This window comes from Cibotium barometz, chromosome 19 (genome assembly GCF_041138505.1).
Source record: "Cibotium barometz isolate CiBa-2024 chromosome 19, ASM4113850v1, whole genome shotgun sequence".
In the NCBI taxonomy this organism is placed as follows: domain Eukaryota; kingdom Viridiplantae; phylum Streptophyta; class Polypodiopsida; order Cyatheales; family Cibotiaceae; genus Cibotium; species Cibotium barometz.
This window is the reverse complement of record NC_141064.1, coordinates 35,527,525-35,671,703: the sequence shown is the minus strand read 5'-3', so window position 1 is coordinate 35,671,703 and position 144,179 is coordinate 35,527,525.

The following is a 144,179-nucleotide window of genomic DNA, read 5'->3' as shown; positions in this document are numbered from 1 at the left end:
CCATACCATCGTACCCAAACATGCTCCGATGGGGACCAAACTTTGCAAGCATGTGGGCGTGGGTCCTCCCCACATGCTTGCAAAGTTTGGTCATAATCAGAGCATGTTTGGATTGGTAATTGGCGCCCAGTGCGGGTTTTTCAAGTCTCTTGGTGCTTAAGAGGCCATGGAAAATCCGGGCCTTCCCCATACCATCGTACCCAAACATGCTCCGATGGGGACCAAACTTTGCAAGCATGTGGGGGTGGGTCCCCCCCACATGCTTGCAAAGTTTGGTCACAATCAGAGCATGTTTGGATTGGTAATTGGCGCCCAGTGCGGGCTTTTCAAGTCTCTTGGTGCTTAAGAGGCCATGGAAAATCCGGGCCTTCCCCATACCATCGTACCCAAACACGCTCCGATGGGGACCAAACTTTGCAAGCATGTGGGCGTGGGTCCCCCCCACATGCTTGCAAAGTTTGGTCACAATCAGAGCATGTTTGGAATGGTGATTGGCGCCCAGTGCGGGATTTTCAAGTCTCTTGGTGCTTAAGAGGCCATGGAAAATCCGAGACTTTCCCATACCATCGTACCCAAACATGCTCCGATAGGGACCAAACTTTACAAGCATGTGAGGGTGGGTCCCCCCCACATGCTTGCAAAGTTTGGTCACAATCAGAGCATGTTTGGATTGGCAATTCGCGCCCAGTGCGGGTTTTTCAAGTCTCTTGGTGCTTAAGAGGCCATGGAAAATCCGGGCCTTCCCCATACCATCGTACCCAAACATGCTCCGATGGGGACCAAACTTTGCAAACATGTGGGGGTGGGTCCCCCCCACATGCTTGCAAGGTTTGGTCACAATCAGAGCATGTTTGGATTGGTAATTGGCGCCCAGTGCGGGTTTTTCAAGTCTCTTGGTGCTTAAGAGGACATGGAAAATCCGGGCCTTCCCCATACCATCGTACCCAAACATGCTCCGATGGGGACCAAGCTTTGCAAGCATGTGGGGGTGGGTACCCTCCACATGCTTGCAAAGTTTGGTCACAATCAGAGCATGTTTGGATTGGTAATTGGCACCCAGTGCGGGTTTTTCAAGTCTCTTGGTGCTTAAGAGGCCATGGAAAATCCGGGCCTTCCCCATACCATCGTACCCAAACATGCTCCGATGGGGACCAAACTTCGCAAGCATGTGGGGGTGGGTCCCCCCCACATGCTTGCAAAGTTTGGTCACAATCAGAGCATGTTTGGATTGGTAATTGGCGCCCAGTTCAGGTTTTTCAAGTCTCTTGGTACTTAAGAGGCCATGGAAAATCCGAGCCTTCCCCATACCATCGTACCCAAAGATGCTCCGATGGGGACCAAACTTTGCAAGCATGTGGGGGTGGGTCCCCCCCACATGCTTGCAAAGTTTGGTCACAATCAGAGCATGTTTGGATTGGTAATTGGCGCCCAGTGCGGGTTTTTCAAGTCTCTTGGTGCTTAAGAGGCCATGGAAAATCCGGGCCTTCCCCATACCATCGTACCCAAACATGCTCCGATGGGGACCAAACTTTGCAAGCATGTGGGCGTGGGTCCCCCCCACATGCTTGCAAAGTTTGGTCACAATCAGAGCATGTTTGGATTGGTAATTGGCGCCCAGTTTAGGTTCTTCAAGTCTCTTGGTGCTTAAGAGGCCATGGAAAGTCCGGGCCTTCCCCATACCATCGTACCCAAACATGCTCCGATGGGGACCAAACTTTGCAAGCAAGTGGGGGTGGGTCCCCCCCACATGCTTGCAAAGTTTGGTCACAATCAGAGCATGTTTGGATTGGTAATTGGCGCCCAGTGCGGGTTTTTCAAGTCTCTTGGTGCTTAAGAGGCCATGGAAAATCCGGGCCTTCCCCATACCATCGTACCCAAACATGCTTCGATGGGGACCAAACTTTGCAAGCATGTGGGCGTGGGTCCCCCCCACATGCTTGCAAAGTTTGGTCATATTTTGAGCATGTTTGGATTGGTAATTGGCGCCCAGTGCGGGTTTTTCAAGTCTCTTGGTGCTTAAGAGGCCATGGAAAATCCGGGCCTTCCCCATACCATCGTACCCAAACATGCTCCGATGGGGACCAAACTTTGCAAGGATGTGCGGGTGGGTCCCCCCCACATGCTTGCAAAGTTTGGTCACAATCAGAGCATGTTTGGATTGATAATTGGCGCCCAGTGCGGGATTTTCAAGTCTCTTGGTGCTTAAGAGGCCATGGAAAATCTGGGCCTTCCCCACACCATCGTACCCAAACATGCTCGGATAGGGACCAAACCTTCCAAGCATGTGGGGGTGGGTCCCCCCCACATGATTGCATAGTTTGGTCACAATCAGAGCATGTTTGGATTGGTAATTGGCGCCCAGTGCGGGTTTTTCAAGTCTCTTGGTGCTTAAGAGGCCATGGAAAATCCGGGCCTTCCCCATACCATCGTACCCAAACATGCTCGGATGGGGACCAAACTTTGCAAGCATGTGGGCGTGGGTCCCCCCCACATGCTTGCAAAGTTTGGTCACAATCAGAGCATGTTTGGAATGGTAATTGGCGCCCAGTGCGGGATTTTCAAGTCTCTTGGTGCTTAAGAGGCCATGGAAAATCCGGGCCTTCCCCATACCATCGTACCCAAACATGCTCCGATGGGGACCAAACTTTGCAAGCATGTGGGCCTGGGTCCCCCCCACATGCTTGCAAAGTTTGGTCACAATCAGAGCATGTTTGGATTGGTAATTGGCGCCCAGTGCGGGTTTTTCAAGTCTCTTGGTGCTTAAGAGGCCATGGAAAATCCGGGCCTTCCCCATACCATCGTACCCAAACATGCTCCGATGGGGACCAAACTTTGCAAGCATGTGGGCGTGGGTCCCCCCCACATGCTTGCAAAGTTTGGTCACAATCAGAGCATGTTTGGATTGGTAATTGGCGCCCAGTTTAGGTTTTTCAAGTCTCTTGGTGCTTAAGAGGCCATGGAAAGTCCGGGCCTTCCCCATACCATCGTACCCAAACATGCTCCGATGGGGACCAAACTTTGCAAGCAAGTGGGGGTGGGTCCCCCCCACATGCTTGCAAAGTTTGGTCACAATCAGAGCATGTTTGGATTGGTAATTGGCGCCCAGTGCGGGTTTTTCAAGTCTCTTGGTGCTTAAGAGGCCATGGAAAATCCGGGCCTTCCCCATACCATCGTACCCAAACATGCTCCGATGGGGACCAAACTTTGCAAGCATGTGGGAGTGGGTCCCCCCCACATGCTTGCAAAGTTTGGTCACAATCAGAGCATGTTTGGATTGGTAATTGGCGCCCAGTGCGGGTTTTTCAAGTCTCTTGGTGCTTAAGAGGCCATGGAAAATCCGGGCCTTCCCCATACCATCGTACCCAAACATGCTCCGATGGGGACCAAACTTTGCAAGCATGTGGGCGTGGGTCCCCCCCACATGCTTGCAAAGTTTGGTCATATTTTGAGCATGTTTGGATTGGTAATTGGCGCCCAGTGCGGGTTTTTCAAGTCTCTTGGTGCTTAAGAGGCCATGGAAAATCCGGGCCTTCCCCATACCATCGTACCCAAACATGCTCCGATGGGGACCAAACTTTGCAAGGATGTGCGGGTGGGTCCCCCCCACATGCTTGCAAAGTTTGGTCACAATCAGAGCATGTTTGGATTGATAATTGGCGCCCAGTGCGGGATTTTCAAGTCTCTTGGTGCTTAAGAGGCCATGGAAAATCTGGGCCTTCCCCATACCATCGTACCCAAACATGCTCGGATAGGGACCAAACCTTCCAAGCATGTGGGGGTGGGTCCCCCCCACATGATTGCATAGTTTGGTCACAATCAGAGCATGTTTGGATTGGTAATTGGCGCCCAGTGCGGGTTTTTCAAGTCTCTTGGTGCTTAAGAGGCCATGGAAAATCCGGGCCTTCCCCATACCATCGTACCCAAACATGCTCCGATGGGGACCAAACTTTGCAAGCATGTGGGCCTGGGTCCCCCCCACATGCTTGCAAAGTTTGGTCACAATCAGAGCATGTTTGGATTGGTAATTGGCGCCCAGTTTAGGTTTTTCAAGTCTCTTGGTGCTTAAGAGGCCATGGAAAGTCCGGGCCTTCCCCATACCATCGTACCCAAACATGCTCCGATGGGGACCAAACTTTGCAAGCAAGTGGGGGTGGGTCCCCCCCACATGCTTGCAAAGTTTGGTCACAATCAGAGCATGTTTGGATTGGTAATTGGCGCCCAGTGCGGGTTTTTCAAGTCTCTTGGTGCTTAAGAGGCCATGGAAAATCCGGGCCTTCCCCATACCATCGTACCCAAACATGCTCCGATGGGGACCAAACTTTGCAAGCATGTGGGAGTGGGTCCCCCCCACATGCTTGCAAAGTTTGGTCACAATCAGAGCATGTTTGGATTGGTAATTGGCGCCCAGTGCGGGTTTTTCAAGTCTCTTGGTGCTTAAGAGGCCATGGAAAATCCGGGCCTTCCCCATACCATCGTACCCAAACATGCTCCGATGGGGACCAAACTTTTCAAGCATGTGGGCGTGGGTCCCCCCCACATGCTTGCAAAGTTTGGTCATATTTTGAGCATGTTTGGATTGGTAATTGGCGCCCAGTGCGGGTTTTTCAAGTCTCTTGGTGCTTAAGAGGCCATGGAAAATCCGGGCCTTCCCCATACCATCGTACCCAAACATGCTCCGATGGGGACCAAACTTTGCAAGGATGTGCGGGTGGGTCCCCCCCACATGCTTGCAAAGTTTGGTCACAATCAGAGCATGTTTGGATTGATAATTGGCGCCCAGTGCGGGATTTTCAAGTCTCTTGGTGCTTAAGAGGCCATGGAAAATCTGGGCCTTCCCCATACCATCGTACCCAAACATGCTCGGATAGGGACCAAACCTTCCAAGCATGTGGGGGTGGGTCCCCCCCACATGATTGCATAGTTTGGTCACAATCAGAGCATGTTTGGATTGGTAATTGGCGCCCAGTGCGGGTTTTTCAAGTCTCTTGGTGCTTAAGAGGCCATGGAAAATCCGGGCCTTCCCCATACCATCGTACCCAAACATGCTCGGATGGGGACCAAACTTTGCAAGCATGTGGGCGTGGGTCCCCCCCACATGCTTGCAAAGTTTGGTCACAATCAGAGCATGTTTGGAATGGTAATTGGCGCCCAGTGCGGGATTTTCAAGTCTCTTGGTGCTTAAGAGGCCATGGAAAATCCGGGCCTTCCCCATACCATCGTACCCAAACATGCTCCGATGGGGACCAAACTTTGCAAGCATGTGGGCCTGGGTCCCCCCCACATGCTTGCAAAGTTTAGTCACAATCAGAGCATGTTTGGATTGGTAATTGGCGCCCAGTGCGGGTTTTTCAAGTCTCTTGGTGCTTAAGAGGCCATGGAAAATCCGGGCCTTCCCCATACCATCGTACCCAAACATGCTCCGATGGGGACCAAACTTTGCAACCATGTGGGGGTGGGTCCCCCCCACATGCTTGCAAAGTTTGGTCACAATCAGAGCATGTTTGGATTGGTAATTGGCGCCCAGTGCGGGTTTTTCAAGTCTCTTGGTGCTTAAGAGGCCATGGCAAATCCGGGCCTTCCCCATACCATCGTACCCAAACATGCTCCGATGGGGACCAAACTTTGCAAGCATGTGGGGGTGGGTCCCCCCACATGCTTGCAAAGTTTGGTCACAATCAGAGCATGTTTGGATCGGTAATTGGCGCCCAGTGTGCGGGTTTTTCAAGTCTCTTGGTGCTTAAGAGGCCATGGAAAATCCGGGCCTTCCCCATACCATCGTACCCAAACATGCTCCGATAAGGACCAAACTTTGCAAGCATGTGGGGGTGGGTCCCCCCCACATGCTTGCAAGGTTTGGTCACAATCAGAGCATTTGGGAATGGTAATTGGCACCCAGTGCGGGTTTTTCAAGTCTCTTGGTGCTTAAGAGGCCATGGAGAATCCGAGACTTCCCCATACCATCGTACCCAAACATGCTCCGATAGGGACCAAACTTTGCAAGCATGTGAGGGTGGGTCCCCCCCACATGCTTGCAAAGTTTGGTCACAATCAGAGCATGTTTGGATTGGTAGTTGGTGCCCAGTGCGGGTTTTTCAAGTCTCTTGGTACTTAAGAGGCCATGGAAAATCCGGGCCTTTCCCATACCATCGTACCCAAACATGCTCCGATGGGGACCAAACTTTGCAAGCATGTGGGCGTGGGTCCCCCCCACATGCTTGCAAAGTTTGGTCACAATCAGAGCATGTTTGGATTGGTAATCGGTGCCCAGTTCAGGTTTTTCAAGTCTCTTGGTGCTTAAGAGGCCATGGAGAATCCGGGCCTTCCCCATACCATCGTACCCAAACATGCTCCGATGGGGACCAAACTTTGCAAGCATGTGGGGGTGGGTCCCCCCCACATGCTTGCAAAGTTTGGTCACAATCAGCGCATGTTTGGATTGGTAATTGGCGCCCAGTTCAGGTTTTTCAAGTCTCTTGGTGCTTAAGAGGCCATGGAAAATCCGGGCCTTCCCCATACCATCGTACCCAAACATGCTCCGATGGGGACCAAACTTTGCAAGCATGTGGGCGTGGGTCCTCCCCACATGCTTGCAAAGTTTGGTCATAATCAGAGCATGTTTGGATTGGTAATTGGCGCCCAGTGCGGGTTTTTCAAGTCTCTTGGTGCTTAAGAGGCCATGGAAAATCCGGGCCTTCCCCATACCATCGTACCCAAACATGCTCCGATGGGGACCAAACTTTGCAAGCATGTGGGGGTGGGTCCCCCCCACATGCTTGCAAAGTTTGGTCACAATCAGAGCATGTTTGGATTGGTAATTGGCGCCCAGTGCGGGCTTTTCAAGTCTCTTGGTGCTTAAGAGGCCATGGAAAATCCGGGCCTTCCCCATACCATCGTACCCAAACACGCTCCGATGGGGACCAAACTTTGCAAGCATGTGGGCGTGGGTCCCCCCCACATGCTTGCAAAGTTTGGTCACAATCAGAGCATGTTTGGAATGGTGATTGGTGCCCAGTGCGGGATTTTCAAGTCTCTTGGTGCTTAAGAGGCCATGGAAAATCCGAGACTTTCCCATACCATCGTACCCAAACATGCTCCGATAGGGACCAAACTTTACAAGCATGTGAGGGTGGGTCTCCCCCACATGCTTGCAAAGTTTGGTCACAATCAGAGCATGTTTGGATTGGCAATTCGCGCCCAGTGCGGGTTTTTCAAGTCTCTTGGTGCTTAAGAGGCCATGGAAAATCCGGGCCTTCCCCATACCATCGTAACCAAACATGCTCCGATGGGGACCAAACTTTGCAAACATGTGGGGGTGGGTCCCCCCCACATGCTTGTAAGGTTTGGTCACAATCAGAGCATGTTTGGATTGGTAATTGGCGCCCAGTGCGGGTTTTTCAAGTCTCTTGGTGCTTAAGAGGACATGGAAAATCTGGGCCTTCCCCATACCATCGTACCCAAACATGCTCCGATGGGGACCAAGCTTTGCAAGCATGTGGGGGTGGGTCCCCTCCACATTCTTGCAAAGTTTGGTCACAATCAGAGCATGTTTGGATTGGTAATTGGCGCCCAGTGCGGGTTTTTCAAGTCTCTTGGTGCTTAAGAGGCCATGGAAAATCCGGGCATTCCCCATACCATCGTACCCAAACATGCTCCGATGGGGACCAAACTTCGCAAGCATGTGGGGGTGGGTCCCCCCCACATGCTTGCAAAGTTTGGTCACAATCAGAGCACGTTTGGATTGGTAATTGGCACCCAGTTCAGGTTTTTCAAGTCTCTTGGTGCTTAAGAGGCCATGGAAAATCCGAGCCTTCCCCATACCATCGTACCCAAAGATGCTCCGATGGGGACCAAACTTTGCAAGCATGTGGGGGTGGGTCCCCCCCACATGCTTGCAAAGTTTGGTCACAATCAGAGCATGTTTGGATTGGTAATCGGTGCCCAGTTCAGGTTCTTCAAGTCTCTTGGTGCTTAAGAGGCCATGGAGAATCCGGGCCTTCCCCATACCATTGTACCCAAACATGCTCCGATGGGGACCAAACTTTGCAAGCATGTGGGGGTGGGTCCCCCCCACATGCTTGCAAAGTTTGGTCACAATCAGCGCATGTTTGGATTGGTAATTGGCGCCCAGTTCAGGTTTTTCAAGTCTCTTGGTGCTTAAGAGGCCATGGAAAATCCGGGCCTTCCCCATACCATCGTACCCAAACATGCTCCGATGGGGACCAAACTTTGCAAGCATGTGGGCGTGGGTCCTCCCCACATGCTTGCAAAGTTTGGTCATAATCAGAGCATGTTTGGATTGGTAATTGGCGCCCAGTGCGGGTTTTTCAAGTCTCTTGGTGCTTAAGAGGCCATGGAAAATCCGGGCCTTCCCCATACCATCGTACCCAAACATGCTCCGATGGGGACCAAACTTTGCAAGCATGTGGGGGTGGGTCCCCCCCACATGCTTGCAAAGTTTGGTCACAATCAGAGCATGTTTGGATTGGTAATTGGCGCCCAGTGCGGGCTTTTCAAGTCTCTTGGTGCTTAAGAGGCCATGGAAAATCCGGGCCTTCCCCATACCATCGTACCCAAACACGCTCCGATGGGGACCAAACTTTGCAAGCATGTGGGCGTGGGTCCCCCCCACATGCTTGCAAAGTTTGGTCACAATCAGAGCATGTTTGGAATGGTGATTGGCGCCCAGTGCGGGATTTTCAAGTCTCTTGGTGCTTAAGAGGCCATGGAAAATCCGAGACTTTCCCATACCATCGTACCCAAACATGCTCCGATAGGGACCAAACTTTACAAGCATGTGAGGGTGGGTCCCCCCCACATGCTTGCAAAGTTTGGTCACAATCAGAGCATGTTTGGATTGGCAATTCGCGCCCAGTGCGGGTTTTTCAAGTCTCTTGGTGCTTAAGAGGCCATGGAAAATCCGGGCCTTCCCCATACCATCGTACCCAAACATGCTCCGATGGGGACCAAACTTTGCAAGCATGTGGGAGTGGGTCCCCCCCACATGCTTGCAAAGTTTGGTCACAATCAGAGCATGTTTGGATTGGTAATTGGCGCCCAGTGCGGGTTTTTCAAGTCTCTTGGTGCTTAAGAGGCCATGGAAAATCCGGGCCTTCCCCATACCATCGTACCCAAACATGCTCCGATGGGGACCAAACTTTTCAAGCATGTGGGCGTGGGTCCCCCCCACATGCTTGCAAAGTTTGGTCATATTTTGAGCATGTTTGGATTGGTAATTGGCGCCCAGTGCGGGTTTTTCAAGTCTCTTGGTGCTTAAGAGGCCATGGAAAATCCGGGCCTTCCCCATACCATCGTACCCAAACATGCTCCGATGGGGACCAAACTTTGCAAGGATGTGCGGGTGGGTCCCCCCCACATGCTTGCAAAGTTTGGTCACAATCAGAGCATGTTTGGATTGATAATTGGCGCCCAGTGCGGGATTTTCAAGTCTCTTGGTGCTTAAGAGGCCATGGAGAATCTGGGCCTTCCCCATACCATCGTACCCAAACATGCTCGGATAGGGACCAAACCTTCCAAGCATGTGGGGGTGGGTCCCCCCCACATGATTGCATAGTTTGGTCACAATCAGAGCATGTTTGGATTGGTAATTGGCGCCCAGTGCGGGTTTTTCAAGTCTCTTGGTGCTTAAGAGGCCATGGAAAATCCGGGCCTTCCCCATACCATCGTACCCAAACATGCTCGGATGGGGACCAAACTTTGCAAGCATGTGGGCGTGGGTCCCCCCCACATGCTTGCAAAGTTTGGTCACAATCAGAGCATGTTTGGAATGGTAATTGGCGCCCAGTGCGGGATTTTCAAGTCTCTTGGTGCTTAAGAGGCCATGGAAAATCCGGGCCTTCCCCATACCATCGTACCCAAACATGCTCCGATGGGGACCAAACTTTGCAAGCATGTGGGCCTGGGTCCCCCCCACATGCTTGCAAAGTTTAGTCACAATCAGAGCATGTTTGGATTGGTAATTGGCGCCCAGTGCGGGTTTTTCAAGTCTCTTGGTGCTTAAGAGGCCATGGAAAATCCGGGCCTTCCCCATACCATCGTACCCAAACATGCTCCGATGGGGACCAAACTTTGCAACCATGTGGGGGTGGGTCCCCCCCACATGCTTGCAAAGTTTGGTCACAATCAGAGCATGTTTGGATTGGTAATTGGCGCCCAGTGCGGGTTTTTCAAGTCTCTTGGTGCTTAAGAGGCCATGGCAAATCCGGGCCTTCCCCATACCATCGTACCCAAACATGCTCCGATGGGGACCAAACTTTGCAAGCATGTGGGGGTGGGTCCCCCCACATGCTTGCAAAGTTTGGTCACAATCAGAGCATGTTTGGATCGGTAATTGGCGCCCAGTGTGCGGGTTTTTCAAGTCTCTTGGTGCTTAAGAGGCCATGGAAAATCCGGGCCTTCCCCATACCATCGTACCCAAACATGCTCCGATAAGGACCAAACTTTGCAAGCATGTGGGGGTGGGTCCCCCCCACATGCTTGCAAGGTTTGGTCACAATCAGAGCATTTTGGAATGGTAATTGGCACCCAGTGCGGGTTTTTCAAGTCTCTTGGTGCTTAAGAGGCCATGGAGAATCCGAGACTTCCCCATACCATCGTACCCAAACATGCTCCGATAGGGACCAAACTTTGCAAGCATGTGAGGGTGGGTCCCCCCCACATGCTTGCAAAGTTTGGTCACAATCAGAGCATGTTTGGATTGGTAGTTGGTGCCCAGTGCGGGTTTTTCAAGTCTCTTGGTACTTAAGAGGCCATGGAAAATCCGGGCCTTTCCCATACCATCGTACCCAAACATGCTCCGATGGGGACCAAACTTTGCAAGCATGTGGGCGTGGGTCCCCCCCACATGCTTGCAAAGTTTGGTCACAATCAGAGCATGTTTGGATTGGTAATCGGTGCCCAGTTCAGGTTTTTCAAGTCTCTTGGTGCTTAAGAGGCCATGGAGAATCCGGGCCTTCCCCATACCATCGTACCCAAACATGCTCCGATGGGGACCAAACTTTGCAAGCATGTGGGGGTGGGTCCCCCCCACATGCTTGCAAAGTTTGGTCACAATCAGCGCATGTTTGGATTGGTAATTGGCGCCCAGTTCAGGTTTTTCAAGTCTCTTGGTGCTTAAGAGGCCATGGAAAATCCGGGCCTTCCCCATACCATCGTACCCAAACATGCTCCGATGGGGACCAAACTTTGCAAGCATGTGGGCGTGGGTCCTCCCCACATGCTTGCAAAGTTTGGTCATAATCAGAGCATGTTTGGATTGGTAATTGGCGCCCAGTGCGGGTTTTTCAAGTCTCTTGGTGCTTAAGAGGCCATGGAAAATCCGGGCCTTCCCCATACCATCGTACCCAAACATGCTCCGATGGGGACCAAACTTTGCAAGCATGTGGGGGTGGGTCCCCCCCACATGCTTGCAAAGTTTGGTCACAATCAGAGCATGTTTGGATTGGTAATTGGCGCCCAGTGCGGGCTTTTCAAGTCTCTTGGTGCTTAAGAGGCCATGGAAAATCCGGGCCTTCCCCATACCATCGTACCCAAACACGCTCCGATGGGGACCAAACTTTGCAAGCATGTGGGCGTGGGTCCCCCCCACATGCTTGCAAAGTTTGGTCACAATCAGAGCATGTTTGGAATGGTGATTGGTGCCCAGTGCGGGATTTTCAAGTCTCTTGGTGCTTAAGAGGCCATGGAAAATCCGAGACTTTCCCATACCATCGTACCCAAACATGCTCCGATAGGGACCAAACTTTACAAGCATGTGAGGGTGGGTCTCCCCCACATGCTTGCAAAGTTTGGTCACAATCAGAGCATGTTTGGATTGGCAATTCGCGCCCAGTGCGGGTTTTTCAAGTCTCTTGGTGCTTAAGAGGCCATGGAAAATCCGGGCCTTCCCCATACCATCGTACCCAAACATGCTCCGATGGGGACCAAACTTTGCAAACATGTGGGGGTGGGTCCCCCCCACATGCTTGTAAGGTTTGGTCACAATCAGAGCATGTTTGGATTGGTAATTGGCGCCCAGTGCGGGTTTTTCAAGTCTCTTGGTGCTTAAGAGGACATGGAAAATCCGGGCCTTCCCCATACCATCGTACCCAAACATGCTCCGATGGGGACCAAGCTTTGCAAGCATGTGGGGGTGGGTCCCCTCCACATGCTTGCAAAGTTTGGTCACAATCAGAGCATGTTTGGATTGGTAATTGGCGCCCAGTGCGGGTTTTTCAAGTCTCTTGGTGCTTAAGAGGCCATGGAAAATCCGGGCATTCCCCATACCATCGTACCCAAACATGCTCCGATGGGGACCAAACTTCGCAAGCATGTGGGGGTGGGTCCCCCCCACATGCTTGCAAAGTTTGGTCACAATCAGAGCACGTTTGGATTGGTAATTGGCACCCAGTTCAGGTTTTTCAAGTCTCTTGGTGCTTAAGAGGCCATGGAAAATCCGAGCCTTCCCCATACCATCGTACCCAAAGATGCTCCGATGGGGACCAAACTTTGCAAGCATGTGGGGGTGGGTCCCCCCCACATGCTTGCAAAGTTTGGTCACAATCAGAGCATGTTTGGATTGGTAATCGGTGCCCAGTTCAGGTTCTTCAAGTCTCTTGGTGCTTAAGAGGCCATGGAGAATCCGGGCCTTCCCCATACCATTGTACCCAAACATGCTCCGATGGGGACCAAACTTTGCAAGCATGTGGGGGTGGGTCCCCCCCACATGCTTGCAAAGTTTGGTCACAATCAGCGCATGTTTGGATTGGTAATTGGCGCCCAGTTCAGGTTTTTCAAGTCTCTTGGTGCTTAAGAGGCCATGGAAAATCCGGGCCTTCCCCATACCATCGTACCCAAACATGCTCCGATGGGGACCAAACTTTGCAAGCATGTGGGCGTGGGTCCTCCCCACATGCTTGCAAAGTTTGGTCATAATCAGAGCATGTTTGGATTGGTAATTGGCGCCCAGTGCGGGTTTTTCAAGTCTCTTGGTGCTTAAGAGGCCATGGAAAATCCGGGCCTTCCCCATACCATCGTACCCAAACATGCTCCGATGGGGACCAAACTTTGCAAGCATGTGGGGGTGGGTCCCCCCCACATGCTTGCAAAGTTTGGTCACAATCAGAGCATGTTTGGATTGGTAATTGGCGCCCAGTGCGGGCTTTTCAAGTCTCTTGGTGCTTAAGAGGCCATGGAAAATCCGGGCCTTCCCCATACCATCGTACCCAAACACGCTCCGATGGGGACCAAACTTTGCAAGCATGTGGGCGTGGGTCCCCCCCACATGCTTGCAAAGTTTGGTCACAATCAGAGCATGTTTGGAATGGTGATTGGCGCCCAGTGCGGGATTTTCAAGTCTCTTGGTGCTTAAGAGGCCATGGAAAATCCGAGACTTTCCCATACCATCGTACCCAAACATGCTCCGATAGGGACCAAACTTTACAAGCATGTGAGGGTGGGTCCCCCCCACATGCTTGCAAAGTTTGGTCACAATCAGAGCATGTTTGGATTGGCAATTCGCGCCCAGTGCGGGTTTTTCAAGTCTCTTGGTGCTTAAGAGGCCATGGAAAATCCGGGCCTTCCCCATACCATCGTACCCAAACATGCTCCGATGGGGACCAAACTTTGCAAACATGTGGGGGTGGGTCCCCCCCACATGCTTGCAAGGTTTGGTCACAATCAGAGCATGTTTGGATTGGTAATTGGCGCCCAGTGCGGGTTTTTCAAGTCTCTTGGTGCTTAAGAGGACATGGAAAATCCGGGCCTTCCCCATACCATCGTACCCAAACATGCTCCGATGGGGACCAAGCTTTGCAAGCATGTGGGGGTGGGTACCCTCCACATGCTTGCAAAGTTTGGTCACAATCAGAGCATGTTTGGATTGGTAATTGGCACCCAGTGCGGGTTTTTCAAGTCTCTTGGTGCTTAAGAGGCCATGGAAAATCCGGGCCTTCCCCATACCATCGTACCCAAACATGCTCCGATGGGGACCAAACTTCGCAAGCATGTGGGGGTGGGTCCCCCCCACATGCTTGCAAAGTTTGGTCACAATCAGAGCATGTTTGGATTGGTAATTGGCGCCCAGTTCAGGTTTTTCAAGTCTCTTGGTACTTAAGAGGCCATGGAAAATCCGAGCCTTCCCCATACCATCGTACCCAAAGATGCTCCGATGGGGACCAAACTTTGCAAGCATGTGGGGGTGGGTCCCCCCCACATGCTTGCAAAGTTTGGTCACAATCAGAGCATGTTTGGATTGGTAATTGGCGCCCAGTGCGGGTTTTTCAAGTCTCTTGGTGCTTAAGAGGCCATGGAAAATCCGGGCCTTCCCCATACCATCGTACCCAAACATGCTCCGATGGGGACCAAACTTTGCAAGCATGTGGGCGTGGGTCCCCCCCACATGCTTGCAAAGTTTGGTCACAATCAGAGCATGTTTGGATTGGTAATTGGCGCCCAGTTTAGGTTCTTCAAGTCTCTTGGTGCTTAAGAGGCCATGGAAAGTCCGGGCCTTCCCCATACCATCGTACCCAAACATGCTCCGATGGGGACCAAACTTTGCAAGCAAGTGGGGGTGGGTCCCCCCCACATGCTTGCAAAGTTTGGTCACAATCAGAGCATGTTTGGATTGGTAATTGGCGCCCAGTGCGGGTTTTTCAAGTCTCTTGGTGCTTAAGAGGCCATGGAAAATCCGGGCCTTCCCCATACCATCGTACCCAAACATGCTTCGATGGGGACCAAACTTTGCAAGCATGTGGGCGTGGGTCCCCCCCACATGCTTGCAAAGTTTGGTCATATTTTGAGCATGTTTGGATTGGTAATTGGCGCCCAGTGCGGGTTTTTCAAGTCTCTTGGTGCTTAAGAGGCCATGGAAAATCCGGGCCTTCCCCATACCATCGTACCCAAACATGCTCCGATGGGGACCAAACTTTGCAAGGATGTGCGGGTGGGTCCCCCCCACATGCTTGCAAAGTTTGGTCACAATCAGAGCATGTTTGGATTGATAATTGGCGCCCAGTGCGGGATTTTCAAGTCTCTTGGTGCTTAAGAGGCCATGGAAAATCTGGGCCTTCCCCACACCATCGTACCCAAACATGCTCGGATAGGGACCAAACCTTCCAAGCATGTGGGGGTGGGTCCCCCCCACATGATTGCATAGTTTGGTCACAATCAGAGCATGTTTGGATTGGTAATTGGCGCCCAGTGCGGGTTTTTCAAGTCTCTTGGTGCTTAAGAGGCCATGGAAAATCCGGGCCTTCCCCATACCATCGTACCCAAACATGCTCGGATGGGGACCAAACTTTGCAAGCATGTGGGCGTGGGTCCCCCCCACATGCTTGCAAAGTTTGGTCACAATCAGAGCATGTTTGGAATGGTAATTGGCGCCCAGTGCGGGATTTTCAAGTCTCTTGGTGCTTAAGAGGCCATGGAAAATCCGGGCCTTCCCCATACCATCGTACCCAAACATGCTCCGATGGGGACCAAACTTTGCAAGCATGTGGGCCTGGGTCCCCCCCACATGCTTGCAAAGTTTGGTCACAATCAGAGCATGTTTGGATTGGTAATTGGCGCCCAGTGCGGGTTTTTCAAGTCTCTTGGTGCTTAAGAGGCCATGGAAAATCCGGGCCTTCCCCATACCATCGTACCCAAACATGCTCCGATGGGGACCAAACTTTGCAAGCATGTGGGCGTGGGTCCCCCCCACATGCTTGCAAAGTTTGGTCACAATCAGAGCATGTTTGGATTGGTAATTGGCGCCCAGTTTAGGTTTTTCAAGTCTCTTGGTGCTTAAGAGGCCATGGAAAGTCCGGGCCTTCCCCATACCATCGTACCCAAACATGCTCCGATGGGGACCAAACTTTGCAAGCAAGTGGGGGTGGGTCCCCCCCACATGCTTGCAAAGTTTGGTCACAATCAGAGCATGTTTGGATTGGTAATTGGCGCCCAGTGCGGGTTTTTCAAGTCTCTTGGTGCTTAAGAGGCCATGGAAAATCCGGGCCTTCCCCATACCATCGTACCCAAACATGCTCCGATGGGGACCAAACTTTGCAAGCATGTGGGAGTGGGTCCCCCCCACATGCTTGCAAAGTTTGGTCACAATCAGAGCATGTTTGGATTGGTAATTGGCGCCCAGTGCGGGTTTTTCAAGTCTCTTGGTGCTTAAGAGGCCATGGAAAATCCGGGCCTTCCCCATACCATCGTACCCAAACATGCTCCGATGGGGACCAAACTTTGCAAGCATGTGGGCGTGGGTCCCCCCCACATGCTTGCAAAGTTTGGTCATATTTTGAGCATGTTTGGATTGGTAATTGGCGCCCAGTGCGGGTTTTTCAAGTCTCTTGGTGCTTAAGAGGCCATGGAAAATCCGGGCCTTCCCCATACCATCGTACCCAAACATGCTCCGATGGGGACCAAACTTTGCAAGGATGTGCGGGTGGGTCCCCCCCACATGCTTGCAAAGTTTGGTCACAATCAGAGCATGTTTGGATTGATAATTGGCGCCCAGTGCGGGATTTTCAAGTCTCTTGGTGCTTAAGAGGCCATGGAAAATCTGGGCCTTCCCCATACCATCGTACCCAAACATGCTCGGATAGGGACCAAACCTTCCAAGCATGTGGGGGTGGGTCCCCCCCACATGATTGCATAGTTTGGTCACAATCAGAGCATGTTTGGATTGGTAATTGGCGCCCAGTGCGGGTTTTTCAAGTCTCTTGGTGCTTAAGAGGCCATGGAAAATCCGGGCCTTCCCCATACCATCGTACCCAAACATGCTCCGATGGGGACCAAACTTTGCAAGCATGTGGGCCTGGGTCCCCCCCACATGCTTGCAAAGTTTGGTCACAATCAGAGCATGTTTGGATTGGTAATTGGCGCCCAGTGCGGGTTTTTCAAGTCTCTTGGTGCTTAAGAGGCCATGGAAAATCCGGGCCTTCCCCATACCATCGTACCCAAACATGCTCCGATGGGGACCAAACTTTGCAAGCATGTGGGCGTGGGTCCCCCCCACATGCTTGCAAAGTTTGGTCACAATCAGAGCATGTTTGGATTGGTAATTGGCGCCCAGTTTAGGTTTTTCAAGTCTCTTGGTGCTTAAGAGGCCATGGAAAGTCCGGGCCTTCCCCATACCATCGTACCCAAACATGCTCCGATGGGGACCAAACTTTGCAAGCAAGTGGGGGTGGGTCCCCCCCACATGCTTGCAAAGTTTGGTCACAATCAGAGCATGTTTGGATTGGTAATTGGCGCCCAGTGCGGGTTTTTCAAGTCTCTTGGTGCTTAAGAGGCCATGGAAAATCCGGGCCTTCCCCATACCATCGTACCCAAACATGCTCCGATGGGGACCAAACTTTGCAAGCATGTGGGAGTGGGTCCCCCCCACATGCTTGCAAAGTTTGGTCACAATCAGAGCATGTTTGGATTGGTAATTGGCGCCCAGTGCGGGTTTTTCAAGTCTCTTGGTGCTTAAGAGGCCATGGAAAATCCGGGCCTTCCCCATACCATCGTACCCAAACATGCTCCGATGGGGACCAAACTTTGCAAGCATGTGGGCGTGGGTCCCCCCCACATGCTTGCAAAGTTTGGTCATATTTTGAGCATGTTTGGATTGGTAATTGGCGCCCAGTGCGGGTTTTTCAAGTCTCTTGGTGCTTAAGAGGCCATGGAAAATCCGGGCCTTCCCCATACCATCGTACCCAAACATGCTCCGATGGGGACCAAACTTTGCAAGGATGTGCGGGTGGGTCCCCCCCACATGCTTGCAAAGTTTGGTCACAATCAGAGCATGTTTGGATTGATAATTGGCGCCCAGTGCGGGATTTTCAAGTCTCTTGGTGCTTAAGAGGCCATGGAAAATCTGGGCCTTCCCCATACCATCGTACCCAAACATGCTCGGATAGGGACCAAACCTTCCAAGCATGTGGGGGTGGGTCCCCCCCACATGATTGCATAGTTTGGTCACAATCAGAGCATGTTTGGATTGGTAATTGGCGCCCAGTGCGGGTTTTTCAAGTCTCTTGGTGCTTAAGAGGCCATGGAAAATCCGGGCCTTCCCCATACCATCGTACCCAAACATGCTCGGATGGGGACCAAACTTTGCAAGCATGTGGGCGTGGGTCCCCCCCACATGCTTGCAAAGTTTGGTCACAATCAGAGCATGTTTGGAATGGTAATTGGCGCCCAGTGCGGGATTTTCAAGTCTCTTGGTGCTTAAGAGGCCATGGAAAATCCGGGCCTTCCCCATACCATCGTACCCAAACATGCTCCGATGGGGACCAAACTTTGCAAGCATGTGGGCCTGGGTCCCCCCCACATGCTTGCAAAGTTTAGTCACAATCAGAGCATGTTTGGATTGGTAATTGGCGCCCAGTGCGGGTTTTTCAAGTCTCTTGGTGCTTAAGAGGCCATGGAAAATCCGGGCCTTCCCCATACCATCGTACCCAAACATGCTCCGATGGGGACCAAACTTTGCAACCATGTGGGGGTGGGTCCCCCCCACATGCTTGCAAAGTTTGGTCACAATCAGAGCATGTTTGGATTGGTAATTGGCGCCCAGTGCGGGTTTTTCAAGTCTCTTGGTGCTTAAGAGGCCATGGCAAATCCGGGCCTTCCCCATACCATCGTACCCAAACATGCTCCGATGGGGACCAAACTTTGCAAGCATGTGGGGGTGGGTCCCCCCACATGCTTGCAAAGTTTGGTCACAATCAGAGCATGTTTGGATCGGTAATTGGCGCCCAGTGTGCGGGTTTTTCAAGTCTCTTGGTGCTTAAGAGGCCATGGAAAATCCGGGCCTTCCCCATACCATCGTACCCAAACATGCTCCGATAAGGACCAAACTTTGCAAGCATGTGGGGGTGGGTCCCCCCCACATGCTTGCAAGGTTTGGTCACAATCAGAGCATTTTGGAATGGTAATTGGCACCCAGTGCGGGTTTTTCAAGTCTCTTGGTGCTTAAGAGGCCATGGAGAATCCGAGACTTCCCCATACCATCGTACCCAAACATGCTCCGATAGGGACCAAACTTTGCAAGCATGTGAGGGTGGGTCCCCCCCACATGCTTGCAAAGTTTGGTCACAATCAGAGCATGTTTGGATTGGTAGTTGGTGCCCAGTGCGGGTTTTTCAAGTCTCTTGGTACTTAAGAGGCCATGGAAAATCCGGGCCTTTCCCATACCATCGTACCCAAACATGCTCCGATGGGGACCAAACTTTGCAATGTGGGCGTGGGTCCCCCCCACATGCTTGCAAAGTTTGGTCACAATCAGAGCATGTTTGGATTGGTAATCGGTGCCCAGTTCAGGTTTTTCAAGTCTCTTGGTGCTTAAGAGGCCATGGAGAATCCGGGCCTTCCCCATACCATCGTACCCAAACATGCTCCGATGGGGACCAAACTTTGCAAGCATGTGGGGGTGGGTCCCCCCCACATGCTTGCAAAGTTTGGTCACAATCAGCGCATGTCTGGATTGGTAATTGGCGCCCAGTTCAGGTTTTTCAAGTCTCTTGGTGCTTAAGAGGCCATGGAAAATCCGGGCCTTCCCCATACCATCGTACCCAAACATGCTCCGATGGGGACCAAACTTTGCAAGCATGTGGGCGTGGGTCCTCCCCACATGCTTGCAAAGTTTGGTCATAATCAGAGCATGTTTGGATTGGTAATTGGCACCCAGTGCGGGTTTTTCAAGTCTCTTGGTGCTTAAGAGGCCATGGAAAATCCGGGCCTTCCCCATACCATCGTACCCAAACATGCTCCGATGGGGACCAAACTTTGCAAGCATGTGGGGGTGGGTCCCCCCCACATGCTTGCAAAGTTTGGTCACAATCAGAGCATGTTTGGATTGGTAATTGGCGCCCAGTGCGGGCTTTTCAAGTCTCTTGGTGCTTAAGAGGCCATGGAAAATCCGGGCCTTCCCCATACCATCGTACCCAAACACGCTCCGATGGGGACCAAACTTTGCAAGCATGTGGGCGTGGGTCCCCCCCACATGCTTGCAAAGTTTGGTCACAATCAGAGCATGTTTGGAATGGTGATTGGTGCCCAGTGCGGGATTTTCAAGTCTCTTGGTGCTTAAGAGGCCATGGAAAATCCGAGACTTTCCCATACCATCGTACCCAAACATGCTCCGATAGGGACCAAACTTTACAAGCATGTGAGGGTGGGTCTCCCCCACATGCTTGCAAAGTTTGGTCACAATCAGAGCATGTTTGGATTGGCAATTCGCGCCCAGTGCGGGTTTTTCAAGTCTCTTGGTGCTTAAGAGGCCATGGAAAATCCGGGCCTTCCCCATACCATCGTACCCAAACATGCTCCGATGGGGACCAAACTTTGCAAACATGTGGGGGTGGGTCCCCCCCACATGCTTGTAAGGTTTGGTCACAATCAGAGCATGTTTGGATTGGTAATTGGCGCCCAGTGCGGGTTTTTCAAGTCTCTTGGTGCTTAAGAGGACATGGAAAATCCGGGCCTTCCCCATACCATCGTACCCAAACATGCTCCGATGGGGACCAAGCTTTGCAAGCATGTGGGGGTGGGTCCCCTCCACATGCTTGCAAAGTTTGGTCACAATCAGAGCATGTTTGGATTGGTAATTGGCGCCCAGTGCGGGTTTTTCAAGTCTCTTGGTGCTTAAGAGGCCATGGAAAATCCGGGCATTCCCCATACCATCGTACCCAAACATGCTCCGATGGGGACCAAACTTCGCAAGCATGTGGGGGTGGGTCCCCCCCACATGCTTGCAAAGTTTGGTCACAATCAGAGCACGTTTGGATTGGTAATTGGCACCCAGTTCAGGTTTTTCAAGTCTCTTGGTGCTTAAGAGGCCATGGAAAATCCGAGCCTTCCCCATACCATCGTACCCAAAGATGCTCCGATGGGGACCAAACTTTGCAAGCATGTGGGGGTGGGTCCCCCCCACATGCTTGCAAAGTTTGGTCACAATCAGAGCATGTTTGGATTGGTAATCGGTGCCCAGTTCAGGTTCTTCAAGTCTCTTGGTGCTTAAGAGGCCATGGAGAATCCGGGCCTTCCCCATACCATTGTACCCAAACATGCTCCGATGGGGACCAAACTTTGCAAGCATGTGGGGGTGGGTCCCCCCCACATGCTTGCAAAGTTTGGTCACAATCAGCGCATGTTTGGATTGGTAATTGGCTACAGTTCAGGTTTTTCAAGTCTCTTGGTGCTTAAGAGGCCATGGAAAATCCGGGCCTTCCCCATACCATCGTACCCAAACATGCTCCGATGGGGACCAAACTTTGCAAGCATGTGGGCGTGGGTCCTCCCCACATGCTTGCAAAGTTTGGTCATAATCAGAGCATGTTTGGATTGGTAATTGGCGCCCAGTGCGGGTTTTTCAAGTCTCTTGGTGCTTAAGAGGCCATGGAAAATCCGGGCCTTCCCCATACCATCGTACCCAAACATGCTCCGATGGGGACCAAACTTTGCAAGCATGTGGGGGTGGGTCCCCCCCACATGCTTGCAAAGTTTGGTCACAATCAGAGCATGTTTGGATTGGTAATTGGCGCCCAGTGCGGGCTTTTCAAGTCTCTTGGTGCTTAAGAGGCCATGGAAAATCCGGGCCTTCCCCATACCATCGTACCCAAACACGCTCCGATGGGGACCAAACTTTGCAAGCATGTGGGGGTGGGTCCCCCCCACATGCTTGCAAAGTTTGGTCACAATCAGAGCATGTTTGGAATGGTGATTGGCGCCCAGTGCGGGATTTTCAAGTCTCTTGGTGCTTAAGAGGCCATGGAAAATCCGAGACTTTCCCATACCATCGTACCCAAACATGCTCCGATAGGGACCAAACTTTACAAGCATGTGAGGGTGGGTCCCCCCCACATGCTTGCAAAGTTTGGTCACAATCAGAGCATGTTTGGATTGGCAATTCGCGCCCAGTGCGGGTTTTTCAAGTCTCTTGGTGCTTAAGAGGCCATGGAAAATCCGGGCCTTCCCCATACCATCGTACCCAAACATGCTCCGATGGGGACCAAACTTTGCAAACATGTGGGGGTGGGTCCCCCCCACATGCTTGCAAGGTTTGGTCACAATCAGAGCATGTTTGGATTGGTAATTGGCGCCCAGTGCGGGTTTTTCAAGTCTCTTGGTGCTTAAGAGGACATGGAAAATCCGGGCCTTCCCCATACCATCGTACCCAAACATGCTCCGATGGGGACCAAGCTTTGCAAGCATGTGGGGGTGGGTACCCTCCACATGCTTGCAAAGTTTGGTCACAATCAGAGCATGTTTGGATTGGTAATTGGCGCCCAGTGCGGGTTTTTCAAGTCTCTTGGTGCTTAAGAGGCCATGGAAAATCCGGGCATTCCCCATACCATCGTACCCAAACATGCTCCGATGGGGACCAAACTTCGCAAGCATGTGGGGGTGGGTCCCCCCCACATGCTTGCAAAGTTTGGTCACAATCAGAGCATGTTTGGATTGGTAATTGGCGCCCAGTTCAGGTTTTTCAAGTCTCTTGGTACTTAAGAGGCCATGGAAAATCCGAGCCTTCCCCATACCATCGTACCCAAAGATGCTCCGATGGGGACCAAACTTTGCAAGCATGTGGGGGTGGGTCCCCCCCACATGCTTGCAAAGTTTGGTCACAATCAGAGCATGTTTGGATTGGTAATTGGCGCCCAGTGCGGGTTTTTCAAGTCTCTTGGTTCTTAAGAGGCCATGGAAAATCCGGGCCTTCCCCATACCATCGTACCCAAACATGCTCCGATGGGGACCAAACTTTGCAAGCATGTGGGCGTGGGTCCCCCCCACATGCTTGCAAAGTTTGGTCACAATCAGAGCATGTTTGGATTGGTAATTGGCGCCCAGTTTAGGTTTTTCAAGTCTCTTGGTGCTTAAGAGGCCATGGAAAGTCCGGGCCTTCCCCATACCATCGTACCCAAACATGCTCCGATGGGGACCAAACTTTGCAAGCAAGTGGGGGTGGGTCCCCCCCACATGCTTGCAAAGTTTGGTCACAATCAGAGCATGTTTGGATTGGTAATTGGCGCCCAGTGCGGGTTTTTCAAGTCTCTTGGTGCTTAAGAGGCCATGGAAAATCCGGGCCTTCCCCATACCATCGTACCCAAACATGCTCCGATGGGGACCAAACTTTGCAAGCATGTGGGCGTGGGTCCCCCCCACATGCTTGCAAAGTTTGGTCATATTTTGAGCATGTTTGGATTGGTAATTGGCGCCCAGTGCGGGTTTTTCAAGTCTCTTGGTGCTTAAGAGGCCATGGAAAATCCGGGCCTTCCCCATACCATCGTACCCAAACATGCTCCGATGGGGACCAAACTTTGCAAGGATGTGCGGGTGGGTCCCCCCCACATGCTTGCAAAGTTTGGTCACAATCAGAGCATGTTTGGATTGATAATTGGCGCCCAGTGCGGGATTTTCAAGTCTCTTGGTGCTTAAGAGGCCATGGAAAATCTGGGCCTTCCCCATACCATCGTACCCAAACATGCTCGGATAGGGACCAAACCTTCCAAGCATGTGGGGGTGGGTCCCCCCCACATGATTGCATAGTTTGGTCACAATCAGAGCATGTTTGGATTGGTAATTGGCGCCCAGTGCGGGTTTTTCAAGTCTCTTGGTGCTTAAGAGGCCATGGAAAATCCGGGCCTTCCCCATACCATCGTACCCAAACATGCTCGGATGGGGACCAAACTTTGCAAGCATGTGGGCGTGGGTCCCCCCCACATGCTTGCAAAGTTTGGTCACAATCAGAGCATGTTTGGAATGGTAATTGGCGCCCAGTGCGGGATTTTCAAGTCTCTTGGTGCTTAAGAGGCCATGGAAAATCCGGGCCTTCCCCATACCATCGTACCCAAACATGCTCCGATGGGGACCAAACTTTGCAAGCATGTGGGCGTGGGTCCCCCCCACATGCTTGCAAAGTTTGGTCACAATCAGAGCATGTTTGGATTGGTAATTGGCGCCCAGTGCGGGTTTTTCAAGTCTCTTGGTGCTTAAGAGGCCATGGAAAATCCGGGCCTTCCCCATACCATCGTACCCAAACATGCTCCGATGGGGACCAAACTTTGCAAGCATGTGGGCGTGGGTCCCCCCCACATGCTTGCAAAGTTTGGTCACAATCAGAGCATGTTTGGATTGGTAATTGGCGCCCAGTTTAGGTTTTTCAAGTCTCTTGGTGCTTAAGAGGCCATGGAAAGTCCGGGCCTTCCCCATACCATCGTACCCAAACATGCTCCGATGGGGACCAAACTTTGCAAGCAAGTGGGGGTGGGTCCCCCCCACATGCTTGCAAAGTTTGGTCACAATCAGAGCATGTTTGGATTGGTAATTGGCGCCCAGTGCGGGTTTTTCAAGTCTCTTGGTGCTTAAGAGGCCATGGAAAATCCGGGCCTTCCCCATACCATCGTACCCAAACATACTCCGATGGGGACCAAACTTTGCAAGCATGTGGGAGTGGGTCCCCCCCACATGCTTGCAAAGTTTGGTCACAATCAGAGCATGTTTGGATTGGTAATTGGCGCCCAGTGCGGGTTTTTCAAGTCTCTTGGTGCTTAAGAGGCCATGGCAAATCCGGGCCTTCCCCATACCATCGTACCCAAACATGCTCCGATGGGGACCAAACTTTGCAAGCATGTGGGGGTGGGTCCCCCCACATGCTTGCAAAGTTTGGTCACAATCAGAGCATGTTTGGATCGGTAATTGGCGCCCAGTGTGCGGGTTTTTCAAGTCTCTTGGTGCTTAAGAGGCCATGGAAAATCCGGGCCTTCCCCATACCATCGTACCCAAACATGCTCCGATAAGGACCAAACTTTGCAAGCATGTGGGGGTGGGTCCCCCCCACATGCTTGCAAGGTTTGGTCACAATCAGAGCATTTTGGAATGGTAATTGGCACCCAGTGCGGGTTTTTCAAGTCTCTTGGTGCTTAAGAGGCCATGGAGAATCCGAGACTTCCCCATACCATCGTACCCAAACATGCTCCGATAGGGACCAAACTTTGCAAGCATGTGAGGGTGGGTCCCCCCCACATGCTTGCAAAGTTTGGTCACAATCAGAGCATGTTTGGATTGGTAGTTGGTGCCCAGTGCGGGTTTTTCAAGTCTCTTGGTACTTAAGAGGCCATGGAAAATCCGGGCCTTTCCCATACCATCGTACCCAAACATGCTCCGATGGGGACCAAACTTTGCAATGTGGGCGTGGGTCCCCCCCACATGCTTGCAAAGTTTGGTCACAATCAGAGCATGTTTGGATTGGTAATCGGTGCCCAGTTCAGGTTTTTCAAGTCTCTTGGTGCTTAAGAGGCCATGGAGAATCCGGGCCTTCCCCATACCATCGTACCCAAACATGCTCCGATGGGGACCAAACTTTGCAAGCATGTGGGGGTGGGTCCCCCCCACATGCTTGCAAAGTTTGGTCACAATCAGCGCATGTTTGGATTGGTAATTGGCGCCCAGTTCAGGTTTTTCAAGTCTCTTGGTGCTTAAGAGGCCATGGAAAATCCGGGCCTTCCCCATACCATCGTACCCAAACATGCTCCGATGGGGACCAAACTTTGCAAGCATGTGGGCGTGGGTCCTCCCCACATGCTTGCAAAGTTTGGTCATAATCAGAGCATGTTTGGATTGGTAATTGGCGCCCAGTGCGGGTTTTTCAAGTCTCTTGGTGCTTAAGAGGCCATGGAAAATCCGGGCCTTCCCCATACCATCGTACCCAAACATGCTCCGATGGGGACCAAACTTTGCAAGCATGTGGGGGTGGGTCCCCCCCACATGCTTGCAAAGTTTGGTCACAATCAGAGCATGTTTGGATTGGTAATTGGCACCCAGTGCGGGCTTTTCAAGTCTCTTGGTGCTTAAGAGGCCATGGAAAATCCGGGCCTTCCCCATACCATCGTACCCAAACACGCTCCGATGGGGACCAAACTTTGCAAGCATGTGGGCGTGGGTCCCCCCCACATGCTTGCAAAGTTTGGTCACAATCAGAGCATGTTTGGAATGGTGATTGGTGCCCAGTGCGGGATTTTCAAGTCTCTTGGTGCTTAAGAGGCCATGGAAAATCCGAGACTTTCCCATACCATCGTACCCAAACATGCTCCGATAGGGACCAAACTTTACAAGCATGTGAGGGTGGGTCTCCCCCACATGCTTGCAAAGTTTGGTCACAATCAGAGCATGTTTGGATTGGCAATTCGCGCCCAGTGCGGGTTTTTCAAGTCTCTTGGTGCTTAAGAGGCCATGGAAAATCCGGGCCTTCCCCATACCATCGTACCCAAACATGCTCCGATGGGGACCAAACTTTGCAAACATGTGGGGGTGGGTCCCCCCCACATGCTTGTAAGGTTTGGTCACAATCAGAGCATGTTTGGATTGGTAATTGGCGCCCAGTGCGGGTTTTTCAAGTCTCTTGGTGCTTAAGAGGACATGGAAAATCCGGGCCTTCCCCATACCATCGTACCCAAACATGCTCCGATGGGGACCAAGCTTTGCAAGCATGTGGGGGTGGGTCCCCTCCACATGCTTGCAAAGTTTGGTCACAATCAGAGCATGTTTGGATTGGTAATTGGCGCCCAGTGCGGGTTTTTCAAGTCTCTTGGTGCTTAAGAGGCCATGGAAAATCCGGGCATTCCCCATACCATCGTACCCAAACATGCTCCGATGGGGACCAAACTTCGCAAGCATGTGGGGGTGGGTCCCCCCCACATGCTTGCAAAGTTTGGTCACAATCAGAGCACGTTTGGATTGGTAATTGGCACCCAGTTCAGGTTTTTCAAGTCTCTTGGTGCTTAAGAGGCCATGGAAAATCCGAGCCTTCCCCATACCATCGTACCCAAAGATGCTCCGATGGGGACCAAACTTTGCAAGCATGTGGGGGTGGGTCCCCCCCACATGCTTGCAAAGTTTGGTCACAATCAGAGCATGTTTGGATTGGTAATCGGTGCCCAGTTCAGGTTCTTCAAGTCTCTTGGTGCTTAAGAGGCCATGGAGAATCCGGGCCTTCCCCATACCATTGTACCCAAACATGCTCCGATGGGGACCAAACTTTGCAAGCATGTGGGGGTGGGTCCCCCCCACATGCTTGCAAAGTTTGGTCACAATCAGCGCATGTTTGGATTGGTAATTGGCGCCCAGTTCAGGTTTTTCAAGTCTCTTGGTGCTTAAGAGGCCATGGAAAATCCGGGCCTTCCCCATACCATCGTACCCAAACATGCTCCGATGGGGACCAAACTTTGCAAGCATGTGGGCGTGGGTCCTCCCCACATGCTTGCAAAGTTTGGTCATAATCAGAGCATGTTTGGATTGGTAATTGGCGCCCAGTGCGGGTTTTTCAAGTCTCTTGGTGCTTAAGAGGCCATGGAAAATCCGGGCCTTCCCCATACCATCGTACCCAAACATGCTCCGATGGGGACCAAACTTTGCAAGCATGTGGGGGTGGGTCCCCCCCACATGCTTGCAAAGTTTGGTCACAATCAGAGCATGTTTGGATTGGTAATTGGCGCCCAGTGCGGGCTTTTCAAGTCTCTTGGTGCTTAAGAGGCCATGGAAAATCCGGGCCTTCCCCATACCATCGTACCCAAACACGCTCCGATGGGGACCAAACTTTGCAAGCATGTGGGCGTGGGTCCCCCCCACATGCTTGCAAAGTTTGGTCACAATCAGAGCATGTTTGGAATGGTGATTGGCGCCCAGTGCGGGATTTTCAAGTCTCTTGGTGCTTAAGAGGCCATGGAAAATCCGAGACTTTCCCATACCATCGTACCCAAACATGCTCCGATAGGGACCAAACTTTACAAGCATGTGAGGGTGGGTCCCCCCCACATGCTTGCAAAGTTTGGTCACAATCAGAGCATGTTTGGATTGGCAATTCGCGCCCAGTGCGGGTTTTTCAAGTCTCTTGGTGCTTAAGAGGCCATGGAAAATCCGGGCCTTCCCCATACCATCGTACCCAAACATGCTCCGATGGGGACCAAACTTTGCAAACATGTGGGGGTGGGTCCCCCCCACATGCTTGCAAGGTTTGGTCACAATCAGAGCATGTTTGGATTGGTAATTGGCGCCCAGTGCGGGTTTTTCAAGTCTCTTGGTGCTTAAGAGGACATGGAAAATCCGGGCCTTCCCCATACCATCGTACCCAAACATGCTCCGATGGGGACCAAGCTTTGCAAGCATGTGGGGGTGGGTACCCTCCACATGCTTGCAAAGTTTGGTCACAATCAGAGCATGTTTGGATTGGTAATTGGCGCCCAGTGCGGGTTTTTCAAGTCTCTTGGTGCTTAAGAGGCCATGGAAAATCCGGGCATTCCCCATACCATCGTACCCAAACATGCTCCGATGGGGACCAAACTTCGCAAGCATGTGGGGGTGGGTCCCCCCCACATGCTTGCAAAGTTTGGTCACAATCAGAGCATGTTTGGATTGGTAATTGGCGCCCAGTTCAGGTTTTTCAAGTCTCTTGGTACTTAAGAGGCCATGGAAAATCCGAGCCTTCCCCATACCATCGTACCCAAAGATGCTCCGATGGGGACCAAACTTTGCAAGCATGTGGGGGTGGGTCCCCCCCACATGCTTGCAAAGTTTGGTCACAATCAGAGCATGTTTGGATTGGTAATTGGCGCCCAGTGCGGGTTTTTCAAGTCTCTTGGTGCTTAAGAGGCCATGGAAAATCCGGGCCTTCCCCATACCATCGTACCCAAACATGCTCCGATGGGGACCAAACTTTGCAAGCATGTGGGCGTGGGTCCCCCCCACATGCTTGCAAAGTTTGGTCACAATCAGAGCATGTTTGGATTGGTAATTGGTGCCCAGTTTAGGTTTTTCAAGTCTCTTGGTGCTTAAGAGGCCATGGAAAGTCCGGGCCTTCCCCATACCATCGTACCCAAACATGCTCCGATGGGGACCAAACTTTGCAAGCAAGTGGGGGTGGGTCCCCCCCACATGCTTGCAAAGTTTGGTCACAATCAGAGCATGTTTGGATTGGTAATTGGCGCCCAGTGCGGGTTTTTCAAGTCTCTTGGTGCTTAAGAGGCCATGGAAAATCCGGGCCTTCCCCATACCATCGTACCCAAACATGCTCCGATGGGGACCAAACTTTGCAAGCATGTGGGCGTGGGTCCCCCCCACATGCTTGCAAAGTTTGGTCATATTTTGAGCATGTTTGGATTGGTAATTGGCGCCCAGTGCGGGTTTTTCAAGTCTCTTGGTGCTTAAGAGGCCATGGAAAATCCGGGCCTTCCCCATACCATCGTACCCAAACATGCTCCGATGGGGACCAAACTTTGCAAGGATGTGCGGGTGGGTCCCCCCCACATGCTTGCAAAGTTTGGTCACAATCAGAGCATGTTTGGATTGATAATTGGCGCCCAGTGCGGGATTTTCAAGTCTCTTGGTGCTTAAGAGGCCATGGAAAATCTGGGCCTTCCCCATACCATCGTACCCAAACATGCTCGGATAGGGACCAAACCTTCCAAGCATGTGGGGGTGGGTCCCCCCCACATGATTGCATAGTTTGGTCACAATCAGAGCATGTTTGGATTGGTAATTGGCGCCCAGTGCGGGTTTTTCAAGTCTCTTGGTGCTTAAGAGGCCATGGAAAATCCGGGCCTTCCCCATACCATCGTACCCAAACATGCTCGGATGGGGACCAAACTTTGCAAGCATGTGGGCGTGGGTCCCCCCCACATGCTTGCAAAGTTTGGTCACAATCAGAGCATGTTTGGAATGGTAATTGGCGCCCAGTGCGGGATTTTCAAGTCTCTTGGTGCTTAAGAGGCCATGGAAAATCCGGGCCTTCCCCATACCATCGTACCCAAACATGCTCCGATGGGGACCAAACTTTGCAAGCATGTGGGCGTGGGTCCCCCCCACATGCTTGCAAAGTTTGGTCACAATCAGAGCATGTTTGGATTGGTAATTGGCGCCCAGTGCGGGTTTTTCAAGTCTCTTGGTGCTTAAGAGGCCATGGAAAATCCGGGCCTTCCCCATACCATCGTACCCAAACATGCTCCGATGGGGACCAAACTTTGCAAGCATGTGGGCGTGGGTCCCCCCCACATGCTTGCAAAGTTTGGTCACAATCAGAGCATGTTTGGATTGGTAATTGGCGCCCAGTTTAGGTTTTTCAAGTCTCTTGGTGCTTAAGAGGCCATGGAAAGTCCGGGCCTTCCCCATACCATCGTACCCAAACATGCTCCGATGGGGACCAAACTTTGCAAGCAAGTGGGGGTGGGTCCCCCCCACATGCTTGCAAAGTTTGGTCACAATCAGAGCATGTTTGGATTGGTAATTGGCGCCCAGTGCGGGTTTTTCAAGTCTCTTGGTGCTTAAGAGGCCATGGAAAATCCGGGCCTTCCCCATACCATCGTACCCAAACATGCTCCGATGGGGACCAAACTTTGCAAGCATGTGGGAGTGGGTCCCCCCCACATGCTTGCAAAGTTTGGTCACAATCAGAGCATGTTTGGATTGGTAATTGGCGCCCAGTGCGGGTTTTTCAAGTCTTTTGGTGCTTAAGAGGCCATGGAAAATCCGGGCCTTCCCCATACCATCGTACCCAAACATGCTCCGATGGGGACCAAACTTTGCAAGCATGTGGGCGTGGGTCCCCCCCACATGCTTGCAAAGTTTGGTCATATTTTGAGCATGTTTGGATTGGTAATTGGCGCCCAGTGCGGGTTTTTCAAGTCTCTTGGTGCTTAAGAGGCCATGGAAAATCCGGGCCTTCCCCATACCATCGTACCCAAACATGCTCCGATGGGGACCAAACTTTGCAAGGATGTGCGGGTGGGTCCCCCCCACATGCTTGCAAAGTTTGGTCACAATCAGAGCATGTTTGGATTGATAATTGGCGCCCAGTGCGGGATTTTCAAGTCTCTTGGTGCTTAAGAGGCCATGGAAAATCTGGGCCTTCCCCATACCATCGTACCCAAACATGCTCGGATAGGGACCAAACCTTCCAAGCATGTGGGGGTGGGTCCCCCCCACATGATTGCATAGTTTGGTCACAATCAGAGCATGTTTGGATTGGTAATTGGCGCCCAGTGCGGGTTTTTCAAGTCTCTTGGTGCTTAAGAGGCCATGGAAAATCCGGGCCTTCCCCATACCATCGTACCCAAACATGCTCGGATGGGGACCAAACTTTGCAAGCATGTGGGCGTGGGTCCCCCCCACATGCTTGCAAAGTTTGGTCACAATCAGAGCATGTTTGGAATGGTAATTGGCGCCCAGTGCGGGATTTTCAAGTCTCTTGGTGCTTAAGAGGCCATGGAAAATCCGGGCCTTCCCCATACCATCGTACCCAAACATGCTCCGATGGGGACCAAACTTTGCAAGCATGTGGGCCTGGGTCCCCCCCACATGCTTGCAAAGTTTAGTCACAATCAGAGCATGTTTGGATTGGTAATTGGCGCCCAGTGCGGGTTTTTCAAGTCTCTTGGTGCTTAAGAGGCCATGGAAAATCCGGGCCTTCCCCATACCATCGTACCCAAACATGCTCCGATGGGGACCAAACTTTGCAACCATGTGGGGGTGGGTCCCCCCCACATGCTTGCAAAGTTTGGTCACAATCAGAGCATGTTTGGATTGGTAATTGGCGCCCAGTGCGGGTTTTTCAAGTCTCTTGGTGCTTAAGAGGCCATGGCAAATCCGGGCCTTCCCCATACCATCGTACCCAAACATGCTCCGATGGGGACCAAACTTTGCAAGCATGTGGGGGTGGGTCCCCCCACATGCTTGCAAAGTTTGGTCACAATCAGAGCATGTTTGGATCGGTAATTGGCGCCCAGTGTGCGGGTTTTTCAAGTCTCTTGGTGCTTAAGAGGCCATGGAAAATCCGGGCCTTCCCCATACCATCGTACCCAAACATGCTCCGATAAGGACCAAACTTTGCAAGCATGTGGGGGTGGGTCCCCCCCACATGCTTGCAAGGTTTGGTCACAATCAGAGCATTTTGGAATGGTGATTGGCACCCAGTGCGGGTTTTTCAAGTCTCTTGGTGCTTAAGAGGCCATGGAGAATCCGAGACTTCCCCATACCATCGTACCCAAACATGCTCCGATAGGGACCAAACTTTGCAAGCATGTGAGGGTGGGTCCCCCCCACATGCTTGCAAAGTTTGGTCACAATCAGAGCATGTTTGGATTGGTAGTTGGTGCCCAGTGCGGGTTTTTCAAGTCTCTTGGTACTTAAGAGGCCATGGAAAATCCGGGCCTTTCCCATACCATCGTACCCAAACATGCTCCGATGGGGACCAAACTTTGCAATGTGGGCGTGGGTCCCCCCCACATGCTTGCAAAGTTTGGTCACAATCAGAGCATGTTTGGATTGGTAATCGGTGCCCAGTTCAGGTTTTTCAAGTCTCTTGGTGCTTAAGAGGCCATGGAGAATCCGGGCCTTCCCCATACCATCGTACCCAAACACGCTCCGATGGGGACCAAACTTTGCAAGCATGTGGGCGTGGGTCCTCCCCACATGCTTGCAAAGTTTGGTCATAATCAGAGCATGTTTGGATTGGTAATTGGCGCCCAGTGCGGGTTTTTCAAGTCTCTTGGTGCTTAAGAGGCCATGGAAAATCCGGGCCTTCCCCATACCATCGTACCCAAACATGCTCCGATGGGGACCAAACTTTGCAAGCATGTGGGGGTGGGTCCCCCCCACATGCTTGCAAAGTTTGGTCACAATCAGAGCATGTTTGGATTGGTAATTGGCGCCCAGTGCGGGCTTTTCAAGTCTCTTGGTGCTTAAGAGGCCATGGAAAATCCGGGCCTTCCCCATACCATCGTACCCAAACACGCTCCGATGGGGACCAAACTTTGCAAGCATGTGGGCGTGGGTCCCCCCCACATGCTTGCAAAGTTTGGTCACAATCAGAGCATGTTTGGAATGGTGATTGGTGCCCAGTGCGGGTTTTTCAAGTCTCTTGGTGCTTAAGAGGCCATGGAAAGTCCGGGCCTTCCCCATACCATCGTACCCAAACATGCTCCGATGGGGACCAAACTTTGCAAGCAAGTGGGGGTGGGTCCCCCCCACATGCTTGCAAAGTTTGGTCACAATCAGAGCATGTTTGGATTGGTAATTGGCGCCCAGTGCGGGTTTTTCAAGTCTCTTGGTGCTTAAGAGGCCATGGAAAATCCGGGCCTTCCCCATACCATCGTACCCAAACATGCTCCGATGGGGACCAAACTTTGCAAGCATGTGGGGGTGGGTCCCCCCCACATGCTTGCAAAGTTTGGTCACAATCAGAGCATGTTTGGATTGGTAATTGGCGCCCAGTGCGGGTTTTTCAAGTCTCTTGGTGCTTAAGAGGCCATGGAAAATCCGGGCCTTCCCCATACCATCGTACCCAAACATGCTCCGATGGGGACCAAACTTTGCAAGCATGTGGGCGTGGGTCCCCCCCACATGCTTGCAAAGTTTGGTCACAATCAGAGCATGTTTGGATTGGTAATTGGCGCCCAGTTTAGGTTCTTCAAGTCTCTTGGTGCTTAAGAGGCCATGGAAAGTCCGGGCCTTCCCCATACCATCGTACCCAAACATGCTCCGATGGGGACCAAACTTTGCAAGCAAGTGGGGGTGGGTCCCCCCCACATGCTTGCAAAGTTTGGTCACAATCAGAGCATGTTTGGATTGGTAATTGGCGCCCAGTGCGGGTTTTTCAAGTCTCTTGGTGCTTAAGAGGCCATGGAAAATCCGGGCCTTCCCCATACCATCGTACCCAAACATGCTTCGATGGGGACCAAACTTTGCAAGCATGTGGGCGTGGGTCCCCCCCACATGCTTGCAAAGTTTGGTCATATTTTGAGCATGTTTGGATTGGTAATTGGCGCCCAGTGCGGGTTTTTCAAGTCTCTTGGTGCTTAAGAGGCCATGGAAAATCCGGGCCTTCCCCATACCATCGTACCCAAACATGCTCCGATGGGGACCAAACTTTGCAAGGATGTGCGGGTGGGTCCCCCCCACATGCTTGCAAAGTTTGGTCACAATCAGAGCATGTTTGGATTGATAATTGGCGCCCAGTGCGGGATTTTCAAGTCTCTTGGTGCTTAAGAGGCCATGGAAAATCTGGGCCTTCCCCACACCATCGTACCCAAACATGCTCGGATAGGGACCAAACCTTCCAAGCATGTGGGGGTGGGTCCCCCCCACATGATTGCATAGTTTGGTCACAATCAGAGCATGTTTGGATTGGTAATTGGCGCCCAGTGCGGGTTTTTCAAGTCTCTTGGTGCTTAAGAGGCCATGGAAAATCCGGGCCTTCCCCATACCATCGTACCCAAACATGCTCGGATGGGGACCAAACTTTGCAAGCATGTGGGCGTGGGTCCCCCCCACATGCTTGCAAAGTTTGGTCACAATCAGAGCATGTTTGGAATGGTAATTGGCGCCCAGTGCGGGATTTTCAAGTCTCTTGGTGCTTAAGAGGCCATGGAAAATCCGGGCCTTCCCCATACCATCGTACCCAAACATGCTCCGATGGGGACCAAACTTTGCAAGCATGTGGGCGTGGGTCCCCCCCACATGCTTGCAAAGTTTGGTCACAATCAGAGCATGTTTGGATTGGTAATTGGCGCCCAGTGCGGGTTTTTCAAGTCTCTTGGTGCTTAAGAGGCCATGGAAAATCCGGGCCTTCCCCATACCATCGTACCCAAACATGCTCCGATGGGGACCAAACTTTGCAAGCATGTGGGCGTGGGTCCCCCCCACATGCTTGCAAAGTTTGGTCACAATCAGAGCATGTTTGGATTGGTAATTGGCGCCCAGTTTAGGTTTTTCAAGTCTCTTGGTGCTTAAGAGGCCATGGAAAGTCCGGGCCTTCCCCATACCATCGTACCCAAACATGCTCCGATGGGGACCAAACTTTGCAAGCAAGTGGGGGTGGGTCCCCCCCACATGCTTGCAAAGTTTGGTCACAATCAGAGCATGTTTGGATTGGTAATTGGCGCCCAGTGCGGGTTTTTCAAGTCTCTTGGTGCTTAAGAGGCCATGGAAAATCCGGGCCTTCCCCATACCATCGTACCCAAACATGCTCCGATGGGGACCAAACTTTGCAAGCATGTGGGAGTGGGTCCCCCCCACATGCTTGCAAAGTTTGGTCACAATCAGAGCATGTTTGGATTGGTAATTGGCGCCCAGTGCGGGTTTTTCAAGTCTCTTGGTGCTTAAGAGGCCATGGAAAATCCGGGCCTTCCCCATACCATCGTACCCAAACATGCTCCGATGGGGACCAAACTTTGCAAGCATGTGGGCGTGGGTCCCCCCCACATGCTTGCAAAGTTTGGTCATATTTTGAGCATGTTTGGATTGGTAATTGGCGCCCAGTGCGGGTTTTTCAAGTCTCTTGGTGCTTAAGAGGCCATGGAAAATCCGGGCCTTCCCCATACCATCGTACCCAAACATGCTCCGATGGGGACCAAACTTTGCAAGGATGTGCGGGTGGGTCCCCCCCACATGCTTGCAAAGTTTGGTCACAATCAGAGCATGTTTGGATTGATAATTGGCGCCCAGTGCGGGATTTTCAAGTCTCTTGGTGCTTAAGAGGCCATGGAAAATCTGGGCCTTCCCCATACCATCGTACCCAAACATGCTCGGATAGGGACCAAACCTTCCAAGCATGTGGGGGTGGGTCCCCCCCACATGATTGCATAGTTTGGTCACAATCAGAGCATGTTTGGATTGGTAATTGGCGCCCAGTGCGGGTTTTTCAAGTCTCTTGGTGCTTAAGAGGCCATGGAAAATCCGGGCCTTCCCCATACCATCGTACCCAAACATGCTCGGATGGGGACCAAACTTTGCAAGCATGTGGGCGTGGGTCCCCCCCACATGCTTGCAAAGTTTGGTCACAATCAGAGCATGTTTGGATTGGTAATTGGCGCCCAGTGCGGGTTTTTCAAGTCTCTTGGTGCTTAAGAGGCCATGGAAAATCCGGGCCTTCCCCATACCATCGTACCCAAACATGCTCCGATGGGGACCAAACTTTGCAAGCATGTGGGCGTGGGTCCCCCCCACATGCTTGCAAAGTTTGGTCACAATCAGAGCATGTTTGGATTGGTAATTGGCGCCCAGTTTAGGTTTTTCAAGTCTCTTGGTGCTTAAGAGGCCATGGAAAGTCCGGGCCTTCCCCATACCATCGTACCCAAACATGCTCCGATGGGGACCAAACTTTGCAAGCAAGTGGGGGTGGGTCCCCCCCACATGCTTGCAAAGTTTGGTCACAATCAGAGCATGTTTGGATTGGTAATTGGCGCCCAGTGCGGGTTTTTCAAGTCTCTTGGTGCTTAAGAGGCCATGGAAAATCCGGGCCTTCCCCATACCATCGTACCCAAACATGCTCCGATGGGGACCAAACTTTGCAAGCATGTGGGAGTGGGTCCCCCCCACATGCTTGCAAAGTTTGGTCACAATCAGAGCATGTTTGGATTGGTAATTGGCGCCCAGTGCGGGTTTTTCAAGTCTCTTGGTGCTTAAGAGGCCATGGAAAATCCGGGCCTTCCCCATACCATCGTACCCAAACATGCTCCGATGGGGACCAAACTTTGCAAGCATGTGGGCGTGGGTCCCCCCCACATGCTTGCAAAGTTTGGTCATATTTTGAGCATGTTTGGATTGGTCATTGGCGCCCAGTGCGGGTTTTTCAAGTCTCTTGGTGCTTAAGAGGCCATGGAAAATCCGGGCCTTCCCCATACCATCGTACCCAAACATGCTCCGATGGGGACCAAACTTTGCAAGGATGTGCGGGTGGGTCCCCCCCACATGCTTGCAAAGTTTGGTCACAATCAGAGCATGTTTGGATTGATAATTGGCGCCCAGTGCGGGATTTTCAAGTCTCTTGGTGCTTAAGAGGCCATGGAAAATCTGGGCCTTCCCCATACCATCGTACCCAAACATGCTCGGATAGGGACCAAACCTTCCAAGCATGTGGGGGTGGGTCCCCCCCACATGATTGCATAGTTTGGTCACAATCAGAGCATGTTTGGATTGGTAATTGGCGCCCAGTGCGGGTTTTTCAAGTCTCTTGGTGCTTAAGAGGCCATGGAAAATCCGGGCCTTCCCCATACCATCGTACCCAAACATGCTCGGATGGGGACCAAACTTTGCAAGCATGTGGGCGTGGGTCCCCCCCACATGCTTGCAAAGTTTGGTCACAATCAGAGCATGTTTGGAATGGTAATTGGCGCCCAGTGCGGGATTTTCAAGTCTCTTGGTGCTTAAGAGGCCATGGAAAATCCGGGCCTTCCCCATACCATCGTACCCAAACATGCTCCGATGGGGACCAAACTTTGCAAGCATGTGGGCCTGGGTCCCCCCCACATGCTTGCAAAGTTTAGTCACAATCAGAGCATGTTTGGATTGGTAATTGGCGCCCAGTGCGGGTTTTTCAAGTCTCTTGGTGCTTAAGAGGCCATGGAAAATCCGGGCCTTCCCCATACCATCGTACCCAAACATGCTCCGATGGGGACCAAACTTTGCAACCATGTGGGGGTGGGTCCCCCCCACATGCTTGCAAAGTTTGGTCACAATCAGAGCATGTTTGGATTGGTAATTGGCGCCCAGTGCGGGTTTTTCAAGTCTCTTGGTGCTTAAGAGGCCATGGCAAATCCGGGCCTTCCCCATACCATCGTACCCAAACATGCTCCGATGGGGACCAAACTTTGCAAGCATGTGGGGGTGGGTCCCCCCACATGCTTGCAAAGTTTGGTCACAATCAGAGCATGTTTGGATCGGTAATTGGCGCCCAGTGTGCGGGTTTTTCAAGTCTCTTGGTGCTTAAGAGGCCATGGAAAATCCGGGCCTTCCCCATACCATCGTACCCAAACATGCTCCGATAAGGACCAAACTTTGCAAGCATGTGGGGGTGGGTCCCCCCCACATGCTTGCAAGGTTTGGTCACAATCAGAGCATTTTGGAATGGTAATTGGCACCCAGTGCGGGTTTTTCAAGTCTCTTGGTGCTTAAGAGGCCATGGAGAATCCGAGACTTCCCCATACCATCGTACCCAAACATGCTCCGATAGGGACCAAACTTTGCAAGCATGTGAGGGTGGGTCCCCCCCACATGCTTGCAAAGTTTGGTCACAATCAGAGCATGTTTGGATTGGTAGTTGGTGCCCAGTGCGGGTTTTTCAAGTCTCTTGGTACTTAAGAGGCCATGGAAAATCCGGGCCTTTCCCATACCATCGTACCCAAACATGCTCCGATGGGGACCAAACTTTGCAATGTGGGCGTGGGTCCCCCCCACATGCTTGCAAAGTTTGGTCACAATCAGAGCATGTTTGGATTGGTAATCGGTGCCCAGTTCAGGTTTTTCAAGTCTCTTGGTGCTTAAGAGGCCATGGAGAATCCGGGCCTTCCCCATACCATCGTACCCAAACATGCTCCGATGGGGACCAAACTTTGCAAGCATGTGGGGGTGGGTCCCCCCCACATGCTTGCAAAGTTTGGTCACAATCAGCGCATGTCTGGATTGGTAATTGGCGCCCAGTTCAGGTTTTTCAAGTCTCTTGGTGCTTAAGAGGCCATGGAAAATCCGGGCCTTCCCCATACCATCGTACCCAAACATGCTCCGATGGGGACCAAACTTTGCAAGCATGTGGGCGTGGGTCCTCCCCACATGCTTGCAAAGTTTGGTCATAATCAGAGCATGTTTGGATTGGTAATTGGCGCCCAGTGCGGGTTTTTCAAGTCTCTTGGTGCTTAAGAGGCCATGGAAAATCCGGGCCTTCCCCATACCATCGTACCCAAACATGCTCCGATGGGGACCAAACTTTGCAAGCATGTGGGGGTGGGTCCCCCCCACATGCTTGCAAAGTTTGGTCACAATCAGAGCATGTTTGGATTGGTAATTGGCGCCCAGTGCGGGCTTTTCAAGTCTCTTGGTGCTTAAGAGGCCATGGAAAATCCGGGCCTTCCCCATACCATCGTACCCAAACACGCTCCGATGGGGACCAAACTTTGCAAGCATGTGGGCGTGGGTCCCCCCCACATGCTTGCAAAGTTTGGTCACAATCAGAGCATGTTTGGAATGGTGATTGGTGCCCAGTGCGGGATTTTCAAGTCTCTTGGTGCTTAAGAGGCCATGGAAAATCCGAGACTTTCCCATACCATCGTACCCAAACATGCTCCGATAGGGACCAAACTTTACAAGCATGTGAGGGTGGGTCTCCCCCACATGCTTGCAAAGTTTGGTCACAATCAGAGCATGTTTGGATTGGCAATTCGCGCCCAGTGCGGGTTTTTCAAGTCTCTTGGTGCTTAAGAGGCCATGGAAAATCCGGGCCTTCCCCATACCATCGTACCCAAACATGCTCCGATGGGGACCAAACTTTGCAAACATGTGGGGGTGGGTCCCCCCCACATGCTTGTAAGGTTTGGTCACAATCAGAGCATGTTTGGATTGGTAATTGGCGCCCAGTGCGGGTTTTTCAAGTCTCTTGGTGCTTAAGAGGACATGGAAAATCCGGGCCTTCCCCATACCATCGTACCCAAACATGCTCCGATGGGGACCAAGCTTTGCAAGCATGTGGGGGTGGGTCCCCTCCACATGCTTGCAAAGTTTGGTCACAATCAGAGCATGTTTGGATTGGTAATTGGCGCCCAGTGCGGGTTTTTCAAGTCTCTTGGTGCTTAAGAGGCCATGGAAAATCCGGGCATTCCCCATACCATCGTACCCAAACATGCTCCGATGGGGACCAAACTTCGCAAGCATGTGGGGGTGGGTCCCCCCCACATGCTTGCAAAGTTTGGTCACAATCAGAGCACGTTTGGATTGGTAATTGGCACCCAGTTCAGGTTTTTCAAGTCTCTTGGTGCTTAAGAGGCCATGGAAAATCCGAGCCTTCCCCATACCATCGTACCCAAAGATGCTCCGATGGGGACCAAACTTTGCAAGCATGTGGGGGTGGGTCCCCCCCACATGCTTGCAAAGTTTGGTCACAATCAGAGCATGTTTGGATTGGTAATCGGTGCCCAGTTCAGGTTCTTCAAGTCTCTTGGTGCTTAAGAGGCCATGGAGAATCCGGGCCTTCCCCATACCATTGTACCCAAACATGCTCCGATGGGGACCAAACTTTGCAAGCATGTGGGGGTGGGTCCCCCCCACATGCTTGCAAAGTTTGGTCACAATCAGCGCATGTTTGGATTGGTAATTGGCGCCCAGTTCAGGTTTTTCAAGTCTCTTGGTGCTTAAGAGGCCATGGAAAATCCGGGCCTTCCCCATACCATCGTACCCAAACATGCTCCGATGGGGACCAAACTTTGCAAGCATGTGGGCGTGGGTCCTCCCCACATGCTTGCAAAGTTTGGTCATAATCAGAGCATGTTTGGATTGGTAATTGGCGCCCAGTGCGGGTTTTTCAAGTCTCTTGGTGCTTAAGAGGCCATGGAAAATCCGGGCCTTCCCCATACCATCGTACCCAAACATGCTCCGATGGGGACCAAACTTTGCAAGCATGTGGGGGTGGGTCCCCCCCACATGCTTGCAAAGTTTGGTCACAATCAGAGCATGTTTGGATTGGTAATTGGCGCCCAGTGCGGGCTTTTCAAGTCTCTTGGTGCTTAAGAGGCCATGGAAAATCCGGGCCTTCCCCATACCATCGTACCCAAACACGCTCCGATGGGGACCAAACTTTGCAAGCATGTGGGCGTGGGTCCCCCCCACATGCTTGCAAAGTTTGGTCACAATCAGAGCATGTTTGGAATGGTGATTGGCGCCCAGTGCGGGATTTTCAAGTCTCTTGGTGCTTAAGAGGCCATGGAAAATCCGAGACTTTCCCATACCATCGTACCCAAACATGCTCCGATAGGGACCAAACTTTACAAGCATGTGAGGGTGGGTCCCCCCCACATGCTTGCAAAGTTTGGTCACAATCAGAGCATGTTTGGATTGGCAATTCGCGCCCAGTGCGGGTTTTTCAAGTCTCTTGGTGCTTAAGAGGCCATGGAAAATCCGGGCCTTCCCCATACCATCGTACCCAAACATGCTCCGATGGGGACCAAACTTTGCAAACATGTGGGGGTGGGTCCCCCCCACATGCTTGCAAGGTTTGGTCACAATCAGAGCATGTTTGGATTGGTAATTGGCGCCCAGTGCGGGTTTTTCAAGTCTCTTGGTGCTTAAGAGGACATGGAAAATCCGGGCCTTCCCCATACCATCGTACCCAAACATGCTCCGATGGGGACCAAGCTTTGCAAGCATGTGGGGGTGGGTACCCTCCACATGCTTGCAAAGTTTGGTCACAATCAGAGCATGTTTGGATTGGTCATTGGCGCCCAGTGCGGGTTTTTCAAGTCTCTTGGTGCTTAAGAGGCCATGGAAAATCCGGGCCTTCCCCATACCATCGTACCCAAACATGCTCCGATGGGGACCAAACTTTGCAAGGATGTGCGGGTGGGTCCCCCCCACATGCTTGCAAAGTTTGGTCACAATCAGAGCATGTTTGGATTGATAATTGGCGCCCAGTGCGGGATTTTCAAGTCTCTTGGTGCTTAAGAGGCCATGGAAAATCTGGGCCTTCCCCATACCATCGTACCCAAACATGCTCGGATAGGGACCAAACCTTCCAAGCATGTGGGGGTGGGTCCCCCCCACATGATTGCATAGTTTGGTCACAATCAGAGCATGTTTGGATTGGTAATTGGCGCCCAGTGCGGGTTTTTCAAGTCTCTTGGTGCTTAAGAGGCCATGGAAAATCCGGGCCTTCCCCATACCATCGTACCCAAACATGCTCGGATGGGGACCAAACTTTGCAAGCATGTGGGCGTGGGTCCCCCCCACATGCTTGCAAAGTTTGGTCACAATCAGAGCATGTTTGGAATGGTAATTGGCGCCCAGTGCGGGATTTTCAAGTCTCTTGGTGCTTAAGAGGCCATGGAAAATCCGGGCCTTCCCCATACCATCGTACCCAAACATGCTCCGATGGGGACCAAACTTTGCAAGCATGTGGGCGTGGGTCCCCCCCACATGCTTGCAAAGTTTGGTCACAATCAGAGCATGTTTGGATTGGTAATTGGCGCCCAGTGCGGGTTTTTCAAGTCTCTTGGTGCTTAAGAGGCCATGGAAAATCCGGGCCTTCCCCATACCATCGTACCCAAACATGCTCCGATGGGGACCAAACTTTGCAAGCATGTGGGCGTGGGTCCCCCCCACATGCTTGCAAAGTTTGGTCACAATCAGAGCATGTTTGGATTGGTAATTGGCGCCCAGTTTAGGTTTTTCAAGTCTCTTGGTGCTTAAGAGGCCATGGAAAGTCCGGGCCTTCCCCATACCATCGTACCCAAACATGCTCCGATGGGGACCAAACTTTGCAAGCAAGTGGGGGTGGGTCCCCCCCACATGCTTGCAAAGTTTGGTCACAATCAGAGCATGTTTGGATTGGTAATTGGCGCCCAGTGCGGGTTTTTCAAGTCTCTTGGTGCTTAAGAGGCCATGGAAAATCCGGGCCTTCCCCATACCATCGTACCCAAACATACTCCGATGGGGACCAAACTTTGCAAGCATGTGGGAGTGGGTCCCCCCCACATGCTTGCAAAGTTTGGTCACAATCAGAGCATGTTTGGATTGGTAATTGGCGCCCAGTGCGGGTTTTTCAAGTCTCTTGGTGCTTAAGAGGCCATGGCAAATCCGGGCCTTCCCCATACCATCGTACCCAAACATGCTCCGATGGGGACCAAACTTTGCAAGCATGTGGGGGTGGGTCCCCCCACATGCTTGCAAAGTTTGGTCACAATCAGAGCATGTTTGGATCGGTAATTGGCGCCCAGTGTGCGGGTTTTTCAAGTCTCTTGGTGCTTAAGAGGCCATGGAAAATCCGGGCCTTCCCCATACCATCGTACCCAAACATGCTCCGATAAGGACCAAACTTTGCAAGCATGTGGGGGTGGGTCCCCCCCACATGCTTGCAAGGTTTGGTCACAATCAGAGCATTTTGGAATGGTAATTGGCACCCAGTGCGGGTTTTTCAAGTCTCTTGGTGCTTAAGAGGCCATGGAGAATCCGAGACTTCCCCATACCATCGTACCCAAACATGCTCCGATAGGGACCAAACTTTGCAAGCATGTGAGGGTGGGTCCCCCCCACATGCTTGCAAAGTTTGGTCACAATCAGAGCATGTTTGGATTGGTAATCGGTGCCCAGTTCAGGTTTTTCAAGTCTCTTGGTGCTTAAGAGGCCATGGAGAATCCGGGCCTTCCCCATACCATCGTACCCAAACATGCTCCGATGGGGACCAAACTTTGCAAGCATGTGGGGGTGGGTCCCCCCCACATGCTTGCAAAGTTTGGTCACAATCAGCGCATGTCTGGATTGGTAATTGGCGCCCAGTTCAGGTTTTTCAAGTCTCTTGGTGCTTAAGAGGCCATGGAAAATCCGGGCCTTCCCCATACCATCGTACCCAAACATGCTCCGATGGGGACCAAACTTTGCAAGCATGTGGGCGTGGGTCCTCCCCACATGCTTGCAAAGTTTGGTCATAATCAGAGCATGTTTGGATTGGTAATTGGCGCCCAGTGCGGGTTTTTCAAGTCTCTTGGTGCTTAAGAGGCCATGGAAAATCCGGGCCTTCCCCATACCATCGTACCCAAACATGCTCCGATGGGGACCAAACTTTGCAAGCATGTGGGGGTGGGTCCCCCCCACATGCTTGCAAAGTTTGGTCACAATCAGAGCATGTTTGGATTGGTAATTGGCGCCCAGTGCGGGCTTTTCAAGTCTCTTGGTGCTTAAGAGGCCATGGAAAATCCGGGCCTTCCCCATACCATCGTACCCAAACACGCTCCGATGGGGACCAAACTTTGCAAGCATGTGGGCGTGGGTCCCCCCCACATGCTTGCAAAGTTTGGTCACAATCAGAGCATGTTTGGAATGGTGATTGGTGCCCAGTGCGGGATTTTCAAGTCTCTTGGTGCTTAAGAGGCCATGGAAAATCCGAGACTTTCCCATACCATCGTACCCAAACATGCTCCGATAGGGACCAAACTTTACAAGCATGTGAGGGTGGGTCTCCCCCACATGCTTGCAAAGTTTGGTCACAATCAGAGCATGTTTGGATTGGCAATTCGCGCCCAGTGCGGGTTTTTCAAGTCTCTTGGTGCTTAAGAGGCCATGGAAAATCCGGGCCTTCCCCATACCATCGTACCCAAACATGCTCCGATGGGGACCAAACTTTGCAAACATGTGGGGGTGGGTCCCCCCCACATGCTTGTAAGGTTTGGTCACAATCAGAGCATGTTTGGATTGGTAATTGGCGCCCAGTGCGGGTTTTTCAAGTCTCTTGGTGCTTAAGAGGACATGGAAAATCCGGGCCTTCCCCATACCATCGTACCCAAACATGCTCCGATGGGGACCAAGCTTTGCAAGCATGTGGGGGTGGGTCCCCTCCACATGCTTGCAAAGTTTGGTCACAATCAGAGCATGTTTGGATTGGTAATTGGCGCCCAGTGCGGGTTTTTCAAGTCTCTTGGTGCTTAAGAGGCCATGGAAAATCCGGGCATTCCCCATACCATCGTACCCAAACATGCTCCGATGGGGACCAAACTTCGCAAGCATGTGGGGGTGGGTCCCCCCCACATGCTTGCAAAGTTTGGTCACAATCAGAGCACGTTTGGATTGGTAATTGGCACCCAGTTCAGGTTTTTCAAGTCTCTTGGTGCTTAAGAGGCCATGGAAAATCCGAGCCTTCCCCATACCATCGTACCCAAAGATGCTCCGATGGGGACCAAACTTTGCAAGCATGTGGGGGTGGGTCCCCCCCACATGCTTGCAAAGTTTGGTCACAATCAGAGCATGTTTGGATTGGTAATCGGTGCCCAGTTCAGGTTCTTCAAGTCTCTTGGTGCTTAAGAGGCCATGGAGAATCCGGGCCTTCCCCATACCATTGTACCCAAACATGCTCCGATGGGGACCAAACTTTGCAAGCATGTGGGGGTGGGTCCCCCCCACATGCTTGCAAAGTTTGGTCACAATCAGCGCATGTTTGGATTGGTAATTGGCGCCCAGTTCAGGTTTTTCAAGTCTCTTGGTGCTTAAGAGGCCATGGAAAATCCGGGCCTTCCCCATACCATCGTACCCAAACATGCTCCGATGGGGACCAAACTTTGCAAGCATGTGGGCGTGGGTCCTCCCCACATGCTTGCAAAGTTTGGTCATAATCAGAGCATGTTTGGATTGGTAATTGGCGCCCAGTGCGGGTTTTTCAAGTCTCTTGGTGCTTAAGAGGCCATGGAAAATCCGGGCCTTCCCCATACCATCGTACCCAAACATGCTCCGATGGGGACCAAACTTTGCAAGCATGTGGGGGTGGGTCCCCCCCACATGCTTGCAAAGTTTGGTCACAATCAGAGCATGTTTGGATTGGTAATTGGCGCCCAGTGCGGGCTTTTCAAGTCTCTTGGTGCTTAAGAGGCCATGGAAAATCCGGGCCTTCCCCATACCATCGTACCCAAACACGCTCCGATGGGGACCAAACTTTGCAAGCATGTGGGCGTGGGTCCCCCCCACATGCTTGCAAAGTTTGGTCACAATCAGAGCATGTTTGGAATGGTGATTGGCGCCCAGTGCGGGATTTTCAAGTCTCTTGGTGCTTAAGAGGCCATGGAAAATCCGAGACTTTCCCATACCATCGTACCCAAACATGCTCCGATAGGGACCAAACTTTACAAGCATGTGAGGGTGGGTCCCCCCCACATGCTTGCAAAGTTTGGTCACAATCAGAGCATGTTTGGATTGGCAATTCGCGCCCAGTGCGGGTTTTTCAAGTCTCTTGGTGCTTAAGAGGCCATGGAAAATCCGGGCCTTCCCCATACCATCGTACCCAAACATGCTCCGATGGGGACCAAACTTTGCAAACATGTGGGGGTGGGTCCCCCCCACATGCTTGCAAGGTTTGGTCACAATCAGAGCATGTTTGGATTGGTAATTGGCGCCCAGTGCGGGTTTTTCAAGTCTCTTGGTGCTTAAGAGGACATGGAAAATCCGGGCCTTCCCCATACCATCGTACCCAAACATGCTCCGATGGGGACCAAGCTTTGCAAGCATGTGGGGGTGGGTACCCTCCACATGCTTGCAAAGTTTGGTCACAATCAGAGCATGTTTGGATTGGTAATTGGCGCCCAGTGCGGGTTTTTCAAGTCTCTTGGTGCTTAAGAGGCCATGGAAAATCCGGGCATTCCCCATACCATCGTACCCAAACATGCTCCGATGGGGACCAAACTTCGCAAGCATGTGGGGGTGGGTCCCCCCCACATGCTTGCAAAGTTTGGTCACAATCAGAGCATGTTTGGATTGGTAATTGGCGCCCAGTTCAGGTTTTTCAAGTCTCTTGGTACTTAAGAGGCCATGGAAAATCCGAGCCTTCCCCATACCATCGTACCCAAAGATGCTCCGATGGGGACCAAACTTTGCAAGCATGTGGGGGTGGGTCCCCCCCACATGCTTGCAAAGTTTGGTCACAATCAGAGCATGTTTGGATTGGTAATTGGCGCCCAGTGCGGGTTTTTCAAGTCTCTTGGTGCTTAAGAGGCCATGGAAAATCCGGGCCTTCCCCATACCATCGTACCCAAACATGCTCCGATGGGGACCAAACTTTGCAAGCATGTGGGCGTGGGTCCCCCCCACATGCTTGCAAAGTTTGGTCACAATCAGAGCATGTTTGGATTGGTAATTGGCGCCCAGTTTAGGTTTTTCAAGTCTCTTGGTGCTTAAGAGGCCATGGAAAGTCCGGGCCTTCCCCATACCATCGTACCCAAACATGCTCCGATGGGGACCAAACTTTGCAAGCAAGTGGGGGTGGGTCCCCCCCACATGCTTGCAAAGTTTGGTCACAATCAGAGCATGTTTGGATTGGTAATTGGCGCCCAGTGCGGGTTTTTCAAGTCTCTTGGTGCTTAAGAGGCCATGGAAAATCCGGGCCTTCCCCATACCATCGTACCCAAACATGCTCCGATGGGGACCAAACTTTGCAAGCATGTGGGCGTGGGTCCCCCCCACATGCTTGCAAAGTTTGGTCATATTTTGAGCATGTTTGGATTGGTAATTGGCGCCCAGTGCGGGTTTTTCAAGTCTCTTGGTGCTTAAGAGGCCCCTTCCCCATACCATCGTACCCAAACATGCTCCGATGGGGACCAAACTTTGCAAGGATGTGTGGGTGGGTCCCCCCCACATGCTTGCAAAGTTTGGTCACAATCAGAGCATGTTTGGATTGATAATTGGCGCCCAGTGCGGGATTTTCAAGTCTCTTGGTGCTTAAGAGGCCATGGAAAATCTGGGCCTTCCCCATACCATCGTACCCAAACATGCTCGGATAGGGACCAAACCTTCCAAGCATGTGGGGGTGGGTCCCCCCCACATGATTGCATAGTTTGGTCACAATCAGAGCATGTTTGGATTGGTAATTGGCGCCCAGTGCGGGTTTTTCAAGTCTCTTGGTGCTTAAGAGGCCATGGAAAATCCGGGCCTTCCCCATACCATCGTACCCAAACATGCTCGGATGGGGACCAAACTTTGCAAGCATGTGGGCGTGGGTCCCCCCCACATGCTTGCAAAGTTTGGTCACAATCAGAGCATGTTTGGAATGGTAATTGGCGCCCAGTGCGGGATTTTCAAGTCTCTTGGTGCTTAAGAGGCCATGGAAAATCCGGGCCTTCCCCATACCATCGTACCCAAACATGCTCCGATGGGGACCAAACTTTGCAAGCATGTGGGCGTGGGTCCCCCCCACATGCTTGCAAAGTTTGGTCACAATCAGAGCATGTTTGGATTGGTAATTGGCGCCCAGTGCGGGTTTTTCAAGTCTCTTGGTGCTTAAGAGGCCATGGAAAATCCGGGCCTTCCCCATACCATCGTACCCAAACATGCTCCGATGGGGACCAAACTTTGCAAGCATGTGGGCGTGGGTCCCCCCCACATGCTTGCAAAGTTTGGTCACAATCAGAGCATGTTTGGATTGGTAATTGGCGCCCAGTTTAGGTTTTTCAAGTCTCTTGGTGCTTAAGAGGCCATGGAAAGTCCGGGCCTTCCCCATACCATCGTACCCAAACATGCTCCGATGGGGACCAAACTTTGCAAGCAAGTGGGGGTGGGTCCCCCCCACATGCTTGCAAAGTTTGGTCACAATCAGAGCATGTTTGGATTGGTAATTGGCGCCCAGTGCGGGTTTTTCAAGTCTCTTGGTGCTTAAGAGGCCATGGAAAATCCGGGCCTTCCCCATACCATCGTACCCAAACATACTCCGATGGGGACCAAACTTTGCAAGCATGTGGGAGTGGGTCCCCCCCACATGCTTGCAAAGTTTGGTCACAATCAGAGCATGTTTGGATTGGTAATTGGCGCCCAGTGCGGGTTTTTCAAGTCTCTTGGTGCTTAAGAGGCCATGGCAAATCCGGGCCTTCCCCATACCATCGTACCCAAACATGCTCCGATGGGGACCAAACTTTGCAAGCATGTGGGGGTGGGTCCCCCCACATGCTTGCAAAGTTTGGTCACAATCAGAGCATGTTTGGATCGGTAATTGGCGCCCAGTGTGCGGGTTTTTCAAGTCTCTTGGTGCTTAAGAGGCCATGGAAAATCCGGGCCTTCCCCATACCATCGTACCCAAACATGCTCCGATAAGGACCAAACTTTGCAAGCATGTGGGGGTGGGTCCCCCCCACATGCTTGCAAGGTTTGGTCACAATCAGAGCATTTTGGAATGGTAATTGGCACCCAGTGCGGGTTTTTCAAGTCTCTTGGTGCTTAAGAGGCCATGGAGAATCCGAGACTTCCCCATACCATCGTACCCAAACATGCTCCGATAGGGACCAAACTTTGCAAGCATGTGAGGGTGGGTCCCCCCCACATGCTTGCAAAGTTTGGTCACAATCAGAGCATGTTTGGATTGGTAATCGGTGCCCAGTTCAGGTTTTTCAAGTCTCTTGGTGCTTAAGAGGCCATGGAGAATCCGGGCCTTCCCCATACCATCGTACCCAAACATGCTCCGATGGGGACCAAACTTTGCAAGCATGTGGGGGTGGGTCCCCCCCACATGCTTGCAAAGTTTGGTCACAATCAGCGCATGTTTGGATTGGTAATTGGCGCCCAGTTCAGGTTTTTCAAGTCTCTTGGTGCTTAAGAGGCCATGGAAAATCCGGGCCTTCCCCATACCATCGTACCCAAACATGCTCCGATGGGGACCAAACTTTGCAAGCATGTGGGCGTGGGTCCTCCCCACATGCTTGCAAAGTTTGGTCATAATCAGAGCATGTTTGGATTGGTAATTGGCGCCCAGTGCGGGTTTTTCAAGTCTCTTGGTGCTTAAGAGGCCATGGAAAATCCGGGCCTTCCCCATACCATCGTACCCAAACATGCTCCGATGGGGACCAAACTTTGCAAGCATGTGGGGGTGGGTCCCCCCCACATGCTTGCAAAGTTTGGTCACAATCAGAGCATGTTTGGATTGGTAATTGGCACCCAGTGCGGGCTTTTCAAGTCTCTTGGTGCTTAAGAGGCCATGGAAAATCCGGGCCTTCCCCATACCATCGTACCCAAACACGCTCCGATGGGGACCAAACTTTGCAAGCATGTGGGCGTGGGTCCCCCCCACATGCTTGCAAAGTTTGGTCACAATCAGAGCATGTTTGGAATGGTGATTGGTGCCCAGTGCGGGATTTTCAAGTCTCTTGGTGCTTAAGAGGCCATGGAAAATCCGAGACTTTCCCATACCATCGTACCCAAACATGCTCCGATAGGGACCAAACTTTACAAGCATGTGAGGGTGGGTCTCCCCCACATGCTTGCAAAGTTTGGTCACAATCAGAGCATGTTTGGATTGGCAATTCGCGCCCAGTGCGGGTTTTTCAAGTCTCTTGGTGCTTAAGAGGCCATGGAAAATCCGGGCCTTCCCCATACCATCGTACCCAAACATGCTCCGATGGGGACCAAACTTTGCAAACATGTGGGGGTGGGTCCCCCCCACATGCTTGTAAGGTTTGGTCACAATCAGAGCATGTTTGGATTGGTAATTGGCGCCCAGTGCGGGTTTTTCAAGTCTCTTGGTGCTTAAGAGGACATGGAAAATCCGGGCCTTCCCCATACCATCGTACCCAAACATGCTCCGATGGGGACCAAGCTTTGCAAGCATGTGGGGGTGGGTCCCCTCCACATGCTTGCAAAGTTTGGTCACAATCAGAGCATGTTTGGATTGGTAATTGGCGCCCAGTGCGGGTTTTTCAAGTCTCTTGGTGCTTAAGAGGCCATGGAAAATCCGGGCATTCCCCATACCATCGTACCCAAACATGCTCCGATGGGGACCAAACTTCGCAAGCATGTGGGGGTGGGTCCCCCCCACATGCTTGCAAAGTTTGGTCACAATCAGAGCACGTTTGGATTGGTAATTGGCACCCAGTTCAGGTTTTTCAAGTCTCTTGGTGCTTAAGAGGCCATGGAAAATCCGAGCCTTCCCCATACCATCGTACCCAAAGATGCTCCGATGGGGACCAAACTTTGCAAGCATGTGGGGGTGGGTCCCCCCCACATGCTTGCAAAGTTTGGTCACAATCAGAGCATGTTTGGATTGGTAATCGGTGCCCAGTTCAGGTTCTTCAAGTCTCTTGGTGCTTAAGAGGCCATGGAGAATCCGGGCCTTCCCCATACCATTGTACCCAAACATGCTCCGATGGGGACCAAACTTTGCAAGCATGTGGGGGTGGGTCCCCCCCACATGCTTGCAAAGTTTGGTCACAATCAGCGCATGTTTGGATTGGTAATTGGCTACAGTTCAGGTTTTTCAAGTCTCTTGGTGCTTAAGAGGCCATGGAAAATCCGGGCCTTCCCCATACCATCGTACCCAAACATGCTCCGATGGGGACCAAACTTTGCAAGCATGTGGGCGTGGGTCCTCCCCACATGCTTGCAAAGTTTGGTCATAATCAGAGCATGTTTGGATTGGTAATTGGCGCCCAGTGCGGGTTTTTCAAGTCTCTTGGTGCTTAAGAGGCCATGGAAAATCCGGGCCTTCCCCATACCATCGTACCCAAACATGCTCCGATGGGGACCAAACTTTGCAAGCATGTGGGGGTGGGTCCCCCCCACATGCTTGCAAAGTTTGGTCACAATCAGAGCATGTTTGGATTGGTAATTGGCGCCCAGTGCGGGCTTTTCAAGTCTCTTGGTGCTTAAGAGGCCATGGAAAATCCGGGCCTTCCCCATACCATCGTACCCAAACACGCTCCGATGGGGACCAAACTTTGCAAGCATGTGGGCGTGGGTCCCCCCCACATGCTTGCAAAGTTTGGTCACAATCAGAGCATGTTTGGAATGGTGATTGGCGCCCAGTGCGGGATTTTCAAGTCTCTTGGTGCTTAAGAGGCCATGGAAAATCCGAGACTTTCCCATACCATCGTACCCAAACATGCTCCGATAGGGACCAAACTTTACAAGCATGTGAGGGTGGGTCCCCCCCACATGCTTGCAAAGTTTGGTCACAATCAGAGCATGTTTGGATTGGCAATTCGCGCCCAGTGCGGGTTTTTCAAGTCTCTTGGTGCTTAAGAGGCCATGGAAAATCCGGGCCTTCCCCATACCATCGTACCCAAACATGCTCCGATGGGGACCAAACTTTGCAAACATGTGGGGGTGGGTCCCCCCCACATGCTTGCAAGGTTTGGTCACAATCAGAGCATGTTTGGATTGGTAATTGGCGCCCAGTGCGGGTTTTTCAAGTCTCTTGGTGCTTAAGAGGACATGGAAAATCCGGGCCTTCCCCATACCATCGTACCCAAACATGCTCCGATGGGGACCAAGCTTTGCAAGCATGTGGGGGTGGGTACCCTCCACATGCTTGCAAAGTTTGGTCACAATCAGAGCATGTTTGGATTGGTAATTGGCGCCCAGTGCGGGTTTTTCAAGTCTCTTGGTGCTTAAGAGGCCATGGAAAATCCGGGCATTCCCCATACCATCGTACCCAAACATGCTCCGATGGGGACCAAACTTCGCAAGCATGTGGGGGTGGGTCCCCCCCACATGCTTGCAAAGTTTGGTCACAATCAGAGCATGTTTGGATTGGTAATTGGCGCCCAGTTCAGGTTTTTCAAGTCTCTTGGTACTTAAGAGGCCATGGAAAATCCGAGCCTTCCCCATACCATCGTACCCAAAGATGCTCCGATGGGGACCAAACTTTGCAAGCATGTGGGGGTGGGTCCCCCCCACATGCTTGCAAAGTTTGGTCACAATCAGAGCATGTTTGGATTGGTAATTGGCGCCCAGTGCGGGTTTTTCAAGTCTCTTGGTGCTTAAGAGGCCATGGAAAATCCGGGCCTTCCCCATACCATCGTACCCAAACATGCTCCGATGGGGACCAAACTTTGCAAGCATGTGGGCGTGGGTCCCCCCCACATGCTTGCAAAGTTTGGTCACAATCAGAGCATGTTTGGATTGGTAATTGGTGCCCAGTTTAGGTTTTTCAAGTCTCTTGGTGCTTAAGAGGCCATGGAAAGTCCGGGCCTTCCCCATACCATCGTACCCAAACATGCTCCGATGGGGACCAAACTTTGCAAGCAAGTGGGGGTGGGTCCCCCCCACATGCTTGCAAAGTTTGGTCACAATCAGAGCATGTTTGGATTGGTAATTGGCGCCCAGTGCGGGTTTTTCAAGTCTCTTGGTGCTTAAGAGGCCATGGAAAATCCGGGCCTTCCCCATACCATCGTACCCAAACATGCTCCGATGGGGACCAAACTTTGCAAGCATGTGGGCGTGGGTCCCCCCCACATGCTTGCAAAGTTTGGTCATATTTTGAGCATGTTTGGATTGGTAATTGGCGCCCAGTGCGGGTTTTTCAAGTCTCTTGGTGCTTAAGAGGCCATGGAAAATCCGGGCCTTCCCCATACCATCGTACCCAAACATGCTCCGATGGGGACCAAACTTTGCAAGGATGTGCGGGTGGGTCCCCCCCACATGCTTGCAAAGTTTGGTCACAATCAGAGCATGTTTGGATTGATAATTGGCGCCCAGTGCGGGATTTTCAAGTCTCTTGGTGCTTAAGAGGCCATGGAAAATCTGGGCCTTCCCCATACCATCGTACCCAAACATGCTCGGATAGGGACCAAACCTTCCAAGCATGTGGGGGTGGGTCCCCCCCACATGATTGCATAGTTTGGTCACAATCAGAGCATGTTTGGATTGGTAATTGGCGCCCAGTGCGGGTTTTTCAAGTCTCTTGGTGCTTAAGAGGCCATGGAAAATCCGGGCCTTCCCCATACCATCGTACCCAAACATGCTCGGATGGGGACCAAACTTTGCAAGCATGTGGGCGTGGGTCCCCCCCACATGCTTGCAAAGTTTGGTCACAATCAGAGCATGTTTGGAATGGTAATTGGCGCCCAGTGCGGGATTTTCAAGTCTCTTGGTGCTTAAGAGGCCATGGAAAATCCGGGCCTTCCCCATACCATCGTACCCAAACATGCTCCGATGGGGACCAAACTTTGCAAGCATGTGGGCGTGGGTCCCCCCCACATGCTTGCAAAGTTTGGTCACAATCAGAGCATGTTTGGATTGGTAATTGGCGCCCAGTGCGGGTTTTTCAAGTCTCTTGGTGCTTAAGAGGCCATGGAAAATCCGGGCCTTCCCCATACCATCGTACCCAAACATGCTCCGATGGGGACCAAACTTTGCAAGCATGTGGGCGTGGGTCCCCCCCACATGCTTGCAAAGTTTGGTCACAATCAGAGCATGTTTGGATTGGTAATTGGCGCCCAGTTTAGGTTTTTCAAGTCTCTTGGTGCTTAAGAGGCCATGGAAAGTCCGGGCCTTCCCCATACCATCGTACCCAAACATGCTCCGATGGGGACCAAACTTTGCAAGCAAGTGGGGGTGGGTCCCCCCCACATGCTTGCAAAGTTTGGTCACAATCAGAGCATGTTTGGATTGGTAATTGGCGCCCAGTGCGGGTTTTTCAAGTCTCTTGGTGCTTAAGAGGCCATGGAAAATCCGGGCCTTCCCCATACCATCGTACCCAAACATGCTCCGATGGGGACCAAACTTTGCAAGCATGTGGGAGTGGGTCCCCCCCACATGCTTGCAAAGTTTGGTCACAATCAGAGCATGTTTGGATTGGTAATTGGCGCCCAGTGCGGGTTTTTCAAGTCTTTTGGTGCTTAAGAGGCCATGGAAAATCCGGGCCTTCCCCATACCATCGTACCCAAACATGCTCCGATGGGGACCAAACTTTGCAAGCATGTGGGCGTGGGTCCCCCCCACATGCTTGCAAAGTTTGGTCATATTTTGAGCATGTTTGGATTGGTAATTGGCGCCCAGTGCGGGTTTTTCAAGTCTCTTGGTGCTTAAGAGGCCATGGAAAATCCGGGCCTTCCCCATACCATCGTACCCAAACATGCTCCGATGGGGACCAAACTTTGCAAGGATGTGCGGGTGGGTCCCCCCCACATGCTTGCAAAGTTTGGTCACAATCAGAGCATGTTTGGATTGATAATTGGCGCCCAGTGCGGGATTTTCAAGTCTCTTGGTGCTTAAGAGGCCATGGAAAATCTGGGCCTTCCCCATACCATCGTACCCAAACATGCTCGGATAGGGACCAAACCTTCCAAGCATGTGGGGGTGGGTCCCCCCCACATGATTGCATAGTTTGGTCACAATCAGAGCATGTTTGGATTGGTAATTGGCGCCCAGTGCGGGTTTTTCAAGTCTCTTGGTGCTTAAGAGGCCATGGAAAATCCGGGCCTTCCCCATACCATCGTACCCAAACATGCTCGGATGGGGACCAAACTTTGCAAGCATGTGGGCGTGGGTCCCCCCCACATGCTTGCAAAGTTTGGTCACAATCAGAGCATGTTTGGAATGGTAATTGGCGCCCAGTGCGGGATTTTCAAGTCTCTTGGTGCTTAAGAGGCCATGGAAAATCCGGGCCTTCCCCATACCATCGTACCCAAACATGCTCCGATGGGGACCAAACTTTGCAAGCATGTGGGCCTGGGTCCCCCCCACATGCTTGCAAAGTTTAGTCACAATCAGAGCATGTTTGGATTGGTAATTGGCGCCCAGTGCGGGTTTTTCAAGTCTCTTGGTGCTTAAGAGGCCATGGAAAATCCGGGCCTTCCCCATACCATCGTACCCAAACATGCTCCGATGGGGACCAAACTTTGCAACCATGTGGGGGTGGGTCCCCCCCACATGCTTGCAAAGTTTGGTCACAATCAGAGCATGTTTGGATTGGTAATTGGCGCCCAGTGCGGGTTTTTCAAGTCTCTTGGTGCTTAAGAGGCCATGGCAAATCCGGGCCTTCCCCATACCATCGTACCCAAACATGCTCCGATGGGGACCAAACTTTGCAAGCATGTGGGGGTGGGTCCCCCCACATGCTTGCAAAGTTTGGTCACAATCAGAGCATGTTTGGATCGGTAATTGGCGCCCAGTGTGCGGGTTTTTCAAGTCTCTTGGTGCTTAAGAGGCCATGGAAAATCCGGGCCTTCCCCATACCATCGTACCCAAACATGCTCCGATAAGGACCAAACTTTGCAAGCATGTGGGGGTGGGTCCCCCCCACATGCTTGCAAGGTTTGGTCACAATCAGAGCATTTTGGAATGGTAATTGGCACCCAGTGCGGGTTTTTCAAGTCTCTTGGTGCTTAAGAGGCCATGGAGAATCCGAGACTTCCCCATACCATCGTACCCAAACATGCTCCGATAGGGACCAAACTTTGCAAGCATGTGAGGGTGGGTCCCCCCCACATGCTTGCAAAGTTTGGTCACAATCAGAGCATGTTTGGATTGGTAGTTGGTGCCCAGTGCGGGTTTTTCAAGTCTCTTGGTACTTAAGAGGCCATGGAAAATCCGGGCCTTTCCCATACCATCGTACCCAAACATGCTCCGATGGGGACCAAACTTTGCAATGTGGGCGTGGGTCCCCCCCACATGCTTGCAAAGTTTGGTCACAATCAGAGCATGTTTGGATTGGTAATCGGTGCCCAGTTCAGGTTTTTCAAGTCTCTTGGTGCTTAAGAGGCCATGGAGAATCCGGGCCTTCCCCATACCATCGTACCCAAACACGCTCCGATGGGGACCAAACTTTGCAAGCATGTGGGCGTGGGTCCTCCCCACATGCTTGCAAAGTTTGGTCATAATCAGAGCATGTTTGGATTGGTAATTGGCGCCCAGTGCGGGTTTTTCAAGTCTCTTGGTGCTTAAGAGGCCATGGAAAATCCGGGCCTTCCCCATACCATCGTACCCAAACATGCTCCGATGGGGACCAAACTTTGCAAGCATGTGGGGGTGGGTCCCCCCCACATGCTTGCAAAGTTTGGTCACAATCAGAGCATGTTTGGATTGGTAATTGGTGCCCAGTGCGGGCTTTTCAAGTCTCTTGGTGCTTAAGAGGCCATGGAAAATCCGGGCCTTCCCTATACCATCGTACCCAAACACGCTCCGATGGGGACCAAACTTTGCAAGCATGTGGGCGTGGGTCCCCCCCACATGCTTGCAAAGTTTGGTCACAATCAGAGCATGTTTGGAATGGTGATTGGTGCCCAGTGCGGGTTTTTCAAGTCTCTTGGTGCTTAAGAGGCCATGGAAAGTCCGGGCCTTCCCCATACCATCGTACCCAAACATGCTCCGATGGGGACCAAACTTTGCAAGCAAGTGGGGGTGGGTCCCCCCCACATGCTTGCAAAGTTTGGTCACAATCAGAGCATGTTTGGATTGGTAATTGGCGCCCAGTGCGGGTTTTTCAAGTCTCTTGGTGCTTAAGAGGCCATGGAAAATCCGGGCCTTCCCCATACCATCGTACCCAAACATGCTCCGATGGGGACCAAACTTTGCAAGCATGTGGGAGTGGGTCCCCCCCACATGCTTGCAAAGTTTGGTCACAATCAGAGCATGTTTGGATTGGTAATTGGCGCCCAGTGCGGGTTTTTCAAGTCTTTTGGTGCTTAAGAGGCCATGGAAAATCCGGGCCTTCCCCATACCATCGTACCCAAACATGCTCCGATGGGGACCAAAATTTGCAAGCATGTGGGCGTGGGTCCCCCCCACATGCTTGCAAAGTTTGGTCATATTTTGAGCATGTTTGGATTGGTAATTGGCGCCCAGTGCGGGTTTTTCAAGTCTCTTGGTGCTTAAGAGGCCATGGAAAATCCGGGCCTTCCCCATACCATCGTACCCAAACATGCTCCGATGGGGACCAAACTTTGCAAGGATGTGCGGGTGGGTCCCCCCCACATGCTTGCAAAGTTTGGTCACAATCAGAGCATGTTTGGATTGATAATTGGCGCCCAGTGCGGGATTTTCAAGTCTCTTGGTGCTTAAGAGGCCATGGAAAATCTGGGCCTTCCCCATACCATCGTACCCAAACATGCTCGGATAGGGACCAAACCTTCCAAGCATGTGGGGGTGGGTCCCCCCCACATGATTGCATAGTTTGGTCACAATCAGAGCATGTTTGGATTGGTAATTGGCGCCCAGTGCGGGTTTTTCAAGTCTCTTGGTGCTTAAGAGGCCATGGAAAATCCGGGCCTTCCCCATACCATCGTACCCAAACATGCTCGGATGGGGACCAAACTTTGCAAGCATGTGGGCGTGGGTCCCCCCCACATGCTTGCAAAGTTTGGTCACAATCAGAGCATGTTTGGAATGGTAATTGGCGCCCAGTGCGGGATTTTCAAGTCTCTTGGTGCTTAAGAGGCCATGGAAAATCCGGGCCTTCCCCATACCATCGTACCCAAACATGCTCCGATGGGGACCAAACTTTGCAAGCATGTGGGCCTGGGTCCCCCCCACATGCTTGCAAAGTTTAGTCACAATCAGAGCATGTTTGGATTGGTAATTGGCGCCCAGTGCGGGTTTTTCAAGTCTCTTGGTGCTTAAGAGGCCATGGAAAATCCGGGCCTTCCCCATACCATCGTACCCAAACATGCTCCGATGGTGGGGACCAAACTTTGCAACCATGTGGGGGTGGGTCCCCCCCACATGCTTGCAAAGTTTGGTCACAATCAGAGCATGTTTGGATTGGTAATTGGCGCCCAGTGCGGGTTTTTCAAGTCTCTTGGTGCTTAAGAGGCCATGGCAAATCCGGGCCTTCCCCATACCATCGTACCCAAACATGCTCCGATGGGGACCAAACTTTGCAAGCATGTGGGGGTGGGTCCCCCCACATGCTTGCAAAGTTTGGTCACAATCAGAGCATGTTTGGATCGGTAATTGGCGCCCAGTGTGCGGGTTTTTCAAGTCTCTTGGTGCTTAAGAGGCCATGGAAAATCCGGGCCTTCCCCATACCATCGTACCCAAACATGCTCCGATAAGGACCAAACTTTGCAAGCATGTGGGGGTGGGTCCCCCCCACATGCTTGCAAGGTTTGGTCACAATCAGAGCATTTTGGAATGGTAATTGGCACCCAGTGCGGGTTTTTCAAGTCTCTTGGTGCTTAAGAGGCCATGGAGAATCCGAGACTTCCCCATACCATCGTACCCAAACATGCTCCGATAGGGACCAAACTTTGCAAGCATGTGAGGGTGGGTCCCCCCCACATGCTTGCAAAGTTTGGTCACAATCAGAGCATGTTTGGATTGGTAGTTGGTGCCCAGTGCGGGTTTTTCAAGTCTCTTGGTACTTAAGAGGCCATGGAAAATCCGGGCCTTTCCCATACCATCGTACCCAAACATGCTCCGATGGGGACCAAACTTTGCAATGTGGGCGTGGGTCCCCCCCACATGCTTGCAAAGTTTGGTCACAATCAGAGCATGTTTGGATTGGTAATCGGTGCCCAGTTCAGGTTTTTCAAGTCTCTTGGTGCTTAAGAGGCCATGGAGAATCCGGGCCTTCCCCATACCATCGTACCCAAACATGCTCCGATGGGGACCAAACTTTGCAAGCATGTGGGGGTGGGTCCCCCCCACATGCTTGCAAAGTTTGGTCACAATCAGCGCATGTCTGGATTGGTAATTGGCGCCCAGTTCAGGTTTTTCAAGTCTCTTGGTGCTTAAGAGGCCATGGAAAATCCGGGCCTTCCCCATACCATCGTACCCAAACATGCTCCGATGGGGACCAAACTTTGCAAGCATGTGGGCGTGGGTCCTCCCCACATGCTTGCAAAGTTTGGTCATAATCAGAGCATGTTTGGATTGGTAATTGGCGCCCAGTGCGGGTTTTTCAAGTCTCTTGGTGCTTAAGAGGCCATGGAAAATCCGGGCCTTCCCCATACCATCGTACCCAAACATGCTCCGATGGGGACCAAACTTTGCAAGCATGTGGGGGTGGGTCCCCCCCACATGCTTGCAAAGTTTGGTCACAATCAGAGCATGTTTGGATTGGTAATTGGCGCCCAGTGCGGGCTTTTCAAGTCTCTTGGTGCTTAAGAGGCCATGGAAAATCCGGGCCTTCCCCATACCATCGTACCCAAACACGCTCCGATGGGGACCAAACTTTGCAAGCATGTGGGCGTGGGTCCCCCCCACATGCTTGCAAAGTTTGGTCACAATCAGAGCATGTTTGGAATGGTGATTGGTGCCCAGTGCGGGATTTTCAAGTCTCTTGGTGCTTAAGAGGCCATGGAAAATCCGAGACTTTCCCATACCATCGTACCCAAACATGCTCCGATAGGGACCAAACTTTACAAGCATGTGAGGGTGGGTCTCCCCCACATGCTTGCAAAGTTTGGTCACAATCAGAGCATGTTTGGATTGGCAATTCGCGCCCAGTGCGGGTTTTTCAAGTCTCTTGGTGCTTAAGAGGCCATGGAAAATCCGGGCCTTCCCCATACCATCGTACCCAAACATGCTCCGATGGGGACCAAACTTTGCAAACATGTGGGGGTGGGTCCCCCCCACATGCTTGTAAGGTTTGGTCACAATCAGAGCATGTTTGGATTGGTAATTGGCGCCCAGTGCGGGTTTTTCAAGTCTCTTGGTGCTTAAGAGGACATGGAAAATCCGGGCCTTCCCCATACCATCGTACCCAAACATGCTCCGATGGGGACCAAGCTTTGCAAGCATGTGGGGGTGGGTCCCCTCCACATGCTTGCAAAGTTTGGTCACAATCAGAGCATGTTTGGATTGGTAATTGGCGCCCAGTGCGGGTTTTTCAAGTCTCTTGGTGCTTAAGAGGCCATGGAAAATCCGGGCATTCCCCATACCATCGTACCCAAACATGCTCCGATGGGGACCAAACTTCGCAAGCATGTGGGGGTGGGTCCCCCCCACATGCTTGCAAAGTTTGGTCACAATCAGAGCACGTTTGGATTGGTAATTGGCACCCAGTTCAGGTTTTTCAAGTCTCTTGGTGCTTAAGAGGCCATGGAAAATCCGAGCCTTCCCCATACCATCGTACCCAAAGATGCTCCGATGGGGACCAAACTTTGCAAGCATGTGGGGGTGGGTCCCCCCCACATGCTTGCAAAGTTTGGTCACAATCAGAGCATGTTTGGATTGGTAATCGGTGCCCAGTTCAGGTTCTTCAAGTCTCTTGGTGCTTAAGAGGCCATGGAGAATCCGGGCCTTCCCCATACCATTGTACCCAAACATGCTCCGATGGGGACCAAACTTTGCAAGCATGTGGGGGTGGGTCCCCCCCACATGCTTGCAAAGTTTGGTCACAATCAGCGCATGTTTGGATTGGTAATTGGCGCCCAGTTCAGGTTTTTCAAGTCTCTTGGTGCTTAAGAGGCCATGGAAAATCCGGGCCTTCCCCATACCATCGTACCCAAACATGCTCCGATGGGGACCAAACTTTGCAAGCATGTGGGCGTGGGTCCTCCCCACATGCTTGCAAAGTTTGGTCATAATCAGAGCATGTTTGGATTGGTAATTGGCGCCCAGTGCGGGTTTTTCAAGTCTCTTGGTGCTTAAGAGGCCATGGAAAATCCGGGCCTTCCCCATACCATCGTACCCAAACATGCTCCGATGGGGACCAAACTTTGCAAGCATGTGGGGGTGGGTCCCCCCCACATGCTTGCAAAGTTTGGTCACAATCAGAGCATGTTTGGATTGGTAATTGGCGCCCAGTGCGGGCTTTTCAAGTCTCTTGGTGCTTAAGAGGCCATGGAAAATCCGGGCCTTCCCCATACCATCGTACCCAAACACGCTCCGATGGGGACCAAACTTTGCAAGCATGTGGGCGTGGGTCCCCCCCACATGCTTGCAAAGTTTGGTCACAATCAGAGCATGTTTGGAATGGTGATTGGCGCCCAGTGCGGGATTTTCAAGTCTCTTGGTGCTTAAGAGGCCATGGAAAATCCGAGACTTTCCCATACCATCGTACCCAAACATGCTCCGATAGGGACCAAACTTTACAAGCATGTGAGGGTGGGTCCCCCCCACATGCTTGCAAAGTTTGGTCACAATCAGAGCATGTTTGGATTGGCAATTCGCGCCCAGTGCGGGTTTTTCAAGTCTCTTGGTGCTTAAGAGGCCATGGAAAATCCGGGCCTTCCCCATACCATCGTACCCAAACATGCTCCGATGGGGACCAAACTTTGCAAACATGTGGGGGTGGGTCCCCCCCACATGCTTGCAAGGTTTGGTCACAATCAGAGCATGTTTGGATTGGTAATTGGCGCCCAGTGCGGGTTTTTCAAGTCTCTTGGTGCTTAAGAGGACATGGAAAATCCGGGCCTTCCCCATACCATCGTACCCAAACATGCTCCGATGGGGACCAAGCTTTGCAAGCATGTGGGGGTGGGTACCCTCCACATGCTTGCAAAGTTTGGTCACAATCAGAGCATGTTTGGATTGGTAATTGGCGCCCAGTGCGGGTTTTTCAAGTCTCTTGGTGCTTAAGAGGCCATGGAAAATCCGGGCATTCCCCATACCATCGTACCCAAACATGCTCCGATGGGGACCAAACTTCGCAAGCATGTGGGGGTGGGTCCCCCCCACATGCTTGCAAAGTTTGGTCACAATCAGAGCATGTTTGGATTGGTAATTGGCGCCCAGTTCAGGTTTTTCAAGTCTCTTGGTACTTAAGAGGCCATGGAAAATCCGAGCCTTCCCCATACCATCGTACCCAAAGATGCTCCGATGGGGACCAAACTTTGCAAGCATGTGGGGGTGGGTCCCCCCCACATGCTTGCAAAGTTTGGTCACAATCAGAGCATGTTTGGATTGGTAATTGGCGCCCAGTGCGGGTTTTTTCAAGTCTCTTGGTGCTTAAGAGGCCATGGAAAATCCGGGCCTTCCCCATACCATCGTACCCAAACATGCTCCGATGGGGACCAAACTTTGCAAGCATGTGGGCGTGGGTCCCCCCCACATGCTTGCAAAGTTTGGTCACAATCAGAGCATGTTTGGATTGGTAATTGGCGCCCAGTTTAGGTTTTTCAAGTCTCTTGGTGCTTAAGAGGCCATGGAAAGTCCGGGCCTTCCCCATACCATCGTACCCAAACATGCTCCGATGGGGACCAAACTTTGCAAGCAAGTGGGGGTGGGTCCCCCCCACATGCTTGCAAAGTTTGGTCACAATCAGAGCATGTTTGGATTGGTAATTGGCGCCCAGTGCGGGTTTTTCAAGTCTCTTGGTGCTTAAGAGGCCATGGAAAATCCGGGCCTTCCCCATACCATCGTACCCAAACATGCTCCGATGGGGACCAAACTTTGCAAGCATGTGGGCGTGGGTCCCCCCCACATGCTTGCAAAGTTTGGTCATATTTTGAGCATGTTTGGATTGGTAATTGGCGCCCAGTGCGGGTTTTTCAAGTCTCTTGGTGCTTAAGAGGCCATGGAAAATCCGGGCCTTCCCCATACCATCGTACCCAAACATGCTCCGATGGGGACCAAACTTTGCAAGGATGTGCGGGTGGGTCCCCCCCACATGCTTGCAAAGTTTGGTCACAATCAGAGCATGTTTGGATTGATAATTGGCGCCCAGTGCGGGATTTTCAAGTCTCTTGGTGCTTAAGAGGCCATGGAAAATCTGGGCCTTCCCCATACCATCGTACCCAAACATGCTCGGATAGGGACCAAACCTTCCAAGCATGTGGGGGTGGGTCCCCCCCACATGATTGCATAGTTTGGTCACAATCAGAGCATGTTTGGATTGGTAATTGGCGCCCAGTGCGGGTTTTTCAAGTCTCTTGGTGCTTAAGAGGCCATGGAAAATCCGGGCCTTCCCCATACCATCGTACCCAAACATGCTCGGATGGGGACCAAACTTTGCAAGCATGTGGGCGTGGGTCTCCCCCACATGCTTGCAAAGTTTGGTCACAATCAGAGCATGTTTGGAATGGTAATTGGCGCCCAGTGCGGGATTTTCAAGTCTCTTGGTGCTTAAGAGGCCATGGAAAATCCGGGCCTTCCCCATACCATCGTACCCAAACATGCTCCGATGGGGACCAAACTTTGCAAGCATGTGGGCGTGGGTGCCCCCCACATGCTTGCAAAGTTTGGTCACAATCAGAGCATGTTTGGATTGGTAATTGGCGCCCAGTGCGGGTTTTTCAAGTCTCTTGGTGCTTAAGAGGCCATGGAAAATCCGGGCCTTCCCCATACCATCGTACCCAAACATGCTCCGATGGGGACCAAACTTTGCAAGCATGTGGGCGTGGGTCCCCCCCACATGCTTGCAAAGTTTGGTCACAATCAGAGCATGTTTGGATTGGTAATTGGCGCCCAGTTTAGGTTTTTCAAGTCTCTTGGTGCTTAAGAGGCCATGGAAAGTCCGGGCCTTCCCCATACCATCGTACCCAAACATGCTCCGATGGGGACCAAACTTTGCAAGCAAGTGGGGGTGGGTCCCCCCCACATGCTTGCAAAGTTTGGTCACAATCAGAGCATGTTTGGATTGGTAATTGGCGCCCAGTGCGGGTTTTTCAAGTCTCTTGGTGCTTAAGAGGCCATGGAAAATCCGGGCCTTCCCCATACCATCGTACCCAAACATACTCCGATGGGGACCAAACTTTGCAAGCATGTGGGAGTGGGTCCCCCCCACATGCTTGCAAAGTTTGGTCACAATCAGAGCATGTTTGGATTGGTAATTGGCGCCCAGTGCGGGTTTTTCAAGTCTCTTGGTGCTTAAGAGGCCATGGCAAATCCGGGCCTTCCCCATACCATCGTACCCAAACATGCTCCGATGGGGACCAAACTTTGCAAGCATGTGGGGGTGGGTCCCCCCACATGCTTGCAAAGTTTGGTCACAATCAGAGCATGTTTGGATCGGTAATTGGCGCCCAGTGTGCGGGTTTTTCAAGTCTCTTGGTGCTTAAGAGGCCATGGAAAATCCGGGCCTTCCCCATACCATCGTACCCAAACATGCTCCGATAAGGACCAAACTTTGCAAGCATGTGGGGGTGGGTCCCCCCCACATGCTTGCAAGGTTTGGTCACAATCAGAGCATTTTGGAATGGTAATTGGCACCCAGTGCGGGTTTTTCAAGTCTCTTGGTGCTTAAGAGGCCATGGAGAATCCGAGACTTCCCCATACCATCGTACCCAAACATGCTCCGATAGGGACCAAACTTTGCAAGCATGTGAGGGTGGGTCCCCCCCACATGCTTGCAAAGTTTGGTCACAATCAGAGCATGTTTGGATTGGTAGTTGGTGCCCAGTGCGGGTTTTTCAAGTCTCTTGGTACTTAAGAGGCCATGGAAAATCCGGGCCTTTCCCATACCATCGTACCCAAACATGCTCCGATGGGGACCAAACTTTGCAATGTGGGCGTGGGTCCCCCCCACATGCTTGCAAAGTTTGGTCACAATCAGAGCATGTTTGGATTGGTAATCGGTGCCCAGTTCAGGTTTTTCAAGTCTCTTGGTGCTTAAGAGGCCATGGAGAATCCGGGCCTTCCCCATACCATCGTACCCAAACATGCTCCGATGGGGACCAAACTTTGCAAGCATGTGGGGGTGGGTCCCCCCCACATGCTTGCAAAGTTTGGTCACAATCAGCGCATGTTTGGATTGGTAATTGGCGCCCAGTTCAGGTTTTTCAAGTCTCTTGGTGCTTAAGAGGCCATGGAAAATCCGGGCCTTCCCCATACCATCGTACCCAAACATGCTCCGATGGGGACCAAACTTTGCAAGCATGTGGGCGTGGGTCCTCCCCACATGCTTGCAAAGTTTGGTCATAATCAGAGCATGTTTGGATTGGTAATTGGCGCCCAGTGCGGGTTTTTCAAGTCTCTTGGTGCTTAAGAGGCCATGGAAAATCCGGGCCTTCCCCATACCATCGTACCCAAACATGCTCCGATGGGGACCAAACTTTGCAAGCATGTGGGGGTGGGTCCCCCCCACATGCTTGCAAAGTTTGGTCACAATCAGAGCATGTTTGGATTGGTAATTGGCGCCCAGTGCGGGCTTTTCAAGTCTCTTGGTGCTTAAGAGGCCATGGAAAATCCGGGCCTTCCCCATACCATCGTACCCAAACACGCTCCGATGGGGACCAAACTTTGCAAGCATGTGGGCGTGGGTCCCCCCCACATGCTTGCAAAGTTTGGTCACAATCAGAGCATGTTTGGAATGGTGATTGGTGCCCAGTGCGGGATTTTCAAGTCTCTTGGTGCTTAAGAGGCCATGGAAAATCCGAGACTTTCCCATACCATCGTACCCAAACATGCTCCGATAGGGACCAAACTTTACAAGCATGTGAGGGTGGGTCTCCCCCACATGCTTGCAAAGTTTGGTCACAATCAGAGCATGTTTGGATTGGTAATTGGCGCCCAGTGCGGGTTTTTCAAGTCTCTTGGTGCTTAAGAGGCCATGGAAAATCCGGGCCTTCCCCATACCATCGTACCCAAACATGCTCGGATGGGGACCAAACTTTGCAAGCATGTGGGCGTGGGTCCCCCCCACATGCTTGCAAAGTTTGGTCACAATCAGAGCATGTTTGGAATGGTAATTGGCGCCCAGTGCGGGATTTTCAAGTCTCTTGGTGCTTAAGAGGCCATGGAAAATCCGGGCCTTCCCCATACCATCGTACCCAAACATGCTCCGATGGGGACCAAACTTTGCAAGCATGTGGGCGTGGGTCCCCCCCACATGCTTGCAAAGTTTGGTCACAATCAGAGCATGTTTGGATTGGTAATTGGCGCCCAGTGCGGGTTTTTCAAGTCTCTTGGTGCTTAAGAGGCCATGGAAAATCCGGGCCTTCCCCATACCATCGTACCCAAACATGCTCCGATGGGGACCAAACTTTGCAAGCATGTGGGCGTGGGTCCCCCCCACATGCTTGCAAAGTTTGGTCACAATCAGAGCATGTTTGGATTGGTAATTGGCGCCCAGTTTAGGTTTTTCAAGTCTCTTGGTGCTTAAGAGGCCATGGAAAGTCCGGGCCTTCCCCATACCATCGTACCCAAACATGCTCCGATGGGGACCAAACTTTGCAAGCAAGTGGGGGTGGGTCCCCCCCACATGCTTGCAAAGTTTGGTCACAATCAGAGCATGTTTGGATTGGTAATTGGCGCCCAGTGCGGGTTTTTCAAGTCTCTTGGTGCTTAAGAGGCCATGGAAAATCCGGGCCTTCCCCATACCATCGTACCCAAACATGCTCCGATGGGGACCAAACTTTGCAAGCATGTGGGAGTGGGTCCCCCCCACATGCTTGCAAAGTTTGGTCACAATCAGAGCATGTTTGGATTGGTAATTGGCGCCCAGTGCGGGTTTTTCAAGTCTCTTGGTGCTTAAGAGGCCATGGAAAATCCGGGCCTTCCCCATACCATCGTACCCAAACATGCTCCGATGGGGACCAAACTTTGCAAGCATGTGGGCGTGGGTCCCCCCCACATGCTTGCAAAGTTTGGTCATATTTTGAGCATGTTTGGATTGGTAATTGGCGCCCAGTGCGGGTTTTTCAAGTCTCTTGGTGCTTAAGAGGCCATGGAAAATCCGGGCCTTCCCCATACCATCGTACCCAAACATGCTCCGATGGGGACCAAACTTTGCAAGGATGTGCGGGTGGGTCCCCCCCACATGCTTGCAAAGTTTGGTCACAATCAGAGCATGTTTGGATTGATAATTGGCGCCCAGTGCGGGATTTTCAAGTCTCTTGGTGCTTAAGAGGCCATGGAAAATCTGGGCCTTCCCCATACCATCGTACCCAAACATGCTCGGATAGGGACCAAACCTTCCAAGCATGTGGGGGTGGGTCCCCCACACATGATTGCATAGTTTGGTCACAATCAGAGCATGTTTGGATTGGTAATTGGCGCCCAGTGCGGGTTTTTCAAGTCTCTTGGTGCTTAAGAGGCCATGGAAAATCCGGGCCTTCCCCATACCATCGTACCCAAACATGCTCGGATGGGGACCAAACTTTGCAAGCATGTGGGCGTGGGTCCCCCCCACATGCTTGCAAAGTTTGGTCACAATCAGAGCATGTTTGGAATGGTAATTGGCGCCCAGTGCGGGATTTTCAAGTCTCTTGGTGCTTAAGAGGCCATGGAAAATCCGGGCCTTCCCCATACCATCGTACCCAAACATGCTCCGATGGGGACCAAACTTTGCAAGCATGTGGGCCTGGGTCCCCCCCACATGCTTGCAAAGTTTAGTCACAATCAGAGCATGTTTGGATTGGTAATTGGCGCCCAGTGCGGGTTTTTCAAGTCTCTTGGTGCTTAAGAGGCCATGGAAAATCCGGGCCTTCCCCATACCATCGTACCCAAACATGCTCCGATGGGGACCAAACTTTGCAACCATGTGGGGGTGGGTCCCCCCCACATGCTTGCAAAGTTTGGTCACAATCAGAGCATGTTTGGATTGGTAATTGGCGCCCAGTGCGGGTTTTTCAAGTCTCTTGGTGCTTAAGAGGCCATGGCAAATCCGGGCCTTCCCCATACCATCGTACCCAAACATGCTCCGATGGGGACCAAACTTTGCAAGCATGTGGGGGTGGGTCCCCCCACATGCTTGCAAAGTTTGGTCACAATCAGAGCATGTTTGGATCGGTAATTGGCGCCCAGTGTGCGGGTTTTTCAAGTCTCTTGGTGCTTAAGAGGCCATGGAAAATCCGGGCCTTCCCCATACCATCGTACCCAAACATGCTCCGATAAGGACCAAACTTTGCAAGCATGTGGGGGTGGGTCCCCCCCACATGCTTGCAAGGTTTGGTCACAATCAGAGCATTTTGGAATGGTAATTGGCACCCAGTGCGGGTTTTTCAAGTCTCTTGGTGCTTAAGAGGCCATGGAGAATCCGAGACTTCCCCATACCATCGTACCCAAACATGCTCCGATAGGGACCAAACTTTGCAAGCATGTGAGGGTGGGTCCCCCCCACATGCTTGCAAAGTTTGGTCACAATCAGAGCATGTTTGGATTGGTAGTTGGTGCCCAGTGCGGGTTTTTCAAGTCTCTTGGTACTTAAGAGGCCATGGAAAATCCGGGCCTTTCCCATACCATCGTACCCAAACATGCTCCGATGGGGACCAAACTTTGCAAGCATGTGGGCGTGGGTCCCCCCCACATGCTTGCAAAGTTTGGTCACAATCAGAGCATGTTTGGATTGGTAATCGGTGCCCAGTTCAGGTTTTTCAAGTCTCTTGGTGCTTAAGAGGCCATGGAGAATCCGGGCCTTCCCCATACCATCGTACCCAAACATGCTCCGATGGGGACCAAACTTTGCAAGCATGTGGGGGTGGGTCCCCCCCACATGCTTGCAAAGTTTGGTCACAATCAGCGCATGTTTGGATTGGTAATTGGCGCCCAGTTCAGGTTTTTCAAGTCTCTTGGTGCTTAAGAGGCCATGGAAAATCCGGGCCTTCCCCATACCATCGTACCCAAACATGCTCCGATGGGGACCAAACTTTGCAAGCATGTGGGCGTGGGTCCTCCCCACATGCTTGCAAAGTTTGGTCATAATCAGAGCATGTTTGGATTGGTAATTGGCGCCCAGTGCGGGTTTTTCAAGTCTCTTGGTGCTTAAGAGGCCATGGAAAATCCGGGCCTTCCCCATACCATCGTACCCAAACATGCTCCGATGGGGACCAAACTTTGCAAGCATGTGGGGGTGGGTCCCCCCCACATGCTTGCAAAGTTTGGTCACAATCAGAGCATGTTTGGATTGGTAATTGGCGCCCAGTGCGGGCTTTTCAAGTCTCTTGGTGCTTAAGAGGCCATGGAAAATCCGGGCCTTCCCCATACCATCGTACCCAAACACGCTCCGATGGGGACCAAACTTTGCAAGCATGTGGGCGTGGGTCCCCCCCACATGCTTGCAAAGTTTGGTCACAATCAGAGCATGTTTGGAATGGTGATTGGTACCCAGTGCGGGATTTTCAAGTCTCTTGGTGCTTAAGAGGCCATGGAAAATCCGAGACTTTCCCATACCATCGTACCCAAACATGCTCCGATAGGGACCAAACTTTACAAGCATGTGAGGGTGGGTCTCCCCCACATGCTTGCAAAGTTTGGTCACAATCAGAGCATGTTTGGATTGGCAATTCGCGCCCAGTGCGGGTTTTTCAAGTCTCTTGGTGCTTAAGAGGCCATGGAAAATCCGGGCCTTCCCCATACCATCGTACCCAAACATGCTCCGATGGGGACCAAACTTTGCAAACATGTGGGGGTGGGTCCCCCCCACATGCTTGTAAGGTTTGGTCACAATCAGAGCATGTTTGGATTGGTAATTGGCGCCCAGTGCGGGTTTTTCAAGTCTCTTGGTGCTTAAGAGGACATGGAAAATCCGGGCCTTCCCCATACCATCGTACCCAAACATGCTCCGATGGGGACCAAGCTTTGCAAGCATGTGGGGGTGGGTCCCCTCCACATGCTTGCAAAGTTTGGTCACAATCAGAGCATGTTTGGATTGGTAATTGGCGCCCAGTGCTTGTTTTTCAAGTCTCTTGGTGCTTAAGAGGCCATGGAAAATCCGGGCATTCCCCATACCATCGTACCCAAACATGCTCCGATGGGGACCAAACTTCGCAAGCATGTGGGGGTGGGTCCCCCCCACATGCTTGCAAAGTTTGGTCACAATCAGAGCACGTTTGGATTGGTAATTGGCACCCAGTTCAGGTTTTTCAAGTCTCTTGGTGCTTAAGAGGCCATGGAAAATCCGAGCCTTCCCCATACCATCGTACCCAAAGATGCTCCGATGGGGACCAAACTTTGCAAGCATGTGGGGGTGGGTCCCCCCCACATGCTTGCAAAGTTTGGTCACAATCAGAGCATGTTTGGATTGGTAATTGGCGCCCAGTGCGGGTTTTTCAAGTCTCTTGGTGCTTAAGAGGCCATGGAAAATCCGGGCCTTCCCCATACCATCGTACCCAAACATGCTCCGATGGGGACCAAACTTTGCAAGCATGTGGGCGTGGGTCCCCCCACATGCTTGCAAAGTTTGGTCACAATCAGAGCATGTTTGGATTGGTAATTGACGCCCAGTTTAGGTTTTTCAAGCCTCTTGGTGCTTAAGAGGCCATGGAAAGTCCGGGCCTTCCCCATACCATCGTACCCAAACATGCTCCGATGGGGACCAAACTTTGCAAGCAAGTGGGGGTGGGTCCCCCCCACATGCTTGCAAAGTTTGGTCACAATCAGAGCATGTTTGGATTGGTAATTGGCGCCCAGTGCGGGTTTTTCAAGTCTCTTGGTGCTTAAGAGGCCATGGAAAATCCGGGCCTTCCCCATACCATCGTACCCAAACATGCTCCGATGGGGACCAAACTTTGCAAGCATGTGGGCGTGGGTCCCCCCCACATGCTTGCAAAGTTTGGTCATATTTTGAGCATGTTTGGATTGGTAATTGGCGCCCAGTGCGGGTTTTTCAAGTCTCTTGGTGCTTAAGAGGCCATGGAAAATCCGGGCCTTCCCCATACCATCGTACCCAAACATGCTCCGATGGGGACCAAACTTTGCAAGGATGTGCGGGTGGGTCCCCCCCACATGCTTGCAAAGTTTGGTCACAATCAGAGCATGTTTGGATTGATAATTGGCGCCCAGTGCGGGATTTTCAAGTCTCTTGGTGCTTAAGAGGCCATGGAAAATCTGGGCCTTCCCCATACCATCGTACCCAAACATGCTCGGATAGGGACCAAACCTTCCAAGCATGTGGGGGTGGGTCCCCCCCACATGATTGCATAGTTTGGTCACAATCAGAGCATGTTTGGATTGGTAATTGGCGCCCAGTGCGGGTTTTTCAAGTCTCTTGGTGCTTAAGAGGCCATGGAAAGTCCGGGCCTTCCCCATACCATCGTACCCAAACATGCTCCGATGGGGACCAAACTTTGCAAGCAAGTGGGGGTGGGGTCCCCCCCACATGCTTGCAAAGTTTGGTCACAATCAGAGCATGTTTGGATTGGTAATTGGCGCCCAGTGCGGGTTTTTCAAGTCTCTTGGTGCTTAAGAGGCCATGGAAAATCCGGGCCTTCCCCATACCATCGTACCCAAACATGCTCCGATGGGGACCAAACTTTGCAAGCATGTGGGAGTGGGTCCCCCCCACATGCTTGCAAAGTTTGGTCACAATCAGAGCATGTTTGGATTGGTAATTGGCGCCCAGTGCGGGTTTTTCAAGTCTCTTGGTGCTTAAGAGGCCATGGAAAATCCGGGCCTTCCCCATACCATCGTACCCAAACATGCTCCGATGGGGACCAAACTTTGCAAGCATGTGGGCGTGGGTCCCCCCCACATGCTTGCAAAGTTTGGTCATATTTTGAGCATGTTTGGATTGGTAATTGGCGCCCAGTGCGGGTTTTTCAAGTCTCTTGGTGCTTAAGAGGCCATGGAAAATCCGGGCCTTCCCCATACCATCGTACCCAAACATGCTCCGATGGGGACCAAACTTTGCAAGGATGTGCGGGTGGGTCCCCCCCACATGCTTGCAAAGTTTGGTCACAATCAGAGCATGTTTGGATTGATAATTGGCGCCCAGTGCGGGATTTTCAAGTCTCTTGGTGCTTAAGAGGCCATGGAAAATCTGGGCCTTCCCCATACCATCGTACCCAAACATGCTCGGATAGGGACCAAACCTTCCAAGCATGTGGGGGTGGGTCCCCCCCACATGATTGCATAGTTTGGTCACAATCAGAGCATGTTTGGATTGGTAATTGGCGCCCAGTGCGGGTTTTTCAAGTCTCTTGGTGCTTAAGAGGCCATGGAAAATCCGGGCCTTCCCCATACCATCGTACCCAAACATGCTCGGATGGGGACCAAACTTTGCAAGCATGTGGGCGTGGGTCCCCCCCACATGCTTGCAAAGTTTGGTCACAATCAGAGCATGTTTGGAATGGTAATTGGCGCCCAGTGCGGGATTTTCAAGTCTCTTGGTGCTTAAGAGGCCATGGAAAATCCGGGCCTTCCCCATACCATCGTACCCAAACATGCTCCGATGGGGACCAAACTTTGCAAGCATGTGGGCCTGGGTCCCCCCCACATGCTTGCAAAGTTTAGTCACAATCAGAGCATGTTTGGATTGGTAATTGGCGCCCAGTGCGGGTTTTTCAAGTCTCTTGGTGCTTAAGAGGCCATGGAAAATCCGGGCCTTCCCCATACCATCGTACCCAAACATGCTCCGATGGGGACCAAACTTTGCAACCATGTGGGGGTGGGTCCCCCCCACATGCTTGCAAAGTTTGGTCACAATCAGAGCATGTTTGGATTGGTAATTGGCGCCCAGTGCGGGTTTTTCAAGTCTCTTGGTGCTTAAGAGGCCATGGCAAATCCGGGCCTTCCCCATACCATCGTACCCAAACATGCTCCGATGGGGACCAAACTTTGCAAGCATGTGGGGGTGGGTCCCCCCACATGCTTGCAAAGTTTGGTCACAATCAGAGCATGTTTGGATCGGTAATTGGCGCCCAGTGTGCGGGTTTTTCAAGTCTCTTGGTGCTTAAGAGGCCATGGAAAATCCGGGCCTTCCCCATACCATCGTACCCAAACATGCTCCGATAAGGACCAAACTTTGCAAGCATGTGGGGGTGGGTCCCCCCCACATGCTTGCAAGGTTTGGTCACAATCAGAGCATTTTGGAATGGTAATTGGCACCCAGTGCGGGTTTTTCAAGTCTCTTGGTGCTTAAGAGGCCATGGAGAATCCGAGACTTCCCCATACCATCGTACCCAAACATGCTCCGATAGGGACCAAACTTTGCAAGCATGTGAGGGTGGGTCCCCCCCACATGCTTGCAAAGTTTGGTCACAATCAGAGCATGTTTGGATTGGTAGTTGGTGCCCAGTGCGGGTTTTTCAAGTCTCTTGGTACTTAAGAGGCCATGGAAAATCCGAGCCTTTTCCATACCATCGTACCCAAACATGCTCCGATGGGGACCAAACTTTGCAAGCATGTGGGCGTGGGTCCCCCCCACATGCTTGCAAAGTTTGGTCACAATCAGAGCATGTTTGGATTGGTAATCGGTGCCCAGTTCAGGTTTTTCAAGTCTCTTGGTGCTTAAGAGGCCATGGAGAATCCGGGCCTTCCCCATACCATCGTACCCAAACATGCTCCGATGGGGACCAAACTTTGCAAGCATGTGGGGGTGGGTCCCCCCCACATGCTTGCAAAGTTTGGTCACAATCAGCGCATGTTTGGATTGATAATTGGCGCCCAGTGCGGGATTTTCAAGTCTCTTGGTCCATAAGAGGCCATGGAAAATCCGGGCCTTCCCCATACCATCGTACCCAAACATGCTCGGATAGGGACCAAACCTTCCAAGCATGTGGGGGTGGGTCCCCCCCACATGATTGCATAGTTTGGTCACAATCAGAGCATGTTTGGATTGGTAATTGGCGCCCAGTGCGGGTTTTTCAAGTCTCTTGGTGCTTAAGAGGCCATGGAAAATCCGGGCCTTCCCCATACCATCGTACCCAAACATGCTCCGATGGGGACCAAACTTTGCAAGCATGTGGGGGTGGGTCCCCCCCACATGCTTGCAAAGTTTGGTCACAATCAGAGCATGTTTGGATTGGTAATTGGCGCCCAGTGCGGGCTTTTCAAGTCTCTTGGTGCTTAAGAGGCCATGGAAAATCCGGGCCTTCCCCATACCATCGTACCCAAACACGCTCCGATGGGGACCAAACTTTGCAAGCATGTGGGCGTGGGTCCCCCCCACATGCTTGCAAAGTTTGGTCACAATCAGAGCATGTTTGGAATGGTGATTGGTACCCAGTGCGGGATTTTCAAGTCTCTTGGTGCTTAAGAGGCCATGGAAAATCCGAGACTTTCCCATACCATCGTACCCAAACATGCTCCGATAGGGACCAAACTTTACAAGCATGTGAGGGTGGGTCTCCCCCACATGCTTGCAAAGTTTGGTCACAATCAGAGCATGTTTGGATTGGCAATTCGCGCCCAGTGCGGGTTTTTCAAGTCTCTTGGTGCTTAAGAGGCCATGGAAAATCCGGGCCTTCCTCATACCATCGTACCCAAACATGCTCCGATGGGGACCAAACTTTGCAAACATGTGGGGGTGGGTCCCCCCCACATGCTTGTAAGGTTTGGTCACAATCAGAGCATGTTTGGATTGGTAATTGGCGCCCAGTGCGGGTTTTTCAAGTCTCTTGGTGCTTAAGAGGACATGGAAAATCCGGGCCTTCCCCATACCATCGTACCCAAACATGCTCCGATGGGGACCAAGCTTTGCAAGCATGTGGGGGTGGGTCCCCTCCACATGCTTGCAAAGTTTGGTCACAATCAGAGCATGTTTGGATTGGTAATTGGCGCCCAGTGCTTGTTTTTCAAGTCTCTTGGTGCTTAAGAGGCCATGGAAAATCCGGGCATTCCCCATACCATCGTACCCAAACATGCTCCGATGGGGACCAAACTTCGCAAGCATGTGGGGGTGGGTCCCCCCCACATGCTTGCAAAGTTTGGTCACAATCAGAGCACGTTTGGATTGGTAATTGGCACCCAGTTCAGGTTTTTCAAGTCTCTTGGTGCTTAAGAGGCCATGGAAAATCCGAGCCTTCCCCATACCATCGTACCCAAAGATGCTCCGATGGGGACCAAACTTTGCAAGCATGTGGGGGTGGGTCCCCCCCACATGCTTGCAAAGTTTGGTCACAATCAGAGCATGTTTGGATTGGTAATTGGCGCCCAGTGCGGGTTTTTCAAGTCTCTTGGTGCTTAAGAGGCCATGGAAAATCCGGGCCTTCCCCATACCATCGTACCCAAACATGCTCCGATGGGGACCAAACTTTGCAAGCATGTGGGCGTGGGTCCCCCCACATGCTTGCAAAGTTTGGTCACAATCAGAGCATGTTTGGATTGGTAATTGACGCCCAGTTTAGGTTTTTCAAGCCTCTTGGTGCTTAAGAGGCCATGGAAAGTCCGGGCCTTCCCCATACCATCGTACCCAAACATGCTCCGATGGGGACCAAACTTTGCAAGCAAGTGGGGGTGGGTCCCCCCCACATGCTTGCAAAGTTTGGTCACAATCAGAGCATGTTTGGATTGGTAATTGGCGCCCAGTGCGGGTTTTTCAAGTCTCTTGGTGCTTAAGAGGCCATGGAAAATCCGGGCCTTCCCCATACCATCGTACCCAAACATGCTCCGATGGGGACCAAACTTTGCAAGCATGTGGGCGATGGTCCCCCCCACATGCTTGCAAAGTTTGGTCATATTTTGAGCATGTTTGGATTGGTAATTGGCGCCCAGTGCGGGTTTTTCAAGTCTCTTGGTGCTTAAGAGGCCATGGAAAATCCGGGCCTTCCCCATACCATCGTACCCAAACATGCTCCGATGGGGACCAAACTTTGCAAGGATGTTCGGGTGGGTCCCCCCCATATGCTTGCAAAGTTTGGTCACAATCAGAGCATGTTTGGATTGATAATTGGCGCCCAGTGCGGGATTTTCAAGTCTCTTGGTGCTTAAGAGGCCATGGAAAATCTGGGCCTTCCCCATACCATCGTACCCAAACATGCTCGGATAGGGACCAAACCTTCCAAGCATGTGGGGGTGGGTCCCCCCCACATGATTGCATAGTTTGGTCACAATCAGAGCATGTTTGGATTGGTAATTGGCGCCCAGTGCGGGTTTTTCAAGTCTCTTGGTGCTTAAGAGGCCATGGAAAATCCGGGCCTTCCCCATACCATCGTACCCAAACATGCTCGGATGGGGACCAAACTTTGCAAGCATGTGGGCGTGGGTCCCCCCCACATGCTTGCAAAGTTTGGTCACAATCAGAGCATGTTTGGATTGGTAATTGGCGCCCAGTGCGGGCTTTTCAAGTCTCTTGGTGCTTAAGAGGCCATGGAAAATCCGGGCCTTCCCCATACCATCGTACCCAAACATGCTCCGATGGGGGCCAAACTTTGCAACCATGTGGGGGTGGGTCGCCCCCACATGCTTGCAAAGTTTGGTCACAATCAGAGCATGTTTGGATTGGTAATTGGCGCCCAGTGCGGGTTTTTCAAGTCTCTTGGTGCTTAAGAGGCCATGGAAAATCCGGGCATTCCAAATACCATCGTACCCAAACATGCTCCTTGCAAGCATGTGGGGGTGGGTCCCCCCCACATGCTTGCAAAGTTTGGTCACAATCAGAGCATGTTTGGATTGGTAATTGGCGCCCAGTTCAGGTTTTTCAAGTCTCTTGGTGCTTAAGAGGCCATGGAAAATCCGGGCCTTCCCCATACCATCGTACCCAAACATGCTCCGATGGGGACCAAACTTTGTTAGCATGTGGGGGGTGGGTCCCCCCCACATGCTTGCAAAGTTTGGTCACAATCAGAGCATGTTTGGATTGGTAATTGGCGCCCAGTGCGGGTTTTTCAAGTCTCTTGGTGCTTAAGAGGCCATGGAAAATCCGGACCTTCCCCATACCATCGTACCCAAACATGCTCCGATGGGGACCAAACTTTGCAAGCATGTCGGCGTGGGTCCCCCCCACATGCTTGCAAAGTTTGGTCATAATCAGAGCATGTTTGGATTGGTAATTGGCGCCCAGTGCGGGTTTTTCAAGTCTCTTGGTGCTTAAGAGGCCATGGAAAATCCGGGCCTTCCCCATACCATCGTACCCAAACATGCTCTGATGGGGACCAAACTTTGCAAGCATGTGGGGGTGGGTCCCCCCCACATGCTTGCAAAGTTTGGTCACAATCAGAGCATGTTTGGATTGGTAATTGGCGCCCAGTGCGGGTTTTTCAAGTCTCTTGGTGCTTAAGAGGCCATCGAAAATCCGGGCCTTCTCTATACCATTGTTACCATATTATAGTAGATATGTGTGTGAACACACTTAGGACCGCCGGGGCACTTTTTCCCTCACTAGGAGGTTTTTTCCCCCGTGCATTGTATATACGCCCATTATCTTCTAGGGCTTGTTATCTTTCATTTTTGGCACTCATAATACACTACTGTGTTGTGCTCAAGCTTCCTCATCTTCTTGAAGTTGTGTGTGCATTCCTGCAACCCTAATTCCAACAATTGGTATCAGAGCAGGCTTCCTCCTCCCGGGCAGCATCACCGGCACCTGCCGCTTCATCTCCTCCGATTGCGACGAGGTTTCACGAGCGTCTGCAGGTTAGTATATGCCGTGGGAGAGCCCGTAGGGCTTGGTCGTTTCAGAATTTTAATCTGAAGTCATTTCGCCCTCCGTTTTTGCATACCAAGTACTGCGCAGGCAAAATCGTCCTACTGTGCAGATTTTCTGTCAAGATTAAAATCTGCAGGACAGGTGCCCATTCGTCTGTTTTGGGCTGTGCTACATAGCACAGGTCGATTTTATACAGGTTTACCTCTTACAGACAGCATTTGCATCTAGTAGTACAGTCATTGGTCATGGCTGACAACAATGATGTATTCCGCATGTTGGCTGCTGAGGATAAGTTGGATGGCACCAACTATCCATTGTGGGCATATATGATGCGACATGTATTGGTAGCAAAGGGGTTATGGAACATTGTGCAGGGTATTGATGCACGTCCTATTGTGGCTGGGAATGCTGCAAACACATCAGAAACAGGTACTGTTGATGATGGTGCAGGCACAAGTGCTGTAGCAGCTGTTCGAGAACCACCACTTTCAGCAGAGCAGATTCGTTGGGATGGTAGAGATGCGCAGGCTCATGCCTTGATTGCGCTGTCTGTCAAACGTACCATTATCCCACATATTCGCTCCTGCAGGACTTCTAAGGATGCTTGGGATGTACTTGCCACATTGTATCAGGCAAGAAATGAGGCTCGTGTTGCTTATCTCCGAAAACAGTTGGAGAGTGAGCATATGAACGAAGGTGATTCTATGGATAGCTTTTTGACAAAGATCAAGGATTTCAAAGAGCAGCTCATTTCTGCAGATGAAATCCTGTCAGACAGTTCACTTGTGCAGACTGTTTTGAATGGTCTACCAGATTCTTATCAGGGTTTTGCTTCCACTCTTCGCTTGATGATGAAAGGCAATCCCAATGCCTTATCATTTGAGGAGTTAGTTTCTGTTTTGCTGCAAGAAGACCAGTCAAGGCAAAACAGGAATATTATGCGTGTCGCAGATCAAGCTTTCGTTGCTAGTCAGAGAAGCGGGAAAGGTAAAGCTGGCTTTTCTTCTAGTAAGCAGAAATCTGCAAATGCTGCGCAACCAAAGAAGGAAGACAAAGATGAGAAGAAGGGTGACAAACAGAAGACATTTTGCAAGTACTGTAAGGGAAATGATCATGTCATCAAAGCGTGTCCTAAGCTGGCTGCGAAAGAGGCTAAGAAGAAAGAGGCTGGTATGGCTGTTGCAGATGCCTCTCCTTCTAACAATGAATCTGCTAATTAGGGTTGCAGGAATGCACACACAACTTCAAGAAAAATGAGGAAGCTTGAGCACAACACAGTAGTGTATTATGAGTGCCAAAAATGAAAGATTACAAGCCCTAGAAGATAATGGGCGTATATACAATGCACGGGGGAAAAAACCTCCTAGTGAGGGAAAAAGTGCCCCGGCGGTCCTAAGTGTGTTCACACACATCACTACTATAATATGGTAACAAATCCCCCCTGGAGTGATGCGGTGAACAAGAGCTAGCACTCATGTATAGGGAAGTGTCTAGCTATGTGGACGAATCCACAAAAGGGAGTAAGCCCAAAGCTTTGCGAAAAGCTTCGAACTTCTCACGAGGCAGAGCCTTTGTGAAAAGGTCTGCAAGGTTATCCTGTGTTGGCACATAAGCCAAACTGATCTCTCCTGCAGAGAGTCTCTCCCCTGACATAATGGTAGTGCACCTCAATGTGCTTCGTACGAGCATGGAACACTGGGTTCCGCGCAACTGCCAATGCGCTCTGACTGTCAGTGAAGATGGTGGTGGCAGATGGCTGCCCAACACCCAAATCAGCCATAAGGCGTCTGAGCCACACACACTCAACCGTAGCTGTGAAAGCTGCCCTGTACTCAGCTTCACAACTAGAAGTGGCCACAGTAGGCTGCTTCTTGCTCAACCATGATATGCATGAGCTTCCAAGCATGAAGCAAAAACCACTCGTGGACACGCGTGTGTCATAACAACCAGCCCAGTCAGAATCTGAAAAAACATGTAAATCTGGCGGCAATGATCCCCTCTTGGGATAAAACAACCCAAGATGCCGAGTACCACTCAAATAGCGAAAGATACGCTTCATTGCCTGCCAATGCTTAATGCCTGGGCTATGCATAAATCTGCTCACCTGTGAGACTGCAAACTGAATGTCTGGCCTCGTAATGCATACATAAATGAGGCAACCAACAGCTGTCTGATAGAGTGTGACATCAAAGTGATCTCCAGCATCATGAAGACTCAACTTCAAACCTGTCTCCATTGGAGTAGCAATAGGCTTGCAGTCTTCAAGGCCGAATCTCCGCAACAATGTTTCAATATACTTTGTCTGACACAAAGCAATACCTCCATCACACTGCTTAAATTGTATCCCCAAATAATGATGCAAATGCCCCAAATCTGACATCTCAAAAGAGGCATTCAAATCAGCCTTAAAATCAGCAATATGACTCTCATTTGGTCCTGTGAGCAGCATGTCATCGACATAGAGAGCAATGATTAGATGTACACCATCCACACGTTTAACATACAAAGTGCTTTCTGTTGGACTATTCTGAAACCCATGTGCAGTCAAATATGCATGTATTTTTTCATACCAAGCTCGTGGAGCTTGCTTTAAACCATATAAAGCCTTTTTTAACCTGCACACTTTGTTTTCCTGCCCTCTTTGAACAAAACCACGAGGCTGCGATACATACACCTCCTCATGCAAATCTCCATTTAAGAACGCAGTCTTTATGTCCAGCTGATGTACATTCCAACCATTATGAGCTGCTAATGCACAGATGCTACGAACAGTGGTCATACGACATGTGGGAGCAAAAGTTTCATCAAAATCAATGCCCTTCTCTTGAGCATAACCTTTTGCAACAAGCCTAGCCTTATGGCGATCCACTGTGCCATCAGGCTTACGCTTCAATTTGTATACCCACTTAGTGCCAATGGCCTTCTTGCCAGGGGGCAAGTCACATAAAGACCATGTACTATTCTTCATAATAGCATCGTATTCTGCTTGCATAGCAGCCATCCAATTTTCTGAACTTTGTGCCTCATCAAATGAAACAGGCTCACTTTCATCGCACATACTAGAAACAGCCAATGCATAACAATCTGACGCATAAGAGGCACCATGAGAGCCAGAACGAGTGCGACTAGACAAAGGGGCATCCAACTTGCTGTCACGCAAAGTCTGCACCAGCCATCTAGGCATGTTCCTAGAGCCCTCAATCTCTTGTCTCTCATCCTCAAGTGCATCATGCACATCTGCATCAGATATAGGCTGATCTGTGCCATCATTTAAAACCTGCATAGGCTGAAAAACTGCCTCATGAGGTATTGCACTTGACTGTGCACCACTGAAAAGAGGCAACAATGTATCATAGACATCACGTGAGCTGATATCTGTCTCCTTAGTACATGAAACCAAGGGCTGAACTGCATCTTCCACAAATACAACATCACGGCTAACCAAAATGCGCTTTGTCTGTGGATGATACAAACGATAGCCTTTGCTCTCAGCACTATATCCAACAAAAATACATTTGACAGCTTTGTCATCCAATTTTCTGCGATGTTGCATAGGCACTAATGCATATGCCAGGCAACCAAAAACACGTAAATGGCCAACAGATGGCTTGCGGCTATGCCAAGCCTCATATGGAGTGACAACCTGTAATGCTTTGGTGGGACACCTGTTTAGTACATAAGTGGCACACATGACAGCCTCAAGCCAAAAACCATGTGGTAGACTTTGACTCTTAACCATACATCTTGCCATTTCCATAAGAGACCTGTTTTTTCTCTAAGCCACACCATTTTGCTGTGGTGTATACGGCACTGTACATTGGTGTTTTATCCCACGCTCAGCCAGAAATGCATTAAATTCTGAAGACATATACTCCCCCCCTCGATCTGAACGGAGGGTGCCCATCTTACTTTCTGACACATTTTCAGCCATAACCAAAAACTGTTTGAAGCACAAAAACACTTCGGACTTTGCCTTCAAAGGATATACCCATGCATGCCTGGTAAAATCATCAATGAAAGTCACGAAGTAAAGGTAGTTTCCAAATGATGGAGTTTGCATGGGACCACAAACATCACTGTGAACAAGCTGCAATATGCGTTCAGCTCTCACTGATCCATCTTTGGGAAAGGAAGCACGCTGCATTTTACCCAATATGTAGCCCTCACAAACATGCTTGACAGGTGCCTCAAGCTTAGGCAAAGAAGACACCATTTCAGATTTCTGCAGGCGCAGCAAACTTGCAAAATTCAGATGACCAAAACGTGCATGCCACAGTTTTGCATTTGAAATAGCCTGCGTATCCATAATAGCACATGCTGAATCCTCTACACATTTGCCATCCATATTGAGCTTATACAGCCCTCGACATAGTGAACCAGATGCTACAATGATGTCACCACAAGAGAGATCATGAACAGTACATCTGTCATCCACAAATTTTACAACCAAACCTGTTTTGGCAAATGCGGAGACTGACAGCAGATTCTTTTTGATCCCTGGCACATACAATGCATCAAAAAGTGTAAAGGTGTTGCAATTTGCAACATTCAGCACAATCTGTCCAACTCCTTTAACGGGATAAGAGGAGTTATTGGCACAAGTGACAGTATTCCCTGTGGGAGCAGACTCAAGGAAAGTGAATAAACTGCGCTGCGAGGTGATATGCTTAGTGGCACCACTGTCAAAGTACCATACATCTGAATCTACTGCAGACATACATGTGTCATGCAAAGATGGGTCATAACTGCACTGCGCATTGAATGCCCATTCTGTATCTTGCACAACATTAGCAGATTCATTGTTAGAGGGAGAGGCATCTGCAACAGCCATACCAGCCTCTTTCTTCTTAGCCTCTTTCGCAGCCAGCTTAGGACAAGCTTTGATGACATGATCATTTCCCTTACAGTACTTGCAAAATGTCTTCTGTTTGTCACCCTTCTTCTCATCTTTGTCTTCCTTCTTTGGTTGCGCAGCATTTGCAGATTTTTGCTTACTAGAAGAAAAGCCAGCTTTACCTTTCCCGCTTCTCTGACTAGCAACGAAAGCTTGATCTGCGACACGCATAATATTCCTGTTTTGCCTTGACTGGTCTTCTTGCAGCAAAACAGAAACTAACTCCTCAAATGATAAGGCATTGGGATTGCCTTTCATCATCAAGCGAAGAGTGGAAGCAAAACCCTGATAAGAATCTGGTAGACCATTCAAAACAGTCTGCACAAGTGAACTGTCTGACAGGATTTCATCTGCAGAAATGAGCTGCTCTTTGAAATCCTTGATCTTTGTCAAAAAGCTATCCATAGAATCACCTTCGTTCATATGCTCACTCTCCAACTGTTTTCGGAGGTAAGCAACACGAGCCTCATTTCTTGCCTGATACAATATGGCAAGTACATCCCAAGCATCCTTAGAAGTCCTGCAGGAGCGAATATGTGGGATAATGGTACGTTTGACAGACAGCGCAATCAAGGCATGAGCCTGCGCATCTCTACCATCCCAACGAATCTGCTCTGCTGAAAGTGGTGGTTCTCGAACAGCTGCTACAGCACTTATGCCTGCACCATCATCAACAGTACCTGTTTCTGATGTGTTTGCAGCATTCCCAGCCACAATAGGACGTGCATCAATACCCTGCACAATGTTCCATAACCCCTTTGCTACCAATACATGTCGCATCATATATGCCCACAATGGATAGTTGGTGCCATCCAACTTATCCTCAGCAGCCAACATGCGGAATACATCATTGTTGTCAGCCATGGCCAATGACTGCACTACTATTAGATGTAAATGCTGTCTGTAAGAGGTAAACCTGTATAAAATCGACCTGTGCTATGTAGCACAGCCCAAAACAGACGAATGGGCACCTGTCCTGCAGATTTTAATCTTGACAGAAAATCTGCACAGTAGGACGATTTTGCCTGCGCAGTACTTGGAACGCAAAAACGGAGGGCGAAATGACTTCAGATCAAAATTCTGAAACGAACAAGCCCTACGGGCTTACCCACGGCATATACTAACCTGCAGACGCTCGTGAAACCTCGTCGCAATCGGAGGAGATGAAGCGGCAGGTGCCGGTGATGCTGCCCGGGAGGAGGAAGCCTGCTCTGATACCAATTGTTGGAATTAGGGTTGCAGGAATGCACACACAACTTCAAGAAAAATGAGGAAGCTTGAGCACAACACAGTAGTGTATTATGAGTGCCAAAAATGAAAGATTACAAGCCCTAGAAGATAATGGGCGTATATACAATGCACGGGGGAAAAAACCTCCTAGTGAGGGAAAAAGTGCCCCGGCGGTCCTAAGTGTGTTCACACACATCACTACTATAATATGGTAACACAAACTTTGCAAGCATGTGAGGGTGGTTCCCCCCCACATGCTTGCAAAGTTTGGTCACAATCAGAGCATGTCTGGATTGGTATTTGGTGCCCAGTGCGGGTTTTTCAAGTCTCTTGGTGCTTAAGAGGCCATGGAATATCCGGGCCTTCCCCATACCATCGTACCCAAACATGCTCAGATGGGGACCAAACTTTGCAAGCATGTGGGCGTGGGTCCCCCCCACATGCTTGCAAAGTTTGGTCACAATCAGAGCATGTTTGGATTGGCAATTAGCGCCCAGTGCGGGTTTTTCAAGTCTCTTGGTGCTTAAGAGGCCATGGAAAATCCGGGCCTTCCCCATACCATCGTACCCAAACATGCTCCGATGGGGACCAAACTTTGCAAGCATGTGGGGGTGGGTCCCCCCCACATGCTTGCAAAGTTTGGTCACAATCAAAGCATGTTTGGATTGGTAATTGGCGCCCAGTGCGGGTTTTTCAAGTCTCTTGGTGCTTAAGAGGCCATGGAAAATCCGGGCCTTCCCCATACCATCGTACCCAAACATGCTCCGATGGGGACCAAACTTTGCAAGCATGTGGGCATGGGTCCCCCCCACATGCTTGCAAAGTTTGGTCATAATCAGAGCATGTTCGGATTGGTAATTGGCGCCCAGTGCGGGTTTTTCAAGACTCTTGGTGCTTAAGAGGCCATGGAAAATCCGGGCCTTCCCCATACCATCGTACCCAAACATGCTCCGATGGGGACCAAACTTTGCAAGCATGTGGGGGTGGGTCCCCCCCACATGCTTGCAAAGCTTGGTCACAATCAAAGCATGTTTGGAATGGTAATTGGCGCCCAGTGCGGGTTTTTCAAGTCTCTTGGTGCTTAAGAGGCCATGGAAAATCCGGGCCTTCCCCGTACCATCGTACCCAAACATGCTTCGATAGGGACCAAACTTTGCAAGCATGTGAGGGTGGTTCCCCCCCACATGCTTGCAAAGTTTGGTCACAATCAGAGCATGTCTGGATTGGTATTTGGTGCCCAGTGCGGGTTTTTCAAGTCTCTTGGTGCTTAAGAGGCCATGGAATATCCGGGCCTTCCCCATACCATCGTACCCAAACATGCTCAGATGGGGACCAAACTTTGCAAGCATGTGGGCGTGGGTCCCCCCCACATGCCTGCAAAGTTTGGTCACAATCAGAGCATGTTTGGATTGGCAATTAGCGCCCAGTGCGGGTTTTTCAAGTCTCTTGGTGCTTAAGAGGCCATGGAAAATCCGGGCCTTCCCCATACCATCGTACCCAAACATGCTCCGATGGGGGCCAAACTTTGCAACCATGTGGGGGTGGGTCTCCCCCACATGCTTGCAAAGTTTGGTCACAATCAGAGCATGTTTGGATTGGTAATTGGCGCCCAGTGCGGGTTTTTCAAGTCTCTTGGTGCTTAAGAGGCCATGGAAAATCCGGGCCTTCCCCATACCATCGTACCCAAACATGCTCCGATGGGTACCAAACTTTGCAAGCATGTGGGGGTGGGTCCCCCCCACATGCTTGCAAAGTTTGGTCACAATCAGAGCATGTTTGGAATGGTAATTGGCGCCCAGTGCGGGCTTTTCAAGTCTCTTGGTGCTTAAGAGGCAGGGGAAAATCCGGGCCTTCCCCATACCATCGTACCCAAACATGCTCCGATGGGGACCAAACTTTGCAAGCATGTGGGCGTGGGTCCCCCCCACATGCTTGCAGAGTTTGGTCACAATCAGAGCATGTTTGGATTGGTAATTGGCGCCCAGTTCATGTTTTTCAAGTCTCTTGGTGCTCAAGAGGCCATGGAAAATCCGGGCCTTCCCCATACCATCGTACCCAAACATGCTCCGATGGGGACCAAACTTTGCAAGCATGTGGGGGTGGGTCCCCCCCACATGCTTGCAAAGTTTGGTCACAATTAGAGCATGTTTGGATTGGTAATTGGCGCCCAGTGCGGGATTTTCAAGTCTCTTGGTGCTTAAGAGGCCATGGAAAATCCGGGCCTTCCCCATACCATCGTACCCAAACATGCTCCGATGGGGACCAAACTTTGCAAGCATGTGGACGTGGGTCCCCCCCACGTGCTTGCAAAGTTTGGTCACAATCAGAGCATGTTTGGATTGGTAATTGGCGCCCAGTGCGGGTTTTTCAAGTCTCTTGGTGCTTAAGAGGCCATGGAAAATCCGGGCCTTCCCCATACCATCGTACCCAAACATGCTCCGATGGGGACCAAACTTTGCAACCATGTGGGGGTGGGTCCCCCCCACATGCTTGCAAAGTTTGGTCACAATCAGAGCATGTTTGGATTGGTAATTGGCGCCCAGTGCGGGTTTTTCAAGTCTCTTGGTGCTTAAGAGGCCATGGCAAATCCGGGCCTTCCCCATATCATCGTACCCAAACATGCTCCGATGGGGACCAAACTTTGCAAGCAAGTGGGGGTGGGTCCCCCCCACATGCTTGCAAAGTTTGGTCACAATCAGAGCATGTTTGGATCGGTAATTGGCGCCCAGTTCAGGATTTTCAAGTCTCTTGGTGCTTAAGAGGCCATGGAAAATCCGGGCCTTCCCCATACCATCGTACCCAAACATGCTCCGATGGGGACCAAACTTTGCAAGCATGTGGGAGTGGGTCCCCCCCACATGCTTGCAAGGTTTGGTCACAATCAGAGCATGTTTGGATTGGTAAATGGCGCCCAGTGCGGGTTTTTCAAGTCTCTTGGTGCTTAAGAGGCCATGGAAAATCCGGGCCTTCCCCATACCATCGTACCCAAACATGCTCCGATGGGGACCAAACTTTGCAAGCATGTGGGGGTGGGTCCCCCCCACATGCTTGCAAAGTTTGGTCACAATCAGAGCATGTTTGGAATGGTAATTGGCACCCTGTGCGGGTTTTTCAAGTCTCTTGGTGCTTAAGAGGCCATGGAGAATCCGAGACTTCCCCATACCATCGTACCCAAACATGCTATGATAGGGACCAAACTTTGCAAGCATGTGGGAGTGGGTCCCCCCCACATGTTGCAAAGTTTGGTCACAATCAGAGCATGTTTGGATTGGTAACTGGCGCCTAGTGCGGGTTTTTCAAGTCTCTTGGTGCTTAAGAGGCCATGGAAAATCCGGGCCTTCCCCATACCATCGTACCCAAACATGCTCCGATGGGGACCAAACTTTGCAACCATTTGGGGGTGGGTCCCCCCCACATGATTGCAAAGTTTGGTCACAATCAGAGCATGTTTGGATTGGTAATTGGCGCCCAGTGCGGGTTTTTCAAGTCTCTTGGTGCTTAAGAGGCCATGGAAAATCCGGGCCTTCCCCATACCATCGTACCCAAACATGCTCCGATGGGGACCAAACTTTGCAACCATGTGGGGGTGGGTCCCCCCCACATGCTTGCAAAGTTTGGTCACAATCAGAGGATCTTTGGATTGGTGATTGGCGCCCAGTGCGGGTTTTTCAAGTCTCTTGGTGCTTAAGAGGCCATGGAAAAACCGGGCATTCCCCATACCATCGTACCCAAACATGCTCCGATGGGGACCAAACTTTGCAAGCATGTCGGGGTGGGTCCCCCCCACATGCTTGCAAAGTTTGGTCACAATCAGAGCATGTTTGGTTTGGTAATCGGTGCCCAGTTCAGGTTTTTCAAGTCTCTTGGTGCTTAAGAGGCCATGGAGAATCCGGGCCTTCCCCATACCATCGTACCCAAACATGCGCTGATTGTGACCAAACTTTGCAAGCATGTGGGGGTGGGTCCCTCCCACATGCTTGCAAAGTTTGGTCACAATCAGCGCATGTTTGGATTGGTAATTGGCGCCCAGTTCAGGTTTTTCAAGTCTCTTGGTGCTTAAGAGGCCATGGAAAATCCGGGCCTTCCCCATACCATCGTACCCAATCATGCTCCGATGCGGACCAAACTTTGCAACCATGTGGGCGTGGGTCCCCCCCACATGCTTGCAAAGTTTGGTCACAATCAGAGCATGTTTGGATTGGTAATTGGCGCCCAGTGCGGGCTTTTCAAGTCTCTTGGTGCTTAAGAGGCCATGGAAAATCCGGGCCTTCCCCATACCATCGTACCCAAACATGCTCCGATGGGGGCCAAACTTTGCAACCATGTGGGGGTGGGTCGCCCCCACATGCTTGCAAAGTTTGGTCACAATCAGAGCATGTTTGGATTGGTAATTGGCGCCCAGTGCGGGTTTTTCAAGTCTCTTGGTGCTTAAGAGGCCATGGAAAATCCGGGCCTTCCCCATACCATCGTACCCAAACATGCTCCTTGCAAGCATGTGGGGGTGGGTCCCCCCCACATGCTTGCAAAGTTTGGTCACAATCAGAGCATGTTTGGATTGGTAATTGGCGCCCAGTTCAGGTTTTTCAAGTCTCTTGGTGCTTAAGAGGCCATGGAAAATCCGGGCCTTCCCCATACCATCGTACCCAAACATGCTCCGATGGGGACCAAACTTTGTTAGCATGTGGGGGTGGGTCCCCCCCACATGCTTGCAAAGTTTGGTCACAATCAGAGCATGTTTGGATTGGTAATTGGCGCCCAGTGCGGGTTTTTCAAGTCTCTTGGTGCTTAAGAGGCCATGGAAAATCCGGACCTTCCCCATACCATCGTACCCAAACATGCTCTGATGGGGACCAAACTTTGCAAGCATGTGGGCGTGGGTCCCCCCCACATGCTTGCAAAGTTTGGTCATAATCAGAGCATGTTTGTGTTGGTAATTGGCGCCCAGTGCGGGTTTTTCAAGTCTCTTGGTGCTTAAGAGGCCATGGAAAATCCGGGCCTTCCCCATACCATCGTACCCAAACATGCTCTGATGGGGACCAAACTTTGCAAGCATGTGGGGGTGGGTCCCCCCCACATGCTTGCAAAGTTTGGTCACAATCAGAGCATGTTTGGATTGGTAATTGGCCCCCAGTGCGGGTTTTTCAAGTCTCTTGGTGCTTAAGAGGCCATCGAAAATCCGGGCCTTCCCCATACCATCGTACCCAAACATGCTCCGATGGGGACAAAACTGTGCAAGCATGTGGGGGTGGGTCTCCCCCACATGCTTGCAAAGTTTGGTCACAATCAGAGCATGTTTGGATTGGTAATTGGCGCCCAGTTCAGGTTTTTCAAGTCTCTTGGTGCTTAAGAGGCCATGGAAAATCCGGGCCTTCCCCATACCATCGTACCCAAACATGCTCCGATGGGGACCAACCTCTGCAAGCATGTGGGGGTGGGTCCCCCCCACATGCTTGCAAAGTTTGGTCACAATCAGAGCATGTTTGGATTGGTTATTGGCGCCCAGTGCGGGTTTTTCAAGTCTCTTGGTGCTTAAGAGGCCATGGAAAATCCGGGCCTTCCCCATACCATCGTACCCAAACATGCTCCGATGGGGACCAAACTTTGCAAGCATGTGGGGGTGGGTCCCCCCCACATGCTTGCAAAGTTTGGTCACAATCAGAGCATGTTTCGATTGGCAATTAGCACCCAGTGCGGGTTTTTCAAGTCTCTTGGTGCTTAAGAGGCCATGGAAAATCCGGGCCTTCCCCATGCCATCGTACCCAAACATGCTCCGATGGGGACCAAACTTTGCAAGCATGGGGAGGGGACCCACCCCCACATGCTTGCAAAGTTTGGTCATAATCAGAGCATGTTTGGATTGGTAATTGGCGCCCAGTGCGGGTTTTTCAAGTCTCTTGGTGCTTAAGAGGCCATGGAAAATCCGGGCCTTCCCCATACCATCGTACCCAAACATGCTCCGATGGGGACCAAACTTTGCAAGCATGAGGGGGTGGGTCCCCCCCACATGCTTGCAAAGTTTGGTCACAATCAAAGCATGTTTGGATTGGTAATTGGCGCCCAGTTCAGGTTTTTCAAGTCTCTTGGTGCTTAAGAGGCCATGGAAAATCCGGGCCTTCCCCATACCATCGTACCCAAACATGCTCCGATGGGGACCAAACTTTGCAAGCATGTGGGGGTGGGTCCCCCCCACATGCTTGCAAAGTTTGGTCACAATCAGAGCATGTTTCGATTGGTAATTGGCGCCCAGTGCGGGTTTTTCAAGTCTCTTGGTGCTTAAGAGGCCATGGAAAATCCGGGCCTTCCCCATACCATCATACCCAAACATGCTCCGATGGGGACCAAACTTTGCAAGCATGTGGGCATGGGTCCCCCCCACATGCTTGCAAAGTTTGGTCATAATCAGAGCATGTTCGGATTGGTAATTGGCGCCCAGTGCGGGTTTTTCAAGACTCTTGGTGCTTAAGAGGCCATGGAAAATCCGGGCCTTCCCCATACCATCGTACCCAAACATGCTCTGATGGGGACCAAACTTTGCAAGCATGTGGGGGTGGGTCCCCCCCACATGCTTGCAAAGCTTGGTCACAATCAAAGCATGTTTGGAATGGTAATTGGCGCCCAGTGCGGGTTTTTCAAGTCTCTTGGTGCTTAAGAGGCCATGGAAAATCCGGGCCTTCCCCGTACCATCGTACCCAAACATGCTTCGATAGGGACCAAACTTTGCAAGCATGTGAGGGTGGTTCCCCCCCACATGCTTGCAAAGTTTGGTCACAATCAGAGCATGTCTGGATTGGTATTTGGTGCCCAGTGCGGGTTTTTCAAGTCTCTTGGTGCTTAAGAGGCCATGGAATATCCGGGCCTTCCCCATACCATCGTACCCAAACATGCTCAGATGGGGACCAAACTTTGCAAGCATGTGGGCGTGGGTTCCCCCCCACATGCTTGCAAAGTTTGGTCACAATCAGAGCATGTTTGGATTGGCAATTAGCGCCCAGTGCGGGTTTTTCAAGTCTCTTGGTGCTTAAGAGGCCATGGAAAATCCGGGCCTTCCCCATACCATCGTACCCAAACATGCTCCGATGGGGACCAAACTTTGCAAGCATGTGGGCGTGGGTCCCCCCCACATGCTTGCAAAGTTTGGTCACAAGCAGAGCATGTTTGGATTGGTAATTGGCGCCCAGTGCGGGTTTTTCAAGTCTCTTGGTGCTTAAGAGGCCATGGAAAATCCGGGCCTTCCCCATACCATCGTACCCAAACATGCTCCGATGGGTACCAAACTTTGCAAGCATGTGGGGGTGGGTCCCCCCCACATGCTTGCAAAGTTTGGTCACAATCAGAGCATGTTTGGAATGGTAATTGGCGCCCAGTGCGGGCTTTTCAAGTCTCTTGGTGCTTAAGAGGCCATGGAAAATCCGGGCCTTCCCCATACCATCGTACCCAAACATGCTCCGATGGGGACCAAACTTTGCAAGCATGTGGGCGTGGGTCCCCCCCACATGCTTGCAGAGTTTGGTCACAATCAGAGCATGTTTGGATTGGTAATTGGCGCCCAGTTCAGGTTTTTCAAGTCTCTTGGTGCTCAAGAGGCCATGGAAAATCCGGGCCTTCCCCATACCATCGTACCCAAACATGCTCCGATGGGGACCAAACTTTGCAAGCATGTGGGGGTGGGTCCCCCCCACATGCTTGCAAAGTTTGGTCACAATTAGAGCATGTTTGGATTGGTAATTGGCGCCCAGTGCGGGATTTTCAAGTCTCTTGGTGCTTAAGAGGCCATGGAAAATCCGGGCCTTCCCCATACCATCGTACCCAAACATGCTCCGATGGGGACCAAACTTTGCAAGCATGTGGACGTGGGTCCCCCCCACGTGCTTGCAAAGTTTGGTCACAATCAGAGCATGTTTGGATTGGTAATTGGCGCCCAGTGCGGGTTTTTCAAGTCTCTTGGTGCTTAAGAGGCCATGGAAAATCCGGGCCTTCCCCATACCATCGTACCCAAACATGCTCCGATGGGGACCAAACTTTGCAACCATGTGGGGGTGGGTCCCCCCCACATGCTTGCAAAGTTTGGTCACAATCAGAGCATGTTTGGATTGGTAATTGGCGCCCAGTGCGGGTTTTTCAAGTCTCTTGGTGCTTAAGAGGCCATGGCAAATCCGGGCCTTCCCCATATCATCGTACCCAAACATGCTCCGATGGGGACCAAACTTTGCAAGCATGTGGGGGTGGGTCCCCCCCACATGCTTGCAAAGTTTGGTCACAATCAGAGCATGTTTGGATCGGTAATTGGCGCCCAGTTCAGGATTTTCAAGTCTCTTGGTGCTTAAGAGGCCATGGAAAATCCGGGCCTTCCCCATACCATCGTACCCAAACATGCTCCGATGGGGACCAAACTTTGCAAGCATGTGGGGGTGGGTCCCCCCCACATGCTTGCAAAGTTTGGTCACAATCAGAGCATGTTTGGAATGGTAATTGGCACCCTGTGCGGGTTTTTCAAGTCTCTTGGTGCTTAAGAGGCCATGGAGAATCCGAGACTTCCCCATACCATCGTACCCAAACATGCTCCGATAGGGACCAAACTTTGCAAGCATGTGAGGGTGGGTCCCCCCCACATGCTTGCAAAGTTTGGTCACAATCAGAGCATGTTTGGATTGGTAGTTGGTGCCCAGTGCGGGTTTTTCAAGTCTCTTGGTACTTAAGAGGCCATGGAAAATCCGGGCCTTCCCCATACCATCGTACCTAAACATGCTCCAATGGGGACCAAACTTTGCAACCATGTGGGGGTGGGTCCCCCCCACATGCTTGCAAAGTTTGGTCACAATCAGAGCATGTTTGGATTGGTAATTGGCGCCCAGTGCGGGTTTTTCAAGTCTCTTGGTGCTTAAGAGGCCATGGCAAATCCGGGCCTTCCCCATACCATCGTACCCAAACATGCTCCGATGGGGACCAAACCTTGCAAGCATGTGGGGGTGGGTCCCCCCCACATGCTTGCAAAGTTTGGTCACAATCAGAGCATGTTTGGATCGGTAATTGGCGCCCAGTTCAGGATTTTCAAGTCTCTTGGTGCTTAAGAGGCCATGGAAAATCCGGGCCTTCCCCATACCATCGTACCCAAACATGCTCCGATGGGGACCAAACTTTGCAAGCATGTGGGAGTGGGTCCCCCCCACATTCTTGCAAGGTTTGGTCACAATCAGAGCATGTTTGGATTGGTAATTGGCGCCCAGTGCGGGTTTTTCAAGTCTCTTGGTGCTTAAGAGGCCATGGAAAATCCGGGCCTTCCCCATACCATCGTACCCAAACATGCTCCGATGGGGACCAAACTTTGCAAGCATGTGGGGGTGGGTCCCCCCCACATGCTTGCAAAGTTTGGTCGCAATCAGAGCATGTTTGGAATGGTAATTGGCACCCAGTGCGGGTTTTTCAAGTCTCTTGGTGCTTAAGAGGCCATGGAGAATCCGAGACATCCCCATACCATCGTACCCAAACATGCTCCGATAGGGACCAAACTTTGCAAGCATGTGAGGGTGGGTCCCCCCCACATGCTTGCAAAGTTTGGTCACAATTAGAGCATGTTTGGATTGGTAGTTGGTGCCCAGTGCGGGTTTTTCAAGTCTCTTGGTACTTAAGAGGCCATGGAAAATCCGGGCCTTCCCCATACCATCGTACCCAAACATGCTCCGATGGCGACCAAACTTTGCAAGCATGTGGGCGTGGGCCCCCCCACATGCTTGCAAAGTTTGGTCACAATCAGAGCATGTTTGGATTGGCAATTAGCGCCCAGTGCGGGTTTTTCAAGTCTCTTGGTGCTTAAGAGGCCATGGAAAATCCGGGCCTTCCCCATACCATCGTACCCAAACATGCTCCGATGGGGACCAAACTTTGCAACCATTTGGGGGTGGGTCCCCCTCACATGATTGCAAAGTTTGGTCATAATCAGAGCATGTTTGGATTGGTAATTGGCGCCCAGTGCGGGTTTTTCAAGTCTCTTGGTGCTTAAGAGGCCATGGAAAATCCGGGCCTTCCCCATACCATCGTACCCAAACATGCTCCGATGGGGACCAAACTTTGCAACCATGTGGGGGTGGGTCCCCCCCACATGCTTGCAAAGTTTGGTCACAATCAGAGGATCTTTGGATTGGTAATTGGCGCCCAGTGCGGGTTTTTCATGTCTCTTGGTGCTTAAGAGGCCATGGAAAATCCGGGCATTCCCCATACCATCGTACCCAAACATGCTCCGATGGGGACCAAACTTTGCAAGCATGTGGGCGTGGGTCCCCCCCACATGCTTGCAAAGTTTGGTCACAATCAGAGCATGTTTGGATTGGTAATCGGTGCCCAGTTCAGGTTTTTCAAGTCTCTTGGTGCTTAAGAGGCCATGGAGAATCCGGGCCTTCCCCATACCATCGTATCCAAACATGCTCCGATGGGGACCAAACTTTGCAAGCATGTGGGGGTGGGTCCCCCCCACATGCTTGCAAAGTTTGGTCACAATCAGCGCATGTTTGGATTGGTAATTGGCGCCCAGTTCAGGTTCTTCAAGTCTCTTGGTGCTTAAGAGGCCATGGAAAATCCGGGCCTTCCCCATACCATCGTACCCAAACATGCTCCGATGCGGACCAAACTTTGCAACCATGTGGGGGTGGGTCCCCCCCACATGCTTGCAAAGTTTGGTCATAATCAGAGCATGCTTGGATTGGTAATTGGCGCCCAGTGCGGGTTTTTCAAGTCTCTTGGTGCTTAAGAGGCCATGGAAAATCCGGGCCTTCCCCATACCATCGTACCCAAACATGCTCCGATGGGGACCAAACTTTGCAAGCATGTGGGCGTGGGTCCCCCCCACATGCTTGCAAAGTCTGGTCACAATCAGAGCATGTAAGGATTGGTAATTGGCGCCCAGTGCGGGTTTTTCAAGTCTCTTGGTGCTTAAGAGGCCATGGAAAATCCATACCTTCCCCATACCATCGTACCCAAACATGCTCCGATGGGGACCAAACTTTGCAACCATGTGGGGGTGGGTCCCCCCCACATGCTTGCAAAGTTTGGTCACAATCAGAGCATGTTTGGATTGGTAATTGGCGCCCAATGCGGGTTTTTCAAGTCTCTTGGTAATTAAGAGGCCATGGAAAATCCGGGCCTTCCCCATACCATCGTACCCAAAAATGCTCCGATGGGGACCAAACTTTGCAAGCATGTGGGGGTGGGTCCCCCCCACATGCTTGCAAAGTTTGGTCACAATCAGAGCATGTTTGGATTGGTAATTGGCGCCCAGTTCAGGTTTTTCAAGTCTCTTGGTGCTTAAGAGGCCATGGAAAATCCGGGCCTTCCCCATACCATCGTACCCAAACATGCTCCGATGGGGACCAAACTTTGCAAGCATGTGGGAGTGGGTCCCCCCCACATGCTTGCAAAGTTTGGTCACAATCAGAGCATGTTTGGATTGGTAACTGGCGCCCAGTGCGGGTTTTTCAAGTCTCTTGGTGCTTAAGAGGCCATGGAAAATCCGGGCCTTCCCCATACCATCGTACCTAAACATGCTCCGATGGGGACCAAACTTTGCAACCATCTGGGGGTGGGTCCCCCCCACATGATTGCAAAGTTTGGTCACAATCAGAGCATGTTTGGATTGGTAATTGGCGCCCAGTGCAGGTTTTTCAAGTCTCTTGGTGCTTAAGAGGCCATGGAAAATCCGGGCCTTCCCCATACCATCGTACCCAAACATGCTCCGATGGGGACCAAAATTTGCAACCATGTGGGGGTGGGTCCCCCCCACATGCTTGCAAAGTTTGGTCACAATCAGAGGATCTTTGGATTGGTAATTGGCGCCCAGTGCGGGTTTTTCAAGTCTCTTGGTGCTTAAGAGGCCATGGAAAAACCGGGCATTCCCCATACCATCGTACCCAAACATGCTCCGATGGGGACCAAACTTTGCAACCATGTGGGGGTGGGTCCCCCCCACATGCTTGCAAAGTTTGGTCACAATCAGAGCATGCTTGGATTGGTAATTGGCGCCCAGTGCGGGTTTTTCAAGTCTCTTGGTGCTTAAGAGGCCATGGAGAATCCGGGCCTTCCCCATACCATCGTACCCAAACATGCTCCGATGGGGACCAAACTTTGCAAGCATGTGGGGGTGGGTCCCCCCCACATGCTTGCAAAGTTTGGTCACAATCAGCGCATGTTTGGATTGGTAATTGGCGCCCAGTTCAGGTTTTTCAAGTCTCTTGGTGCTTAAGAGGCCATGGAAAATCCGGGCCTTCCCCATACCATCGTACCCAATCATGCTCCGATGTGGACCAAACTTTGCAACCATGTGGGGGTGGGTCCCCCCCACATGCTTGCAAAGTTTGGTCACAATCAGAGCATGCTTGGATTGGTAATTGGCGCCCAGTGCGGGTTTTTCAAGTCTCTTGGTGCTTAAGAGGCCATGGAAAATCCGGGCCTTCCCCATACCATCGTACCCAAACATGCTCCGATGGGGACCAAACTTTGCAAGCATGTGGGCGTGGGTCCCCCCCACATGCTTGCAAAGTTTGGTCACAATCAGAGCATGTTTGGATTGGTAATTGGCGCCCAGTGCGGGTTTTTCAAGTCTCTTGGTGCTTAAGAGGCCATGGAAAATCCGGGCCTTCCCCATACCATCGTACCCAAACATGCTCCGATGGGGACCAAACTTTGCAACCATGTGGGGGTGGGTCCCCCCCACATGCTTGCAAAGTTTGGTCACAATCAGAGCATGTTTGGATTGGTAATTGGCGCCCAATTCGGGTTTTTCAAGTCTCTTGGTGCTTAAGAGGCCATGGAAAATCCGGGCCTTCCCCATACCATCGTACCCAAACATGCTCCGATGGGGACCAAACTTTGCAAGCATGTGGGGGTGGGTCCCCCCCACATGCTTGCAAAGTTTGGTCACAATCAGAGCATGTTTGGATTGGTAATTGGCGCCCAGTTCAGGTTTTTCAAGTCTCTTGGTGCTTAAGAGGCCATGGAAAATCCGGGCCTTCCCCATACCATCGTACCCAAACATGCTCCGATGGGGACCAAACTTTGCAAGCATGTGGGGGTGGGTCCCCCCCACATGCTTGCAAAGTTTGGTCACAATCAGAGCATGTTTGGATTGGTAACTGGCTCCCAGTGCGGGTTTTTCAAGTCTCTTGGTGCTTAAGAGGCCATGGAAAATCCGGGCCTTCCCCATACCATCGTACCCAAACATGCTCCGATGGGGACCAAACTTTGCAAGCATGTGGGCGTGGGTCCACCCCACATGCTTGCAAAGTTTGGTCATAATCAGAGCATGTTTGGATTGGTAATTGGCGCCCAGTGCGGGTTTTTCAAGTCTCTTGGTGCTTAAGAGGCCATGGAAAATCCGGGCCTTCCCCATACCATCGTACCCAAACATGCTCCGATGGGGACCAAACTTTGCAAGCATGTGGGGATGGGTCCCCCCCACATGCTTGCAAAGTTTGGTCACAATCAGAGCATCTTTGGAATGGTAATTGGCGCCCAGTATGGGTTTTTCAAGTCTCTTGGTGCTTAAGAGGCCATGGAAAATCCGAGACTTCCCCATACCGTCATACCCAAACATCCTCCGATAGGGACCAAGCTTTGCAAGCATGTGAGGGTGGGTCCCCCCCACATGCTTGCAAATTTTGGTCACAATCAGAGCATGTTTGGATTGGTAATTGGTGCCCAGTGCGGGTTTTTCAAGTCTCTTGGTGCTTAAGAGGCCATGGAAAATCCGGGCCTTCCCCATACCATCGTACCCAAACATGCTCCGATGGGGACCAAACTTTGCAAGCATGTGGGAGTGGGTCCCCCCACATGCTTGCAAAGTTTGGTCACAATCAGAGCATGTTTGGATTGGCAATTAGCGCCCAGTGCGGGTTTTTCAAGTCTCTTGGTGCTTAAGAGGCCATGGAAAATCCGGGCCTTCCCCATACCATCGTACCCAAACATGCTCCGATGGGGACCAAACTTTGCAACCATGTGGGGGTGGGTCCCCCCCACATGCTTGCAAAGTTTGGTCACAATCAGAGCATGTTTGGATTGGTAATTGGCGCCCAGTGCGGGTTTTTCAAGTCTCTTGGTGCTTAAGAGGCCATCGAAAATCCGGGCCTTCCCCATACCATCGTACCCAAACATGCTCCGATGGGGACCAAACTTTGCAAGCATGTGGGGGTGGGTCCCCCCCACATGCTTGCAAAGTTTGGTCACAATCAGAGCATGTTTGGATTGGTAATTGGCGCCCAGTTCAGGTTTTTCAAGTCTTTTGGTGCTTAAGAGGCCATGGAAAATCCGGGCCTTCCCCATACCATCGTACCCAAACATGCTCCGATGGGGACCAAACTTTGCAAGCATGTGGGGGTGGGTCCCCCCCACATGCTTGCAAAGTTTGGTCACAATCAGAGCATGTTTGGATTGGTAACTGGCGCCTAGTGCGGGTTTTTCAAGTCTCTTGGTGCTTAAGAGGCCATGGAAAATCCGGGCCTTCCCCATACCATCGTACCCAAACATGCTCCGATGGGGACCAAACTTTGCAAGCATGTGGGGGTGGGTCCCCCCCACATGCTTGCAAAGTTTGGTCACAATCAGAGCATGTTTCAATTGGCAATTAGCACCCAGTGCGGGTTTTTCAAGTCTCTTGGTGCTTAAGAGGCCATGGAAAATCCAGGCCTTCCCCATACCATCGTACCCAAACATGCTCCGATGGGGACCAAACTTTGCAAGCATGGGGAGGGGAACCACCCCCACATGCTTGCAAAGTTTGGTCATAATCAGAGCATGTTTGGATTGGTAATTGGCGCCCAGTGCGGGTTTTTCAAGTCTCTTGGTGCTTAAGAGGCCATGGAGAATCCGGGCCTTCCCCATACCATCGTACCCAAACATGCTCCGATGGGGACCAAACTTTGCAAGCATGTGGGGGTGGGTCCCCCCCACATGCTTGCAAAGTTTGGTCACAATCAGCGCATGTTTGGATTGGTAATTGGCGCCCAGTTCAGGTTTTTCAAGTCTCTTGGTGCTTAAGAGGCCATGGAAAATCCGGGCCTTCCCCATACCATCGTACCTAAACATGCTCCGATGGGGACCAAACTTTGCAAGCATGTGGGAGTGGGTCCCCCCCACATGCTTGCAAAGTTTGGTCACAATCAGAGCATGTTTGGATTGGTAATTGGCGCCCAGTGCGGGTTTTTCAAGTCTCTTGGTGCTTAAGAGGCCATGGAAAATCCGGGCCTTCCCCATACCATCGTACCCAAACATGCTCCGATGGGGACCAAACTTTGCAAGCATGTGGGGGTGGGTCCCCCCCCACAAGCTTGCAAAGTTTGGTCACAATCATAGCATGTTTGGAATGGTAATTGGCGCCCAGTGCGGGTTTTTCAAGTCTCTTGGTGCTTAAGAGGCCATGGAGAATCCGAGACTTCCACATACCATCCTACCCAAACATGCTCGATAGGGACCAAACTTTGCAAGCATGTGAGGGTGGGTCCCCCCCACATGCTTGCAAAGTTTGGTCATAATCAGAGCATGTTTTGATTGGTAATTGGTGCCCAGTGCGGGTTTTTCAAGTCTCTTGGTACTTAAGAGGCCATGGAAAATCCGGGCCTTCCCCATACCATCGTACCCAAACATGCTCCGATGGGGACCAAACTTTGCAAGCATGTGGGCCTGGGTCCCCCCCACATGCTTGCAAAGTTTGGTCACAATCAGAGCATGTTTGGATTGGCAATTAGCGCCCAGTGCGGGTTTTTCAAGTCTCTTGGTGCTTAAGAGGCCATGGAAAATCCGGGCCTTCCCCATACCATCGTACCCAAACATGCTCCGATGGGGACCAAACTTTGCAACCATGTGGGGGTGGGCTCCCCCCACATGATTGCAAAGTTTGGTCACAATCAGAGCATGTTTGGATTGGTAATTGGCGCCCAGTGCGGGTTTTTCAAGTCTCTTGGTGCTTAAGAGGCCATGGAAAATCCGGGCCTTCCCCATACCATCGTACCCAAACATGCTCCGATGGGGACCAAACTTTGCAAGCATGTGGGCCTGGGTCCCCCCCACATGCTTGCAAAGTTTGGTCACAATCAGAGCATGTTTGGATTGGCAATTAGCGCCCAGTGCGGGTTTTTCAAGTCTCTTGGTGCTTAAGAGGCCATGGAAAATCCGGGCCTTCCCCATACCATCGTACCCAAACATGCTCCGATGGGGACCAAACTTTGCAACCATGTGGGGGTGGGCTCCCCCCACATGATTGCAAAGTTTGGTCACAATCAGAGCATGTTTGGATTGGTAATTGGCGCCCAGTGCGGGTTTTTCAAGTCTCTTGGTGCTTAAGAGGCCATGGAAAATCCGGGCCTTCCCCATACCATCGTACCCAAACATGCTCCGATGGGGACCAAACTTTGCAACCATGTGGGGGTGGGTCCCCCCCACATGCTTGCAAAGTTTGGTCACAATCAGAGCATGTTTGGATTGGTAATTGGCGCCCAGTGTGCGGGTTTTTCAAGTCTCTTGGTGCTTAAGAGGCCATGGAAAATCCGGGCATTCCCCATACCATCGTACCCAAACATGCTCCGATGGGGACCAAACTTTGCAAGCATGTGGGGGTGGGTCCCCCCCACATGCTTGCAAAGTTTGGTCACAATCAGAGCATGTTTGGATTGGTAATTGGCGCCCAGTTCAGGTTTTTCAAGTCTCTTGGTGCTTAAGAGGCCATGGAAAATCCGGGCCTTCCCCATACCATCGTACCCAAACATGCTCCGATGGGGACCAAACTTTGCAAGCATGTGGGGTGGGTCCCCCCCACATGCTTGCAAAGTTTGGTCACAATCAGAGCATGTTTGGATTGGTAATTGGCGCCCAGTTCAGGTTTTTCAAGTCTCTTGGTGCTTAAGAGGCCATGGAAAATCCGGGCCTTCCCCATACCATCGTACCCAAACATGCTCCGATGCGGACCAAACTTTGCAAGCATGTGGGGGTGGGTCCCCCCCACATGCTTGCAAAGTTTGGTCACAATCAGAGCATGTTTGGATTGGCAATTAGCGCCCAGTGCGGGTTTTTCAAGTCTCTTGGTGCTTAAGAGGCCATGGAAAATCCGGGCCTTCCCCATACCATCGTACCCAAACATGCTCCGATGGGGACCAAACTTTGCAACCATGTGGGGGTGGGTCCCCCCCACATGCTTGCAAAGTTTGGTCACAATCAGAGCATGTTTGGATTGGTAATTGGCGCCCAGTGCGGGTTTTTCAAGTCTCTTGGTGCTTAAGAGGCCATCGAAAATCCGGGCCTTCCCCATACCATCGTACCCAAACATGCTCCGATGGGGACCAAACTTTGCAAGCATGTGGGGGTGGGTCCCCCCCACATGCTTGCAAAGTTTGGTCACAATCAGAGCATGTTTGGATTGGTAATTGGCGCCCAGTTCAGGTTTTTCAAGTCTTTTGGTGCTTAAGAGGCCATGGAAAATCCGGGCCTTCCCCATACCATCGTACCCAAACATGCTCCGATGGGGACCAAACTTTGCAAGCATGTGGGGGTGGGTCCCCCCCACATGCTTGCAAAGTTTGGTCACAATCAGAGCATGTTTGGATTGGTAACTGGCGCCTAGTGCGGGTTTTTCAAGTCTCTTGGTGCTTAAGAGGCCATGGAAAATCCGGGCCTTCCCCATACCATCGTACCCAAACATGCTCCGATGGGGACCAAACTTTGCAAGCATGTGGGGGTGGGTCCCCCCCACATGCTTGCAAAGTTTGGTCACAATCAGAGCATGTTTCAATTGGCAATTAGCACCCAGTGCGGGTTTTTCAAGTCTCTTGGTGCTTAAGAGGCCATGGAAAATCCAGGCCTTCCCCATACCATCGTACCCAAACATGCTCCGATGGGGACCAAACTTTGCAAGCATGGGGAGGGGAACCACCCCCACATGCTTGCAAAGTTTGGTCATAATCAGAGCATGTTTGGATTGGTAATTGGCGCCCAGTGCGGGTTTTTCAAGTCTCTTGGTGCTTAAGAGGCCATGGAGAATCCGGGCCTTCCCCATACCATCATACCCAAACATGCTCCGATGGGGACCAAACTTTGCAAGCATGTGGGGGTGGGTCCCCCCCACATGCTTGCAAAGTTTGGTCACAATCAGCGCATGTTTGGATTGGTAATTGGCGCCCAGTTCAGGTTTTTCAAGTCTCTTGGTGCTTAAGAGGCCATGGAAAATCCGGGCCTTCCCCATACCATCGTACCTAAACATGCTCCGATGGGGACCAAACTTTGCAAGCATGTGGGAGTGGGTCCCCCCCACATGCTTGCAAAGTTTGGTCACAATCAGAGCATGTTTGGATTGGTAATTGGCGCCCAGTGCGGGTTTTTCAAGTCTCTTGGTGCTTAAGAGGCCATGGAAAATCCGGGCCTTCCCCATACCATCGTACCCAAACATGCTCCGATGGGGACCAAACTTTGCAAGCATGTGGGGGTGGGTCCCCCCCCACAAGCTTGCAAAGTTTGGTCACAATCATAGCATGTTTGGAATGGTAATTGGCGCCCAGTGCGGGTTTTTCAAGTCTCTTGGTGCTTAAGAGGCCATGGAGAATCCGAGACTTCCACATACCATCCTACCCAAACATGCTCGATAGGGACCAAACTTTGCAAGCATGTGAGGGTGGGTCCCCCCCACATGCTTGCAAAGTTTGGTCATAATCAGAGCATGTTTTGATTGGTAATTGGTGCCCAGTGCGGGTTTTTCAAGTCTCTTGGTACTTAAGAGGCCATGGAAAATCCGGGCCTTCCCCATACCATCGTACCCAAACATGCTCCGATGGGGACCAAACTTTGCAAGCATGTGGGCCTGGGTCCCCCCCACATGCTTGCAAAGTTTGGTCACAATCAGAGCATGTTTGGATTGGCAATTAGCGCCCAGTGCGGGTTTTTCAAGTCTCTTGGTGCTTAAGAGGCCATGGAAAATCCGGGCCTTCCCCATACCATCGTACCCAAACATGCTCCGATGGGGACCAAACTTTGCAACCATGTGGGGGTGGGCTCCCCCCACATGATTGCAAAGTTTGGTCACAATCAGAGCATGTTTGGATTGGTAATTGGCGCCCAGTGCGGGTTTTTCAAGTCTCTTGGTGCTTAAGAGGCCATGGAAAATCCGGGCCTTCCCCATACCATCGTACCCAAACATGCTCCGATGGGGACCAAACTTTGCAACCATGTGGGGGTGGGTCCCCCCCACATGCTTGCAAAGTTTGGTCACAATCAGAGCATGTTTGGATATGTAATTGGCGCCCAGTGTGCGGGTTTTTCAAGTCTCTTGGTGCTTAAGAGGCCATGGAAAATCCGGGCATTCCCCATACCATCGTACCCAAACATGCTCCGATGGGGACCAAAATTTGCAAGCATGTGGGGGTGGGTCCCCCCCACATGCTTGCAAAGTTTGGTCACAATCAGAGCATGTTTGGATTGGTAATTGGCGCCCAGTTCAGGTTTTTCAAGTCTCTTGGTGCTTAAGAGGCCATGGAAAATCCGGGCCTTCCCCATACATGGAAAATCCGGGCCTTCCCCATACCATCGTACCCAAACATGCTCCGATGGGGACCAAACTTTGCAAGCATGTGGGCGTGGGTCCCCCCCACATGCTTGCAAAGTTTGGTCACAATCAGAGCATGTTTGGATTGGTAATTGGCGCCCAGTGCGGGTTTTTCAAGTCTTTTGGTGCTTAAGAGGCCATGGAAAATCCGGGCCTTCCGCATACCATCGTACCCAAACATGCTCCGATGGGGACCAAACTTTGCAACCATGTGGGGGTGGGTCCCCCCCACATGCTTGCAAAGTTTGGTCACAATCAGAGCATGTTTGGATTGGTAATTGGCGCCCAGTGCGGGTTTTTCAAGTCTCTTGGTGCTTAAGAGGCCATGGAAAATCCGGGCCTTCCCCATACCATCGTACCCAAACATGCTCCGATGGGGACCAAACTTTGCAAGCATGTGGGGGTGGGTCCCCCCCACATGCTTGCAAAGTTTGGTCACAATCAGAGCATGTTTGGATTGGTAATTGGCGCCCAGTTCAGGTTTTTCAAGTCTCTTGGTGCTTAAGAGGCCATGGAAAATCCGGGCCTTCCCCATACCATCGTACCCAAACATGCTCCGATGGGGACCAAACTTTGCAAGCATGTGGGGGTGGGTCCCCCCCACATGCTTGCAAAGTTTGGTCACAATCAGAGCATGTTTGGATTGGTAATTGGCGCCCAGTGCGGGTTTTTCAAGTCTCTTGGTGCTTAAGAGGCCATGGAAAATCCGGGCCTTCCCCATACCATCGTACCCAAACATGCTTCGATGGGGACCAAACTTTGCAAGCATGTGGGAGTGGGTCCCCCCCACATGCTTGCAGAGTTTGGTGATAATCAGAGCATGTTTGGATTGGTAATTGGCGCCCAGTGCGCGTTTTTCAAGTCTCTTGGTGCTTAAGAGGCCATGGAAAATCCGGGCTTTCCCCATACCATCGTACCCAAACATGCTCCGATGGGGACCAAACTTTGCAAGCATGTGGGGGTGGGTCCCCCCCACATGCTTGCAAAGCTTGGTCACAATCAAAGCATGTTTGGAATGGTAATTGGCGCCCTGTGCGGGTTTTTCAAGTCTCTTGGTGCTTAAGAGGCCATGGAAAATCCGGGCCTTCCCCGTACCATCGTACCCAAACATGCTTCGATAGGGACCAAACTTTGCAAGCATGTGAGGGTGGTTCCCCCCCACATGCTTGCAAAGTTTGGTCACGATCAGAGCATGTTTGGATTGGTATTTGGTGCCCAGTGCGGGTTTTTCAAGTCTCTTGGTGCTTAAGAGGCCATGGAATATCCGGGCCTTCCCCATACCATCGTACCCAAACATGCTCAGATGGGGACCAAACTTTGCAAGCATGTGGGCGTGGGTCCCTCCCACATGCTTGCAAAGTTTGGTCACAATCAGAGCATGTTTGGATTGGCAATTAGCGCCCAGTGCGGGTTTTTCAAGTCTCTTGGTGCTTAAGAGGCCATGGAAAATCCGGGCCTTCCCCATACCATCGTACCCAAACATGCTCCGATGGGGACCAAACTTTGCAAGCATGTGGGGGTGGGTCCCCCCCACATGCTTGCACAGTTTGGTCACAATCAGAGCATGTTTGGATTGGTAATTGGCGCCCAGTGCGGGTTTTTCAAGTCTCTTGGTGCTTAAGAGGCCATGGAAAATCCGGGCCTTCCCCATACCATCGTACCCAAACATGCTCCGATGGGTACCAAACTTTGCAAGCATGTGGGGGTGGGTCCCCCCCACATGCTTGCAAAGTTTGGTCACAATCAGAGCATGTTTGGAATGGTAATTGGCGCCCAGTGCGGGCTTTTCAAGTCTCTTGGTGCTTAAGAGGCCATGGAAAATCCGGGCCTTCCCCATACCATCGTACCCAAACATGCTCCGATGGGGACCAAACTTTGCAAGCATGTGGGTGTGGGTCCCCCCCACATGCTTGCAGAGTTTGGTCACAATCAGAGCATGTTTGGATTGGTAATTGGCGCCCAGTTCAGGTTTTTCAAGTCTCTTGGTGCTCAAGAGGCCATGGAAAATCCGGGCCTTCCCCATACCATCGTACCCAAACATGCTCCGATGGGGACCAAACTTTGCAAGCATGTGGGGGTGGGTCCCCCCCACATGCTTGCAAAGTTTGGTCACAATTAGAGCATGTTTGGATTGGTAATTGGCGCCCAGTGCGGGATTTTCAAGTCTCTTGGTGCTTAAGAGGCCATGGAAAATCCGGGCCTTCCCCATACCATCGTACCCAAACATGCTCCGATGGGGACCAAACTTTGCAAGCATGTGGACGCGGGTCCCCCCCACGTGCTTGCAAAGTTTGGTCACAATCAGAGCATGTTTGGATTGGTAATTGGCACCCAGTGCGGGTTTTTCAAGTCTCTTGGTGCTTAAGAGGCCATGGAAAATCCGGGCCTTCCCCATACCATCGTACCCAAACATGCTCCGATGGGGACCAAACTTTGCAACCATGTGGGGGTGGGTCCCCCCCACATGCTTGCAAAGTTTGGTCACAATCAGAGCATGTTTGGATTGGTAATTGGCGCCCAGTGCGGGTTTTTCAAGTGTCTTGGTGCTTAAGAGGCCATGGCAAATCCGGGCCTTCCCCATATCATCGTACCCAAACATGCTCCGATGGGGACCAAACTTTGCAAGCATGTGGGGGTGGGTCCCCCCCACATGGTTGCAAAGTTTGGTCACAATCAGAGCAGGTTTGGATCGGTAATTGGCGCCCAGTTCAGGATTTTCAAGTCTCTTGGTGCTTAAGAGGCCATGGAAAATCCGGGCCTTCCCCATACCATCGTACCCAAACATGCTCCGATGGGGACCAAACTTTGCAAGCATGTGGGAGTGGGTCCCCCCCACATGCTTGCAAGGTTTGGTCACAATCAGAGCATGTTTGGATTGGTAATTGGCGCCCAGTGCGGGTTTTTCAAGTCTCTTGGTGCTTAAGAGGCCATGGAAAATCCGGGCCTTCCCCATACCATCGTACCCAAACATGCTCCGATGGGGACCAAACTTTGCAAGCATGTGGGGGTGGGTCCCCCCCACATGCTTGCAAAGTTTGGTCACAATCAGAGCATGTTTGGAATGGTAATTGGCACCCTGTGCGGGTTTTTCAAGTCTCTTGGTGCTTAAGAGGCCATGGAGAATCCGAGACTTCCCCATACCATCGTACCCAAACATGCTCCGATAGGGACCAAACTTTGCAAGAATGTGAGGGTGGGTCCCCCCCACATGCTTGCAAAGTTTGGTCACAATCAGAGCATGTTTGGATTGGTAGTTGGTGCCCAGTGCGGGTTTTTCAAGTCTCTTGGTACTTAAGAGGCCATGGAAAATCCGGGCCTTCCCCATACCATCGTACCCAAACATGCTCCGATGGGGACCAAACTTTGCAACCATGTGGGGGTGGGTCCCCCCCACATTCTTGCAAAGTTTGGTCACAATCAGAGCATGTTTGGATTGGTAATTGGCGCCCAGTGCGGGTTTTTCAAGTCTCTTGGTGCTTAAGAGGCCATGGCAAATCCGGGCCTTCCCCATACCATCGTACCCAAACCTTGCAAGCATGTGGGGGTGGGTCCCCCCCACATGCTTGCAAAGTTTGGTCACAATCAGAGCATGTTTGGATCGGTAATTGGCGCCCAGTTCAGGATTCTCAAGTCTCTTGGTGCTTAAGAGGCCATGGAAAATCCGGGCCTTCCCCATACCATCGTACCCAAACATGCTCCGATAGGGACCAAACTTTGCAAGCATGTGAGGGTGGGTCCCCCCCACATGCTTGCAAAGTTTGGTCACAATCAGAGCATGTTTGGATTGGTAATTGGCGCCCAGTTCAGGATTTTCAAGTCTCTTGGTGCTTAAGAGGCCATGGAAAATCCGGGCCTTCCCCATACCATCGTACCCAAACATGCTCCGATGGGGACCAAACTTTGCAAGCATGTGGGAGTGGGTCCCCCCCACATGCTTGCAAGGTTTGGTCACAATCAGAGCATGTTTGGATTGGTAATTGGCGCCCAGTGCGGGTTTTTCAAGTCTCTTGGTGCTTAAGAGGCCATGGAAAATCCGGGCCTTCCCCATACCATCGTACCCAAACATGCTCCGATGGGGACCAAACTTTGCAAGCATGTGGGGGTGGGTCCCCCCCACATGCTTGCAAAGTTTGGTCACAGTCAGAGCATGTTTGGAATGGTAATTGGCACCCTGTGCGGGTTTTTCAAGTCTCTTGGTGCTTAAGAGGCCATGGAGAATCCGAGACTTCCCCATACCATCGTACCCAAACATGCTCCGATAGGGACCAAACTTTGCAAGCATGTGAGGGTGGGTCCCCCCCACATGCTTGCAAAGTTTGGTCACAATCAGAGCATGTTTGGATTGGTAGTTGGTGCCCAGTGCGGGTTTTTCAAGTCTCTTGGTACTTAAGAGGCCATGGAAAATCCGGGCCTTCCCCATACCATCGTACCCAAACATGCTCCGATGGGGACCAAACTTTGCAACCATGTGGGGGTGGGTCCCCCCCACATGCTTGCAAAGTTTGGTCACAATCAGAGCATGTTTGGATTGGTAATTGGCGCCCAGTGCGGGTTTTTCAAGTCTCTTGGTGCTTAAGAGGCCATGGCAAATCCGGGCCTTCCCCATACCATCGTACCCAAACATGCTCCGATGGGGACCAAACCTTGCAAGCATGTGGGGGTGGGTCCCCCCCACATGCTTGCAAAGTTTGGTCACAATCAGAGCATGTTTGGATCGGTAATTGGCGCCCAGTTCAGGATTTTCAAGTCTCTTGGTGCTTAAGAGGCCATGGAAAATCCGGGCCTTCCCCATACCATCGTACCCAAACATGCTCCGATGGGGACCAAACTTTGCAAGCATGTGGGAGTGGGTCCCCCCCACATTCTTGCAAGGTTTGGTCACAATCAGAGCATGTTTGGATTGGTAATTGGCGCCCAGTGCGGGTTTTTCAAGTCTCTTGGTGCTTAAGAGGCCATGGAAAATCCGGGCCTTCCCCATACCATCGTACCCAAACATGCTCCGATGGGGACCAAACTTTGCAAGCATGTGGGGGTGGGTCCCCCCCACATGCTTGCAAAGTTTGGTCACAATCAGCGCATGTTTGGATTGGTAATTGGCGCCCAGTTCAGGTTTTTCAAGTCTCTTCGTGCTTAAGAGGCCATGGAAAATCCGGGCCTTCCCCATACCATCGTACCCAATCATGCTCCGATGTGGACCAAACTTTGCAACCATGTGGGGGTGGGTCCCCCCCACATGCTTGCAAAGTTTGGTCACAATCAGAGCATGCTTGGATTGGTAATTGGCGCCCAGTGCGGGTTTTTCAAGTCTCTTGGTGCTTAAGAGGCCATGGAAAATCCGGGCCTTCCCCATACCATCGTACCCAAACATGCTCCGATGGGGACCAAACTTTGCAAGCATGTGGGCGTGGGTCCCCCCCACATGCTTGCAAAGTTTGGTCACAATCAGAGCATGTTTGGATTGGTAATTGGCGCCCAGTGCGGGTTTTTCAAGTCTCTTGGTGCTTAAGAGGCCATGGAAAATCCGGGCCTTCCCCATACCATCGTACCCAAACATGCTCCGATGGGGACCAAACTTTGCAAGCATGTGGGAGTGGGTCCCCCCCACATGCTTGCAAAGTTTGGTCACAATCAGCGCATGTTTGGATTGGTAATTGGCGCCCAGTTCAGGTTTTTCAAGTCTCTTGGTGCTTAAGAGGCCATGGAAAATCCGGGCCTTCCCCATACCATCGTACCCAAACATGCTCCGATGGGGACCAAACTTTGCAAGCATGTGGGAGTGGGTCCCCCCCACATGCTTGCAAAGTTTGGTCACAATCAGAGCATGTTTGGATTGGTAATTGGCGCCCAGTGCGGGTTTTTCAAGTCTCTTGGTGCTTAAGAGGCCATGGAAAATCCGGGCCTTCCCCATACCATCGTACCCAAACATGCTCCGATGGGGACCAAACTTTGCAACCATGTGGGGGTGGGTCCCCCCCACATGCTTGCAAAGTTTGGTCACAATCAGAGGATCTTTGGATTGGTAATTGGCGCCCAGTGCGGGTTTTTCAAGTCTCTTGGTGCTTAAGAGGCCATGGAAAAACCGGGCATTCCCCATACCATCGTACCCAAACATGCTCCGATGGGGACCAAACTTTGCAAGCATGTCGGGGTGGGTCCCCCCCACATGCTTGCAAAGTTTGGTCACAATCAGAGCATGTTTGGATTGGTAATCGGCGCCCAGTTCAGGTTTTTCAAGTCTCTTGGTGCTTAAGAGGCCATGGAGAATCCGGGCCTTCCCCATACCATCGTACCCAAACATGCTCCGATGGGGACCAAACTTTGCAAGCATGTGGGGGTGGGTCCCCCCCACATGCTTGCAAAGTTTGGTCACAATCAGCGCATGTTTGGATTGGTAATTGGCGCCCAGTTCAGGTTTTTCAAGTCTCTTGGTGCTTAAGAGGCCATGGAAAATCCGGGCCTTCCCCATACCATCGTACCCAATCATGCTCCGATGTGGACCAAACTTTGCAACCATGTGGGGGTGGGTCCCCCCCACATGCTTGCAAAGTTTGGTCACAATCAGAGCATGCTTGGATTGGTAATTGGCGCCCAGTGCGGGTTTTTCAAGTCTCTTGGTGCTTAAGAGGCCATGGAAAATCCGGGCCTTCCCCATACCATCGTACCCAAACATGCTCCGATGGGGACCAAACTTTGCAAGCATGTGGGCGTGGGTCCCCCCCACATGCTTGCAAAGTTTGGTCACAATCAGAGCATGTTTGGATTGGTAATTGGCGCCCAGTGCGGGTTTTTCAAGTCTCTTGGTGCTTAAGAGGCCATGGAAAATCCGGGCCTTCCCCATACCATCGTACCCAAACATGCTCCGATGGGGACCAAACTTTGCAACCATGTGGGGGTGGGTCCCCCCCACATGCTTGCAAAGTTTGGTCACAATCAGAGCATGTTTGGATTGGTAATTGGCGCCCAATGCGGGTTTTTCAAGTCTCTTGGTGCTTAAGAGGCCATGGAAAATCCGGGCCTTCCCCATACCATCGTACCCAAACATGCTCCGATGGGGACCAAACTTTGCAACCATGTGGGGGTGGGTCCCCCCCACATGCTTGCAAAGTTTGGTCACAATCAGAGCATGTTTGGATTGGTAATTGGCGCCCAGTTCAGGTTTTTCAAGTCTCTTGGTGCTTAAGAGGCCATGGAAAATCCGGGCCTTCCCCATACCATCGTACCCAAACATGCTCCGATGGGGACCAAACTTTGCAAGCATGTGGGGGTGGGTCCCCCCCACATGCTTGCAAAGTTTGGTCACAATCAGAGCATGTTTGGATTGGTAACTGGCTCCCAGTGCGGGTTTTTCAAGTCTCTTGGTGCTTAAGAGGCCATGGAAAATCCGGGCCTTCCCCATACCATCGTACCCAAACATGCTCCGATGGGGACCAAACTTTGCAAGCATGTGGGCGTGGGTCCGCCCCACATGCTTGCAAAGTTTGGTCATAATCAGAGCATGTTTGGATTGGTAATTGGCGCCCAGTGCGGGTTTTTCAAGTCTCTTGGTGCTTAAGAGGCCATGGAAAATCCGGGCCTTCCCCATACCATCGTACCCAAACATGCTCCGATGGGGACCAAACTTTGCAAGCATGTGGGGGTGGGTCCCCCCCACATGCTTGCAAAGTTTGGTCACAATCAGAGCATCTTTGGAATGGTAATTGGCGCCCAGTATGGGTTTTTCAAGTCTCTTGGTGCTTACGAGGCCATGGAAAATCCGAGACTTCCCCATACCGTCATACCCAAACATCCTCCGATAGGGACCAAGCTTTGCAAGCATGTGAGGGTGGGTCCCCCCCACATGCTTGCAAATTTTGGTCACAATCAGAGCATGTTTGGATTGGTAATTGGTGCCCAGTGCGGGTTTTTCAAGTCTCTTGGTGCTTAAGAGGCCATGGAAAATCCGGGCCTTCCCCATACCATCGTACCCAAACATGCTCCGATGGGGACCAAACTTTGCAAGCATGTGGGAGTGGGTCCCCCCACATGCTTGCAAAGTTTGGTCACAATCAGAGCATGTTTGGATTGGCAATTAGCGCCCAGTGCGGGTTTTTCAAGTCTCTTGGTGCTTAAGAGGCCATGGAAAATCCGGGCCTTCCCCATACCATCGTACCCAAACATGCTCCGATGGGGACCAAACTTTGCAACCATGTGGGGGTGGGTCCCCCCCACATGCTTGCAAAGTTTGGTCACAATCAGAGCATGTTTGGATTGGTAATTGGCGCCCAGTGCGGGTTTTTCAAGTCTCTTGGTGCTTAAGAGGCCATCGAAAATCCGGGCCTTCCCCATACCATCGTACCCAAACATGCTCCGATGGGGACCAAACTTTGCAAGCATGTGGGGGTGGGTCCCCCCCACATGCTTGCAAAGTTTGGTCACAATCAGAGCATGTTTGGATTGGTAATTGGCGCCCAGTTCAGGTTTTTCAAGTCTTTTGGTGCTTAAGAGGCCATGGAAAATCCGGGCCTTCCCCATACCATCGTACCCAAACATGCTCCGATGGGGACCAAACTTTGCAAGCATGTGGGGGTGGGTCCCCCCCACATGCTTGCAAAGTTTGGTCACAATCAGAGCATGTTTGGATTGGTAACTGGCGCCTAGTGCGGGTTTTTCAAGTCTCTTGGTGCTTAAGAGGCCATGGAAAATCCGGGCCTTCCCCATACCATCGTACCCAAACATGCTCCGATGGGGACCAAACTTTGCAAGCATGTGGGGGTGGGTCCCCCCCACATGCTTGCAAAGTTTGGTCACAATCAGAGCATGTTTCATTTGGCAATTAGCACCCAGTGCGGGTTTTTCAAGTCTCTTGGTGCTTAAGAGGCCATGGAAAATCCAGGCCTTCCCCATACCATCGTACCCAAACATGCTCCGATGGGGACCAAACTTTGCAAGCATGGGGAGGGGAACCACCCCCACATGCTTGCAAAGTTTGGTCATAATCAGAGCATGTTTGGATTGGTAATTGGCGCCCAGTGCGGGTTTTTCAAGTCTCTTGGTGCTTAAGAGGCCATGGAGAATCCGGGCCTTCCCCATACCATCGTACCCAAACATGCTCCGATGGGGACCAAACTTTGCAAGCATGTGGGGGTGGGTCCCCCCCACATGCTTGCAAAGTTTGGTCACAATCAGCGCATGTTTGGATTGGTAATTGGCGCCCAGTTCAGGTTTTTCAAGTCTCTTGGTGCTTAAGAGGCCATGGAAAATCCGGGCCTTCCCCATACCATCGTACCTAAACATGCTCCGATGGGGACCAAACTTTGCAAGCATGTGGGAGTGGGTCCCCCCCACATGCTTGCAAAGTTTGGTCACAATCAGAGCATGTTTGGATTGGTAATTGGCGCCCAGTGCGGGTTTTTCAAGTCTCTTGGTGCTTAAGAGGCCATGGAAAATCCGGGCCTTCCCCATACCATCGTACCCAAACATGCTCCGATGGGGACCAAACTTTGCAAGCATGTGGGGGTGGGTCCCCCCCCACAAGCTTGCAAAGTTTGGTCACAATCATAGCATGTTTGGAATGGTAATTGGCGCCCAGTGCGGGTTTTTCAAGTCTCTTGGTGCTTAAGAGGCCATGGAGAATCCGAGACTTCCACATACCATCCTACCCAAACATGCTCGATAGGGACCAAACTTTGCAAGCATGTGAGGGTGGGTCCCCCCCACATGCTTGCAAAGTTTGGTCATAATCAGAGCATGTTTTGATTGGTAATTGGTGCCCAGTGCGGGTTTTTCAAGTCTCTTGGTACTTAAGAGGCCATGGAAAATCCGGGCCTTCCCCATACCATCGTACCCAAACATGCTCCGATGGGGACCAAACTTTGCAAGCATGTGGGCCTGGGTCCCCCCCACATGCTTGCAAAGTTTGGTCACAATCAGAGCATGTTTGGATTGGCAATTAGCGCCCAGTGCGGGTTTTTCAAGTCTCTTGGTGCTTATAGGCCATGGAAAATCCGGGCCTTCCCCATACCATCGTACCCAAACATGCTCCGATGGGGACCAAACTTTGCAACCATGTGGGGGTGGGCTCCCCCCACATGATTGCAAAGTTTGGTCACAATCAGAGCATGTTTGGATTGGTAATTGGCGCCCAGTGCGGGTTTTTCAAGTCTCTTGGTGCTTAAGAGGCCATGGAAAATCCGGGCATTCCCCATACCATCGTACCCAAACATGCTCCGATGGGGACCAAACTTTGCAAGCATGTGGGGGTGGGTCCCCCCCACATGCTTGCAAAGTTTGGTCACAATCAGAGCATGTTTGGATTGGTAATTGGCGCCCAGTTCAGGTTTTTCAAGTCTCTTGGTGCTTAAGAGGCCATGGAAAATCCGGGCCTTCCCCATACCATCGTACCCAAACATGCTCCGATGGGGACCAAACTTTGCAAGCATGTGGGGTGGGTCCCCCCCACATGCTTGCAAAGTTTGGTCACAATCAGAGCATGTTTGGATTGGTAATTGGCGCCCAGTTCAGGTTTTTCAAGTCTCTTGGTGCTTAAGAGGCCATGGAAAATCCGGGCCTTCCCCATACCATCGTACCCAAACATGCTCCGATGCGGACCAAACTTTGCAAGCATGTGGGGGTGGGTCCCCCCCACATGCTTGCAAAGTTTGGTCACAATCAGAGCATGTTTGGATTGGCAATTAGCGCCCAGTGCGGGTTTTTCAAGTCTCTTGGTGCTTAAGAGGCCATGGAAAATCCGGGCCTTCCCCATACCATCGTACCCAAACATGCTCCGATGGGGACCAAACTTTGCAAGCATGTGGGAGTGGGTCCCCCCACATGCTTGCAAAGTTTGGTCACAATCAGAGCATGTTTGGATTGGCAATTAGCGCCCAGTGCGGGTTTTTCAAGTCTCTTGGTGCTTAAGAGGCCATGGAAAATCCGGGCCTTCCCCATACCATCGTACCCAAACATGCTCCGATGGGGACCAAACTTTGCAACCATGTGGGGGTGGGTCCCCCCCACATGCTTGCAAAGTTTGGTCACAATCAGAGCATGTTTGGATTGGTAATTGGCGCCCAGTGCGGGTTTTTCAAGTCTCTTGGTGCTTAAGAGGCCATCGAAAATCCGGGCCTTCCCCATACCATCGTACCCAAACATGCTCCGATGGGGACCAAACTTTGCAAGCATGTGGGGGTGGGTCCCCCCCACATGCTTGCAAAGTTTGGTCACAATCAGAGCATGTTTGGATTGGTAATTGGCGCCCAGTTCAGGTTTTTCAAGTCTTTTGGTGCTTAAGAGGCCATGGAAAATCCGGGCCTTCCCCATACCATCGTACCCAAACATGCTCCGATGGGGACCAAACTTTGCAAGCATGTGGGGGTGGGTCCCCGCCACATGCTTGCAAAGTTTGGTCACAATCAGAGCATGTTTGGATTGGTAACTGGCGCCTAGTGCGGGTTTTTCAAGTCTCTTGGTGCTTAAGAGGCCATGGAAAATCCGGGCCTTCCCCATACCATCGTACCCAAACATGCTCCGATGGGGACCAAACTTTGCAAGCATGTGGGAGTGGGTCCCCCCACATGCTTGCAAAGTTTGGTCACAATCAGAGCATGTTTGGATTGGCAATTAGCGCCCAGTGCGGGTTTTTCAAGTCTCTTGGTGCTTAAGAGGCCATGGAAAATCCGGGCCTTCCCCATACCATCGTACCCAAACATGCTCCGATGGGGACCAAACTTTGCAACCATGTGGGGGTGGGTCCCCCCCACATGCTTGCAAAGTTTGGTCACAATCAGAGCATGTTTGGATTGGTAATTGGCGCCCAGTGCGGGTTTTTCAAGTCTCTTGGTGCTTAAGAGGCCATCGAAAATCCGGGCCTTCCCCATACCATCGTACCCAAACATGCTCCGATGGGGACCAAACTTTGCAAGCATGTGGGGGTGGGTCCCCCCCACATGCTTGCAAAGTTTGGTCACAATCAGAGCATGTTTGGATTGGTAATTGGCGCCCAGTTCAGGTTTTTCAAGTCTTTTGGTGCTTAAGAGGCCATGGAAAATCCGGGCCTTCCCCATACCATCGTACCCAAACATGCTCCGATGGGGACCAAACTTTGCAAGCATGTGGGGGTGGGTCCCCCCCACATGCTTGCAAAGTTTGGTCACAATCAGAGCATGTTTGGATTGGTAACTGGCGCCTAGTGCGGGTTTTTCAAGTCTCTTGGTGCTTAAGAGGCCATGGAAAATCCGGGCCTTCCCCATACCATCGTACCCAAACATGCTCCGATGGGGACCAAACTTTGCAAGCATGTGGGGGTGGGTCCCCCCCACATGCTTGCAAAGTTTGGTCACAATCAGAGCATGTTTCATTTGGCAATTAGCACCCAGTGCGGGTTTTTCAAGTCTCTTGGTGCTTAAGAGGCCATGGAAAATCCAGGCCTTCCCCATACCATCGTACCCAAACATGCTCCGATGGGGACCAAACTTTGCAAGCATGGGGAGGGGAACCACCCCCACATGCTTGCAAAGTTTGGTCATAATCAGAGCATGTTTGGATTGGTAATTGGCGCCCAGTGCGGGTTTTTCAAGTCTCTTGGTGCTTAAGAGGCCATGGAGAATCCGGGCCTTCCCCATACCATCGTACCCAAACATGCTCCGATGGGGACCAAACTTTGCAAGCATGTGGGGGTGGGTCCCCCCCACATGCTTGCAAAGTTTGGTCACAATCAGCGCATGTTTGGATTGGTAATTGGCGCCCAGTTCAGGTTTTTCAAGTCTCTTGGTGCTTAAGAGGCCATGGAAAATCCGGGCCTTCCCCATACCATCGTACCTAAACATGCTCCGATGGGGACCAAACTTTGCAAGCATGTGGGAGTGGGTCCCCCCCACATGCTTGCAAAGTTTGGTCACAATCAGAGCATGTTTGGATTGGTAATTGGCGCCCAGTGCGGGTTTTTCAAGTCTCTTGGTGCTTAAGAGGCCATGGAAAATCCGGGCCTTCCCCATACCATCGTACCCAAACATGCTCCGATGGGGACCAAACTTTGCAAGCATGTGGGGGTGGGTCCCCCCCCACAAGCTTGCAAAGTTTGGTCACAATCATAGCATGTTTGGAATGGTAATTGGCGCCCAGTGCGGGTTTTTCAAGTCTCTTGGTGCTTAAGAGGCCATGGAGAATCCGAGACTTCCACATACCATCCTACCCAAACATGCTCGATAGGGACCAAACTTTGCAAGCATGTGAGGGTGGGTCCCCCCCACATGCTTGCAAAGTTTGGTCATAATCAGAGCATGTTTTGATTGGTAATTGGTGCCCAGTGCGGGTTTTTCAAGTCTCTTGGTACTTAAGAGGCCATGGAAAATCCGGGCCTTCCCCATACCATCGTACCCAAACATGCTCCGATGGGGACCAAACTTTGCAAGCATGTGGGCCTGGGTCCCCCCCACATGCTTGCAAAGTTTGGTCACAATCAGAGCATGTTTGGATTGGCAATTAGCGCCCAGTGCGGGTTTTTCAAGTCTCTTGGTGCTTATAGGCCATGGAAAATCCGGGCCTTCCCCATACCATCGTACCCAAACATGCTCCGATGGGGACCAAACTTTGCAACCATGTGGGGGTGGGCTCCCCCCACATGATTGCAAAGTTTGGTCACAATCAGAGCATGTTTGGATTGGTAATTGGCGCCCAGTGCGGGTTTTTCAAGTCTCTTGGTGCTTAAGAGGCCATGGAAAATCCGGGCATTCCCCATACCATCGTACCCAAACATGCTCCGATGGGGACCAAACTTTGCAAGCATGTGGGGGTGGGTCCCCCCCACATGCTTGCAAAGTTTGGTCACAATCAGAGCATGTTTGGATTGGTAATTGGCGCCCAGTTCAGGTTTTTCAAGTCTCTTGGTGCTTAAGAGGCCATGGAAAATCCGGGCCTTCCCCATACCATCGTACCCAAACATGCTCCGATGGGGACCAAACTTTGCAAGCATGTGGGGTGGGTCCCCCCCACATGCTTGCAAAGTTTGGTCACAATCAGAGCATGTTTGGATTGGTAATTGGCGCCCAGTTCAGGTTTTTCAAGTCTCTTGGTGCTTAAGAGGCCATGGAAAATCCGGGCCTTCCCCATACCATCGTACCCAAACATGCTCCGATGCGGACCAAACTTTGCAACCATGTGGGGGTGGGTCCCCCCCACATGCTTGCAAAGTTTGGTCACAATCAGAGCATGTTTGGATTGGCAATTAGCGCCCAGTGCGGGTTTTTCAAGTCTCTTGGTGCTTAAGAGGCCATGGAAAATCCGGGCCTTCCCCATACCATCGTACCCAAACATGCTCCGATGGGGACCAAACTTTGCAAGCATGTGGGAGTGGGTCCCCCCACATGCTTGCAAAGTTTGGTCACAATCAGAGCATGTTTGGATTGGCAATTAGCGCCCAGTGCGGGTTTTTCAAGTCTCTTGGTGCTTAAGAGGCCATGGAAAATCCGGGCCTTCCCCATACCATCGTACCCAAACATGCTCCGATGGGGACCAAACTTTGCAACCATGTGGGGGTGGGTCCCCCCCACATGCTTGCAAAGTTTGGTCACAATCAGAGCATGTTTGGATTGGTAATTGGCGCCCAGTGCGGGTTTTTCAAGTCTCTTGGTGCTTAAGAGGCCATCGAAAATCCGGGCCTTCCCCATACCATCGTACCCAAACATGCTCCGATGGGGACCAAACTTTGCAAGCATGTGGGGGTGGGTCCCCCCCACATGCTTGCAAAGTTTGGTCACAATCAGAGCATGTTTGGATTGGTAATTGGCGCCCAGTTCAGGTTTTTCAAGTCTTTTGGTGCTTAAGAGGCCATGGAAAATCCGGGCCTTCCCCATACCATCGTACCCAAACATGCTCCGATGGGGACCAAACTTTGCAAGCATGTGGGGGTGGGTCCCCGCCACATGCTTGCAAAGTTTGGTCACAATCAGAGCATGTTTGGATTGGTAACTGGCGCCTAGTGCGGGTTTTTCAAGTCTCTTGGTGCTTAAGAGGCCATGGAAAATCCGGGCCTTCCCCATACCATCGTACCCAAACATGCTCCGATGGGGACCAAACTTTGCAAGCATGTGGGAGTGGGTCCCCCCACATGCTTGCAAAGTTTGGTCACAATCAGAGCATGTTTGGATTGGCAATTAGCGCCCAGTGCGGGTTTTTCAAGTCTCTTGGTGCTTAAGAGGCCATGGAAAATCCGGGCCTTCCCCATACCATCGTACCCAAACATGCTCCGATGGGGACCAAACTTTGCAACCATGTGGGGGTGGGTCCCCCCCACATGCTTGCAAAGTTTGGTCACAATCAGAGCATGTTTGGATTGGTAATTGGCGCCCAGTGCGGGTTTTTCAAGTCTCTTGGTGCTTAAGAGGCCATCGAAAATCCGGGCCTTCCCCATACCATCGTACCCAAACATGCTCCGATGGGGACCAAACTTTGCAAGCATGTGGGGGTGGGTCCCCCCCACATGCTTGCAAAGTTTGGTCACAATCAGAGCATGTTTCAATTGGCAATTAGCACCCAGTGCGGGTTTTTCAAGTCTCTTGGTGCTTAAGAGGCCATGGAAAATCCAGGCCTTCCCCATACCATCGTACCCAAACATGCTCCGATGGGGACCAAACTTTGCAAGCATGGGGAGGGGAACCACCCCCACATGCTTGCAAAGTTTGGTCATAATCAGAGCATGTTTGGATTGGTAATTGGCGCCCAGTGCGGGTTTTTCAAGTCTCTTGGTGCTTAAGAGGCCATGGAGAATCCGGGCCTTCCCCATACCATCATACCCAAACATGCTCCGATGGGGACCAAACTTTGCAAGCATGTGGGGGTGGGTCCCCCCCACATGCTTGCAAAGTTTGGTCACAATCAGCGCATGTTTGGATTGGTAATTGGCGCCCAGTTCAGGTTTTTCAAGTCTCTTGGTGCTTAAGAGGCCATGGAAAATCCGGGCCTTCCCCATACCATCGTACCTAAACATGCTCCGATGGGGACCAAACTTTGCAAGCATGTGGGAGTGGGTCCCCCCCACATGCTTGCAAAGTTTGGTCACAATCAGAGCATGTTTGGATTGGTAATTGGCGCCCAGTGCGGGTTTTTCAAGTCTCTTGGTGCTTAAGAGGCCATGGAAAATCCGGGCCTTCCCCATACCATCGTACCCAAACATGCTCCGATGGGGACCAAACTTTGCAAGCATGTGGGGGTGGGTCACCCCCCACAAGCTTGCAAAGTTTGGTCACAATCATAGCATGTTTGGAATGGTAATTGGCGCCCAGTGCGGGTTTTTCAAGTCTCTTGGTGCTTAAGAGGCCATGGAGAATCCGAGACTTCCACATACCATCCTACCCAAACATGCTCGATAGGGACCAAACTTTGCAAGCATGTGAGGGTGGGTCCCCCCCACATGCTTGCAAAGTTTGGTCATAATCAGAGCATGTTTTGATTGGTAATTGGTGCCCAGTGCGGGTTTTTCAAGTCTCTTGGTACTTAAGAGGCCATGGAAAATCCGGGCCTTCCCCATACCATCGTACCCAAACATGCTCCGATGGGGACCAAACTTTGCAAGCATGTGGGCCTGGGTCCCCCCCACATGCTTGCAAAGTTTGGTCACAATCAGAGCATGTTTGGATTGGCAATTAGCGCCCAGTGCGGGTTTTTCAAGTCTCTTGGTGCTTAAGAGGCCATGGAAAATCCGGGCCTTCCCCATACCATCGTACCCAAACATGCTCCGATGGGGACCAAACTTTGCAACCATGTGGGGGTGGGCTCCCCCCACATGATTGCAAAGTTTGGTCACAATCAGAGCATGTTTGGATTGGTAATTGGCGCCCAGTGCGGGTTTTTCAAGTGTCTTGGTGCTTAAGAGGCCATGGAAAATCCGGGCCTTCCCCATACCATCGTACCCAAACATGCTCCGATGGGGACCAAACTTTGCAACCATGTGGGGGTGGGTCCCCCCCACATGCTTGCAAAGTTTGGTCACAATCAGAGCATGTTTGGATATGTAATTGGCGCCCAGTGTGCGGGTTTTTCAAGTCTCTTGGTGCTTAAGAGGCCATGGAAAATCCGGGCATTCCCCATACCATCGTACCCAAACATGCTCCGATGGGGACCAAAATTTGCAAGCATGTGGGGGTGGGTCCCCCCCACATGCTTGCAAAGTTTGGTCACAATCAGAGCATGTTTGGATTGGTAATTGGCGCCCAGTTCAGGTTTTTCAAGTCTCTTGGTGCTTAAGAGGCCATGGAAAATCCGGGCCTTCCCCATACCATCGTACCCAAACATGCTCCGATGGGGACCAAACTTTGCAAGCATGTGGGGTGGGTCCCCCCCACATGCTTGCAAAGTTTGGTCACAATCAGAGCATGTTTGGATTGGTAATTGGCGCCCAGTTCAGGTTTTTCAAGTCTCTTGGTGCTTAAGAGGCCATGGAAAATCCGGGCCTTCCCCATACCATCGTACCCAAACATGCTCCGATGCGGACCAAACTTTGCAAGCATGTGGGGGTGGGTCCCCCCCACATGCTTGCAAAGTTTGGTCACAATCAGAGCATGTTTGGATTGGTAATTGGCGCCCAGTGCGGGTTTTTCAAGTCTCTTGGTGCTTAAGAGGCCATGGAAAATCCGGGCCTTCCCCATACCATCGTACCCAAACATGCTCCGATGGGGACCAAACTTTGCAAGCATGTGGGCGTGGGTCCCCCCCACATGCTTGCAAAGTTTGGTCACAATCAGAGCATGTTTGGATTGGTAATTGGCGCCCAGTGCGGGTTTTTCAAGTCTTTTGGTGCTTAAGAGGCCATGGAAAATCCGGGCCTTCCGCATACCATCGTACCCAAACATGCTCCGATGGGGACCAAACTTTGCAACCATGTGGGGGTGGGTCCCCCCCACATGCTTGCAAAGTTTGGTCACAATCAGAGCATGTTTGGATTGGTAATTGGCGCCCAGTGCGGGTTTTTCAAGTCTCTTGGTGCTTAAGAGGCCATGGAAAATCCGGGCCTTCCCCATACCATCGTACCCAAACATGCTCCGATGGGGACCAAACTTTGCAAGCATGTGGGGGTGGGTCCCCCCCACATGCTTGCAAAGTTTGGTCACAATCAGAGCATGTTTGGATTGGTAATTGGCGCCCAGTTCAGGTTTTTCAAGTCTCTTGGTGCTTAAGAGGCCATGGAAAATCCGGGCCTTCCCCATACCATCGTACCCAAACATGCTCCGATGGGGACCAAACTTTGCAAGCATGTGGGGGTGGGTCCCCTTCACATGCTTGCAAAGTTTGGTCACAATCAGAGCATGTTTGGATTGGTAATTGGCGCCCAGTGCGGGTTTTTCAAGTCTCTTGGTGCTTAAGAGGCCATGGAAAATCCGGGCCTTCCCCATACCATCGTACCCAAACATGCTTCGATGGGGACCAAACTTTGCAAGCATGTGGGAGTGGGTCCCCCCCACATGCTTGCAGAGTTTGGTGATAATCAGAGCATGTTTGGATTGGTAATTGGCGCCCAGTGCGCGTTTTTCAAGTCTCTTGGTGCTTAAGAGGCCATGGAAAATCCGGGCTTTCCCCATACCATCGTACCCAAACATGCTCCGATGGGGACCAAACTTTGCAAGCATGTGGGGGTGGGTCCCCCCCACATGCTTGCAAAGCTTGGTCACAATCAAAGCATGTTTGGAATGGTAATTGGCGCCCTGTGCGGGTTTTTCAAGTCTCTTGGTGCTTAAGAGGCCATGGAAAATCCGGGCCTTCCCCGTACCATCGTACCCAAACATGCTTCGATAGGGACCAAACTTTGCAAGCATGTGAGGGTGGTTCCCCCCCACATGCTTGCAAAGTTTGGTCACGATCAGAGCATGTTTGGATTGGTATTTGGTGCCCAGTGCGGGTTTTTCAAGTCTCTTGGTGCTTAAGAGGCCATGGAATATCCGGGCCTTCCCCATACCATCGTACCCAAACATGCTCAGATGGGGACCAAACTTTGCAAGCATGTGGGGGTGGGTCCCTCCCACATGCTTGCAAAGTTTGGTCACAATCAGAGCATGTTTGGATTGGCAATTAGCGCCCAGTGCGGGTTTTTCAAGTCTCTTGGTGCTTAAGAGGCCATGGAAAATCCGGGCCTTCCCCATACCATCGTACCCAAACATGCTCCGATGGGGACCAAACTTTGCAAGCATGTGGGGGTGGGTCCCCCCCACATGCTTGCACAGTTTGGTCACAATCAGAGCATGTTTGGATTGGTAATTGGCGCCCAGTGCGGGTTTTTCAAGTCTCTTGGTGCTTAAGAGGCCATGGAAAATCCGGGCCTTCCCCATACCATCGTACCCAAACATGCTCCGATGGGTACCAAACTTTGCAAGCATGTGGGGGTGGGTCCCCCCCACATGCTTGCAAAGTTTGGTCACAATCAGAGCATGTTTGGAATGGTAATTGGCGCCCAGTGCGGGCTTTTCAAGTCTCTTGGTGCTTAAGAGGCCATGGAAAATCCGGGCCTTCCCCATACCATCGTACCCAAACATGCTCCGATGGGGACCAAACTTTGCAAGCATGTGGGTGTGGGTCCCCCCCACATGCTTGCAGAGTTTGGTCACAATCAGAGCATGTTTGGATTGGTAATTGGCGCCCAGTTCAGGTTTTTCAAGTCTCTTGGTGCTCAAGAGGCCATGGAAAATCCGGGCCTTCCCCATACCATCGTACCCAAACATGCTCCGATGGGGACCAAACTTTGCAAGCATGTGGGGGTGGGTCCCCCCCACATGCTTGCAAAGTTTGGTCACAATTAGAGCATGTTTGGATTGGTAATTGGCGCCCAGTGCGGGATTTTCAAGTCTCTTGGTGCTTAAGAGGCCATGGAAAATCCGGGCCTTCCCCATACCATCGTACCCAAACATGCTCCGATGGGGACCAAACTTTGCAAGCATGTGGAAGTGGGTCCCCCCCACGTGCTTGCAAAGTTTGGTCACAATCAGAGCATGTTTGGATTGGTAATTGGCGCCCAGTGCGGGTTTTTCAAGTCTCTTGGTGCTTAAGAGGCCATGGAAAATCCGGGCCTTCCCCATACCATCGTACCCAAACATGCTCCGATGGGGACCAAACTTTGCAACCATGTGGGGGTGGGTCCCCCCCACATGCTTGCAAAGTTTGGTCACAATCAGAGCATGTTTGGATTGGTAATTGGCGCCCAGTGCGGGTTTTTCAAGTGTCTTGGTGCTTAAGAGGCCATGGCAAATCCGGGCCTTCCCCATATCATCGTACCCAAACATGCTCCGATGGGGACCAAACTTTGCAAGCATGTGGGGGTGGGTCCCCCCCACATGGTTGCAAAGTTTGGTCACAATCAGAGCATGTTTGGATCGGTAATTGGCGCCCAGTTCAGGATTTTCAAGTCTCTTGGTGCTTAAGAGGCCATGGAAAATCCGGGCCTTCCCCATACCATCGTACCCAAACATGCTCCGATGGGGACCAAACTTTGCAAGCATGTGGGAGTGGGTCCCCCCCACATGCTTGCAAGGTTTGGTCACAATCAGAGCATGTTTGGATTGGTAATTGGCGCCCAGTGCGGGTTTTTCAAGTCTCTTGGTGCTTAAGAGGCCATGGAAAATCCGGGCCTTCCCCATACCATCGTACCCAAACATGCTCCGATGGGGACCAAACTTTGCAAGCATGTGGGGGTGGGTCCCCCCCACATGCTTGCAAAGTTTGGTCACAATCAGAGCATGTTTGGAATGGTAATTGGCACCCTGTGCGGGTTTTTCAAGTCTCTTGGTGCTTAAGAGGCCATGGAGAATCCGAGACTTCCCCATACCATCGTACCCAAACATGCTCCGATAGGGACCAAACTTTGCAAGAATGTGAGGGTGGGTCCCCCCCACATGCTTGCAAAGTTTGGTCACAATCAGAGCATGTTTGGATTGGTAGTTGGTGCCCAGTGCGGGTTTTTCAAGTCTCTTGGTACTTAAGAGGCCATGGAAAATCCGGGCCTTTCCCATACCATCGTACCCAAACATGCTCCGATGGGGACCAAACTTTGCAACCATGTGGGGGTGGGTCCCCCCCACATGCTTGCAAAGTTTGGTCACAATCAGAGCATGTTTGGATTGGTAATTGGCGCCCAGTGCGGGTTTTTCAAGTCTCTTGGTGCTTAAGAGGCCATGGCAAATCCGGGCCTTCCCCATACCATCGTACCCAAACATGCTCCGATGGGGACCAAACCTTGCAAGCATGTGGGGGTGGGTCCCCCCCACATGCTTGCAAAGTTTGGTCACAATCAGAGCATGTTTGGATCGGTAATTGGCGCCCAGTTCAGGATTCTCAAGTCTCTTGGTGCTTAAGAGGCCATGGAAAATCCGGGCCTTCCCCATACCATCGTACCCAAACATGCTCCGATAGGGACCAAACTTTGCAAGCATGTGAGGGTGGGTCCCCCCCACATGCTTGCAAAGTTTGGTCACAATCAGAGCATGTTTGGATTGGTAATTGGCGCCCAGTGCGGGTTTTTCAAGTCTCTTGGTGCTTAAGAGGCCATGGCAAATCCGGGCCTTCCCCATACCATCGTACCCAAACCTTGCAAGCATGTGGGGGTGGGTCCCCCCCACATGCTTGCAAAGTTTGGTCACAATCAGAGCATGTTTGGATCGGTAATTGGCGCCCAGTTCAGGATTCTCAAGTCTCTTGGTGCTTAAGAGGCCATGGAAAATCCGGGCCTTCCCCATACCATCGTACCCAAACATGCTCCGATAGGGACCAAACTTTGCAAGCATGTGAGGGTGGGTCCCCCCCACATGCTTGCAAAGTTTGGTCACAATCAGAGCATGTTTGGATTGGTAATTGGCGCCCAGTTCAGGATTTTCAAGTCTCTTGGTGCTTAAGAGGCCATGGAAAATCCGGGCCTTCCCCATACCATCGTACCCAAACATGCTCCGATGGGGACCAAACTTTGCAAGCATGTGGGAGTGGGTCCCCCCCACATGCTTGCAAGGTTTGGTCACAATCAGAGCATGTTTGGATTGGTAATTGGCGCCCAGTGCGGGTTTTTCAAGTCTCTTGGTGCTTAAGAGGCCATGGAAAATCCGGGCCTTCCCCATACCATCGTACCCAAACATGCTCCGATGGGGACCAAACTTTGCAAGCATGTGGGGGTGGGTCCCCCCCACATGCTTGCAAAGTTTGGTCACAGTCAGAGCATGTTTGGAATGGTAATTGGCACCCTGTGCGGGTTTTTCAAGTCTCTTGGTGCTTAAGAGGCCATGGAGAATCCGAGACTTCCCCATACCATCGTACCCAAACATGCTCCGATAGGGACCAAACTTTGCAAGCATGTGAGGGTGGGTCCCCCCCACATGCTTGCAAAGTTTGGTCACAATCAGAGCATGTTTGGATTGGTAGTTGGTGCCCAGTGCGGGTTTTTCAAGTCTCTTGGTACTTAAGAGGCCATGGAAAATCCGGGCCTTCCCCATACCATCGTACCCAAAGATGCTCCGATGGGGACCAAACTTTGCAACCATGTGGGGGTGGGTCCCCCCCACATGCTTGCAAAGTTTGGTCACAATCAGAGCATGTTTGGATTGGTAATTGGCGCCCAGTGCGGGTTTTTCAAGTCTCTTGGTGCTTAAGAGGCCATGGCAAATCCGGGCCTTCCCCATACCATCGTACCCAAACATGCTCCGATGGGGACCAAACCTTGCAAGCATGTGGGGGTGGGTCCCCCCCACATGCTTGCAAAGTTTGGTCACAATCAGAGCATGTTTGGATCGGTAATTGGCGCCCAGTTCAGGATTTTCAAGTCTCTTGGTGCTTAAGAGGCCATGGAAAATCCGGGCCTTCCCCATACCATCGTACCCAAACATGCTCCGATGGGGACCAAACTTTGCAAGCATGTGGGAGTGGGTCCCCCCCACATTCTTGCAAGGTTTGGTCACAATCAGAGCATGTTTGGATTGGTAATTGGCGCCCAGTGCGGGTTTTTCAAGTCTCTTGGTGCTTAAGAGGCCATGGAAAATCCGGGCCTTCCCCATACCATCGTACCCAAACATGCTCCGATGGGGACCAAACTTTGCAAGCATGTGGGGGTGGGTCCCCCCCACATGCTTGCAAAGTTTGGTCACAATCAGCGCATGTTTGGATTGGTAATTGGCGCCCAGTTGAGGTTTTTCAAGTCTCTTGGTGCTTAAGAGGCCATGGAAAATCCGGGCCTTCCCCATACCATCGTACCCAATCATGCTCCGATGTGGACCAAACTTTGCAACCATGTGGGGGTGGGTCCCCCCCACATGCTTGCAAAGTTTGGTCACAATCAGAGCATGCTTGGATTGGTAATTGGCGCCCAGTGCGGGTTTTTCAAGTCTCTTGGTGCTTAAGAGGCCATGGAAAATCCGGGCCTTCCCCATACCATCGTACCCAAACATGCTCCGATGGGGACCAAACTTTGCAAGCATGTGGGCGTGGGTCCCCCCCACATGCTTGCAAAGTTTGGTCACAATCAGAGCATGTTTGGATTGGTAATTGGCGCCCAGTGCGGGTTTTTCAAGTCTCTTGGTGCTTAAGAGGCCATGGAAAATCCGGGCCTTCCCCATACCATCGTACCCAAACATGCTCCGATGGGGACCAAACTTTGCAAGCATGTGGGAGTGGGTCCCCCCCACATGCTTGCAAAGTTTGGTCACAATCAGCGCATGTTTGGATTGGTAATTGGCGCCCAGTTCAGGTTTTTCAAGTCTCTTGGTGCTTAAGAGGCCATGGAAAATCCGGGCCTTCCCCATACCATCGTACCCAAACATGCTCCGATGGGGACCAAACTTTGCAAGCATGTGGGAGTGGGTCCCCCCCACATGCTTGCAAAGTTTGGTCACAATCAGAGCATGTTTGGATTGGTAACTGGCGCCCAGTGCGGGTTTTTCAAGTCTCTTGGTGCTTAAGAGGCCATGGAAAATCCGGGCCTTCCCCATACCATCGTACCTAAACATGCTCCGATGGGGACCAAACTTTGCAACCATCTGGGGGTGGGTCCCCCCCACATGATTGCAAAGTTTGGTCACAATCAGAGCATGTTTGGATTGGTAATTGGCGCCCAGTGCGGGTTTTTCAAGTCTCTTGGTGCTTAAGAGGCCATGGAAAATCCGGGCCTTCCCCATACCATCGTACCCAAACATGCTCCGATGGGGACCAAACTTTGCAACCATGTGGGGGTGGGTCCCCCCCACATGCTTGCAAAGTTTGGTCACAATCAGAGGATCTTTGGATTGGTAATTGGCGCCCAGTGCGGGTTTTTCAAGTCTCTTGGTGCTTAAGAGGCCATGGAAAAACCGGGCATTCCCCATACCATCGTACCCAAACATGCTCCGATGGGGACCAAACTTTGCAAGCATGTCGGGGTGGGTCCCCCCCACATGCTTGCAAAGTTTGGTCACAATCAGAGCATGTTTGGATTGGTAATCGGCGCCCAGTTCAGGTTTTTCAAGTCTCTTGGTGCTTAAGAGGCCATGGAGAATCCGGGCCTTCCCCATACCATCGTACCCAAACATGCTCCGATGGGGACCAAACTTTGCAAGCATGTGGGGGTGGGTCCCCCCCACATGCTTGCAAAGTTTGGTCACAATCAGCGCATGTTTGGATTGGTAATTGGCGCCCAGTTCAGGTTTTTCAAGTCTCTTGGTGCTTAAGAGGCCATGGAAAATCCGGGCCTTCCCCATACCATCGTACCCAATCATGCTCCGATGTGGACCAAACTTTGCAACCATGTGGGGGTGGGTCCCCCCCACATGCTTGCAAAGTTTGGTCACAATCAGAGCATGCTTGGATTGGTAATTGGCGCCCAGTGCGGGTTTTTCAAGTCTCTTGGTGCTTAAGAGGCCATGGAAAATCCGGGCCTTCCCCATACCATCGTACCCAATCATGCTCCGATGTGGACCAAACTTTGCAAGCATGTGGGCGTGGGTCCCCCCCATATGCTTGCAAAGTTTGGTCACAATCAGAGCATGTTTGGATTGGTAATTGGCGCCCAGTGCGGGTTTTTCAAGTCTCTTGGTGCTTAAGAGGCCATGGAAAATCCGGGCCTTCCCCATACCATCGTACCCAAACATGCTCCGATGGGGACCAAACTTTGCAACCATGTGGGGGTGGGTCCCCCCCACATGCTTGCAAAGTTTGGTCACAATCAGAGCATGTTTGGATTGGTAATTGGCGCCCAATGCGGGTTTTTCAAGTCTCTTGGTGCTTAAGAGGCCATGGAAAATCCGGGCCTTCCCCATACCATCGTACCCAAACATGCTCCGATGGGGACCAAACTTTGCAACCATGTGGGGGTGGGTCCCCCCCACATGCTTGCAAAGTTTGGTCACAATCAGAGCATGTTTGGATTGGTAATTGGCGCCCAGTTCAGGTTTTTCAAGTCTCTTGGTGCTTAAGAGGCCATGGAAAATCCGGGCCTTCCCCATACCATCGTACCCAAACATGCTCCGATGGGGACCAAACTTTGCAAGCATGTGGGGGTGGGTCCCCCCCACATGCTTGCAAAGTTTGGTCACAATCAGAGCATGTTTGGATTGGTAACTGGCTCCCAGTGCGGGTTTTTCAAGTCTCTTGGTGCTTAAGAGGCCATGGAAAATCCGGGCCTTCCCCATACCATCGTACCCAAACATGCTCCGATGGGGACCAAACTTTGCAAGCATGTGGGCGTGGGTCCGCCCCACATGCTTGCAAAGTTTGGTCATAATCAGAGCATGTTTGGATTGGTAATTGGCGCCCAGTGCGGGTTTTTCAAGTCTCTTGGTGCTTAAGAGGCCATGGAAAATCCGGGCCTTCCCCATACCATCGTACCCAAACATGCTCCGATGGGGACCAAACTTTGCAAGCATGTGGGGGTGGGTCCCCCCCACATGCTTGCAAAGTTTGGTCACAATCAGAGCATCTTTGGAATGGTAATTGGCGCCCAGTATGGGTTTTTCAAGTCTCTTGGTGCTTACGAGGCCATGGAAAATCCGAGACTTCCCCATACCGTCATACCCAAACATCCTCCGATAGGGACCAAGCTTTGCAAGCATGTGAGGGTGGGTCCCCCCCACATGCTTGCAAATTTTGGTCACAATCAGAGCATGTTTGGATTGGTAATTGGTGCCCAGTGCGGGTTTTTCAAGTCTCTTGGTGCTTAAGAGGCCATGGAAAATCCGGGCCTTCCCCATACCATCGTACCCAAACATGCTCCGATGGGGACCAAACTTTGCAAGCATGTGGGAGTGGGTCCCCCCACATGCTTGCAAAGTTTGGTCACAATCAGAGCATGTTTGGATTGGCAATTAGCGCCCAGTGCGGGTTTTTCAAGTCTCTTGGTGCTTAAGAGGCCATGGAAAATCCGGGCCTTCCCCATACCATCGTACCCAAACATGCTCCGATGGGGACCAAACTTTGCAACCATGTGGGGGTGGGTCCCCCCCACATGCTTGCAAAGTTTGGTCACAATCAGAGCATGTTTGGATTGGTAATTGGCGCCCAGTGCGGGTTTTTCAAGTCTCTTGGTGCTTAAGAGGCCATCGAAAATCCGGGCCTTCCCCATACCATCGTACCCAAACATGCTCTGATGGGGACCAAACTTTGCAAGCATGTGGGGGTGGGTCCCCCCCACATTCTTGCAAGGTTTGGTCACAATCAGAGCATGTTTGGATTGGTAATTGGCGCCCAGTGCGGGTTTTTCAAGTCTCTTGGTGCTTAAGAGGCCATGGAAAATCCGGGCCTTCCCCATACCATCGTACCCAAACATGCTCCGATGGGGACCAAACTTTGCAAGCATGTGGGAGTGGGTCCCCCCCACATTCTTGCAAGGTTTGGTCACAATCAGAGCATGTTTGGATTGGTAATTGGCGCCCAGTGCGGGTTTTTCAAGTCTCTTGGTGCTTAAGAGGCCATGGAAAATCCGGGCCTTCCCCATACCATCGTACCCAAACATGCTCCGATGGGGACCAAACTTTGCAAGCATGTGGGGGTGGGTCCCCCCCACATGCTTGCAAAGTTTGGTCACAATCAGCGCATGTTTGGATTGGTAATTGGCGCCCAGTTGAGGTTTTTCAAGTCTCTTGGTGCTTAAGAGGCCATGGAAAATCCGGGCCTTCCCCATACCATCGTACCCAATCATGCTCCGATGTGGACCAAACTTTGCAACCATGTGGGGGTGGGTCCCCCCCACATGCTTGCAAAGTTTGGTCACAATCAGAGCATGCTTGGATTGGTAATTGGCGCCCAGTGCGGGTTTTTCAAGTCTCTTGGTGCTTAAGAGGCCATGGAAAATCCGGGCCTTCCCCATACCATCGTACCCAAACATGCTCCGATGGGGACCAAACTTTGCAAGCATGTGGGCGTGGGTCCCCCCCACATGCTTGCAAAGTTTGGTCACAATCAGAGCATGTTTGGATTGGTAATTGGCGCCCAGTGCGGGTTTTTCAAGTCTCTTGGTGCTTAAGAGGCCATGGAAAATCCGGGCCTTCCCCATACCATCGTACCCAAACATGCTCCGATGGGGACCAAACTTTGCAAGCATGTGGGAGTGGGTCCCCCCCACATGCTTGCAAAGTTTGGTCACAATCAGCGCATGTTTGGATTGGTAATTGGCGCCCAGTTCAGGTTTTTCAAGTCTCTTGGTGCTTAAGAGGCCATGGAAAATCCGGGCCTTCCCCATACCATCGTACCCAAACATGCTCCGATGGGGACCAAACTTTGCAAGCATGTGGGAGTGGGTCCCCCCCACATGCTTGCAAAGTTTGGTCACAATCAGAGCATGTTTGGATTGGTAACTGGCGCCCAGTGCGGGTTTTTCAAGTCTCTTGGTGCTTAAGAGGCCATGGAAAATCCGGGCCTTCCCCATACCATCGTACCTAAACATGCTCCGATGGGGACCAAACTTTGCAACCATCTGGGGGTGGGTCCCCCCCACATGATTGCAAAGTTTGGTCACAATCAGAGCATGTTTGGATTGGTAATTGGCGCCCAGTGCGGGTTTTTCAAGTCTCTTGGTGCTTAAGAGGCCATGGAAAATCCGGGCCTTCCCCATACCATCGTACCCAAACATGCTCCGATGGGGACCAAACTTTGCAACCATGTGGGGGTGGGTCCCCCCCACATGCTTGCAAAGTTTGGTCACAATCAGAGGATCTTTGGATTGGTAATTGGCGCCCAGTGCGGGTTTTTCAAGTCTCTTGGTGCTTAAGAGGCCATGGAAAAACCGGGCATTCCCCATACCATCGTACCCAAACATGCTCCGATGGGGACCAAACTTTGCAAGCATGTCGGGGTGGGTCCCCCCCACATGCTTGCAAAGTTTGGTCACAATCAGAGCATGTTTGGATTGGTAATCGGCGCCCAGTTCAGGTTTTTCAAGTCTCTTGGTGCTTAAGAGGCCATGGAGAATCCGGGCCTTCCCCATACCATCGTACCCAAACATGCTCCGATGGGGACCAAACTTTGCAAGCATGTGGGGGTGGGTCCCCCCCACATGCTTGCAAAGTTTGGTCACAATCAGCGCATGTTTGGATTGGTAATTGGCGCCCAGTTCAGGTTTTTCAAGTCTCTTGGTGCTTAAGAGGCCATGGAAAATCCGGGCCTTCCCCATACCATCGTACCCAATCATGCTCCGATGTGGACCAAACTTTGCAACCATGTGGGGGTGGGTCCCCCCCACATGCTTGCAAAGTTTGGTCACAATCAGAGCATGCTTGGATTGGTAATTGGCGCCCAGTGCGGGTTTTTCAAGTCTCTTGGTGCTTAAGAGGCCATGGAAAATCCGGGCCTTCCCCATACCATCGTACCCAAACATGCTCCGATGGGGACCAAACTTTGCAAGCATGTGGGCGTGGGTCCCCCCCATATGCTTGCAAAGTTTGGTCACAATCAGAGCATGTTTGGATTGGTAATTGGCGCCCAGTGCGGGTTTTTCAAGTCTCTTGGTGCTTAAGAGGCCATGGAAAATCCGGGCCTTCCCCATACCATCGTACCCAAACATGCTCCGATGGGGACCAAACTTTGCAACCATGTGGGGGTGGGTCCCCCCCACATGCTTGCAAAGTTTGGTCACAATCAGAGCATGTTTGGATTGGTAATTGGCGCCCAATGCGGGTTTTTCAAGTCTCTTGGTGCTTAAGAGGCCATGGAAAATCCGGGCCTTCCCCATACCATCGTACCCAAACATGCTCCGATGGGGACCAAACTTTGCAACCATGTGGGGGTGGGTCCCCCCCACATGCTTGCAAAGTTTGGTCACAATCAGAGCATGTTTGGATTGGTAATTGGCGCCCAGTTCAGGTTTTTCAAGTCTCTTGGTGCTTAAGAGGCCATGGAAAATCCGGGCCTTCCCCATACCATCGTACCCAAACATGCTCCGATGGGGACCAAACTTTGCAAGCATGTGGGGGTGGGTCCCCCCCACATGCTTGCAAAGTTTGGTCACAATCAGAGCATGTTTGGATTGGTAACTGGCTCCCAGTGCGGGTTTTTCAAGTCTCTTGGTGCTTAAGAGGCCATGGAAAATCCGGGCCTTCCCCATACCATCGTACCCAAACATGCTCCGATGGGGACCAAACTTTGCAAGCATGTGGGCGTGGGTCCGCCCCACATGCTTGCAAAGTTTGGTCATAATCAGAGCATGTTTGGATTGGTAATTGGCGCCCAGTGCGGGTTTTTCAAGTCTCTTGGTGCTTAAGAGGCCATGGAAAATCCGGGCCTTCCCCATACCATCGTACCCAAACATGCTCCGATGGGGACCAAACTTTGCAAGCATGTGGGGGTGGGTCCCCCCCACATGCTTGCAAAGTTTGGTCACAATCAGAGCATCTTTGGAATGGTAATTGGCGCCCAGTATGGGTTTTTCAAGTCTCTTGGTGCTTACGAGGCCATGGAAAATCCGAGACTTCCCCATACCGTCATACCCAAACATCCTCCGATAGGGACCAAGCTTTGCAAGCATGTGAGGGTGGGTCCCCCCCACATGCTTGCAAATTTTGGTCACAATCAGAGCATGTTTGGATTGGTAATTGGTGCCCAGTGCGGGTTTTTCAAGTCTCTTGGTGCTTAAGAGGCCATGGAAAATCCGGGCCTTCCCCATACCATCGTACCCAAACATGCTCCGATGGGGACCAAACTTTGCAAGCATGTGGGAGTGGGTCCCCCCACATGCTTGCAAAGTTTGGTCACAATCAGAGCATGTTTGGATTGGCAATTAGCGCCCAGTGCGGGTTTTTCAAGTCTCTTGGTGCTTAAGAGGCCATGGAAAATCCGGGCCTTCCCCATACCATCGTACCCAAACATGCTCCGATGGGGACCAAACTTTGCAACCATGTGGGGGTGGGTCCCCCCCACATGCTTGCAAAGTTTGGTCACAATCAGAGCATGTTTGGATTGGTAATTGGCGCCCAGTGCGGGTTTTTCAAGTCTCTTGGTGCTTAAGAGGCCATCGAAAATCCGGGCCTTCCCCATACCATCGTACCCAAACATGCTCCGATGGGGACCAAACTTTGCAAGCATGTGGGGGTGGGTCCCCCCCACATGCTTGCAAAGTTTGGTCACAATCAGCGCATGTTTGGATTGGTAATTGGCGCCCAGTTGAGGTTTTTCAAGTCTCTTGGTGCTTAAGAGGCCATGGAAAATCCGGGCCTTCCCCATACCATCGTACCCAATCATGCTCCGATGTGGACCAAACTTTGCAACCATGTGGGGGTGGGTCCCCCCCACATGCTTGCAAAGTTTGGTCACAATCAGAGCATGCTTGGATTGGTAATTGGCGCCCAGTGCGGGTTTTTCAAGTCTCTTGGTGCTTAAGAGGCCATGGAAAATCCGGGCCTTCCCCATACCATCGTACCCAAACATGCTCCGATGGGGACCAAACTTTGCAAGCATGTGGGCGTGGGTCCCCCCCACATGCTTGCAAAGTTTGGTCACAATCAGAGCATGTTTGGATTGGTAATTGGCGCCCAGTGCGGGTTTTTCAAGTCTCTTGGTGCTTAAGAGGCCATGGAAAATCCGGGCCTTCCCCATACCATCGTACCCAAACATGCTCCGATGGGGACCAAACTTTGCAAGCATGTGGGAGTGGGTCCCCCCCACATGCTTGCAAAGTTTGGTCACAATCAGCGCATGTTTGGATTGGTAATTGGCGCCCAGTTCAGGTTTTTCAAGTCTCTTGGTGCTTAAGAGGCCATGGAAAATCCGGGCCTTCCCCATACCATCGTACCCAAACATGCTCCGATGGGGACCAAACTTTGCAAGCATGTGGGAGTGGGTCCCCCCCACATGCTTGCAAAGTTTGGTCACAATCAGAGCATGTTTGGATTGGTAACTGGCGCCCAGTGCGGGTTTTTCAAGTCTCTTGGTGCTTAAGAGGCCATGGAAAATCCGGGCCTTCCCCATACCATCGTACCTAAACATGCTCCGATGGGGACCAAACTTTGCAACCATCTGGGGGTGGGTCCCCCCCACATGATTGCAAAGTTTGGTCACAATCAGAGCATGTTTGGATTGGTAATTGGCGCCCAGTGCGGGTTTTTCAAGTCTCTTGGTGCTTAAGAGGCCATGGAAAATCCGGGCCTTCCCCATACCATCGTACCCAAACATGCTCCGATGGGGACCAAACTTTGCAACCATGTGGGGGTGGGTCCCCCCCACATGCTTGCAAAGTTTGGTCACAATCAGAGGATCTTTGGATTGGTAATTGGCGCCCAGTGCGGGTTTTTCAAGTCTCTTGGTGCTTAAGAGGCCATGGAAAAACCGGGCATTCCCCATACCATCGTACCCAAACATGCTCCGATGGGGACCAAACTTTGCAAGCATGTCGGGGTGGGTCCCCCCCACATGCTTGCAAAGTTTGGTCACAATCAGAGCATGTTTGGATTGGTAATCGGCGCCCAGTTCAGGTTTTTCAAGTCTCTTGGTGCTTAAGAGGCCATGGAGAATCCGGGCCTTCCCCATACCATCGTACCCAAACATGCTCCGATGGGGACCAAACTTTGCAAGCATGTGGGGGTGGGTCCCCCCCACATGCTTGCAAAGTTTGGTCACAATCAGCGCATGTTTGGATTGGTAATTGGCGCCCAGTTCAGGTTTTTCAAGTCTCTTGGTGCTTAAGAGGCCATGGAAAATCCGGGCCTTCCCCATACCATCGTACCCAATCATGCTCCGATGTGGACCAAACTTTGCAACCATGTGGGGGTGGGTCCCCCCCACATGCTTGCAAAGTTTGGTCACAATCAGAGCATGCTTGGATTGGTAATTGGCGCCCAGTGCGGGTTTTTCAAGTCTCTTGGTGCTTAAGAGGCCATGGAAAATCCGGGCCTTCCCCATACCATCGTACCCAAACATGCTCCGATGGGGACCAAACTTTGCAAGCATGTGGGCGTGGGTCCCCCCCATATGCTTGCAAAGTTTGGTCACAATCAGAGCATGTTTGGATTGGTAATTGGCGCCCAGTGCGGGTTTTTCAAGTCTCTTGGTGCTTAAGAGGCCATGGAAAATCCGGGCCTTCCCCATACCATCGTACCCAAACATGCTCCGATGGGGACCAAACTTTGCAACCATGTGGGGGTGGGTCCCCCCCACATGCTTGCAAAGTTTGGTCACAATCAGAGCATGTTTGGATTGGTAATTGGCGCCCAATGCGGGTTTTTCAAGTCTCTTGGTGCTTAAGAGGCCATGGAAAATCCGGGCCTTCCCCATACCATCGTACCCAAACATGCTCCGATGGGGACCAAACTTTGCAACCATGTGGGGGTGGGTCCCCCCCACATGCTTGCAAAGTTTGGTCACAATCAGAGCATGTTTGGATTGGTAATTGGCGCCCAGTTCAGGTTTTTCAAGTCTCTTGGTGCTTAAGAGGCCATGGAAAATCCGGGCCTTCCCCATACCATCGTACCCAAACATGCTCCGATGGGGACCAAACTTTGCAAGCATGTGGGGGTGGGTCCCCCCCACATGCTTGCAAAGTTTGGTCACAATCAGAGCATGTTTGGATTGGTAACTGGCTCCCAGTGCGGGTTTTTCAAGTCTCTTGGTGCTTAAGAGGCCATGGAAAATCCGGGCCTTCCCCATACCATCGTACCCAAACATGCTCCGATGGGGACCAAACTTTGCAAGCATGTGGGCGTGGGTCCGCCCCACATGCTTGCAAAGTTTGGTCATAATCAGAGCATGTTTGGATTGGTAATTGGCGCCCAGTGCGGGTTTTTCAAGTCTCTTGGTGCTTAAGAGGCCATGGAAAATCCGGGCCTTCCCCATACCATCGTACCCAAACATGCTCCGATGGGGACCAAACTTTGCAAGCATGTGGGGGTGGGTCCCCCCCACATGCTTGCAAAGTTTGGTCACAATCAGAGCATCTTTGGAATGGTAATTGGCGCCCAGTATGGGTTTTTCAAGTCTCTTGGTGCTTACGAGGCCATGGAAAATCCGAGACTTCCCCATACCGTCATACCCAAACATCCTCCGATAGGGACCAAGCTTTGCAAGCATGTGAGGGTGGGTCCCCCCCACATGCTTGCAAATTTTGGTCACAATCAGAGCATGTTTGGATTGGTAATTGGTGCCCAGTGCGGGTTTTTCAAGTCTCTTGGTGCTTAAGAGGCCATGGAAAATCCGGGCCTTCCCCATACCATCGTACCCAAACATGCTCCGATGGGGACCAAACTTTGCAAGCATGTGGGAGTGGGTCCCCCCACATGCTTGCAAAGTTTGGTCACAATCAGAGCATGTTTGGATTGGCAATTAGCGCCCAGTGCGGGTTTTTCAAGTCTCTTGGTGCTTAAGAGGCCATGGAAAATCCGGGCCTTCCCCATACCATCGTACCCAAACATGCTCCGATGGGGACCAAACTTTGCAACCATGTGGGGGTGGGTCCCCCCCACATGCTTGCAAAGTTTGGTCACAATCAGAGCATGTTTGGATTGGTAATTGGCGCCCAGTGCGGGTTTTTCAAGTCTCTTGGTGCTTAAGAGGCCATCGAAAATCCGGGCCTTCCCCATACCATCGTACCCAAACATGCTCCGATGGGGACCAAACTTTGCAAGCATGTGGGGGTGGGTCCCCCCCACATGCTTGCAAAGTTTGGTCACAATCAGAGCATGTTTGGATTGGTAATTGGCGCCCAGTTCAGGTTTTTCAAGTCTTTTGGTGCTTAAGAGGCCATGGAAAATCCGGGCCTTCCCCATACCATCGTACCCAAACATGCTCCGATGGGGACCAAACTTTGCAAGCATGTGGGGGTGGGTCCCCCCCACATGCTTGCAAAGTTTGGTCACAATCAGAGCATGTTTGGATTGGTAACTGGCGCCTAGTGCGGGTTTTTCAAGTCTCTTGGTGCTTAAGAAGCCATGGAAAATCCGGGCCTTCCCCATACCATCGTACCCAAACATGCTCCGATGGGGACCAAACTTTGCAAGCATGTGGGGGTGGGTCCCCCCCACATGCTTGCAAAGTTTGGTCACAATCAGAGCATGTTTGGATTGGTAACTGGCGCCTAGTGCGGGTTTTTCAAGTCTCTTGGTGCTTAAGAGGCCATGGAAAATCCGGGCCTTCCCCATACCATCGTACCCAAACATGCTCCGATGGGGACCAAACTTTGCAAGCATGTGGGGGTGGGTCCCCCCCACATGCTTGCAAAGTTTGGTCACAATCAGAGCATGTTTCAATTGGCAATTAGCACCCAGTGCGGGTTTTTCAAGTCTCTTGGTGCTTAAGAGGCCATGGAAAATCCAGGCCTTCCCCATACCATCGTACCCAAACATGCTCCGATGGGGACCAAACTTTGCAAGCATGGGGAGGGGAACCACCCCCACATGCTTGCAAAGTTTGGTCATAATCAGAGCATGTTTGGATTGGTAATTGGCGCCCAGTGCGGGTTTTTCAAGTCTCTTGGTGCTTAAGAGGCCATGGAGAATCCGGGCCTTCCCCATACCATCGTACCCAAACATGCTCCGATGGGGACCAAACTTTGCAAGCATGTGGGGGTGGGTCCCCCCCACATGCTTGCAAAGTTTGGTCACAATCAGCGCATGTTTGGATTGGTAATTGGCGCCCAGTTCAGGTTTTTCAAGTCTCTTGGTGCTTAAGAGGCCATGGAAAATCCGGGCCTTCCCCATACCATCGTACCTAAACATGCTCCGATGGGGACCAAACTTTGCAAGCATGTGGGAGTGGGTCCCCCCCACATGCTTGCAAAGTTTGGTCACAATCAGAGCATGTTTGGATTGGTAATTGGCGCCCAGTGCGGGTTTTTCAAGTCTCTTGGTGCTTAAGAGGCCATGGAAAATCCGGGCCTTCCCCATACCATCGTACCCAAACATGCTCCGATGGGGACCAAACTTTGCAAGCATGTGGGGGTGGGTCCCCCCCCACAAGCTTGCAAAGTTTGGTCACAATCATAGCATGTTTGGAATGGTAATTGGCGCCCAGTGCGGGTTTTTCAAGTCCCTTGGTGCTTAAGAGGCCATGGAGAATCCGAGACTTCCACATACCATCCTACCCAAACATGCTCGATAGGGACCAAACTTTGCAAGCATGTGAGGGTGGGTCCCCCCCACATGCTTGCAAAGTTTGGTCATAATCAGAGCATGTTTTGATTGGTAATTGGTGCCCAGTGCGGGTTTTTCAAGTCTCTTGGTACTTAAGAGGCCATGGAAAATCCGGGCCTTCCCCATACCATCGTACCCAAACATGCTCCGATGGGGACCAAACTTTGCAAGCATGTGGGCCTGGGTCCCCCCCACATGCTTGCAAAGTTTGGTCACAATCAGAGCATGTTTGGATTGGCAATTAGCGCCCAGTGCGGGTTTTTCAAGTCTCTTGGTGCTTAAGAGGCCATGGAAAATCCGGGCCTTCCCCATACCATCGTACCCAAACATGCTCCGATGGGGACCAAACTTTGCAACCATGTGGGGGTGGGTCCCCCCCACATGCTTGCAAAGTTTGGTCACAATCAGAGCATGTTTGGATTGGTAATTGGCGCCCAGTTCAGGTTTTTCAAGTCTCTTGGTGCTTAAGAGGCCATGGAAAATCCGGGCCTTCCCCATACCATCGTACCCAAACATGCTCCGATGGGGACCAAACTTTGCAAGCATGTGGGGGTGGGTCCCCCCCACATGCTTGCAAAGTTTGGTCACAATCAGAGCATGTTTGGATTGGTAACTGGCTCCCAGTGCGGGTTTTTCAAGTCTCTTGGTGCTTAAGAGGCCATGGAAAATCCGGGCCTTCCCCATACCATCGTACCCAAACATGCTCCGATGGGGACCAAACTTTGCAAGCATGTGGGCGTGGGTCCGCCCCACATGCTTGCAAAGTTTGGTCATAATCAGAGCATGTTTGGATTGGTAATTGGCGCCCAGTGCGGGTTTTTCAAGTCTCTTGGTGCTTAAGAGGCCATGGAAAATCCGGGCCTTCCCCATACCATCGTACCCAAACATGCTCCGATGGGGACCAAACTTTGCAAGCATGTGGGGGTGGGTCCCCCCCACATGCTTGCAAAGTTTGGTCACAATCAGAGCATCTTTGGAATGGTAATTGGCGCCCAGTATGGGTTTTTCAAGTCTCTTGGTGCTTACGAGGCCATGGAAAATCCGAGACTTCCCCATACCGTCATACCCAAACATCCTCCGATAGGGACCAAGCTTTGCAAGCATGTGAGGGTGGGTCCCCCCCACATGCTTGCAAATTTTGGTCACAATCAGAGCATGTTTGGATTGGTAATTGGTGCCCAGTGCGGGTTTTTCAAGTCTCTTGGTGCTTAAGAGGCCATGGAAAATCCGGGCCTTCCCCATACCATCGTACCCAAACATGCTCCGATGGGGACCAAACTTTGCAAGCATGTGGGAGTGGGTCCCCCCACATGCTTGCAAAGTTTGGTCACAATCAGAGCATGTTTGGATTGGCAATTAGCGCCCAGTGCGGGTTTTTCAAGTCTCTTGGTGCTTAAGAGGCCATGGAAAATCCGGGCCTTCCCCATACCATCGTACCCAAACATGCTCCGATGGGGACCAAACTTTGCAACCATGTGGGGGTGGGTCCCCCCCACATGCTTGCAAAGTTTGGTCACAATCAGAGCATGTTTGGATTGGTAATTGGCGCCCAGTGCGGGTTTTTCAAGTCTCTTGGTGCTTAAGAGGCCATCGAAAATCCGGGCCTTCCCCATACCATCGTACCCAAACATGCTCCGATGGGGACCAAACTTTGCAAGCATGTGGGGGTGGGTCCCCCCCACATGCTTGCAAAGTTTGGTCACAATCAGAGCATGTTTGGATTGGTAATTGGCGCCCAGTTCAGGTTTTTCAAGTCTTTTGGTGCTTAAGAGGCCATGGAAAATCCGGGCCTTCCCCATACCATCGTACCCAAACATGCTCCGATGGGGACCAAACTTTGCAAGCATGTGGGGGTGGGTCCCCCCCACATGCTTGCAAAGTTTGGTCACAATCAGAGCATGTTTGGATTGGTAACTGGCGCCTAGTGCGGGTTTTTCAAGTCTCTTGGTGCTTAAGAAGCCATGGAAAATCCGGGCCTTCCCCATACCATCGTACCCAAACATGCTCCGATGGGGACCAAACTTTGCAAGCATGTGGGGGTGGGTCCCCCCCACATGCTTGCAAAGTTTGGTCACAATCAGAGCATGTTTGGATTGGTAACTGGCGCCTAGTGCGGGTTTTTCAAGTCTCTTGGTGCTTAAGAGGCCATGGAAAATCCGGGCCTTCCCCATACCATCGTACCCAAACATGCTCCGATGGGGACCAAACTTTGCAAGCATGTGGGGGTGGGTCCCCCCCACATGCTTGCAAAGTTTGGTCACAATCAGAGCATGTTTCAATTGGCAATTAGCACCCAGTGCGGGTTTTTCAAGTCTCTTGGTGCTTAAGAGGCCATGGAAAATCCAGGCCTTCCCCATACCATCGTACCCAAACATGCTCCGATGGGGACCAAACTTTGCAAGCATGGGGAGGGGAACCACCCCCACATGCTTGCAAAGTTTGGTCATAATCAGAGCATGTTTGGATTGGTAATTGGCGCCCAGTGCGGGTTTTTCAAGTCTCTTGGTGCTTAAGAGGCCATGGAGAATCCGGGCCTTCCCCATACCATCGTACCCAAACATGCTCCGATGGGGACCAAACTTTGCAAGCATGTGGGGGTGGGTCCCCCCCACATGCTTGCAAAGTTTGGTCACAATCAGCGCATGTTTGGATTGGTAATTGGCGCCCAGTTCAGGTTTTTCAAGTCTCTTGGTGCTTAAGAGGCCATGGAAAATCCGGGCCTTCCCCATACCATCGTACCTAAACATGCTCCGATGGGGACCAAACTTTGCAAGCATGTGGGAGTGGGTCCCCCCCACATGCTTGCAAAGTTTGGTCACAATCAGAGCATGTTTGGATTGGTAATTGGCGCCCAGTGCGGGTTTTTCAAGTCTCTTGGTGCTTAAGAGGCCATGGAAAATCCGGGCCTTCCCCATACCATCGTACCCAAACATGCTCCGATGGGGACCAAACTTTGCAAGCATGTGGGGGTGGGTCCCCCCCCACAAGCTTGCAAAGTTTGGTCACAATCATAGCATGTTTGGAATGGTAATTGGCGCCCAGTGCGGGTTTTTCAAGTCCCTTGGTGCTTAAGAGGCCATGGAGAATCCGAGACTTCCACATACCATCCTACCCAAACATGCTCGATAGGGACCAAACTTTGCAAGCATGTGAGGGTGGGTCCCCCCCACATGCTTGCAAAGTTTGGTCATAATCAGAGCATGTTTTGATTGGTAATTGGTGCCCAGTGCGGGTTTTTCAAGTCTCTTGGTACTTAAGAGGCCATGGAAAATCCGGGCCTTCCCCATACCATCGTACCCAAACATGCTCCGATGGGGACCAAACTTTGCAAGCATGTGGGCCTGGGTCCCCCCCACATGCTTGCAAAGTTTGGTCACAATCAGAGCATGTTTGGATTGGCAATTAGCGCCCAGTGCGGGTTTTTCAAGTCTCTTGGTGCTTAAGAGGCCATGGAAAATCCGGGCCTTCCCCATACCATCGTACCCAAACATGCTCCGATGGGGACCAAACTTTGCAACCATGTGGGGGTGGGCTCCCCCCACATGATTGCAAAGTTTGGTCACAATCAGAGCATGTTTGGATTGGTAATTGGCGCCCAGTGCGGGTTTTTCAAGTCTCTTGGTGCTTAAGAGGCCATGGAAAATCCGGGCCTTCCCCATACCATCGTACCCAAACATGCTCCGATGGGGACCAAACTTTGCAACCATGTGGGGGTGGGTCCCCCCCACATGCTTGCAAAGTTTGGTCACAATCAGAGCATGTTTGGATTGGTAAAATGCGCCCAGTGTGCGGGTTTTTCAAGTCTCTTGGTGCTTAAGAGGCCATGGAAAATCCGGGCATTCCCCATACCATCGTACCCAAACATGCTCCGATGGGGACCAAACTTTGCAAGCATGTGGGGGTGGGTCCCCCCCACATGCTTGCAAAGTTTGGTCACAATCAGAGCATGTTTGGATTGGTAATTGGCGCCCAGTTCAGGTTTTTCAAGTCTCTTGGTGCTTAAGAGGCCATGGAAAATCCGGGCCTTCCCCATACCATCGTACCCAAACATGCTCCGATGGGGACCAAACTTTGCAAGCATGTGGGGTGGGTCCCCCCCACATGCTTGCAAAGTTTGGTCACAATCAGAGCATGTTTGGATTGGTAATTGGCGCAGTTCAGGTTTTTCAAGTCTCTTGGTGCTTAAGAGGCCATGGAAAATCCGGGCCTTCCCCATACCATCGTACCCAAACATGCTCCGATGCGGACCAAACTTTGCAAGCATGTGGGGGTGGGTCCCCCCCACATGCTTGCAAAGTTTGGTCACAATCAGAGCATGTTTGGATTGGCAATTAGCGCCCAGTGCGGGTTTTTCAAGTCTCTTGGTGCTTAAGAGGCCATGGAAAATCCGGGCCTTCCCCATACCATCGTACCCAAACATGCTCCGATGGGGACCAAACTTTGCAAGCATGTGGGAGTGGGTCCCCCCACATGCTTGCAAAGTTTGGTCACAATCAGAGCATGTTTGGATTGGCAATTAGCGCCCAGTGCGGGTTTTTCAAGTCTCTTGGTGCTTAAGAGGCCATGGAAAATCCGGGCCTTCCCCATACCATCGTACCCAAACATGCTCCGATGGGGACCAAACTTTGCAACCATGTGGGGGTGGGTCCCCCCCACATGCTTGCAAAGTTTGGTCACAATCAGAGCATGTTTGGATTGGTAATTGGCGCCCAGTGCGGGTTTTTCAAGTCTCTTGGTGCTTAAGAGGCCATCGAAAATCCGGGCCTTCCCCATACCATCGTACCCAAACATGCTCCGATGGGGACCAAACTTTGCAAGCATGTGGGGGTGGGTCCCCCCCACATGCTTGCAAAGTTTGGTCACAATCAGAGCATGTTTGGATTGGTAATTGGCGCCCAGTTCAGGTTTTTCAAGTCTTTTGGTGCTTAAGAGGCCATGGAAAATCCGGGCCTTCCCCATACCATCGTACCCAAACATGCTCCGATGGGGACCAAACTTTGCAAGCATGTGGGGGTGGGTCCCCGCCACATGCTTGCAAAGTTTGGTCACAATCAGAGCATGTTTGGATTGGTAACTGGCGCCTAGTGCGGGTTTTTCAAGTCTCTTGGTGCTTAAGAGGCCATGGAAAATCCGGGCCTTCCCCATACCATCGTACCCAAACATGCTCCGATGGGGACCAAACTTTGCAAGCATGTGGGGGTGGGTCCCCCCCACATGCTTGCAAAGTTTGGTCACAATCAGAGCATGTTTCAATTGGCAATTAGCACCCAGTGCGGGTTTTTCAAGTCTCTTGGTGCTTAAGAGGCCATGGAAAATCCAGGCCTTCCCCATACCATCGTACCCAAACATGCTCCGATGGGGACCAAACTTTGCAAGCATGGGGAGGGGAACCACCCCCACATGCTTGCAAAGTTTGGTCATAATCAGAGCATGTTTGGATTGGTAATTGGCGCCCAGTGCGGGTTTTTCAAGTCTCTTGGTGCTTAAGAGGCCATGGAGAATCCGGGCCTTCCCCATACCATCATACCCAAACATGCTCCGATGGGGACCAAACTTTGCAAGCATGTGGGGATGGGTCCCCCCCACATGCTTGCAAAGTTTGGTCACAATCAGCGCATGTTTGGATTGGTAATTGGCGCCCAGTTCAGGTTTTTCAAGTCTCTTGGTGCTTAAGAGGCCATG